The 144179-nt window shown below is 37.6% G+C and overlaps 2 protein-coding genes across 5 annotated transcripts in view; one reads left to right on the plus strand and one right to left on the minus strand.

Annotated features, from left to right (window-relative positions):
- The window catches only part of LOC149773007 (peroxisomal ATPase PEX6-like), a 104007-nt gene extending 91921 nt beyond the window's left edge, over positions 1-12086 (plus strand). For both annotated transcript variants that reach the window (XM_089946980.1, XM_089946981.1), the window contains one exon: positions 10671-12086. In XM_089946980.1, coding sequence (XP_089803106.1) covers positions 10671-10804 — 134 coding nt within the window. In that variant the 3' untranslated portion in view covers positions 10805-12086. The remainder of the gene's footprint in view (positions 1-10670) is intronic.
- Positions 12087-20358: 8272 nt separating this feature from the next.
- Positions 20359-101301, minus strand: LOC149773008 (thioredoxin domain-containing protein 16-like). Of its 3 annotated transcripts, none has more exons than XM_089946973.1 (21): positions 101158-101301; positions 99650-99845; positions 97045-97127; positions 88512-88585; positions 83927-84001; positions 80676-80797; positions 79115-79205; positions 77030-77186; positions 74144-74304; positions 73312-73390; positions 72714-72897; positions 71874-72023; positions 61673-61904; positions 59306-59442; positions 46476-46560; positions 44793-44934; positions 41163-41326; positions 36447-36537; positions 35648-35744; positions 33011-33145; positions 20359-23423 (listed from the first exon to the last, which is right to left on the minus strand). In XM_089946973.1, the coding sequence occupies exons 2-21, from the start codon at positions 99834-99836 to the stop codon at positions 23167-23169; spliced, it is 2703 nt and encodes a 900-aa protein (XP_089803099.1). In that variant the 5' UTR covers positions 99837-99845; positions 101158-101301; the 3' UTR covers positions 20359-23166. The 3 variants fall into 3 exon arrangements, with proteins under 3 accessions (XP_089803099.1, XP_089803101.1, XP_089803100.1); XM_089946975.1 differs by lacking the exon at positions 101158-101301 and adding an exon at positions 101087-101157; XM_089946974.1 differs by lacking the exon at positions 101158-101301 and adding an exon at positions 100941-101080.
- Between the last annotated feature and the right edge of the window lie 42878 nt (positions 101302-144179).

A 144179-nucleotide genomic window follows, 5' to 3' on the forward strand; every position in this document is an offset into this window, starting at 1 on the left:
AAAGGAACTAAAAGATAGAACTAGAACACAAATTTGAATTGAAAACAAAATTATTTAATTTGTATTTATTTATTGAAGTACTGCCTCCACTCTGCGTAAGTGACATTTTCATTGATCGAAGTTTCCATACATATCGTTAATTGTGGTGTACTGGGAATGTCATTTGGAAAGAAAATGTAAAAAATTGTATGACCTATTTTTAAATTTGATATTTCATAATGTTGATTAAAATTTCCAGGTCCTATCTACCATTTTCAACGATAAAACGAGCGATATATATCAAAGTTTCTGTTACCAATTTTGATCACGATTTTCTTCAAGTTCAACAGATAGGGATCAATTTTTGGGATGTTTTCTGGTTTAAAAAATGGGATCCACACTGACCTCACATTATAAGTGGGTTTGCGAGTTATCAGGGCATGAGTTATCGAGGGAGTGGTGTAGTAACATAAAATTTAAATGAATTATCAGTGTGCAAAAATGCAGGTTTATATAGCATATTTTTTGCACTGTGTAACACAATTGAATTAAAGTGTAATTGCTACAGGCACATGCCTTGATAAGGTCTCTCTGTTTTGGTTATAAATATCCCACTCTTTGTGCACATATCTTGATCATGAAATGCCTGAAGAGAGGGAATCAGTGGCTAAAACCTGCCTAGAACATCATGACTTTCATACACCCACCATAAACTGAATGTATTTTGTTGTGTGCATGTCCATCAGTCAGTTACAAATTCATTTCGACGTAAGTTGCCCACAAAACTTTGTTGATGGCTTGCAGCTCAGGTAAGGAAGAGCCCTGTTGATTTCAGGGTCAAAAGCTGAGGTAAGGAAAAGCCCTGTTGATTTCAGGGTCAAAGGTCAGGTTTGCTGAGGTAAGGAAGAGTCCTGTTGATTTCAGGTTCAAAGGTCAAGGTCACTCTGACTGAAAAAAAAGAAAAATTTTAAGTAAATTATGTTTCGCTGAAAATATTTACCTAATCATTGAAAATAGTCTTTTTCTATCTCATGTAGACAAAGGGCAATAACTCTTGCCCATTACTTCCCCTTCTCACCAGCCAGGTGTCACTAGCTTTAGCTGAGCTGATATACTAATGAGAATGTTCATATGGCAGGGTGGTTGGGAGGGTTTTTAAGTTATCTGATTGGGTAATGTGATTGGGATTCTCCTGCAAAAACATTCCCCAATCACATTATGTTAAGAGAATAGTATTAAGAGAGAGTGTTGAGCATACTACCTCTGTCTCTGGTATCCTTCTGGAAAATAATGATGGATTCCTGAAGTGAACAATAACCCATTCTCCTAATTACATAAGCAACACGGCCTAGGGTCACTTGATCTATGACCCCAACATATGGTTAAGAAGATAATTATTTAAATCTTCTTACCTACAAATTTTCACTGGCAAATCCAGCAACACAAATAGGCTGTGTTTGTTGTTTGAATTTTGTCTGGTGGACATCTTAGCTGCTGCCACTGAACCTGCTAGATTCAAGGTTTGCCTCTGTGAAGCTAAATCTTTGAAAAGATTGGCTCTGTATGCCAGCCAACTGCTTCTACTCTAACTCAAATCAAAATATTACGTTTAAACATGAGGCTTAGAGAGATCTCTCGAATCCTATGAGAGGTAATCTTCATGAGGAGACTCTGACTTCTCAATGCACTGAGTGTATGACCCATTTTAGCCACGAAGCAAAGGCTTGAGGAGTGATATTCTGTTCACTGGCTTTCACTGGAAGAAAGAGGCATTTGCATGTGCCATGGCTTCTCTCAGTTCATTTCAGATAGTGCTTTATTGCACAATCACAGTCTTGCATGGCTTCTGTTCTCAACCTATCTAAGGAAGAGAGTGAGTGAATGGTGACTCAGTGATTACCAACAGATGGTAAGCTATTTTTAGGCTGCGAAGCCTGGTTGTGTCAAGAGGACCACCAAACCACCTGATCTGACTGAAGAAAGGGCATGTAGCTCATTCACCCATCATGTGAAGCTAAAGCTATCAGGAAATAATGTTTTGTATGATAGTAACTTTAGCAAAGCGTGGGCAAAAGGCTTGAATTTATTTGAATGGAGCTAAGCTCTAACCCAGTACAGATTCCATTTTGGAAACAGACTGAAGGATTATGGTTGATTGAGATCAGAACTGGCTAAAAGATCCGAGGGGAATAAATATGACTACTATATCAGAATGTCAGACCTGCCAACCATTATGATTTTGCCATAAGTCTTATGATAGTGACCCTTAAAATGCGGACTTTCAAAATAGAAGCTAAAACCACAGAAAAATTATTGTTGCTGAAAAATCCGGATAATTGGATCATCAGGTTTGATTTGGATCTGGGTTTCATATTAGAATTAGTGGAAAACTACTGAAAATCAGATGGCAGGACAAGGTACCAAACACAGAGGTGCTCACTAAGGCCGGCATGACAAGCATCTACACCATGCTGTGCAAGGCACAACTCTGATAGGCTGGCCATGTTGTCTGCATGCCAGTAGAACGCCTGCCTAAGAAGGTCTTCTATGGAGAGCTACACCAAGGCAAGAGATCTCACAGTGGTCAAAAAAAGGACACCCTCAAGGCTTCGCTTAAGAACCTAGGCATTGATCCTGACAGCTGGGAGAGGGTCGCTGTTAACCAATCTGCTTGGCGCAGTCAAGTCAATGCTGGTATGGCCATCTTTGAGCAGAAAAGAACGTGATCTGTGCAAATCTAGGAACAACAGTTCTGCAACTCCTGGTCAGCAACCTGTACATCCATGTCCCCACTACAACAGACTCAGGCTGATTAGCCATCTCCGAACCCACCCCCAGTGAATCGATGACATTAAATGGACCTCATTGACACCGATGGACGAATATCATCATCCATGGAATTAGTCAGGGAACAAGATTAACTTTACAGCAGTACCTCAGGCACTTTAAACCGCAAATATTTTTTCATGCAAAGCACCTGCATGATCAACTGATGATTATAAAAGTTTTTAAAAATGGCATCTAGCAAGCAATGCATGTTAAAAATGAAAGGGAAAAGAAGCCTGTTAAAAAATTTAAATAGGCAGGACAGAAGAATAAAAAGGAATATTTAAATTCTTGTGAATAAAAGCAGAAAGGGACACAATTACGTTTATTGGACATCACATGTTGATTTGCATATGTCTTCTAGTGAGAGATATGATTGCCATTGTCTTGTGAAATGGATAAGAATTACATCAAGCTGAGAGATAGCAATAAGCCATTGAGATGCATAGAGTTTGGAACTGAAGTTTTGCAACTGTACCAGAGGTCAATAAGGTCTACATGTACTTTACAAACATTTTCACTTGAACGTAGAGTTTCATGTTGCTGCATGTTTTGAATACCAAACTTTTAAATAAATTTTCCAGCTTGACAGTACAGTAGCAGTTTATCATATTTTGTTCCAACTTACAGAAAACTGGTAAAACTAAAGCAAAAAATCACCTGCCTTACCGAGACGGTCTCATTAGGGTTGGCAGATCTGGAATGTTTCTGATATTATGGAGCAGTAGATAGGCTATACGTGGCGGCCAATATAAATGGTGGAGGAAGAACCCTGGAGAACCCCAGAAAGAACCACCGACCCACAATAAGCTACTGGCAAACTTTCTCCCATACCCACATTGGCTGCCATTGTCCTAGTAAAATCATTTGCAAGAGGTGCATAAAAAGACAGCCCAGTGGGATTAGGTCTGCTGCCGCATTGATTAAAGCCAAGGAGTTGCAAGAAGTCTCTTGCTGAAACCCAAGTCCTGTTGAAAATGGACTCAATGTGTTCAATGATCCTGACTACTCATACAGAGGAAGCTGTACCAGATTCAGGTAGGCAATAAATTCCATACCCAGATGGACAAGAAACTGTGATGGATTATAGGTCAGACTATTCCTAGTTCACTAGAAAGCCTAGATGATCTAAAAGGGAGGGAAGATCATTTGTGCCTTTGAGTTGAATAGAGCTTACCATACATTTCTGGAAGATGTTATCCAGGTATGCTGTCATCATTGTAGATGAAGTTGATTGGAACAGGGTGATGACACAATATATAACCTTGGTAAAAACCCAAGGACTTATGTTGAGGTCAAAGGGTAGGATTTTAAACTGATAAACCTTGTCACAGTAAGCAAAATGGAGAGAATTTCAATAACATGGGGTGGATTGGGACATGAAAATATGTGTCTGCCAGATCGAGACTGGTGGCATACTTGTTCTGTTGGATGGAGAGACAAATTGATCACACCATTTTAATCATGAATTTTGGTGGTAAAATGAATTAGTTGAGTTGACTGAGGTCAGTGAATAGCCTCAACTTGCCATTCACCATCTGCTCATGAAATAACATTGAATAAAATCCCAGCCATTGTGGTCTTTGTACAATCTCCAATGCCAGTTTTTTTCAATGAGTGACCATATTTCCTGTTGTAAGAAAGGTATCCTTCTCCCATTCTAATAGTTCATTTGGGAAGAGGGGAGAAAAGGAAAAGGGAAGGGTTTGGATAAATGAAATCCGAAGTCGCTTCAAAATGACTTGGATCACTCAGTCTGAGGAAATCTTATCTCCTGGCATTGAGCTCAGATCTATATTGCACCTTTGACAGAAAAGATCCATTGTCCCTAGCCCGTTTATCATCTCTCTGCATTGGTGGGGTTTGAGGGTTTTGAAACACTTGTTAGGGATGAGCAGTGAATTGGAGGGGCAGTTCTTGAGCTGCCTCACATTTGATCTTCTTCAAATTTTCCTCCAAAGAGTATCGGTGACCCAAACAGGGTCATGTTTAAAGCCAGGGTATGATGAGACTTGAGTGACATGGATCACAGACATGTTGCATCTTATTAGATTGAAGTTGACTACATCCTGGACTAGCTTTGGCATAGTGACTACATAGTGACTACATCCTGGACTAGCCTGGATGTTTTGGCATAGAACACCTGTTTGTCCACTTCAAAATATTGGAGGAGACATGTGAACTGCTGCTAGATTTGATTTTTAGTCAAAGGCTGGGAGACCAGTACCGAAGGTGTCTGAGTAAGTGTTGTACCAGCATGCTGAGAATGTTTCTGGTACTTGGCTTCTTGAAAGGAAAGCCTTAGAATCCCTAAGACCACAGTTCAGCCTGACAGATGGTCATTAAACTCCCTAATTTTATTAGATTGGGGAAGGAGCCAAAATTGACGATGTCTTTTCCTCTTAGTCAAAATCTACCAATGCTTTAACTTTATATTCTTGAGTTACAGTAGGATGTGGAGGGCATTCTGAAGTTGCCAACACCATATAAATGTCCTCAACTGTGGCTTTGAGTTTAAATTCAGTCTGTTCCAATGTCGGATCAGAATACGACTGATTGTAGGAGCTTCGTCATACTCATGTGTGTCGAGTCCTGACCTGGTTCCGCTTGCAGCTTTATATAAGCCACACCAATTGGTACTGATGACTCAATGCCGTCCTCTTTTGAAAATCTCACCCATGGATAAGCAGTGAACATATGGAAGTCCAGCACTGCTGAAACAGCCATCTGGTTTTCCTGGCACATGGTCAGCCTCGATGCTGTTGGTATAGAAGACAGAATGGCTATCACCAGTACCAGCCACTCGAAGAGCCTGGCTGAACGGACAGATTTCTCACTGAAATCTCCATCATAGTAAGGAAATGTCACTGATATAATGTCTAAAAGGATGGATCTGTCACTAAGATCCCCATAAATCCTAGTTGACTGGACCATTTGATCAAATATCTCCATGTGCTGGATGGTTAGCACCTGCGGTACTGGCTGCTGCAAGGGGATGTCTTGATGGATTGATTTCTCACTGAAATCTTCACCATGTTACGGTTATGTCACCTATGGTATGGCTAAACAGATGAATCTGTAACTAAGATTCTCATAAATCCTAATGCATTTAGTTGACATTTCTACTGAACCGACACAGGTAGAGAAAACTAAGTATGAATTAGCAGTTCAGCAACTAACTCGCTGATTCCATCTCCGTTACTAACAGAGCAAGTGAAAAATAGCCAGTGTTGTACTACTCATTAATGACAGCAGGAGGTCAACAATAGCATGGCATAACATGGTTGTAAATAAATGAAGTTCATAAAGGTGACAAAATCACTCAAATTTAAAAGAAACTGTAAAAATAATATATACAGCATGTAGAAGAATGATTGTCCCACTCATCAAATCCAAAATAAAAGTTTGATGGTCCAAGTTGAATGCTAAAATTGCTTGAATTGTCAGGAAATTATGATGTTATCAGTACAGCAGCAAAGCTAAAAGCTAGCAACAACTGGCAGTAGCAAGGGGAGGTAATGGGCAAGAGTTACTGCCTTTGTCTATTTAAAATAGACAGGACAAGACCATTTTTGTCTTTTAGTAGAGCTGGATTCACAAGGTAGCAGGCTAATAATCCTAACTTAATGTGATTGGGGAATGTATTTGAAGGTGAAATGTCTCTGCAGAATGACTCGAATTCTCCACCATCTACAGTTATCAGACTCTGGATGGCTTTGCATTTAGAGTAAGGAAGAACCCCATTTATTTTGCAATCAAACATTCAAAGGTCGAGGTCATGGTAACTGAAAGAATAAAAATGGCTTCCACTTAATTAGATTAGTTCTAAATCACATACCTGGACCAAACTTTGTGAATCACTTGTACTTGAAGTAAGAAAGAGCTTATTGATTTTGAAGCCCATAGTCATGTTTTTTGCAAAATAACATTAGTTTTACATCACAGATAGGACCAGACTTTACAAATGGTTAGTACCTGCAATAATGGTAAAGCCAAGTGATTTAGAGTCAGGCAATCAAAGCACAGGTTCACTGTGACAGAAACAAGTAAAAAAAAATTCTTACCGATTTCATTGATCTAAATAGGAAGCTAATCAGCATAGGAGTCGTGTTATCAGCATAGGACTTGTGTTATTATCATAGGACTCGTGTTATCTGCATTGGACTCGTGTTATCAGCATAGGACTCGTGTTGTCAGCATAGGACTCATGTTATCAGCATAGGACTTGTGTTATCAGCATAGAACTCATGTTAGAGAGTCAGCATAGGACTTGTGTTATCAGCATAGGACTTGTGTTATCAGCATAGCACTCATGTTACAGAGTCAGCATAGGACTCATGTTATCAGCATAGGACTCATGTTATAGAGTCAGCATAGGACTTGTGTTATCAGATAGGACTCTTGTTACAGAGTCGGGGCCCCGAGTGGCCGAGTGGTCTAAAGCGCTGTCCGTCACGGATCACTGCCATCTCACCTCTGTCTGCGTGGGTTCGAGTCCAAGGCTCGGCAAATGTGCATATGTGAGAAAGCTTGCCAGTAGCTTCTCGTGGGTCGGTGGTTCTTTCCGGGGTTTTCCCGGTTCTTCCTCCACCATTAATACTGGCCGCCATGTATAGCCTATCTTGTGCTGAAAAATGGCGTTAAACCCTATAACAACAATAACAAAAAATATTACAGAGTCAGCATAGGACTCATGTTATCAACATAGGACATGTGTTACAGAGGCTCAAAGCAACATAGATAAAAATAGCTAACTCTTCTGGTATGTGTATTCATGTGATAGCGACATTGTTTATTGTATTAGTAATGTGCTGTTATTAAGATAAACTTCACAGTGAAAAAAATTACTCTAATGATTTCTTATGTGCACAGTACAAGTGTTAAGTCAGGTATGGTATTGGTAAAACATCGATCGCAGTATTTCCTGAAAGCAGGTTCATCTCTTTACATTTCTGTAGCAATTTTATGGTGCTTTCAGAATTGGTGGCAACTGGTATTTAACCCGGGTTGTGCAACCATCCATCCAGATAGTCATCTACATTTTTAACATACATATTATCTTTTTATCATTAAATTTGAAGATGAATAACCTCTTAATTCACTTACAACATTTACTGGGGTCCCAAGTGGCCGAGTGGTCTAAAGCGCTCTCCATTACAGATCACTGCCATCTCACCTCTGTCTGTGTGGGTTCGAGTTTCGGATTCGGCTAATGTGGATATGTGAGAAAGCTTGCCAGTAGCTTCTCATGGGTAGGTGGTTCTTTCCTGGGTTTTCCTGGGCTCTTTCTCCACCATTAATACTGGCCGCCATGTATAACCTATCGTGTGCTGAAAAATGGCGTTAAACCCTACAACAACAACAAAATTTGCTAAAATTCTTTGCTTGCTTGGACTGAAGAGTTTATTTATAGTATCTTGGACCAATGAAAGTAGTTATCCTTAGATTTACATTGATTTAATCTGATTTATTATTCTGCTAAAACTTAATTCTTACTGGACATCAGTTTTATCTGTTCAGTCATTTGAAACACTGTGCAAGTTTAGCATTTAAATGATAAACTTGCGACATTACTCTTCAGTTATGAGGAAAATTGTACACATGCCATATGATTTTTTTTATTATCTGGTCACAGATAAGAGGGACTAGTGTAATGGCATCTTGTCTTTTGTTAGCACACTTTTGTTGACACACCTAAAATACACACAAACAGTTGCCATGAAATTTTAAACATCTAGTCAAGGTCTAGTTTGTCTTAAATGAAACTAATGCTGCTCTGATATCAAATATAGCTACCAGAGCAAACATTTTTGAAAATCATATTTATTGCTACTCATCCTTAAGGGTAGGTCATATCAACATGGGATTTTCACTCAAAGACTTCTTAAGATGTCTATTTGGTCTTAAATGAAAATTATTTTACTCAGACATCCACTATAGCTACTGCAGCAACCATCTTTAAAAAACTTATTACTACTACACTTAAATGAAAGGTTATGTCAGCATGAAGTTTTCACTCAAAGAGTAATTATGCTGTCTAATTTGACCTAAACAAATGGTGCCAATCTGACCTAAATGAATGGTGCCAATCTGACCTAAATGAATGGTGCCAATCTGACCTATATGAATGGTGCCAATCTGACCTACATGAATAGTGCCAGTCTGACCTACAGGAATGGTGCCAATCTAACCTACATGAATGGTTGCAATCTTACCCAAAAGAATGGTGCCAGTCTGACCCAAAAGAATGGTGCAAATGTGACCCTAATGAATGGTGCCAATCTGACCTATAAGAATGGTGTCCATCTGACCTAAATGAATGGTGCCAAACGGACCTATATTTATGGTGCCAATCTGACCTACATGAATGGTGCCAATCTGACCTACATGAATGGTGTCAAACTGACCTACATAAATGGTGCCAATCGGACCTACATGAATGGTGCCATTCTGACCTACATGAATGGTGCCAATCTGACCTATATGAATGGTGTTAATCTGACCAACAAGAATGGTACCAATCTGACCTTCAGAAATGGTGCCAATCTGACTTAAATGAATGTGCCAATCTGACCTACATGAATGGTGCCAATTTGACAGCCAGTGTGGCCACCAGAGCGACCATCTTGAAAATCTTGTTTTTGGTACTCCTCTTGAACAGAAGTCATATCAGTTGTTGTTTGCACCTGAAGACATAATATAGTGTCTATGTGGTGTTAAATGAAAGATGTTCTGATTAGATATTCACTATGGCTGCCAAAGTGAAAATCTTCTCACTCTTCCAAGTGGAAAGTCATATCAACATTAGGACTTAAAATGTCCTGTTGGTATTAGTACATCCACCATGGCAGCCATCTTGAAAATCTTAATATTGATTCTTCTCCTAGATGAAAAGTTATATCACTATGGGGTTTCACTAATTATGGTATCAGTTGGGCCCCGAATGAGAATGGTGCTGATCTGACATCAAATATGGTTGCCACAATAAACATATTTGAAACTATTGTCACAAATTCTCCTGAATGGATGGTCATATTAAAATGGGGCTGCCACAGTGGCTTATTTAAAAATCTTGTCACTCAAGAATATCAAAGATAGTTTCAATGCTCATATCTTATAAAGAAGAAATGGTCATATCTTGAATTCCCAGAAATTGTTTTCTTCCAGGGGTTTTTTGTGATAGTAATTCCATTTCTTGTGGTCATCTGCCACATGTTTAGCAAATGTATCCTGTAATGAAGAACATCCATTTTCATTACCTTGATCATTTTATCCTGTTTCAAATAACCTAAATGAAACTTGATTCATTGTACCTTGCTTCTGTAACAAGTTCTCTTAACCCTATAGGTTCAGTCTTAGCATAATGTTGTCTTTTGACCAACATCTTTCAAGAAGGGGCCCTGAGTGACCGAGTGGTCTAAAGCGCTCACCGTCACGGATCACTGCCATCTCACCTCTGTCTGCGTGAGTTCGAGTCTTGGATTCGGCTAATATGGTTATGTGAGAAAGCTTGCCAGTAGCTTCTCGTGGGTCGGTGGGTCTTTCTGGGGTTTTCCGGGTTTTTCCGCCACCATTTATACTGTCCGCCATGTATAGCTTATTTTGTGCTGAAAAATGGCGTTAAACCCTACAACATCAACAACAGCATCTTTCACGAAAATATCATCTCTAAATGCTGATGCCTGGACTTACCACAGGTTACAGTTGTTATCTTTTTTTCTTGTCAGAGAAAACTAAAAAATTTATGAATCTGTTGCTTACTGTAATCAAAATGTCACCAGCTTTAGATAAGATCAGAAACAATATTTAGTACTAATGATCATCTTCAGTATGCACAATACATATACATTCTCTTGTTATTGTAGGTGAAACTGTGGACCAGTCTATTGTCGTGGTGACAGAGAAAGACTTTATAGATGCTCTTGAGATCCTGACTCCATCTGTTTCAGAGCAAGAAATACTTCACTACAAGGAACTCAGGAGTAAATTCGCTGTATAGATTCTCAATTTCTAATGAGGCATCAAGAAAGAAACAAGAACACAGCTTTGCTTTATTTTGCATTGTAAAGATGATGGAAATTGTAAAGACGATAGAATTGCATTGTAAAGATGATGGAGTTGCATTGTAAAGACGATGGAATTGATCAAATTCTCAATTTCAAACCATCATTAAAAAAATTCTTTAAGCCTAGTTAATGATTCTCAACATTCACTTATGCAACTCAGTTTTATCAATTGACAGCTTCTTAACCATAATCATTAGAATTATTTTTATTATTATTACCGAGTTAATGTAGTATTATGTATTTGCTTGCTCTTTCCTTCAGTAGAATAACAATGCAATGAAGATTCTGATAAAGATAAGTACATAACTAAGCCTTTGACTATTGTTTTATCATGATTCATAATTTTGTTGCAAGTGACCCTTGTTCTCTTTTATGAAGCACTCCACCTGGGTGGAAGTACATCATAATAGAATATTGCCTGGAAAACATTAAAATTAATAATTATTTGATGTCAGGTGTATACATGTCAGCAAGTGATGTATTCTTTATCAGCATTTAGTATAAATTAGTTCCGTTAGAAATATGTGAATTCTAACAGCAGAAAATGTAACTTAAATCCTTAAGTTAACATACATCTTATTATCATTTGTTTGATACATAAAATATGACATTCTGAACATAGACGAAAGGAAAGGTCATCAGATTTGCTAAAGGGACTTGTGTGTCCAAAGAAAGATTATTCTTACCATGCCAAGGTATGGATACCGATTGTATTACATTTGAACAAAAATTGCTATCAAGGTTGCAATATGGTAAATGTGCTACTATGATGAGTTTTGCCATCGGTCTCAATGGTAAATGTGCTACTATGACGAGTTTTGCCATCAGTCTCAATGGTAAATGTGCTACTATGATGAGTTTTGCCATCAGTCTCAATGGTAAATGTGCTACTATGACGAGTTTTGCCATCAGTCTCAATGGTAAATGTGCTACTATGACAAGTTTTGCCATCATTCTAAATGGTAAATGTGCTACTATGATGAGTTTTGCATCATTCTCAATGGTAAATGTGCTACTGTGACGAGTTTCGCCATCAGTCTCAATTTTTGTTTGGATTTAGACAGTTGTTTCATAAATTGTTTTCTCTCACAATTTATCTAAAAAATTATTTTTACAATGTTAACATTGAATGTTCTCAAATATTTCATTCCAGATTATTTGTTTTGTGTTAATATTTAATAATTAAAAAATCCAATATTAAATGCCTTACATAGATGAGTTCTATTCTTTTATATTTTTGTTTTTTATGTGATATAAATACAGTCAAACCCAACTTGAAGACCATATTTTGGAAAATCACCTGCCTCTCAGAGCAGAGTTTTAAAGCACATAAAAGGTTTTTTTTAGAATAATGACCTCTGTTTTAGTTGGCTTAGGGTGTGGTCTTTCAAGACAGGTTTTAAAGTATTTCTTAAGCTTATGTCGATACTTTAAACATTTCTCTACCTTTCTTGACAGAAGTAATGTCACATGCAGAATTAATGATTAACTGTAACAAAAGTTAATATTGCAAAATTGTAACATTTCATTATGCTGTTTTGAATGCAATGAACCGAAATTTGATACATGAATAAATGAGCTGAAAATAAAACTTAATTTTCTGACACAATCACCACTTTCCACACCTTATTTGTCGAGATAGTTAATTTGATATTACATTGGGGGGGATAAACAGTTGTTGAAAAAAAGAACATTTAAGCCATTATTGGGCAGAGTGATCTCCCCTTTGTTATAAGGCTTTGAAGCAAAACCTATAAAACATCTCAGTTACTGCTTTTGTTCTTGCGAAGGAGCTTACTCTTTCACCATGAGAGACCTCGCAAAACCAGTTTGAACTTGGAAGCATTGGAGGAGTCCTTTCACCTCTATAGTACAAGTCACATGGGTTATGGATGCACATTTACTCATTTTAAATTAAATATAAATCGTTCTTTTAAAATTTACCACTAAGTTTCTTAGACCAAAGTCTATTCAATCCTGATTATTTAATGCTCTGCACCTTAACTGTCACCAAGAAACTGTTAGAAAAAAATTATCCTTTGCAATGGACTTTTACAATGGTGGCCATGTACTAAATTTGGGTCAAAATAAGCATGGTCACAATCGAGGGTAGTTTGAATTTGTTTATCATTGTGCATAGCTTTCATTGTGACATCACAGCATTCGACATTCAAACCTAATTGTACTGGATCACACCTTTAGGATCATTTCATCCAAAAATGTCTACGTACTTTAACATTGATTTTGCTGCATGCATATATTGGGGCATCTAAATAAAGACCTTCCAAACGAATATGTATTTTATACAAATCCAAATGAAGTGAATAGTTACCACTTAAAAGTTATGTAGAATCAAATTCCTAAAAATGACACCCATTACTGAAATAGTCAGTGTTAAATGCCTACATGACCTGTGTGAATTCATCTGTTTCCATCTTTTCTCTCCTCCTTATGCTGACAATGTTCTGCCTTTCAATTTGCTAACACTCTGAAGCCTTTTCATATTTATGAGCACTTTGTCATTTGCACATGTGACTTCACAGCATAGGTTCTTTCTACAATATTTTATATGTGTACAAGTTGTTATGCCTGTAAGAAACTCGTTATATATGCATAATTCCATCATTACTGGTACATACAGGCAAGAGTTCTTTACCAAAGGCATTCTTGGCACCTAGCTTCCATGATTTTACTTGTACCGGCTGCCCTTGAGCCTTCCGACGGGTGGTATTGTAATTATATTAGATTGGGACGCTGCATTCCTTTACTAGCTTATCTGCTATCACTAATTTCTCTATCAAGGCATTTCTAGTGTATGGATGCCTAGCTTCAATGATTTTACCAGCACATGCCATCCTTGACCTTTCCTACAGGTATCATTGTAATTAAGATCACCATTTTCCAGGTAACCATCAGTTGGTATAGCTGTACACCTACTCGGTATCCAAACAAGACAGGTACAGGCAAACAACCGTATATTTATCTTTCCTATAGACGGTATTGTTGTCATTGTATTTACATGTATGCTTCATTGCTTATTAGACTGTCTGTTATCAATTTCTGGGCCAACCTTTTTAAGATATAGCTCTGCACCAACATTGTGTTCAAAAGACCAGTGCAGGACTACACAGTTTTATACCTTCTGCTCTATTTGTCTTACAAATTATGGATGAAGGCATTATAAGTCTGCATTCTGACTGTTCCACAGTGCTAGATTTTCTGGTGGACAAGGAAGATAATTTGACTCTTGATCCTTCAGCCATGAAGCACCATAAATCAACATGATCTGAGATTGTTCCAGCACCTGAGTAATCACAACTGGACTCAGCATTATTTTGACTCCAGTCAGCTATGCCTCCTCAGGGTCTGACTCTCTTCAATTGTGGAAGAGCAAGGGAAAGAGCTCAACAGACAGCCAAAAGTTCCATCTCACTCAGCAGATACACAGACTGATTACATTGATCAAACATCCTGTAATCTTTCCCTACCTGACAGTTTAGATGACACCCCACACACAGATGGCCTATTTCCATTACAACTTGCCTAGGCCATATACTAGGGATCATGAGGAACCAAAATAACTAGTATGGGCTCAGTCACCAAAAACACAGCTCAGCTTTCAGTATGTTGAAGCTGACCATTGCAAACATTTACAGGGACCAGTCTAACCCATATACTGCTTTTAGACACTCATTTGGCATGACATTTACAGGGACCAGTCTAACCCATATACTGCCTTTAGACACTCATTTGGCATGACATTTACAGGGACCAGTCTAACCCATATACTGCCTTTAGACAGTCATTTGGCATGGCATTTACAGGGACCAGTCTAACCCATATACTGCCATTAGACACTCATTTGGCATGACATTTACAGGGACCAGTCTAACCCATATACTGCCTTTAGACACTCATTTGGCATAATGCCAAGCTAAATTCTTACATTTCAACAGATGGCGCTTCACAAATCTCTTGACATTCTGCCACAAGAAGAGACTTCTTAATCAGCGACAACCTGGAAGTCATGGTTTCTAATTCAGGGCGCTCAATGAGTTTAGTGAGTGGCAGACCTCATCACTCTTCACCAGCCGAATCCCAGGCATCATGGGATGTTTCAGCCTCACTTCATGCCACCAAGGATGATGATGCTTGTCCTCAGGTGATGTTATCAGTTCTAGACTCTATGCCTTTGGGATGATTCAGCCTTCTGAGTCTCCATTGGGAAAGTTTTCCACCTTTTGTCCCTTTCCCCCCAGCATCTAGCATCTGTTGATCTTATGACAAGAAAGGAAGAACCCAACTTCACATGGTTCCACAATCTGGGAGAGTTACACACATTCTGAGCTGCCTTCATCATCAATTACAAGATCCAAAGCATAATTCAACTTTTCTTCTCACGAAAGCAACTTCCATCTAACTTCTATTGGTTCTTCTACTTTTGCCATACACCAATATTTCATTTGGAAACCCCAGTAGTCAACCTGATATCACCACTTTGGGGATGTCAAAACCATGCTGCATTCATATGGATTGGATGACCTTTGATGACACTCAACAGTTAGTGCTCACTATCGCAGCCATGGGTTCAATGTTGGACTTTGTCTCTATGGCTATCTTCCAACAGACAGAACATTGCTTATCTTCTCCCACTCCAAATACCTCAGGGTATGAAAAGAGTTGGTCTCAAAATGGTCTGCATACTGAACAAGGCCGATCAACACATTTGGCCAATGACAGAAAGCAACTTGGTGCTCTCTACCTCCACTTTCTTGAAGGACCACCATAAGGCCAAGCGTCTGGTACAGCCTGTATCCTCTTTCTTTTTAATGGCCAGATTTATAAGCTCAGCAAACAAGCCACCAAAGAGACCAATTTGTCTCCCCTGCAACCACAGCCTCAATACATGGATCTTATGGGAAATCAACAAATGGACCCAAAGGTCACACATAGGACACAAACCTCTGAAAAACCATCCTATCAAAGCTCCACCCTGTGAAAGCCACAAGTCTTGCAAACCAAAGCGGATAAACACCAAGAGGGTCATATTGTTTGCATTAACCTTTCTCCTCCAGACAACCTCCTCCCTTCAAAAAATGAGACAAGATTTGCCACAATGATCCATGGACTCAGCAAGTAGTTTACAAGGGAATTTGCATCACTTTGAACATTCCTTCTCCTCTCTCCAGAGCCCCAACAGTGTCAAACATCAAATAGACCCATTCAAAGCCACCACCTTGCAGCAAAAAATAAACCTTCTCCAGCAAAGGGCAGTAGAACGCATTCAAAACACATATTTTCCAGGGTTTTATTCCAGACTCTTCTTGGTCCAAAAGGCAAACTGCAGTCTTCATCTGATCATCTACCTGAGGTCCCTCAATCAATTTATTCATGCCCCTTAGTTCTCAAAGGAAACACCATGGCACATTTTGAATGCTGCATACCTTCATGTTGCTATTCACAAGGCTTCCAGGAAGTTTCTCTGATTCAACTACAAGATCATCTTATACCAATTCAGGGCACTCCTGTTTAGACTCGACATCAGCACCTGCATCTTCACTCATCTCATGAACCAAGTAATGGCACATATCTGGAACATTTCTTTGAGTTACCTGGATGGCATCCTAAAGAAACATCAGGCGATTTATATCTTAAAACACAACATGATAATCTTTGCTACACTGTTTACCAATCTAGGATTTATCATCAACAAGGAAAAATCTGACTTTAATATCGTCTCAACAATTTATTCACCTAGATATGGAGTTCAATATACAGGCAGACATAGTTCGTCTCTCTCAGGAATGGGCATTGAAAATCTTAACCATGGTGGCTTCTTTACATTCGAGAAAAACTATGCACACAGGAATTTCTTTGCTACTAGGTTTGCTCAATGCAGCAGCGGACCTCATTTTCCTAAGTCACCTTTTTTATGCATCCATTGCAGATGATTCTTCTGACCCAATGGATGCCAAAAGGTTGCCCTCTGGACCAAACCATCACCATCTGCAAAATTGGGGTAACCTAACTTGGCTCACAGCAGGTATACCTTTGCAAGTACAACTGCCAGAGATTACAGTCTGTACCAGTGCATGTACAGAAGGCTGGGGAACCCACCTACTACCATCCTTTTGGGAAGACAGTTGTGCATGGTCTCCCCAGGAACGACATCTGCATATTAATATTTCCAGAAATGAAGGCCATTGTGAAAGCCTTACACCGGTGGTAGGAATATTCAAATAAAAAGGAGTCCTCATTCCGTCAAACAACTCTACAGTGATGACTTATCTCAAATAACAAGGAACCAAGTCCCAAGACCATTGCATTCTGGTGTAGGACTTTCTAACGTGGTGTTGTCATCAACAAATCCATGTACAAGTTTGCCATTTCCAGGGATACCTAAACATTCTAGCCAATTCTTTGTCCCTCAATTTTCACTCAGATATGTACCTGATGGGACCAACTGTTGGTGGACCTGTTTGTGATAAAGTGGAATACCAAACTCCCAACCTTGTCTCTCCGAAACCTGGGCAGTCAACACTATCAATAGACTGGAATGGCCTGGATGCATATGCCTACCCTCCAATACCTCTGATTCCAAAAGTAATATAGAAAGCAGGAGAAAAATTTGGATTTTCACTCATCTACTCAAACAACCATGATGGCAGTTGTTTCATCCCTATCTAGAACTGCTGAACCTGCATGTCTGGATCACATTAAACTGGCCCTCAGAAACAAACAATTCTCACAACCAGTTGTAGACAGAATTGCTTAAGCAAGAAGGCCCTCCTGTCTGAAAGCATATGAAGGCAAATGGCACATTTTCACCCAGTGATGCATAAATGAACATATCTTACCTCTCCAGGTATGTATAACCCAAATAGCTAATTTCCTTCTCTGGCTTTTCAAAGAGAGAAAGTTAGGCAGGAGTAGAATATAACGTTACCACTCCACAAATCATTGGCACCTTTCATCATCATGGAAGAGAGGAAAACAGACAAAACAAGGACTTATGCAACATTCTCCAACTTCGAATGTACATGGCCAAAAATGATAGCCCTGTGCTCAAAGTGGAACCTATCTTGGGTATTAACCTGGCTGAACAAGCCACCTTTTGAACCACATTCAAGGACATCTCTGGCGTTTCCTCATGGCATTAGCAATGGTGGACATTATTCAGGTCATCGGATAGAGATTGGAATCCACATTCTCTAGCTTTTAATCTCCAAGATCTGTCATCCCAAAGGGCCCAGTTTGATCTGGTTGGACCTATATCCATAGCTCAACCATTCAACCATCAAGGTCATTTGACCTCTTCTTAAGATGTGACTTCACAACTTCTGTTGGATTTGCAGGGATGATTTTTTCCTATTTGAAGCCGCTTCCCAACTAATGGAGTCCTCTCCAGTCAGGTTACTTAGAAGCTGTCTCACATTCCTTATGGGACCAGAGATGGCATCTCCAGGGTAAGGGGATGTACCTTCCTGCACCACTTACCTGTTCTCCTAAGGTATTAAGATTGGGTAAGTATTCTCTAAGAAATTGGTTTCTACAAAAGAGAATTTTAAATACTTTTGCATAAGGAAAGTGAAATTTGTTATTTCCAAATTTAACATAAAATTGGATACTCACTATTGTTTTGTAAATAAAAAGACTTTTATTCAATAATTGAAAAGAAAAGAAATCGATGGATGATTTTATACAAGTATCAACACTGTTTTAATCATTTCACCCTTGCAAATGGTTTAATATTTATCAGTTGAGATTTTCCATTTATTACATGAAATGATTATTCCCCTTTGCTTTGTTTTCATATGCACCTGTTGCTGTTCCATTACCTCAAGACACCATTAAAAGCATTGCTGTATGTCAGTCCATTGTTCTCATTATTGATAGAACTTTGTACACCATGGTTAAAAGTGAAGTATGTTTATTGTTTACATGGACAATGATGAATTTAGACCCAAGTATCTGCATTTCTATTGAAAGTTGATGATCTATCAATTTATTTCAACAAAATCTTAGTCCAACAAAATGTTAACCTGATTGATCCACAAAAGTATATACATTCATTTATACACAGTCCTTAAAGGGAATCTGAAGGAAAATACTGTGATACACTAATCATACTGAAATTATCATGTGCTTATTGTAATTAGGGGAACGGGTTCCGTGATCAAAGTTTGTGAAGGAATTGAAATTGCAGTATGGAAGAGGGCTATTGATTTTGAGGCCAAGGTCACTGTAACTTGAAGATAAACAAATTTTGCAAAACAACTTTTGTCCCAAAGTTCCTTGACCAAATTTTATGTATGGCTTGCATTTAGAGCAATAAAGAAACTTCAAGATTCCAGTGTTAAAAAGTCATTTCTACTGTCTTCGTAAGTGTAATATGGAAATAACGGTTTCTGTCTGGAAAATTTAGCCTGAAGTGCCAGCATAGAGGACTATGTATAATGTGTCATTCACAGAATTCTCATTTTTGGTTTTTACAAATTTGCGCATCAAATACAACAATATGCTGAAAGGCAGGTCATTTGTTGTTGAAAGCAGTTCCTTGAAGAAAAATATCTTGGTAGAAAAAATCTCTATTAAAATCATTGATACAAATGCACTCTTGTAGCTCTCAAAAACTGTATTTCATTGAGGTAAAAAAAGGCTTGTTGTGCCCAAGATATAGACAAAAATGATGTACTATACTAAAAAATAAATCAATTTTCGGGTGATAATAAACAAAAAAGAACAACATCAATTATTGGGGGGTAATAAAACAAAAAACTAATATCAAACTTTGGGTGATAATAAACAAAAGAACGTCCTTGGGGATAAAAAAAAGAACAACATCAATCAGGTAGATAATGAACATCAATTTGTGGGGATAATAAGCAAAGAAGATCAGTCTTTGTGGGATAATAAACAAAAACAACATATTTTACTTTAGTTAGTATTTATTGTCCTCTAAATAAAAGTTACATTAATATACTTTACATATTGTGTTAATTAAAGGCTAACAATACAAATAAAAATAATAATCTTTTCCAGGTTAATGTGTGATACATACAAAAGAAAAAACCACGCAAGCAAAATGTTATTTCAATTTAATTATGGCACTTCAAAGCATATATAAATTTTATCTGTGTAGTTTTGGAGGTATGTTAGGATTCTGAAAACTTTTAATGTATAAACATTTGTTCTATTATTTGCAGGAACCATTAGGCTTTCTCTACAGGACTGAAAAGCTTTAACAGAAATAGCATTTTTCAATTATGATCCTAATTTTTTATTATTGATTTTAACTAATTATTTTAATTATTATTAATGAAGCACATTTTCTGTTATATGTTAATCAATCAATGGTTAAAGCCATAAATTATTGACCCTAGTATATTATTGAACTTGCAGCAGCCTGACAGAGATTTCATGTTTTTCAGGTGCTAAATATTATTATCAAAAGTTCACTGTGTAGAAAAAAAACAAAAACCATACCATAGTTTAAGTAATCATTTATTAACATACTTGTAAAATATAAAGTAATTAGATTAACTTTATGAATTATATTAATGTAATTAACTTTATGAATTATATTAATGTAATTAGCTCTTGGTAAGGAGACCCAGCACAAAATATTTACCGTCTCTTGTATTTTTCAACATAACTTTATGTGATGAAGCTCTCTTGCAGTTTCAATACCATTCTTTCAACTTATTTTTAATTCCTTTTTCAGCATTCTCTGAGAAGTTTTCTATCCATGACTGAAACCTTTACAAATGTACTTAATCATGCAACAGTGGTCTTCAATTATCTTTGTCTCGTCCACATTACATCATGACGACAGTAGCATTGCAGTGTTTCACTTATTCATTATCACCATATGATAGATGGCGTTCCTGAAATTGCTTGTTCCACTTTTATTATTATAACCGCCTGGTTGCCTAGTGGTTAGAATGTCCACCTCAAATGTGGGAAGTTGTGGGATCGAACCCCAGCCATACCAAAGACTTATAAAAACTGGAGCAGATAACAGAAATAGATGACTGGGAGTACCATCAGTAATTAGAAGCCTTGCTAGGTGCTCAGCATTCAAGAGGTTAGTGTTAGGACTGGGTGGGACATGATGCTATATGTCTGCAGCATGATGCCCCAATGCTAGACATCACTATAAACTGCCACACTACAGACATCGTAATGATATGACTAAAAAAAAAAAAAAATCCAAATCACACACACTTTTATTATGAGCTACTATGCTAGGTTAAGTTTTTATGAAATCAAATTAAAGCCACATTTTTTTTACCATTCATATTATCCCATGCAGAGGTAGGCTATGCTGTTTTCCCTCCAATGTCGTGTTGTCACAAGGCTTATTTCCATACAAATACATTACAGCTTTATTACAACAGTATCTGTCAATCTAATAATTTTGTTTTCAAACAGAATAAAGTAATAATTCAAGCAAATCATTCTCTACTACTAGTCTACAATATTATACGAATTTTCATTTCAATTACTAACCGATTAGCATATACTAAATATAAACATATATTGTATGCTGCACCTGATGACTCTAAGTGACCTAAAATAAAGTATTATATTTATACCACTAAATAGAACATTTTTCCAAAATTATTATCTTTTTAAAAATTTGGTTGATGTTTTAAATGGCAAAGTTTTAATTCTGTAGCTCTATTTTACTTTTTATTTTATAAGCCCTTAAAGTCCAAGACAAAATATTTAAGACATGTTAAGAAAGGTACTATGATTAAAAGACGTATTTATCTTTGTAGAATACAGCCTGAAATTACATATTTCATTTGTAAAAACAAATATAAAATTAATATAACTATATAAAATGCATAATTTAAATAAAAATATAAAAAATAAAATTTTAACTTACATTTGATTGAAATTATATCTTGATTACATTCTCTAATATCTATAAAAAATAAACACAAAATATTTATCTATTAACTACATGGAATGATGCAAAAGATCATAAGACAATCTTCCCTAAGTTTTACATTAAATATTACATTAAGGACCATAAGACAATCTTCCCTAAGTATTACATTAAGTATTACATTAAAGATCATAAGACAATCTTCCCTAAGTATTACATTAAAGATCATAAGACAATCTTCCCTAAGTATTACATTAAAGATCATAAGACAATCTTCCCCAAGTATTACATTAATTATTTTGATCTGCTTGAGATTCAATTTCTATGTACACAAATAAACTCGTCTAAGAGCTAACTCCACTTTTTCAAGCACACTCATTGTTTAAAGGTTTTATGAATGAACAGACTTTATAATGCAATTATTATTACAAGGGAGAGGTCATAATTTAGATTTATGTGTTGTGACAAAGATATGAAGGACTGTATGGTTTATAATCAGATGAGGAAAAGAAGAGTTAAAATTTGAACAAGAGTCCCATCACAGGACTGATACTCATGTTAGGATTTTCTAATGGGTGGGATGAAAAGTAATGCCCTCAGTGTAAAGAACTGCATGTTATAATCATGCACGTTTTATGTGAAATGCTTGATGAAAGCCCTGATGTTTCAATTTTCAAAGTGCCTGCCCTGCTAATTATGATGCATAGAGATCAGGTCTTTGTGTGCTTGTTGGGTGACACATAAGGGCTGTTCCAACTAAACATACACAATACCTAGGGAAATCAGTCCTTTTAAAAATATATACCAGGGTACCCTTATTATTCAAAGAGCTGATATCTAAATTGCATCTCTGCACTGAAAGTGTCTTTCCAGGAATTAAATTAAGTGCCTTCTTTATCAGGCCAGTAGTTTCTAAAATGGATGGTCATAATTTAACATGCTAGAAAATTACAACAAAATATTTACTGCATTTGGTCATCTGATAAAAATATATTACTCTCCAACACTGTGCTCTGTTATAAAGACTATAATAAATGACACAACCTGTTTTAGCAGATGCCTCTGCACAAAAACACTCTTAACGGACAAAAATTTTGAACCTCTTCAGTTACTCAACACAATTAATGTACACATCAAGGATTCATGACAAAATTCTAGGAATCTAATTTATAGCATTCCTTCATCTGGAATGTATTTGATGTGCAAAATTATATTGGAAGCAAACTTAAAATGTTCTTTATTATTATCCCTAAACCTCTTTCTGACCACGATAATTCAGATAACTATTTCAGCATTAGTTTAATTGAAAGAACATTTCTGTAATATGTTTGGTTACTGTATCTTTTATGCTGGGTAATCCTGATACATCCTAAAAATACAACAGACTATAGGCATGATTTACAGCTCCTCATGTTTGACTTGATCCTTTTGGGTCTGTGATTCAGATTTTCCGTCAGTTTTCATCTTGTCCATTTTCGCCTCCTTGCTGTGTTCCTTGACATGTTTTTGGTGGTACAGTCGTGAACTGTGAAGCCGAACTAGTTCCTCTCGTACCTCAGCATCCTCTTTACTATCTGTTTCCTTCATCATACCCATGTGGTCTTCCTGGTACATCCTGCTACTCATTTCCTCATATTCACCATCTGCATTAAAACCTGCATTGGAAAACAAAGTGTAAGATTAAAAATCCTGAAATGTGTCTATGAAATTTTAACTAAATGCAGAACCTAACCAGGGTGTCATATGTACAAACATAACTATTCTAATGCCATTTTGTGGCATAAGACAACTAGTTGTAGGTAACATGTCCAGTATTTGTTTATTGATGGAAAAAATAGATGTATTTTGATATATAAAAGATGCTAATATATCATCATCATCATCATCAGTCTCATGACCTAATGTGGTCGTTGAGGCACTGTGCTGCTGAACATCTGACCAGTTCCCTCCACTTGTCTCGATCATGTGCCAATGCCTGTGTCTCTGCAAAACTTTTCCTGGTCCATTCTGTGATGTTGTCAGTCCACTTTTTTCTCTGTCTACCTCTCCTTCTGCCACCCTGGATGCTGCCCTGCAGGACTGTTGTGGATAGACTGTTGGCTCTAGCAACATGGCCATACCATTTCAGCTTTCTCTTTTTGACGGTGGTGAGGAGGTCCTCATATTGGCCTACTTCGCGCCTGATGGTGTTACGCACTTCTTCATTTGTGATGTGGTCCATGTAAGAGATGCCAAGGATGGTTCTGTACCATCTCATTTCAAGTGACTGGATTCTTCGTTGTAATTCTGCTGTCAGGGTCCATGCCTAACATGAGTACAAAAGACTAAGATGACTAGAGCTCGCAATAGTCTGATTTTAGTTTTCAGACACATATTCTTGTCTCTCCAGATGGGTCTTAACTTTGACATAGGTGCCATTGTTTGTGCTGCTCTTGACAAAATTTCTGCTCTTGATCCCTCTTCAATGATTATGGAACCAAGATATTTGAACTGGCTCACTGTTTCCAGTTCATGTCCTCTGACTTTAATCTTGGCTGAGATTTGTTTGCCACTATTTGTCATCAGTTTTGTCTTCTCAGCGCTTATCTCCATGTCAAATCTGGAAGATATTTCATCCAGGTTCTTCACTAAGGTGGCTAGCTTGTCTTCACTGCCTGCCAGCCCATCAATGTCATCTGCAAAGCGGAGGTTGGTGATGTTACGCCCTCCAATGCTGACTGTCCCACAGTGGTTTTCCAGGGCTTCACTCATGATGCGCTCTAAGTAGATGTTGAAAAGCATGGGCGACAGGAGACAGCCTTGACGCACTCCCACTGTTGTCTGGAACCAGTCCCCCACAGCACCTTGGGCAATTACTGCCCTGGTAGCCTTGGAGTACAGCTGCTTGATGGTATTGGTTAACTTTTGACCGATGTTATACTTCTTCATTGTGGCCCACAATGCCTCATGCCACACTCGGTCTAAGGCCTTTTTGAAATCTATGAACACATGATAGATGTCTTGTTGGTGTTGCGAGTACTTTTCGCACAGAACCCTGAGATTTAATATTTGTTCTGTTGTGCTTCTTCCACTCTGAAACCCGGCCTGTTCTTCAGCAATTATTTCTTCTGCTTGTGGTTTCAGTCTGTTCAAGATGATCTTCAGCATTACCTTACTAGCATGGCTGATCAAACTGATAGTTCTGTAATTTTGGCACAGCTGGAGATTGCCTTTTTTGGGAAGTGTTATAATCAGTGACTGGGTCCATTGTGTTGGCCATTCACCTGTCTGCCAGATCTTGTTGCAGATTTTTGTTAGTAGCTCTTTCACTGATTGTCCCCCATTCTTGATAAGTTCAGCTGGGATGTTGTCTACTCCAGCTGCCTTCCCATTCTTCAGTGCTCTTATTGCTGACTCCACCTCTTCTTTGAGAATGGGGAAGTATCATCATTTACGGAGTTTGGAACTTCAAGCACCCCTGGGTCTCCTGTGGACTGATGGTTGTAGAGTTCTTTGCAATACTCAATCCATCTTTCTGCAATGTCACTCGCTTCTTTGAGGCATTTTCCATTTTTGTCTTGAATGGTACTGACTCTTGGTTGTTTCTGTCTGGTGAGGTCTTTCACAATTTGGAATGCCTTTTTGCTGTTATTCTTTATCAGACAGTTCTCCTTTCTGTGCACTTTTGTCCAATCCAATTTTCTTTTGCTTTGCTCAAGTTTTTTCTGATATTCTTGTTTATTTCTCGGTACTTCAATGCCCCTGTTGTGTGTCTGGTGTTTTTTAGTTCTCTTTGGGCATCACACAACTTCAGAATCTCTTCTGTAACCCAGGGTTTTTTCTTCGGGCGATGGAGGCCAATGATGTCATTGGCAGCTGCTGTCATGACTGTGTTGAAGGTGTCTGTCATCTCATTGACATCACCATCCATCACAAGGAGTTGAGCAAATTTTCCTCCAATTGTGGCTTGGAATGACTTGCAGATGTCAGGGTCCTTCAGTTGTTCAAGGTTGAATTTGAGCCTGATGTTCTTTGGCTTGTTAATTTTCTTCAGCCTCACTCGGAAGTTCATACGAGGACGTGATCACTCCCAACATCAGCACCTGGGAATGTCCTTGTTTTTGCTCTATTGATGCCAGATCGGTAACAGGTTTGAACCAGTATGTAGTCGATCTGGTTGTGATGGGTTCCATTTGGTGAGTGCCATGTCCAGCATCGTGAAGCTTTATGTTGTCCCAGGGTGTTGGCTAGTACCAAGTTGTTGTAGCTTGCAAACTCGAGCAGCCGTCTCCCTCTTTCATTGGTAAGCTCATTGCAAGAAGGTCCACAATGTATTTCCCAGTCTTTTAGAGCATCTTTGCCAACTTTGGCATTCCAGTCTCCTTGGACAATGAGGATATCTTTCTTACTGACCATGTTTAGAATACCCTGTAGTTTGTTCTAAAACTCCTCTATTTCTTCATCATCATGATCGGTAGTTGGAGCATAGACTTGGGTAATTGTGATGTTAAAGGGAGATGCTTTCAGATGAATGGAAATGATTCTGCTAGATATGGGGCAGCATTCAAGCACAGATCCCTTGATGGCTTTGTTTACAAGGAAGCCTACTCCATTTGTGGACTTGTCACACTCTCCACTATAGTATAATATATGCCCATCTTCGGTTTGGTGCTCTCCTAGGGATTTCCATCTAACTTCACAGAGTCCCAGAATGTGCCATGTGTAGTGTTTTAGCTCATGTGTCAACTCTTGGAGTCTTCCAATTTGCGCCAGAGTTCTAATGTTCCAGGTGGCGATGGCGATGTTGTCTCTCACTCTGACTGTATGCATAGTACCAGTAGCACACTTGTCACCTCCGCCCTGGTGGACAACGGCAGGCACGGTCCTTGTTGACCCGGGCGACGACTGATCTGGTATTGTAAGCTCAGATTTATTCAGCATTATCAGTGTGTCTTGGGCAAAAGTCGTCTAGCGGAGCCCATCCCTCTCCAGACCAAGGAGTTGCCAGAAGGGGATGTAATACATCGTCCAGCTGCCTTAGGGTCTCCACTCCAGATTTTCTTTTAGGGTTTACTCCCTTAGCCTTTGGCTAACCAAAGCCGACCTGCAAGGCAGCAGGAGACTCGTGGATAGGCAGGTGCGTCCATTTCCCGAGCAGACAAAGCATCTGCCACTGCTAATATATATGAACATTTAAATATAGAAACAGGATGTCAGAATGATAAAAGTAGTATGGAGACAATCTCAGTGAATGCCCCATTGCATGATGACATACATACAATTGATATGAAACTAAATACAAAAGGTTTTAACATAGGTCGTTTAAATGTACAAAGTATAGTGGGAAAAACAGACCAGATTAAGTTAATGTTGTCTTCCAAGGAAAATAATATACATGTTTTAGGGCTCACTGAAACCAAATTAAATGCTAACCACAATGATGATCTATTTCACTGTCAAGGTTACAATAAACCATTACGACAGGACAGAGAGACAGCAGGGGGGGTTTTGTTGTATACATTAGGGAAGATGTAAATGCAGAAAAGTGACTTGACTTGGAGTCACATGAAATTGAGAGTATCTGGTTGGAAATTTTTCAAAATATTGCAAAATCATTTCTAGTTGGTTTCATTTATAGGCCACCTTCCTCCAAAGTAATTTGGAATGATTACCTTATGAAACAAATGGAAAATGTTCTAGCACAGGAGAAAGAAACATATATACTCGGAGATATAAATAAGGACCTTCTCAATACTCAAATAAGGAACAACTGGATGGAATTTATTGAATCATTAGGCCTAGTCCAGCTGGTAAATGAGCCAACAAGGGTTACAGAAAAATCGAGCATTCTTATTGATCACATTTATACCAACCTACAAGACAATGTGGCCCGTGTTAATGTACCAAATGTTGGTCTTAGTGACCACTATCCTACTTTTTTGACAAGAAAGGTTAAATGCAAGAAAAATAAGAAAACTACATACAAAACGATCACTTACAGATATTCAAAATTTTTAATGAAGAATAATTTTTCAATGACCTATATGTTGTTGTTGTTGTAGGGTTTAACGCCATTTTTCAGCACACGGCTATACATGGCAGCCAGTATTAATGGTGGAGGAAGAACCCGGGAAAACCCCGGAAAGAACCACTGACCTACGAGAAGCTACTGGCAAGCTTTCTCACATACCCACATTGGCCGAATCTGAGACACGAACCCATGCAGACAGAGGTGAGATGGCAGTGATCTGTAACAGAGAGCGCTTTAGACGACTCGGCCACTCAGGGCCCCTATAACAGTTACATACAACCCTATTTAGACTACTGTAATACAGTATGGGGTAATTCAAATGATAAAAACATAGCAAAGCTGGCACATCTTCAAAAAAGAGCATTAGGGCTAATATCAATCCAAAAAGAAAGCAAAGAAAATTTAGCTGATAAGATAAAAATATTACCTATTAAAGGCCGAATCTGTCTGAGAAAAGCCAAATTAATGTACAGGAATCCCATAATAGTGCTCCTGAATATTTACAATCATTATTCCAGTATAGGCTACCTGGTAATACTCCCCACCTGCGATCCATGTCTACCAAACAGTATAAAATTCCCAAACCAAATAAGGAGTTATTTAAAAAAAAGTTTCCAATACTCTGGAACTCTGCTCTGGAATAGTATTCCAGTTGAGATTAGAAATGCCCACTCTATTTCCTTCTTCCAAACCCATAATATCCAGTGGCTTCAAAGGTGCAGCTAAAATAAATAAATTCCTTTGTTGTTGTTGTTGTCGTTCATTCTAGGGTTTAACGCCATTCTTCAGCACAAGATAGGCTATACATGGCGGCCAGTATAACTGGTGGAGGGAGAACCCTGGAAAAACCAGGGAAGAACCACCGACCCATGAGGAACTACTGACAGGCTTTCCCATGTACCCATGCTAGCCGAGCCTTGGACTCGAACCCATGCAGACAGAGGTGAGATGGCAGTGATCCATAACGGTGAGCGCTTTAGACCACTCGGCCACTCGGGGCCCCAAATTCCTTTGTATGAGGGCCTCAAGGTAGATTAGTTCTTAGCTAATTGTGTTACCCTCTTTAAATATGGTCATTATTATAATGATATGGCTTAAGGAAACAAAGACTCCATTATGTAGGAGAAGGTTTGCTTATGTTGTGCTAGAATTATACAGACTGATAAATTAAACCCTGTGTAAACTTGTCTGAAAGCACAAAAAAGTTTTTCTCTATTAAATTTTAGCCTCACCATTCCTTTGTATTCAGATATTCAATTATCAGCTGTATTATTTGATGAGGTGCGTAATGTTTACATTTATTTGGAAGGGTTTACCTTTCCAAGTTTTTGTGCAATTTATTTTTAAATTTTTCAAACTTGACCTTTAGTTGGCATCATGTAGCCACTATTATGCTTACATGACATGAATTGCTATTTACATACATACTTTAAACTAATCTGTAGAGATGCTGCCATTATTCTTCACATTTGCATATTAATTTTCGATTACCATGCCAAATGTTTTGAAAGTAGTTAAACTTGTTGATAGAGGACATACATGGGATGTTTAAACTTGCCTTCATCCACTGGTGAATTATATACACAGGTATAGTGGTTTCTGAACAAATACCATGCACTGAATACCATTATTATTATTATTATTATTACTATTATAACATTATCAAGATTGCTTTATGTAAACTATTCAACAAAATAAAAAAATTCACATATTTTATTCTCTCCCAATTTTATGTTCCATACAAGACTACCTGATCCTGCTCACCTGAATACATCCTATATATTAAATTGTCCATGACTTAAAATAATCACTGATTACTTTTTTGTTCACTATGACAAAACACTTAATTTCACAACTGATTGACAGCTTATATATGGCTGTAAAATGTGGAGTGACTCTTTGGTTGGCCAAGTTGTATAAATTAGGCTCTGAAACTCATTGCTATTCTTTGTAACCCATGAACCAAATTTCGCCTGCCTTTACAAAAGTCTGAAATACTGAATGATCCCTGACCCTAATGAGATGAACACCTTTGATCAGATATAGCTTTAATTCACTGGCTTGATAACTTTTTCCACCATCCAGCAACAGATTGTTTCAACCTTGTATCCAAATGATAAAAACTGCCCTGCTTTTGAAGTTGACATACTGACACCTTTAAGTTTCATTGACAATGTGACCAAGTGAGATAAGAAATGTTTGAACATGATTCTTATGATATTCCTTTTTCTTAACTATGCCTTCCTTTGCATATACTGACCAGTTACTGTGGATACCCAACTGTGCTTAAGGCATAAGAAATCATCTGGTTAGGAATTACCTGTCTGCTCACTGCAGAAAAGTAGGTGACCACTGCAAACATGATATTTACATAAGAAATTTGCTGGGGAAAATTAGAAAGGCCATTGTGACCAGGTAACCACTATGTGAAGGTACCCAACAGTACTGGTTTGACTGTATAGTTTTGAAGCAGGAATTGTCTGAGCTCCCCTCCCCACCACAATTACGTGATGTGAAATACTTCACCTAAAAGATTCCATAAGCTGGCACTATATGGTATATATGAAGTTTTATAAGGAGCATACCTGTATGATATGATAGAATGGATACATGCTTATCTCACTAAGATATATAGGGATCTCAAATGATTTAATGCTGAATTTAAGAGAAGGATTTGAATAAATTTAATATTAAATCATTACCCATCTGATAACCTGTTTATCACATAGTTTTTATTTTAATCAAAGAAGAAATAATTTAAATCATTCTGAAACTTTAATTTGTGCATAAAAAGGTAGCCACATATGCTAACTGAATTAATAATGCTCAGTTCTATAACCTTTAACATTTAAAAGTAGATTTTTTTATTTACAAATTATAATTCAAAAAATAACTGTCCTTCTAAATAAATAGAATATCTCACAAAGACAACATTTTTCAAACAAAGGACATCCAATGTAAATTCCATATGATGTCTCAGATTAGATTATACGAGATGTATACATCAATTTCTATGAAAGTATTTACTGGGTTTCCATCTAAAGCATGTCAGTTTCACCACTAGGCATTCAGTTGTTAGATGTGTTCCTGTGTAGGGATGATTGCTTGATGCAGAAGTTCCAGATTTACTGTAATATATTTTTAACTGGATATTGCATTATTGGATTTGGAAAAGTAGTAGACAAACACAAATTTTATTCAGAGTCAAAACTGCATTACATAATAAGAAACATAAACTTGTTGCTGTTTTACAGTGTGGAGACCAGTTTGTGTGCACATTCTTCTGTTAACAAGAGGTGAATTTATTTATGTTAAGTTAAAAGTTATAAGTTAAAATTCAAACCATGCTTGTCATAGGGTGGATTCCATGTTAAAGGTATGCCACCCCCTCGCTTGCATGGCAAAGCAAATGTGAGAATGCTGCAGCTTCAAGCTCTACTCCTTAACTATAATCATCCCAAACTACAATGGCATATCACTACAATTATCCAAAACTACACCAGTATATCACTACAATCATCCCAAATTAAATGGCATATCACTACAATCATCCCAAACTACAAAGGCATATCACTACAATCATCCCAAACTACACTGGCATATCAGTACAATCATCCCACTCTACACTGGCATATCACTACAAGCATCCCAAACTATACCGGTATATCACTACAATCATCCCAAATTAAATGGCATATCACTACAATCATCCCAAACTACATTGGCATATCACTACAATCATCCCAAACTACAATGGCATATCACTACAATCATCCCAAACTACACCGGTATATCACTACAATCATCCCAAATTAAATGGCATATCACTATAATCATCCCAAACTACAAAGGCATATCACTACAATCATCCCAAACTACAATGGCATATCACTACAATCATCCCAAACTACACTGGCATATCACTACAATCATCCCAAACTACACCGGTATATAACTACAATCATCCCAAACTACACTGGCATATCACTACAATCATCCCAAACTACACTGGCATATCACTACAATCATCCCACTCTACACTGCATATCACTACAATCATCCCAAACTACACCGGTATATAACTACAATCATCCCAAACTACACTGGCATATCACTACAATCATCCCAAACTACACTGGCATATCACTACAATCATCCCACTCTACACTGCATATCACTACAATCATCCCAAACTACACCGGTATATAACTACAATCATCCCAAACTACACTGGTATATCACTACAATCATCCCAAACTACACTGGCATATCACTACAATCATCCCAAACTACTCTGGCATATCACTACAATCATTCCACTCTACACTCATATATCACTACAATCATCCCAAACTACAATGGCATATCACTACAATCATCCCAAACTACACTGGCATATCACTACAATCATCCCAAACTACAATGGCATATCACTACAATCATCCCAAACTACACCGGCATATCACTACAATCATCCCAAACTACAATGGCATATCACTACAATCATCCCAAACTACACAGGTATATCACTACAATCATCCCAAACTACACTGGCATATCACTACAATCATCCCAAACTACAATGGCATAACACTACAATCACCCCAAAGTACACTGGTATATCACTACAATCATCCTAAACTACACCGACATATCACTACAATCATCCCAAACTACAACGGCATATCACTACAATCATCCCAAACTACAATGGCATATCACTACAATCATCCCAAACTACACTGGTATATCACTACAATCATCCTAAACTACACCGACATATCACTACAATCATCCCAAACTACAATGGCATATCACTACAATCATCCCATACTACCCAGGTACAGTCCAAAGAAGGTATGATATAAGCAGTCAGGTCAGGTAAACTTTTTCAACGATTTCATTTGGAAAGCTGAAACTACAGTGCTCTAAAAAATGCCAGTTTTGTATGTCCTATTTTGGCTATATTTTCACTACGTTCATTCAAATTTGAAATCTTCAAATCATCAATCCAGGTTTATGTGACCATTAACAAACTGAAAGCTTGTGCCATCTAAAAATAGTTCAGGTGCTTGTATGCTTGACTTTTTTGAAAACAATACTTATGTTTTCATTGCATTCAATGTTTTAAGCCACTGTTACTTTCCAATAACATGATCTTTGTAGGGTAAATTATGAAATTTATACTAATACCAGTTCCCCTGCAGGGTAAATTATGACAATTATACCTACCAATACCATGTTCCTCCGCAGCGGCTAGCATCTTGCTGGTACCCCTTTTATTTACATGCTTTTTCTCCCACTCAATGATTTTTAGGAAATTGTAGCCCTTGCTCAGTGGCTTCCAGTCTCCTCTTGGTAGCATGCCTGAAGTATCACAGAAGTTATTAGACATCAAACTTTGTGAAATTCTTAAGTATCACAAAAGTGTCAGACATCAAGTATAAAATGAGTATTATAAATTAAATATTTTAGAAAATTTAAATTAAAGACCTAAAAATTATTATCAAAATTTTGCTCCATACATTTTCATACAGCCATAATATAATGAATGAGATTTTTAATTTTAAAAAATACAGTGTTTCAATACATGGATTATCTCATAATCTACAACCCCATTTCCATCATTTCCTGTCCTTTTGCCACTAGGTTTAAATAAAGGTTTGAGGACTGTTGTACAAATCTGTATAAAACCACCAGTCTTGTTTAAAAGCTTGAAGTCTCAAGCTTCTTGTACTACTTATGTGATGATTCACAAATTCTCACATCAATCAATTACTAATATTAAGAAAAAGAAGAAAGAAGAAAAGAAGAAGGTTATTTAATTAATACATAATGTTGCATGAGGACCACAACTATAATTACATCAAGAAAAACAGTGTACAACATGCATTTAACAGCAAACATCAACTCAGAATTCTTTCTAATGCTAAGGTGACATTAATTACAGCAATCACAACACTGGTATACACAATTACCAACATGACTCAACAACAAGTTAAATGGTATGCATATTTACCATAAAACTTGGTAATAAGTTATGGTATATATAATTACCATAAAGGCTCAATGATGAGTAGTGGTATATACAATTACCATAAAGACTCAATGATGAGTAGTGGTATATATAATTACCATAAAGGCTCAATGATGAGTAGTGGTATATATAATTACCATAAAGGCTCAATGATGAGTCGTGGTATATATAATTACCATAAAGGCTCAATGATGAGTCGTGGTATATATAATTACCATAAAGGCTCAATGATGAGTCGTGGTATATATAATTACCATAAAGGCTCAATGATGAGTAGTGGTGTATATAATTACCATAAAGGCTCAATGATGAGTAGTGGTATATATAATTACCATAAAGGCTCAATGATGAGTAGTGGTATATATAATTACCATAAAGACTCAATGATGAGTCGTGGTATATATAATTACCATAAAGGCTCAATGATGAGTAGTGGTATATATAATTACCATAAAGGCTCAATGATGAGTAGTGGTATATATAATTACCATAAAGGCTCAATGATGAGTCGTGGTATATATAATTACCATAAAGGCTCAATGATGAGTCGTGGTATATATAATTACCATAAAGGCTCAATGATGAGTCGTGGTATATATAATTACCATAAAGACTCAATGATGAGTAGTGGTATATATAATTACCATAAAGACTCAATGATGAGTAGTGGTGTATATAATTACCATAAAGACTCAATGATGAGTAGTGGTATATATAATTACCATAAAGACTCAATGATGAGTAGTGGTATATATAATTACCATAAAGACTCAATGATGAGTAGTGGTATATATAATTACCATAAAGACTCAATGATGAGTAGTGGTATATATAATTACCATAAAGACTCAATGATGAGTAGTGGTATATATAATTACCATAAAGGCTCAATGATGAGTAGTGGTATATATAATTACCATAAAGACTCAATGATGAGTAGTGGTCATTTAATAAACCTAAGAACAACTAGCACTATTAATACGGTAAAGAAAGATACTGAAAAATTAAATCATCACAATGCAAATTAACATGAAATAAATGAAAGACATTCGGGGCCCCGAGTGGCCGAGTGGTCTAAAGCGCTCTCCGTTACGGATCACTGCCATCTCACCTCTGCTTGCGTGGGTTCGAGTCTAGGATTCGGCCAATGTGGGTATGTGAGAAAGCTTGCCAGTAGCTTCTCGTGGGTCGGTGGTTCTTCCCGGGGTTTTCCTGGGTTCTTCCTCCACCATTAATACTGGCCGCCATGCATAGCCTATCGTGTGCTGAAAAATGGCGTTAAACCCCACAACAACAACAACAAAATGAAAGACATTCAATATTTCTGTTACAGTTCAATAGTTTTATTAAAAACCATTAAGTCAATTTAAGTCAATGTTAGAATCTATTTCAATTCAGAGATAGAAATTAATGGAATTGGCAATACTGGATGGCACATTAAAGAACAGAACAAAATAGCACCGCAATACTGGCTTATAAGATGAATACAACTGCACACTGAACAGACCAAGATCTGCCATCGCATAATGCACTGACAGATCTGCTTATATGCACTTTGTTAGGAATAATAAGTAGAACAAACAACACATAAGTTGCAGGCACATTATAATATGGCACACCATGATCTTTGTTGTTTGCAATCTGACTTGACTTATAAGCAAGTATATATGGCATATTAATCTATGTTTTTAATTGGAAGAAGTACTCATCTGACATATTGCAGACATATCTCTTGGTCTGCCTGCCTTCACATACCCTTATGCCATATCAAGCTTGTTCTTTCTACTAACTTAGACAAAATGTATTAAATGTTGTGTTTATATTCAACTCACTTGAGAGCTGTTCCTGTCCTGCCAGTACACGTCCAATCCACTCTGATATCTTGTCCGATTCATACTTGTAGCCATCAAATAAATTATATACTTCTCCCTGCAAGAAAACATCAACTGTAACAAAATGTTAAAGATAATTACATGAAAACATTAATTGAGACAAAAAATACCCCAGGAGTATATTAAATCTGTTGGGACAATGCTGGAGTATATTAAATCTGTTGGGACAATGCTGGAGTATATTAAATCTGTTGGGACAATGCTGGAGTATATTAAATCTGTTGGGACAATGCTGGAGTATATTAAATCTGTTGGGACAATGCTGGAGTATATTAAATCTGTTGGGACAATGCTGGAGTATATTAAATCTGTTGGGACAATGCTGGAGTCGCACTACAATTATGATTATTAGATCAATATTTCAGGTATCAACTTTTCTTGTTCAATTATGAGGTTTATGCAAAAGAGTTGCATCAAACCCAACAGTCATAAAAACTAAGCACCAAAACATTGCAGCAGCTTACAGCACAGGCCCAACAGTTATGAAAATTGTGCACTATCTGAGTTGTATTAACCTACAGCCAGACTCAACAGTCATCAAAACTGAGAACCAAAATTTGATGCAAGAATTTCCTGAATAAAAAGAACTATACTTAAAGCTTGCTGACACCTGTACAATTGTGTAAATAAGTATAGCAGCACTGTACTATGTATAATGCACCTCATTTTAAGATGACCTCACTTATAACACAGTACACTTTTATGGTTCCACTGAATAGTAAGGGATACGTGCACTTACAGTATTCAACTTGACCAGGGAAATGGTAGGGATGTCCAGGTTACTGTTGTACTGCTGCAAAACCCTGTGTCCAAGGCTGCTGATGCTGGGCCTGAAAAACACAAGAGAATAAAATAATTATATTCAATAGGACAAGTTTAGTCATGTTACAAGAAACCAATTTTTGGAGTAAAAACTATTTCTTCAATAATACTTACCTGTTTATGATATCTTAGAAGTACCACAACTACCTCACAAATCCAGCCTTCCCAAGCTTAAGTTTTAGTTATAAAAGCTCAAAGTTACCTGCCCACATAGTTGGGAGACAGAGTGATCTCCCACGCAGATATGCCAAATCCTGTCTATAATTAAATTTCTTCTGGAGCAGAATGCATGCACTGTCAGTAGTATGACTAAGGTGAGGTTGGGGTGGTGTATCCATATTATGATTGGGTAAGTACTATAGCAGAAACATATTTTACTCCAAAAATTGGTTTCTTCCTAACATGTTACCCAATCATAATATCTTAGGCAAGTAGGTAAGAGGTGTTAGGTAGCGAGTTAGATTTCTTTACTCTGCGGAATGACCAACTCCAACCCAGTTAAGTGTGTGAGGCAGTTTCTATTCCTGACATAACTGGGCCTGAGTCTTCACTCCATATGACCAGACAGGGCTATTAGGAAAAATGCTCCCCAGCAAATCCAGTGGAAGTCATGGAACTGCATTATGAAGAAGCTTCAGAATGACTCAGGAAGGCAGCCTAGTGCACTGCTACTATTGGTCCCACCTGGTCTAACTGAGCTAATTTGGGATGCAAGATATTGGAAGCAAAAGCTACAGAAACACTTCTAACCCTTAGTTTATAAAATACTGATTAAAGGAAAAGTTGTGCATAAATGTAATGCTGGTGATAACTGTTCCAACCTCATGAGTCAAGATGCCTCAACATAAAATCTTGGGTTAATTCTCCATATCTAGGGCAAAAACCCATCTTATCCAAGACGTTAGAGCCCAAACTGAGAAATCAACCTTTCCCTTTTTCAAAGATAAAACAGACAAAATCTCTCTCTTCAAATCAGATTGGTTTGCTTTAGATATCACTTCAAAGCCCTCACTGGGCCACACAGATGACTCAGAGGCGAAGTGTTATGTATATTTGATTTAATTTATATCTGATTTAATTGTTTGTAAGTTTTAAAATCTTTCTATTTTTTAATTTCATTAAATGTCATAATAATGTAGTTCTGTTTACTAGGAACTTGATACTTTTTCCAGAAAATAGTTTGACCTTGAATGTTTATTTTTGTAAACACATAAGGCTGACCTGGTTCCCGACCTTAATTCAAAATTAGTAACAGTCACATCAACAAGTTCTTTTAAATTTATTTTTATTGTGTGAATAATAAAAGTGAGATCGAGGCTGTATTGAATACGTGACTTTAGGCTTGTAATTAGTTTTATTGAAGTAAACAACTTTTTATTCTTTGAGTACAATGATTGGTTCTTGTCAGGGCCATGCTGAGAGTATGTGATGTAAACATGATCACGAAACCTTAATCCGGGCATCTGTTTTGCAAGATATTCCAGTTTTAAGCCATTGTTTGGAGAAATAATTTCAGCTGGGTTTCTAAACACTGGTTTGTAAAGGTGTTTCTTTTGTTGTGTCATTTTGGGAATTACATTTTAATTTTAACGTTTATTCAGATAATTTGGATTCTAAAAGATTAATTCATTTCTCTGGAAATATTTTGAGTGCTCATGCAGAATTCTTGAACAAAGAAATTTCATTAATTCCAACACTATATTATTTCTTACGTTTCTACAAGGAATTGTAGACTTCAACACAGTACAGGATACAGCATACATCATCGCCTTCCATCTTGGATTCTTCGTCTGGACTCAAACTTGAGTTCATTAGAACATTTTATTATTAGGACTTCTAAAATTTTATTCGTGGATTTTTCTTGGTTTATTTTTGGATTTGATTCTTAAAACCGTAAGTTCCTATTTTCTTCCACATTTTTCCAGGGAAATAAATTTGTTAAATTTTTCAAAGCTTGTTGTTTTCACTCTTTCTTGTATTACTGTTTATTCGAGCCTAAACACGTAACATAAGATGAAGACCAATGTGTAAGAATTTTATCACTAAAGACTGATTGCCTGAGTGGGAACCTGTTATTGGCAATTAAGGCAGGAGCTATCATGAGTAAAATCAAACCATTAAGATGGAACTGTAGACAGTTTGTGTAAACCAATAAATGCATCTTTTTCACAGAATTTGCCTGCTGTAGCTGAGAAGGAGGCAAGTCTATTGCAAGAGATGAACCAGTTATGTTCTATTGAATGGTTCAAATGATAACTTACTGAACCTTGTCAAAACCCATATTTTGATAAATTATATCTCTGCCACATTCTCAAAGCCTTCGGTCAAGACAGATTAAAGTGCACCAGAATGTCAAATAGATGACATCATTTTGTCCTGTATCTTCCCTTCCAAGGTGATACAGTGTGACTGAGATTGTTGAACAGTACCCTTCATAATGAGTGCTAACTTCTTCAACACTAAAAGGCACAAAAGAAAGTTAGTTTTGGGGTAATGATGACCTTAACAAGATGTGTGGTGTCTTTGCTCACACCATTGTAACAAAATTCTCCACTTCCCCTTCTATATTTTCAAAGTGGTGGGCCTTCTCATCCAAACAATCATCACCGTCATTTGTTCTTAGAATTATTTGCCTCTGAGAGATTGTTTCATATCATCCATATTTACATGCTCAACAGATCTGGGTACAAATGAAACTCCTGCCTCCAAGGTGGTTAGGAAAGGTCGTCATTTTCCTTGGTATTCCTGCTGCAGGATCTACAAAGTTGTTTCTCTATGATTTTTCTCACTTGATAGAGGCAATCAGGTTAAGATGGCACCCAAATCCCTTGGGATCAGAGATGTTGGAGGGTAAACACAGGCATCCAAACCATCCTCATCTATGGACAGAGCATCATGCTCCCTGACTTTCAGATCCTGGATCAACCAGTGGTCAATCCCAGCAGGTACAAATTGAACTGAATACCAGAGGATGGAGTGACCATTCAGCTTGGATTAGTCATCGTTGGGACAAGTCTGATAATACTTTAAGTCTGCCCTGAATGTAGAGTTGTTGTTGATGACACCACCTTACCTACTGTGGTAATTCACCACAGTGGAGTTATTATAAAATGTGTATTCCCTTCCCACGAAGGATCTCCAATGAAACACCTTTACTGTGGCCTTCATCTCTTGATGCTGATGTGCAACAGTTGACCCTGAGTTGGGCACCATCCACTGGCCTGCTGAAATTATACAGAAAGTGCCATGTCGGCATCCATATTAATCAATTTTACTGGGGAAAGGCATTCAATGGAACACCCACAGTAAGCCAAGTGACGTTATCTCGTTTGCTGAAATATGACCTCACATAGCAAAAACTAGGTATGTTTATTCCAATATGCAAAACTTCAGTCACCACTGAACAAAAGTATCATCTCTAATGGTCCCATGAACAGGCAAGTCAGGATGATGAGATCAGGACTGGCTGTCATACCTTTGCCACACAATTCATATCTAAAGCTATAAATATAGCAGGCGAAATGACAGCTGTACAGATGAAGCTAGTCAAGCATCACTTTATATAGGCAAGAAGTAGACGTTACTGAACTATTACTCAGTCTGCAGAAAACTACTTGTAAATATAGAGAGTATATGCAATAGCTTATATAGGTGATGACAGTAAGGAGTCATTTTATAGCTAACAAAGTCAATGCTACTGGACTATTAGTGTGTTTCTACCTGTAAATATAGATAGCATAAATCATAGCTTATGCAGGTGAAGTTCATGCAGGATTGCTTATACCTTATTCAAAGTGGATGATACTGAATAAGTCTTCTATGGTCTGTTGTTTGTACCATCACTGACCAAAAAAATACAAGAAGGTAGAGCATAAATAACTGAATGCACATACAAGCAACCAGAGCAGGTAAACAAAATGACACCAACATGATTAATGTATGATGAAGATGTTGTTGTGTTAAAGTTTGAAAAACTTCATCTCAGACAGAAAAGAGCTATAAATACTTCAAAATACTGCAAGAGTATACTTCCCTTATATGAGAAAGTTTTCCAATATGCCCTGTACTATGACAAATCTTGAAATCAGATTTACGTGAGATCTCCAAAAAATCATCCTTTCTAGCATGAGAAGAATAAATAGCTTAAGTATAGATGTGATTTGGCACCAATCCTGGTATATATGGGGGGAGATCACTCTGACTCCCACCAATGAAGGCAGACAACTTTCTGGCTTTCATAGCTAAACTTTTGCTGGATTTGCAAGGCTGTGTTCTACTTCTAAGGTACTACGATTGCTTAATGTATCTGAAGAAGACAAAGAGATTAAAGATTGGCAAATGGATAAATGCTGATTAATAACTGAAAATTCTTTCTGATGCTGCATTTCATTGCATGAATAAAAAGAGAACTGACAAGGATGGGGGAATGGATGCAACTTATCGATTATGGTCAATACAGATTGCAGACAACTCAAAGTTAACACATGTATAAAACTATGCACAATGGCAAGGAACTCCCATTTGAGTCTGACTTACACTGAATATGGTCAATACAGATTGCAGACAACTCAAAGTCAACACGTGTATAAAACTATGCACTAAGACAAGGAACTCCTGTTAGAGTCTGACTTACACTGATAGGTAGCAGAATATGAGATCCCTGTACTTGTTGGTTTGGATCACTTGTACAAGGGCCTTCTCACTCAGTTGTGATTCACCTCCTCCATTCGTAAACAGAATAACAAAAGGTTTCTGCTGGCCATATAGGAGTGGGAAGCGCTGGGGAGTCAACTCTACCTGCAGGCATGAAGAAAAACTGGGAGTTAAGTACTTACGAAAACTCTATGGCCATACACAATCTGGATCTTTTGTACTGGTCAACTAAAGATGAAATCTGAATTATGTTACTGTACAAATAAAATAGTATATCAAGTAACATGCTAAATGTCAGACTGGCTTGTAATGCAGTATCAAACATGATTACAGCTATGATACAAATAAAATCCTTTTAGCATGAATGAAGAGGTTATTTAGAAAATGCATGTTGCAACTGTGCGTGTGTGTGTGTTTGTGATTTGGAATTTTAATGTAGCTTTAAACAATTTTTAGTCAGATCAATACGATGTCTGCAGTGTGGCAGTTTACAGTGATGCCTAGCACTGGGGCATCATGTCGCATAATGTCCCACCCAGTCACATTAACCTGACATAAGGCCGACCAGTCCTAACACTAACTTCTTCATGCTGAGCAGTTAGCGAGACAGCTGTTAGTACCATTTTTGTAAGTCTTTGGTATGACTCAGCCGGGGATCGAACCCACGACCTCCTGTATCCGAGGCAGATGCTCTAATCAATGTTGCAATTGTAAAAGACTAGATTTACCTTATACCGTATATATAAGTTGAGTCCAATGGCAAAATGTACAGAACCAGATCTGCTGTCGCATAATTTAAATTTAATGAGGATAAAAATCTCATCATAACAGATATACAGTAATACCTCGTGCATTCACGTTTCTGGATTCGCAAAATTTTCATTGGTACCCTCTATGTACATGTTTTCTTTATTTTATTGAATTGTACCTTCGTTATATGACTTCTGTGGCATATGAAGTTTACCTAGTTTACCTTCCTGACAATGACAAAGAAAACTTCAGTCATTAAGTTTACAGTCCCATTCGTTACTTGGTTTTACCTTACTGTGAGTGCAAAAGAAAACAGCAGCCAATGAATTAGTATAGGGGTAATATTAGTATACATGTACCGTACTGTAAATGCGCTAGTGTGGCAAATACCCATTAGGCGATACTGTACTCTATTTTTACGTCAACGATTTATTTCTCTTTTTAAGGGTAATGTATTAAGCTAACTTGTAAATGAAATTAAAGTGCTTTGGGAGCATGATTTGGGTCATATTTAGGGTTTAAACCCTAGAAATAAGCATTTATTAGCATTTTTAGTGACTCGTACCAAACATTCGTGATTCCTCCTGATCCGCGACTGGTTCTGGAACCTAACCTCGCGAATGTTCGAGGTATTACTGTACATGCACACCAGTGATGTAAAACAACCATAATATGGCAGATGAGTTAGCTCCCTTTGTATAGGCAGGCTGTTCATTTTCTCTCACAATATGGTTTGCATGTAATAAAACACATGTAATACCTGTTTTGAGACTGATTTTATCCACAAAGTGAAGTGGTGATCTAGGTTGAGTCCTCCCCACCCCCACAAGGTCTGGAAACTCTGCGAATAGCCTCATATAACTTCTAACAGCTTCATGTAAATTATAAATGATTACTTTGTCCTTTCACTGTGGTGTTCTCTTGAACCATGTGGTTCAAAATTATTCCTTGTATGTTGAAAAATATAATGCACACAAGTCTGCAGTAGATTTGGAAAGACAGGTCATAGGTCATGTACTTCCTATGTTACTCTAGAGTTCAAACTGGTGTATCAAGTTTTGTTGCAATTAATAATCTTATTCAAGAAACAAAGGCCTCTTACTTTGTACCTGCTGACCTTTCACCTTAAATCCATTTGTTCTTTACCAAGCAATCTGGCAACCAAACTGGCATAAATCCTGTGCATTCCAAATATCTTGATCAAAATTCCCCTGCACTTCCACATGGAGTATCGAAGTTACCTGCTACCTCTCAAATAATAACACATGATTCCCTTCAAAAATATACTTCCCAGAACTTTCTTTTTCATTCATCTACTGATTCCAGATTAGCAAGTGCTTTATGTCCATCAACAGTATTCAACATCTGCTTTTATCTCTACAACGGATGTTCCTAATTTTGCACACAAATTTTTGATAAACTCTCTGTTCAGACACTCAGCTGCCAATTGCCAATGTGTCTACATAGGACACAATAAAGACAATGTCACTAAGTATTTGATGTCATCAATTTGGAAATGTCATTTCCTAAACTAGGATGTTTTCAATTTTAAATGTGTGACATTTCCAAAGGTGGGTTACTTCATAATAGAAAACACTGCATTTTGAAATTTTTTATCAACCTTCACAAGTTTAAACCTTCTAAAACTGATAATTGGAGGATCAATGGTCTTAAATGAATATGAAATTTCATGATCAACAAGAGTGGAAAATGGGACATGTCAGCTAAACCAAATTTCTACTGCATTTTAGCAAACAAAATCCCATAAAAAAACTTACAACAAACAGTAGATATAAAATTATTACACTGAAATAGTTTTCTTTGTAGTGATTAAAAACACAATGGTATATGGTTAGATAACAAGAACCATGACCTGTCAATGGTATATGGTTAGATAACAAGAACCATGACCTGTCAATGGTATATGGTTAGATAACAAGAACCATGACCTGTCAAAATTTGCTTTAGATTTAGGCAGGTAACACATATTGCAACTGGAAACTTGTGTAAGCAGCTTGCAGGAGCATTCACAAAATAAGCGAATTTCCATCTTACAGAAATCAATGAACACTTAGCCAGAATCATGGTACTTTGACACAGAAGTTGTCTTTTCTTGTTTAGCATTAAATAACAGCTAAAATTAGTTGACTTAAGATTGTTGCACCTTAAAAGCATACATAACATGAACTGATAGAGGCCATAATTTGAGGAAGTATTACTTAAGCCTAAAACTATAGACTAGTCCTCTGTCACTATAAAAGTAAATGCAATGTGGGCTAAGCTAGTGTTAGAACATGGAACCATTCTGAACCTATCTTAAACAAACATACTGATAAAAAGAAACATTACTGATAGAAGGATAACCGATTCAATGCCTATAGTTACAGTGAACTGATCCAAATATATTTAAGTTCTCTCCCAAGGTAAGTCAAGATTGTTATGGATTGTTTATGATCTTACTGGTACATTTTTTCAAACAAAGGAAGCAAGTCAATAATTATTGAAAGACCATGCTAATTTTGCTGTTAATTTATATAGCAATGGGATTACAACAGCCTCTTACTCAATGAAAAGTTGCCTTGCTGTGTAAATATTAACACCAAGAATGACAATCTCAACCTTCAAACTATGGGTTTCTCATCTTTTATTTAATTATTGTTATTTGTCATTATTAATGATGTTGTGGTAGGAGTGCAATCATGACAATGATAAACAATTGGAGCCACAGTATGACATGTTACATCCAAATATGAGTTATAAAGAAACATTTTATAGCAGGAGTCCCCCGTGTATGTATGCTTTCTTGTTTAGGTGAAATCCAACTGAAAATCATGACAGCCATAATTACAAGATTACTGACCAGTTTAGGCAAACTGTTTGTCAAGATGAAGTCCTTCAACACCTGGACCTGATACATCCCTCTATATACTACATGCGGCTCTAACACGTCATCCCTCTTTAGAACCACAACAGTAGGTAGCTCTGTCCCATACATGTCAGCCCTGCAAAGGAAATATTACTCCTTGTAAACAATCAAGGGAATGTGAGGACCTGTCCATGTGATTACATAATTACATCCAATGCTATGCACTGAGAAGAGTTGGCTCTGAGACTGTAATTGACCAATTAGTGAGTGTGGTTTATATATATATATATATATATATATATATATATATATATATTCAACCATGTGCAGTGAATGATATACACCCATATGCAGCAATACAAAATAAGTTAATCACTCAGAACTGATGTGAATATTATCATACAGAAAATTTTCAAATAGACTGCATCATCAAAAAGGATGAAATCTCCAGAGTTTCAGTAACTTGTATTCAATTATTTTTACAGATTAATGTACAACAATAACAAGAAAACAGATGAGATTTTGTATTCATTAAAGTAGTTCCTTGTTAAGGTATGGTATATGAAAAGAAATGTCTTTTAAGTAACAAGTCATTTGGTATATTTGCAAAACTTCCTTCAATGTGAGAACTAGATGAAACGATTGATTGAATGGTTTATGTAACAGTACTATATGGTCATTTAGTGCCATAGAAAAGGTTGCATGTTATATTAATTACAGTTGATAAAAGGTTGATTATCGACCAGTGATAATAAAATCAAACAATTACAAGCAAAACAATGAGATGGTGAGGGTAATACATGAAGTTTCCCAATCAACGGGGTTGTAAATGTTGTGTGTCCATGAATAATTAGGTACATAAGAGGTACTTAAGATGAAAAACAGTACATAGGTTAAAAATATGAGAAGAGATTGCAAAGAAGTTATATCTTAGAATAGATGTTTACTTCTTTCAGCAATTTGAAAATGCAAGGCACATTTATCATTTCAAAAAGTTCCTACATGTGTTAAAATTTTAGTAACAATTGCATGTAGTTTGGAGATCGAAGTAATCTATCACAAAGTGCTTCACAGTGAATAATTGATTGCAAGAAATGCACTTGGGTCTTCACCTTTTAGAACATAGGAGTGGGTTATATAAGTATCACTAATTCTAATTCTTGTAATTACTTCCTTGTCCCAATTGGTGGTTCTGTACGAAGGAGCCATGTCACCTAGGGATGGTTTGATCACACGGAGTTTGTTATTCACTGCATCATTCAATAATGCCTGGTTCTTACCCCATAAAGATATTTTGATAAAAAGTTTAAAATCATTGTATGGTATTTAAAGATCGGGAGGTTCTAAGGTAGTTTTTGTAGCATGATCTGCTTTTTCATTACTTTTAATAACCAATATGGCTGGGTAACCAACAGTATACTATATTGTGGATAAAAACAGCTCAGTATGTATATAAGAATATTGGTCAGTAATGGATTGTCCAACTTTCTATTATGTAGAGACTGAGATTATGATAGTGAATCAGAGAAGACAAAGGAGTTTAAAATATGTTTACTTTCAATATATTTCTAGGCAAGGTATATTGCCCTGTCAAACTCCCATTAAAATTAACAGAACTTAATTCTTTAATAGCTAAATGTTCCATATATTACAGTATACAAATTGAACAAGACTCACATTTTTTGGGCAAGTGTGCTGTCTACAAGTCCAAAAACAAACTTGTCCTTCATCTCTTCTGCTAATTCATTATACACAGCTTGTTCTGAAACACAGTTTAAATCCAGAAGTAATAATTAACAGTATCACAAACGTAGAACTTAAAAATGAAGTCTTTGATAAAATGTATAATGGATTTTAATTCAAAGATTCAGTCCGTAGAGTTAATACAATGAATCCTCTGGTATAGTTCATTCACTTAACCATGGAGTTTATGGTTCTATGTGATGGTGATCCATATTGTTTATGGTTGGATTTGATGGTGATCCATAGAGTTTATAATTGTATTTGATGGTGATCCATAGAGTTCATAATTGTATTTGATGGTGATCCATAGAGTTTATGGTTGGATTTGATGGTGATCCATAGAGTTTATGGTTGGATTTGATGGTGATCCATAGAGTTTATAGTTGGATTTGATGGTGATCCATAGAGTTTATAATTGTATTTGATGGTAATCCATAAATTTTATAATTGTATTTGATGGTGATCCACAGAGTTTATAATTGCATTTGATGGTGATCCATAGAGTTTATGGTTGGATTTGATGGTGATCCAGGGAGTTTATGGTTGGATTTGATGGTGATCCATAGAGTTTATGGTTGGATTTGATGGTGATTCATAGAGTTTATCTTTGGATTTGATGGTGATCCATAGAGTTTATAACTGTATTTGATGGTGATCCATAGAGTTTATGGTTGGATTTGATGGTGATCCATAGAGTTTATGGTTGGATTTGATGGTGATCCATAGAGTTTATGGTTGGATCTGATGGTGATCCATACAGTTTATAATTGTATTTGATGGTGATCCATAGAGTTTATGGTTGGATTTGATGGTGATCCATAGTTTATAATTGTATTTGATGGTGATCCATGGAGTTTATCTTTAGATTTATGGTGATCCACAGAGTTTATAATTGGATTTGATGGTGATCCATAGAGTTTATGGTTGGATTTGATCGTGATCCATACAGTTTATAATTGTATTTGATGGTGATCCATAGAGTTTATGGTTGGATTTGATGGTGATCCTTACAGTTTATACCTGGTGATCAATAGAGTTTATGGTTGGATTTGATGGTGATCCATAGAATTTATGGTTGGATGTAATGGTGATCCACACAGTTTATGGCTGGGTGTGTTGGTGATCCATAGAGTATATCTTTGGATTTGATGAATTATAAAATAAACAACATCAACACGTCGAATGTGTGACCGGTTTTGCTTTAATGCTTCATCAGACTGAATTCAATATCATTGCTTACATCATTCAGTATATTCTGTTATCCTAACTTCCTATATATCCTAACTAGTTCTAAATTAGAAAAAACATCATATAAAATAGGACCATCAACGAAATGTAATAGACCTAGATGTTCGCAGTGTTCTTTAATTAATGAAAATACTTCTTTCAATAGCAATAATACGTAAGAAACTTATAATATGCGTTCTGATACTAACTGTGCAACATTAAATGTTATTTATTTGATCACATGCAAAAAATGTGGCATCAAATATATTGGACAAACCAGTGAACAAATATCTAAACATATGAACCCATATAAATAAGATTAAAAAATTATATCGATCAATCATTTTCATCTCATGTTGCCACATATTTTAACAAAAATTCCCATACTTTGCAAGATTTCTCCTTCCAACCTATTGTAAAAGCTGATTCTGAGATAGAACATCTGTTAAAGGAAACCTATTGAATTCACCATCTTAATACAGTATATCCAAAAGGTCTAAATTCAAAAGCACTATACGACATTCATTAATCTTTTTTCTTATTATGTCCCGTTTACAATCAGTTGCAGAATAACTTAATTAGTGAAAGTATAAACTACAATTACAAAAATAAGTTTACTAATTCTTTAAAAATGAAAGTGCATTTTTAAATTAATTCTCAATATATTATGATTAATTATTTATAAAATACTTGATAGTAAGTATTATGCACACCAAAACTTTTTATTATAAAAATTGAGTGATGATGAAATATTGAACATTCGTCAATAATATATCAAGATATAATACATTATGATTTTTTTAATTTTTTTTTATTTTGTTACATTTTTATATATATATAGATATACATTTTTGTTTTTTTGTGTTTTTTGTTGTTGTTTTATTCAAATCTTTTTTTTAAATTTATTTTTTATATCTTTACAAAATGTGCATTACACATAATAAAAATATTAATAACACTATTTATCTCTACTTAGTCATAATATTTTGGGTTTGATGGTGATTCATACAGTTTATGGCTGGATGTGATAGTGATGCATGGAGTTTATCTTTGAATGTGATGGTGATTCATACAGTTTATGGCTGGATGTGATGGTGATTCATACAGTTTATGGCTGGATGTGATGGTGATTCATACAGTTTATGGCTGGATTTGATGGTGATTCATACAGTTTATGGCTGGATTTGATGGCGATTCATACAGTTTATGGCTGGATGTGATGGTGATTCATACAGTTTATGGCTGGATTTGATGGCGATTCATACAGTTTATGGCTGGATGTGATGGTGATTCATACAGTTTATGGCTGGATGTGATAGCGATGCATGGAGTTTATCTTTGAATGTGATGATGATTCATACAGTTTATGGCTGGATGTGATGGTGATTCATACAGTTTATGGCTGGATTTGATAGTGATTCATACAGTTTATGGCTGGATGTGATGGTGATTCATACAGTTTATGGCTGGATGGGATGATGATTCATACAGTTTATGGCTGGATGTGATGGTGATTCATACAGTTTATGGCTGGATTTGATGGTGATTCATACAGTTTATGGCTGGATTTGATGGCGATTCATACAGTTTATGGCTGGATGTGATGGTGATTCATACAGTTTATGGCTGGATGTGATAGTGATGCATGGAGTTTATCTTTGAATGTGATGGTGATTCATACAGTTTATGGGTGGAAGTGATGGTGATTCATACAGTTTATGGCTGGATGTGATGGTGATTCATACAGTTTATGGCTGGATGTGATGGTGATTCATACAGTTTATGGCCGGATTTGATGGTGATTCATACAGTTTATGGCTGGATTTGATGGTGATTCATACAGTTTATGGCTGGAAGTGATGGTGATTCATACAGTTTATGGCTGGATTTGATGGTGATTCATACAGTTTATGGCTGGATTTGATGGTGATTCATACAGTTTATGGCTGGAAGTGATGATGATTCATACAGTTTATGGCTGGATGTGATGGTGATTCATACAGTTTATGGCTGGATGTGATGGTGATTCATACAGTTTATGGCTGGATTTGATGGTGATTCATACAGTTTATGGCTGGATTTGATGGCGATTCATACAGTTTATGGCTGGATGTGATGGTGATTCATACAGTTTATGGCTGGATGTGATAGTGATGCATGGAGTTTATCTTTGAATGTGATGATGATTCATACAGTTTATGGCTGGATGTGATGGTGATTCATACAGTTTATGGGTGGAAGTGATGGTGATTCATACAGTTTATGGATGGATGTGATGGTGATTCATACAGTTTATGGCTGGATGTGATGGTGATTCATACAGTTTATGGCCGGATTTGATGGTGATTCATACAGTTTATGGCTGGATTTGATGGTGATTCATACAGTTTATGGCTGGAAGTGATGGTGATTCATACAGTTTATGGCTGGATTTGATGGTGATTCATACAGTTTATGGCTGGATTTGATGGTGATTCATACAGTTTATGGCTGGAAGTGATGGTGATTCATACAGTTTATGGCTGGATGTGATGGTGATTCATACAGTTTATGGCTGGATGTGATGGTGATTCATACAGTTTATGGCCGGATTTGATGGTGATTCATAAAGTTTATGGCTGGATTTGATGGTGATTCATACAGTTTATGGCTGGATGTGATAGTGATCTATACAGTTTATGGCTGGATGTGATGGTGATTCATACAGTTTATGGCTGGATGTGATGGTGATTCATACAGTTTATGGCCGGATTTGATGGTGATTCATACAGTTTATGGCTGGATTTGATGGCGATTCATACAGTTTATGGCTGGATGTGATGGTGATTCATACAGTTTATGGCCGGATTTGATAGTGATGCATGGAGTTTATCTTTGAATGTGATGGTGATTCATACAGTTTATGGCTGGATGTCATGGTGATTCATACAGTTTATGGCCGGATGTGATAGTGATCCATGGAGTTTATCTTTGGATTTGATAGTGATTCATACAGTTTATGGCTGGATGTGATGGTGATTCATACAGTTTATGGCCGGATTTGATGGTGATTCATACAGTTTATGGCTGGATTTGATGGCGATTCATACAGTTTATGGCTGGATGTGATGGTGATTCATACAGTTTATGGCCGGATTTGATAGTGATGCATGGAGTTTATCTTTGAATGTGATGGTGATTCATACAGTTTATGGCTGGATGTCATGGTGATTCATACAGTTTATGGCCGGATGTGATAGTGATCCATGGAGTTTATCTTTGGATTTGATAGTGATTCATACAATTTATGGCTGGATGTGATAGTGATCTATACAGTTTATGGCTGGATGTGATGGTGATTCATACAGTTTATGGCTGGATGTGATGGTGATTCACACAGTTTATGGCTGGAAGTGATGGTGATTCATACAGTTTATGGCTGGAAGTGATGGTGATTCACACAGTTTATGGCTGGAAGTGATGGTGATTCACACAGTTTATGGCTGGATGTGATGGTGATTCATGCAGTTTATGGCTGGATGTGATGGTGATTCATACAGTTTATGGCTGGAAGTGATGGTGGTTCACACAGTTTATGGCCGGATTTGATAGTGATGCATGGAGTTTATCTTTGAATGTGATGGTGAGTCATACAGTTTATGGCTGGATGTGATGGTGATTCATACAGTTTATGGCCAGATGTGATAGTGATCCATGGAGTTTATTTTTGGATTTGATAGTGATTCATATGGCTTATGGCTGGATTTGATGGTGATTCATACAGTTTATGGCTGGATTTGATGGTGATTCATACAGTTTATGGCCAGATGTTATAGTAATCCATGGAGTTTATTTTTGGATTTGATAGCGATTCATACAGCTTATGGCTGAATTTGATGGTGATTCATACAGTTTATGGCTGGATTTGACGGTGATTCATACAGTTTATGGCTGGATGTGATGGTGATTCATACAGTTTATGGCTGGAAGTGATGGTGATTCACACAGTTTATGGCTGGAAGTGATGATGATTCATACAGTTTATGGCTGGATGTAATAGTGATTTTTACAGTTTATGGCTGGATGTGATGGTGATTCATACAGTTTATGGCCAGATGTGATAGTGATCCAGGGAGTTTATTTCTGGATTTGATAGTGATTCATACAGTTTATTTCTGGATTTGATGGTGATTCATACAGTGTATGGCTGGAAGTGATGGTGATTCACACAGTTTATGGCTGGATGTGATGGTGATTTATACAGTTTATGGCTGGATGTGATGGTGATTCATACAGTTTATGGCTGGATGTGATAGTTATCCATGGGTTTTATCTTTGGATGTGATGGTGATTCACACAGTTTATGGCTGGATTTGATGGTGATTCATACAGTTTATGGCTGGAAGTGATGGTGATTTATACATTTTTTTTTTTTTTTTTTTTTTTTTTTTTATTAACCCCGTAATAGGTTGACCATTGGGTCAGGGAACCATCCCATGGTCACCTTACAATCAAACATTTCTGGTTATCAGATAATCTAGGGATAATAAATATAATCTACAGAGAAAGTAAAAAAGAAAACACACACACACACACGCATATACACATGCATATGACACACAATCTAGGTGACATGGCCTTTGTGATATTACAATATTTTGTTCCTGTTTACCATCAAGTCAGAGACAAGTTAAATGTTCATTGTTGAGGTCCATTTTTGAAGAAATTGGTCCTCTTTTTTATTTACCTTAGCAGTGTATTTTTCAATGTTCTTATGCATTGCAACTATTTGCTTAAATGCAAAAATAGAAGGATTTTTCATATTGAATCTGCAAGTATAAATATAATATTTTGCCAAAATAAGCAGAAAATTACCCAAACTGTCCAGTTGTTCACTTCCTAAAAATGTTTCTTTTTTGGACAGATGTACAATATTTGGGCAAAAAGGTGCAAAAACTTCAATAAAACGGTACCAAAACTGTGAAGTAATACTGCAGTCATAAAAGAGATGCTCAATACTTTCAGTTTCACTCTTACAGAAAGTACATTTGTTGTCATCAAATATGTTAATTCTTTTAAGAAAATCATTAGTAGCGATTATTCTATGGATTAATTTAAAGTTAAAAGAGATCAACTTGGTATCCTTGGTACAGCATTTTGCCCGGCTATATATATCAGACCACTCCTCACTACTTATATTTTTATTAAATACTTGCATCCAAGCTTCTTGCTTCGCAGTGTGTTGCCTTTTAGTTTCCTGTAAAAGATCTTTGTAAACAAACTTGAGTGAATCTTGTTTTCGCAAGTTCGTTATTTTATCCTCCTGCTTATCAAAATTATTATGTACTAGGTGGTTTTTTATGGCATCTTTCCATGCTTTAGGAATTCTGGATATTAAGGAGAAGTATTTCAAGAAATCATCACTTCCAGTTTTTTGTTTTATTATCTCAAAAGGTATTAAATTACCGTGATCATCTACTAGATCGTTCAGAATTTCAAAACCAGCTTCTGTCCAGGATTTGTATTGATAAATCATTTTAGGGGGGACAAAATTTAAAATACTCATGGATAGATACTCGTTAGGACTTTGCGGTTCTTCTTTCCATTTAGATACTGCCAAAATTACATCTCTCCAAAAACTGTTTTTAATGAACTTACTAAATTCTTCTAATTTCCTTCTCCCTAAATTCCAAATATCCTTTTTATTTCTGAGTATAGTTGTATTGACTAAGTTCTGCCACGTTCCATCTTCCTTTTCCAGCAATCTTTTAACCCATCTTATCTTAATATACCTAATGAATGAAAATATATGTATCATATTTAGTCCTCCCTCGTTTTCTGGGGAAACTAGTGTATCACGTTTTATTCTCTCTACTTTTCCACCCCATACAAATTTAAATAACGTGCGATTTAGTTCTGCTTCAACTTTTGCTGATGGGTTAGGAAGTGCTGAAAAAAGATGTATGAATATGGACAGAACAAGAGTCTTTACAACAATTACTTTACCAACTATTGACAGATGTCTTTGACTTCAGCTTGCCAGTATTCGTTTTGCCTTTGTTAGTTTCTTCATATAATTAATTTCCACCATCTGTTGTAAATCTGGAGAAAATTCTATGCCAAGGAGTGTAAAGTTCGAAGAGGACCAAATTAGGCCCATTTCGGGACATATTCTTTCATTATAAAATTTCCTGTTTCCAATCCAAATAGCTTTTGTTTTTGTTATGTTACATTTAAGTCCCAATAATAGAGAGAAACCTTGCAAGATATTCATAGTTGCTTCAAGAGAAAAACTAGATCCATCAAGAAGAATAAAAGCATCATCGGCATACTGACCCAATTTATATTCACTGGCGTCAAAGATTACTCCCCGTACATCCACGTTTTGCTTTAAAGTTATAGCTAAAATCTCAACCCCAATGATAAACAAATAAGGTGCAAGGGGATCTCCTTGACGACATCCTCTTTCAAGTCTAAAAAAAGATGACATATGTCCATTATTTATAACACAACTATTAGAGTCATTGCAAAACAGTTTAAACCACTTACAAACGGAATCACCAAAATTAAAAGATTGTAGAGCTTCTTCCACAAAGATCCAGTTAATTGAGTCAAAGGTTTTTTCGAAATCTATTAACAATAATAAACCTTATCTGTTTTCATTCTCATGTTGGTCCATGATATCATATAATAGTCTGGTGTTTTCTCCAATGAATCTACCCTTCATATATCCTTTCTGAGTATCGCTGATTATTGATGGAAGAACCTTTTTAATCCTAGCTGCAATTGCTTTCGAAGCAATCTTATAATCAGTATTTAAAAGTGATATAGGTCTCCAGTTTTTAAAATATCTTCTGTCTTTTTCCTCCTTTGGTAGACATGTGATGACTCCTTGAGTCTGAAAATCTGAAAGTTTTCCTACAGTATATCCGTAATTTATTGATCTACATATAAATCCCCCCAGAGACTTCCAAAAGAATTTATAGAACTCTACAGTGAATCCATCCGAGCCAGGACTTTTTCCATTTTCCATCTGTTTTAGAGACATACCGAATTCATTAATTGTAAGCAGACCCTCGCATGATTCTCTTTCCTCTCGACTAAGTTTAATATTGTGATTAAAAAATCTATTTCAAGTTTCTTGAGTAGCCTCGTCATCAAGCTGACCAATTCTACTTTTGAACAATTCCATATAAAACTGTTTTTGTGCTTCTAAAATATCTATTTGGTCAGATATATTTGTCCCATCATCTAAAATAATTTCCTTTATTGTCTTATTAACATAGTTTCTTTTTTCAAGATTTAAAAAGTACTTTGTGCTTTTTTCCCCAAATTCATACCATCTAGCTTTAGATCTTAATATAACACCTTCTATGTATTTTTTCCTAGATTCCTCTAATTCTGCTTTTTTTCTCTCTAAATTTTCCAGAATTTCCCCATTTATGTTATTCGACAGTCCCCCCTGAATTTCTATTATTTCCTGCTCAATTTTCTTTAATTTTTCCCGTTTCTCTTTTGATTTTCTAATAGAATAACATTTAGTTTCAGATCTTATTTTCATTTTCAAAATTTCAAAGAACATTTGGTCGTTACAGGAAAGAGAAACATGGAGAGAGTCATCTTTATTTCCCTAGGATTATCATCATTATAACCATACAAATTCACGAGGGTTATTCTGTTGCCATTAATTGTAATATCTAAAATAATAAATCTCCCTTGACTGTCACATCTTTCTCTATGAATTATAAATTCAAAAGTATTTCTAAAAAATATTGCAACCCCAGCACTCTTACTAGAGCAGTGGCTAAATATACATTTGTATCCCCATTCAGCTGCCCAATATATTTCATTGTTCTTTGTACTATGAGTTTCTTGCAAGCATATTATAGATACATTCTTTTGTTTTACCCAGTGGAAAATATCCCTTCGTTTTAAGACTGAACCTTGCAGGCCTCTAACATTAATAGATATAATTTTTATGTTATTATCCATGAAAACAGCAGAAATTTTACACATACATATTCTTGTACAGGAATGTATGAAGTAATTATCACCTTGAGTTTATCATATGCATGGCTTTCACACTCACACTCACACAGAATACAAACATCCATAATAAAATCATCCATGGTGTTACAGTAAATGCTGTAGCTTTGGCTGCGTTTAACATTGATACAGTATACTATGGACAACAAGTGAAACAACTCCATTTGCGATAACTCTTATGCACCTCTGACAGTCCTTTCCGGATTTATACAGTTTATGGCTGGATTTGATGGTGATTCATACAGTATATGGCTGGATTTGATGGTGATTCATACAGTTTATGGCAGGATGTGATGGTGATTTATACAGTTTATGGCTGGATGTGATGGTGATTTATACAGTTTATGACTGGATTTGATAGTGATTCATACAGTTTATGGCTGGATGTGATAGTGATCTATACAGTTTATGGCTGGATGTGATGGTGATTCATACAGTTTATGGCTGGATGTGATGGTGATTCACACAGTTTATGGCTGGATGTGATGGTGATTCATAGTTTATGGCTGGAAGTGATGGTGATTCACAGAGTTTATGGCTGGATGTGATGGTGATTCATACAGTTTATGGTTGGATTTGATGGTGATTCACACAGTTTATGGCTGGATTTGATAGTGATTCATACAGTTTATGGCTGGATGTGATGGTGATTCACACAGTTTATGGCTGGATGTAATGGTGATTCACACAGTTTATGGTTGGATTTGATGGTGATTCATACAGTTTATGGCTGGATTTGATAGTGATTCATACAGTTTATGGCTGGATTTGATGGTGATTCATACAGTTTATGGCTGGAAGTGATGGTGATTCACGCAGTTTATGGCTGGATGTGATGGTGATTTATACAGTTTATGGCTGGATGTGATGGTGATTCATACAGTTTATGGCTGGAAGTGATGGTGATTCACACAGTTTATGGCTGGATTTGATGGTGATTCATACAGTTTATGGCTGGATGTTATGGGGATTCATGCAGTTTATGGCTGGAAGTGATGGTGATTCACACAGTTTATGGCTGGATTTGATGGTGATTCATACAGTTTATGGCTGGATTTGATGGTGATTCATACAGTTTATGGCTGGATATTATGGGGATTCATACAGTTTATGGCTGGAAGTGATGGTGATTCATACAGTTTATGGCTGGATGTTATGGGGATTCATACAGTTTATGGCTGGATTTGATGGTGATTCATACAGTTTATGGCTGGATTTGATGGTGATTCATACAGTTTATGGCTGGATTTGATAGAAATTCATACAGTTTATGACTGGATGTGATGGTGATTTATATAGTTTATGGCTGGATTTGATAGTGATTCATACAGTTTATGGCTGGATGTGATGGTGCTTCATACAGTTTATGGCTGGATGTGATGGTGCTTCATACAGTTTATGGCTGGATGTGATGGTGATTTATATAGTTTATGGCTGGATTTGATAGTGATTCATACAGTTTATGGCTGGATGTGATGGTGCTTCATACAGTTTATGGCTGGATGTGATAGTGATCTATACAGTTTATGGCTGGATGTGATGGTGCTTCATACAGTTTATGGCTGGATGTTATGGTGATTCATACAGTTTATGGCTGGATGTTATGGTGATTCATACAGTTTATGACTGGATGTGATGGTGATTTATATAGTTTATGGCTGGATTTGATAGTGATTCATACAGTTTATGGCTGGATGTGATGGTGCTTCATACAGTTTATGGCTGGATGTGATAGTGATCTATACAGTTTATGGCTGGATGTGATGGTGCTTCATACAGTTTATGGCTGGATGTTATGGTGATTCATACAGTTTATGACTGGATGTGATGGTGATTTATATAGTTTATGGCTGGATTTGATAGTGATTCATACAGTTTATGGCTGGATTTGATGGTGATTCATACAGTTTATGGCTGGATTTGATAGAAATTCATACAGTTTATGACTGGATGTGATGGTGATTTATATAGTTTATGGCTGGATTTGATGGTGATTCATACAGTTTATGGCTGGATGTGATGGTGATTCATACAGTTTATGGCTGGATGTGATGGTGCTTCATACAGTTTATGGCTGGATGTGATAGTGATCTATACAGTTTATGGCTGGATGTGATGGTGCTTCATACAGTTTATGGCTGGATGTTATGGTGATTCATACAGTTTATGGCTGGATGTTATGGTGATTCATACAGTTTATGACTGGATGTGATGGTGATTTATATAGTTTATGGCTGGATTTGATAGTGATTCATACAGTTTATGGCTGGATGTGATGGTGATTCATACAGTTTATGGCTGAATTTGATGGTGATTCATACAGTTTATGGCTGGATGTGATGGTGATTTATATAGTTTATGGCTGGATTTGATAGTGATTCATACAGTTTATGGCTGGATGTGATGGTGATTTATATAGTTTATGGCTGGATTTGATAGTGATTCATACAGTTTATGGCTGGATGTGATGGTGCTTCATACAGTTTATGACTGGATGTGATGGTGATTTATATAGTTTATGGCTGGATTTGATAGTGATTCATACAGTTTATGGCTGGATGTGATGGTGCTTCATACAGTTTATGGCTGGAAGTGATGGTGATTCATACAGTTTATGGCTGGATGTGATGGTGCTTCATACAGTTTATGGCTGGATGTGATAGTGATCCATACAGTTTATGGCTGTATGTGATGGTGCTTCATACAGTTTATGGCTGGATGTTATGGTGATTCATACAGTTTATGGCTGGATGTTATGGTGATTCATACAGTTTATGACTGGATGTGATGGTGATTTATATAGTTTATGGCTGGATTTGATAGTGATTCATACAGTTTATGGCTGGATGTGATGGTGATTCATACAGTTTATGGCTGAATTTGATGGTGATTCATACAGTTTATGGCTGGATGTGATGGTGATTTATATAGTTTATGGCTGGATTTGATAGTGATTCATACAGTTTATGGCTGGATGTGATGGTGATTTATATAGTTTATGGCTGGATGTGATGGTGATTCATACAGTTTATGGCTGGATGTGATAGTGATCCATGGAGTTTATCTTTGGATTTGATGGTGATTCATAAAGTTTATGGCTGGATTTGATGGTACTTATGAAAGGTGAGGGGGGAAGAAATTTTCAAAATTTTAGAATTTTGTATTATATGTTAAACAATACCTCAAAAGACAGAACTTTTGTATGATGTACAGATATCAGGGGAAACACAAATCACAAAAAATATTATTGTAAATGCAATGATTAGTTATCAAACTACCCATTTATTCTAATTTAAAATCAGATTTGACTTTTTTGAGTTTTCATAAAACAGTTTGTGAATGTGTGTTCCTAAGTTTTCTGCATGATTCTCCAAAACATTAGTTCACTGCAAATCAAAGATCAACTAAAACCATATTAGCAAGATGGATGCATTTGGATGGTATTTTCCTTGCAAAATATGTCACAGTTAAGTGTACCAGTAATGCAAACATAATACTGAGAATCTCTATACCTTGAGCATATGATTTGCCAAACAGCCCCAGGATACTAGTGTTCGAGACAGCTGACACATCTGGAGGGAAGATACCAGAAACAAAGCCGTCAATCTCGGATTGTTGTGTCAAGGGTAATGGTCTGCTGTAATGAAGCCTGAAAACACAATATGCATAACATCAGGTACAAGCACAGGATGGAACAGCCTACCTGAAAACACAATATGCATAACACCAGGTAAAAGCACAGGATGGAACAGCCTGCCTGAAACCACAATAGGCATAACATCAGGTACAAGCACAGGATGGAACAGCTTGCCTGATATTCACTGAAAACACAATATGCATAACATCAGGTACTTGACAAGCACAGGATGGAACAGCTTGCCTATCATTCACTGAAATAGGCAAACACCCCCCCAAAAAAAATTAATATTATTTTGAACAATTTGTAAGGTAAGATGCTATGGATAACTCAGAAAAGTTGTCTATATTGTAGCTGTTCACAAATTTCATAAATGGCTTAATGATTGTCATGAAAATGTGATCAAGATGATTAGATAATTGGAAATGGCAATTTTTTCATCTTGTTCCTAAATATGTGATTGGGAACCAATAAATATTGGACCAAAAAGCTCAATCCAACAACATGATATCTATGACTCTAATTCAACACTGACATACTCAATCCTACAACATGATATCTGACTCTAATTCAACAATGACATACTCAATCCTACAACATGATATCTGACTCTAATTCAACAATGACATACTGTGCATCACAATATTATCAATGCCCTCATTGCAGCTCCCCAGCACCACAAAAATATCCACAACATGATATCTATAACTCTAATTCAACACTGACATACTCAGTCCTACAACATCATATCTATGACTCTAATTCAACACTGACATACTCAATCCTACAACATATCTGTGACTCTAATTCAACAATGACATACTCAATCCTACAGCATGATATATATGAATAATTCAACAATGACATACTCAATCCTACAACATAATATCTATGACTCTAATTCAATACTGACATACTCAATCCTTCAACATGATATCTATGACTATAATTCAACAGTGACATACTCAATCCGACAACATGATATCTATGACTCTAATTCAACAATGACATAATCCTGCAACATGATATATGACTCTAATTCAACACTGACATACTCATACAACATGATATATGACTCTAATTTAACACTGACATACTCAATCCTACAACATGATATCTATGACTCTAATTCAACACTGACATACTGAATCCTACAACATGATATATGACTCTAATTCAAGACTGATATACTCAATTCTACAACATCATATATACGACTCTAATTCAACACTGACATACTCAATTCATACTCTAATTCATACTCAGTCCTACAACATGATATATCACTCTAATTCAACACTGACATACTCAATCCTACAACATGATATCTGACTCTAATTCAACACTGACATACTCAATTCTACAACATGATATCTATGACTGCAATTCAACACTGACATACTCAATCCTACAACATGATATCTGACTCTAATTCAACACTGACATACTCAATCCTACAACATGATATCTGACTCTAATTCAACACTGACATACTCAATCCTACAACATGATATCTATGACTGCAATTCAACACTGACATACTCAATCCTACAACATGATATCTGACTCTAATTCAACACTGACATACTCAATCCTACAACATGATATCTATGACTGCAATTCAACAATGATATACTGTGCATCTCAATATTATCATTGCCCTCATTGCAGCTCCCCAGCACCACAAAAATATCCACAAATATATTTCAAAATGAAAAATAAAATTCTTGGCATCAAAATCTAAACAGGATTATCTAACTACCAAATTTCAGTTGTTAGAGTAATTGTCAGAGTCAAATCATGATAACAAGGGTTTATCAAGAAATATATAATAATGGACACACAGGTCAGTTTATGCAATCATGCTAACAAGGTTTTATCAAGAAGTATATAATAATGGACACAGGTCAGTTTTATGCAATCATGCTAACAAGGTTTTATCAAGAAGTATATAATAATGGACACAGGTCAGTTTATGCAATCATGCTAACAAGGTTTTATCAAGAAGTATATAATAATGGACACACAGGTCAGTTGTATGCAACCATGCTAACAAAGTCGTATCAAGAAGTATATAATAATGGACACACAGGTCAGTTTTATGCAACCATGCTAACAAAATGTACAAATGGACTTGTGGATTACTGGACAGGAACAAGTCAAGATGTCCCTAGCTAATGTGGTGAATAGGGTTGAAGTATAAAAAGAATTGAGAAATAGTTTAGAGTGCTTTAAGACTTACAACTTAACAGTGCTGTATACAGCCTGTGTATCCATAGGTCCTTTGTAATCCTCATGAACGTCTCCCATTTTCTGGTAAACACGCAATGTCGGGTAGATGGTAATATTCTGATTACCACACACATCTGTCCAGTCATAGCAATTAACACGTGCTAAAGACTTGGCTGACTGGTCGCCTAACATAACTGCTGCCTCACCATATCTCCTCAGGAATGACATGCTTCTAGCATCAACTGTACAGATAACCAGACAGATATACACATGAACATTTCTTTATTCTAATCTAAGACTACGTGAAACTACAAATCAAGTGGTGTCAATGTGAAACCTTTTCTTTAAAATCATGCATAGCACAGTGATAAAATAATCATTTGCTCCACCCCCGTTACTTTTCTTGAGTTAAAGGTTTTCTTTCTATCATCATGTGACTGAGCATTTAAAAAAAAAATTAAATGGGTTTTCTGGAGACACTCAAAATATTCCATTTAAATCTTCATACATGCCTCCTAAGTACTTAATATAACTACAAAAGAAAACGTATCATCAATAATATATTATAATACTTGAACAATATATTTTACCAGCATCTCAGATGTGACATACCATCTCATTTCAGTGGAATAAGGTACAATTTAGGCATCCAGTATAGCTAGTTACACATATGACAGAGTTCTTTTGATATGCAAAAGATGGCTAAAATAATCATGGTTGGTCTGATGTACATGGCTTGGGTCTTAGAAGTATACAGGGGGTCTGATATACATGACTGAGATCTTAGAAGTACACATGGGGTCTGACGTATATGATAGGGGTCTTAAAAGAACAACATGGGTGTCTGATGTACATGACAGGTGTCTTAGGAGTACACATGGGAATCTGATGTACATGATAGGGGTCTTAAAAGTGCACATGGGGCTCTGATGTACATAAATGGGGTCTTAGGAGTACACATGGGGTCTGATGTACATGATAGGGGTCTTAAAAGAACCACATGGGTGTCTGATGTACATGACGGGTGTCTTAGGAGTACACATGGGAATCTGATGTACATGATAGGGGTCTTAAAAGTGCACATGGGGCTCTGATGTACATAAATGGGGTCTTAGGAGTACACATGGAGTCTGATTTACATGATAGGGGTCTTAAAAGAACCACACGGGTGTCTGATGTACATGACTGGGGTCTTAAGAGTACACATGGGGATCTGACATACATGATAGGGGTCTTAAAAGTGGACATGGGGCTTTGATGTACATAAATGGGGTCTTACGAGTACACATGGGGTCTGATGTACATGAGAGGGTTCTTAAGAGAACCACATGGGGGTCTGACATAGATGACAGGGGTCTTAAGAGAACCACATGGGGGACTGATGTACATTACATGGGTCTTACAAGTACAAATGGGGTCTGACGTATATGACTGGGGTCTTAAGAATACACATTGGGGACTAATGTACATGAAGGGGGTCTTAAGAGAACCACACGAGGGTCTGATGTACATGACATGGGTCGTACAAGTACATATCAGGGACTGATGTACATGACATGGGTCATACAAGTACATATCAGGGACTGATGTACATGACTGGGGTCTTAAGAGTACACATGGGGGTCTTAAGAATACACAAGGGGGTCTGAAGTGCATGACTGGGGTCTTAAGAGTACACATGGGGGTCTTAAGAGTACACAAGGGGGTCTGAAGTACATGACTGGGGTCTTAAGAGTACACATGGTAGAAAGAGGACATGACTCTGTATGAAAGGGAAGAATTTTAGGAAAATGTTGACAAGATGCATAATATTCTTTTTGAAACGTTGCATCTGAGAATATATCTTTAGCAAACTGCACAAGAACCAGGATAATAGGAATGTAATGGTGGCCTCAAGTTTCCCACAAAGTATACATGTACATAAATTGATGGCCAGACAATCATCGCTATGATGTCTGCAGTGTGACAGCTTATGGTGATGTCTAGCACTGGGGCATCATGCTGCAGACATGTAGTATGATGTCCCACTCAGTCACATTATCCTGACACCAGAACGACCAGTCCTAACACTAGCCTCTCAATGCTGAGCAACTTGCGAAGCAGCTGTTAGTACTATTTTTATAAGTCTTTGGTATGATTTGGCTAGAGTTTGAACCTGTGACCTCTCGCATCCAAGGTGGATGCTCTGACCACTAGGCCACCAGAGCGGTATATCTGCTGATCAAACGGGTAAGGATGCATACAGAGGTGGCCAAGATTCAACAGATCTGATCAAACAGGTAAGGATGCATACAGAGGTGGCCAAGATTCAAAAGATCTGATCAAATGGGTAAGGATGCATACAGAGGTGGCCAAGATTCAACAGATCTGATCAAACAGGTAAGGACGCATACAGAGGTGGCCAAGATTCAACAGGTCTGATCAAATGGGTAAGGATGCATACAGAGGTGGCCAAGATTCAACAGATCTGATCAAATGGGTAAGGATGCATACAGAGGTGGCCAAGATTCAACAGATCTGATCAAACAGGTAAGGATGCATACAGAGGTGGCCAAGATTCAACAGGTCTGATCAAATGGGTAAGGATGCATACAGAGGTGGCCAAGATTCAACAGATCTGATCAAATGGGTAAGGATGCATACAGAGGTGGCCAAGAATCAACAGATCTGTTTCTGCATTGATGAGGTCAAGGAGTTAAGAAAACTGCTCACAATGATAGACATTTGGAAGAAGCTGTTTCTAACACTAGAACAAAACAGTTTAGCATTTGACTCAGTTTATATGAACTGAAACTCCATACCCTATTAAATTAAATGTTGGGATGGGACAAGAAAATTCCACATTGATTATCTGCCCTATATATTAAATGTTGGGATGGGACAAGAAAACTCCACATTGATTATCTGCCCTATAAATTAAATGTTGGGATGGGACAAGAGTACTCCACACTGATTATCTGCACTATAAATTAAATGTTGGGATGGGACAAGAGTACTCCACACTGATTATCCACCCTAAACTTTAAATGAGGCAAGTAATGTTGGTAATATCATGAAGCAAACACAAACTTAGCAAATAATTTCATGGGATGTCATCTATATATCCTGTCATCATAGATGAGGTGGTCATCAGGAAGAGGGTAATAACATAATCCAATGCTCTGATAAAAGATTAAGGAAGGAGGATGAGGCGGATTGGAACAGCAAAATGTAGGCATTTTCTTGATGTTACATGAACAGCAATGTGGAAGTATTCAACAGAAAGGTCCATGCATACTCGGGATGTACAGACAAACAAATGAATTTTATTATTTCCATTTTAAACTTTGGAGCTTTAATGAGCTTTAACGAACATATTGAGTTAATTCAAACTGATAATTAGACACAACTTTCTGTTTCTTTTCCTTGACAGTCTTGTCTAGCAATGTTATTATCTCCTTTTGTAATATGCCTGCCTTCATGGGGTTAACTGGGATAAGTAAAGAAGAAGACCAAAAATAGAGGTGTGGGACTTCCGGAATGAAATGTGGAGCCCTTCAAAACCAAACTGATAAAACATTCATTGTGAGAGAATAAACTGGGATGACAGCCAGGATGACAAATTGTGGAACAGAGGGCTCCTGGCACCAATCAGAAAGGTTGACAGAGGAGTCAAATCATTGCTTAGCACTGAGAGGCCCACTCTTGTTGCTTGCTTGGCCTCTGTAATTTGCAGCATATTGGTATCATTTCTCTGACACTTGCCATCTCTTTTCCAAGGCTGCCTCTGACAAGGATGAACCAAGAAAAGATTTTGTACCAACAACTTACGGGGCAAGTCCTGTGCTACCTATTTGGATTTCCTTGATATATCCCCCAAGAAACTTGGATTTCCTTGATATATCCTCTATCAAAAACTAGTGCTACAAGAGAGCTCTTTATCAGATTTAATAATTTCTATTATCTGATATTTAACACCAGACAATCTATATGATTCTGGATATCCCTAAAGTGCTTTTTTATTCTCACTGGGATTCCCTTGTAGTCTCACATATATTTCATGCAGGTGAGTAAATAGGTCACATGCATTTGGTACAGTCTCCTCTTAGTTTTGAGGCTTCTCAGAGGATGGTGTTCCAAGCACTGATGAAATCGGGAGAATTAGTGAATCTCAGAAGCAGATTCGTCTCTAATCCTCTAGCAATTTTCCTTTTAAGGCCACACTCTGGGTCTAGTCAGACACCTTTTTAATTTCACATATTTGGAAAGAAGTTTTCTCACTTCTTTATAAAGTGGAATTGATTGGGAAGGTTGTAGCAAATGCTGCTTCTGGGCATTCTGTGACTGGTTCTTCCATTTTCCTCTTTTCATTCGAAATCTTATTTCTACTGACAACTGTATGTGTAGAAGAGCTGGACATGAGTACTGATGCACTCTTGTATAGACTCATTGGGCTCTCATTGGTTTTGGGATTGTGTAGATTGGATTTCCATAGACAGCCGCCATCACTTCCAACAGAACATAAACTTAGGGAAGATAATGACTGTTGGGATGTGGAGGTGAACCCTCCCATCGGCTGGGGTGTCCTTAGTCACCCCCTGTCCTTGACCAGTTTTTTTACTATTGCAATTCATCAGAGGGAATAAAGAGGCTTGATTCATTTGTTCAACTGATCACTCTGTTATGTCAGTGTGAGGTATATATACCCCTTTGTTGCCAGTGTCACCACTGCAGCTGGCATAGCTACTTGTGAGGTCATGTGACTAGCACTGTCACGACTTACAGTTGTAGCATCCAGGTTCTGAAATATACCGTTGCCTCGTACCAAGGTTTTGGATACATAGAGAAATATGATTTAATGAGCCTTACAAGCCTGGAAGTGTCACTGAAAGCTTGTCTATCCACCTTGTCACTGAGAGGGAAAGACATACTGATGACAGTAAATCTTTATCAAAGCTTGGAAAATCCATATGATGTGTGTACCAAATACAAAGAAAATGTGGAAGTTGGTGGGAAGTTAACTTGCCCCCCCACCCCAAAGGCTTTGTTATTAGCTGGATCACTGGTCTTTAGGCAATCTTTAATGATAAAGCTCTGAAGGATGGATGTATGTCATCATCATCCTGATCAATTGATGCCTTGACGTTGTATCCGATATACATAATCAGCAGTTGGGAACATTCAGTAGAAGATAACACCCCAAATATTTCCTCTATGACAGCCTTAAAAGTGAATTCAGTCCTTTCCATTGTAGGATCAGACTCTTAAGTCAGACTGGTCATTGAACTAAGTGTCATCTTCTCAGGTACTTATGTCTCTGGGTATGTTATATCAAAGATGATTCTGTATCATCAGCATGCATTGTTGTAGTAAAAGTGGCTTTTAGACAATTCAGACTGATTATGTAATTAAATTTTGGTCTGGTGCAGCCAGCTGGGTCAGCTGAGGTGACATAGATGTCTGGGTTGGTATAGCTGGCTGGTGTGGTATAGATGTCTGGGTTGGTATAGCTGGCTGGTGTGACATAGATGTCTGGGTTGGTATAGCTGGCTGGTGTGACATAGATGTCTGGGTTGGTATAGATGTCTGGTGTGGTATAGATGTCTGGGTTGGTATAGCTGGCTGGTGTGGTTGAATAAATTGCTCTACATGTGAGTAATGTACCAGTATTACAGGAGTGGCTGGGTCTACTGGAGAGCCAGCTTGCTGTCTAGTTACTCCAGGTTGTGAATTCTGAATGAGATATCACTGCTGATGGTACAGACAAATCATGTTTCAATAAAACTGAACCAAGGCTGTACAATGTGTCCAGACAGCTTGGCATATATGTCAACAAGTGGGAAGATGAAAATATAACTGTGATACACCTGATGGCTGGACAGGTCGGTTGACATTCAGAATGACAAATATGTTACTGTAAGAAACTTGATGACTGGTACAGATGGTCAAATCATGCATGGGCAGGGAGCTGGATTTTTACCCAGTGCATTTCCTAGATTTGTAAGATGCAATTTCATTGTACCTGCTTGTCACACTCTTGTCGATAAAGGCTGGTGAATAATACTGATCATTCAAGACTGGGGCCAACTGCAGGGTTTCCTCTATTCTAGCAAGTTTAACAGACATAATGGGGTGCATTCCCACACACGTGGCTAAACTAAATAATGAGCCAGGATACAAAATGTTCTGCTTGCTAGATTTTGATCTGGCCCTTTTCTCTTTGCCCTTGAGCTGCCTTTACAGAACATCAGTCCACATATCAGTTTGATGAAAGCACATCTTGCAGATGTTAGATGACAAGCATTCTATACATACAAAACAGGATTCCTGATTACCTTCCACAAACTTAAATGTCCTGCGCTTCTTGCATTTGATAGCCATGCTGTTGCAGATGATTCCAAAATATAATGAATAAAACACACCAGTGAGATAATGGCTATGAAATATTAAATTATGAGAATTTTAATGTTCCTGAAGGCATCCTAAATCAACAATAGTCTGCACAATAAAAACATAAAAAGAGTTAACAATTGAATCTACAAGGATTTTAATGAAACAGTAATGAGTGTGTGTCTGATTTTGCAATTTTAATGTAGCTGTAAAAATGTTTCAGTCATAATGCTACAATGCATGCAGTGTGGCAGTTTATAGTGACGTCTAGCACTGGCACATCATGCCACAGACATGTGGCATCATGTTCCACCATAGCTGCCAACCTTCCAGGTGCACAATTAGTGAAAATAGGGATAAAAGTTGTGAATTTGGACATGAATTCGTGAAAAATACCATGACAATAACTCCATCCACTCTGACCACTCCATCCACTCCGACCGTCAATACTACACTATATCAAGTTCGCAAAATAAAAATAAAACACTACATATATGCAGAAATATTTATTTATCAAGACATGATACTGTGGCAGACTTGAACTTCCTCAACTACTTGGTCGTAAATTTGTTTTCTAAACAGTTCCGACTTCTTGCCTGCTGGTTGATCTTGGGGACTAAAATTGCTGACAAATTTTCTGCAGCTAAGGAGGCTCTAAAGTCTGTCTTATTTTTCCTCACTAAAGAAAATACTCTTTCGCTGTCACTGTTGCTGTGAGGAATGTACAGGAGCTGCAGCATTTTTGGTTCTTCAACAGGAAAATTTGGAAGCGATTTCGAGTCTGGGAACATTTGTCAGAACAAATGTTTAGCATGGTCTCCAGCTGATAAAGGTAGATTGTGTTTCGACAAGAAAACTCACAAATAATGCTTCAGCATTAGTAGCCTGCAGGTCTTCCGCCAATGGTTTAAAATATTCCAGAGCTGAAATTTGCAAATTCTTAATTTTCCCAACTTCTACGTGTTTTTTTGCAACTGACATTCTTCCTCACATCGTCTCTGCAATGGCACACTGAGTGCAAAAAGCATGAATGAATATCAATGTTTAATGGCAGAATGCACAGCCAATTTTTGATATATTCCAAATTAAACTTCACTTTTTGAGCAATACATTTCTTTTTCCTTGGTGGTGAAGACATTTTCAAGATCTTATATGCGATGCTGAACAGTAACTCAAATCAGTGTTTTGACGCATACGCAGAGCAAATTTCCGGTTAGGCCCCAGTTTCTCTCAAAAGCACTTGTAAAACTACTTTATACATATAGATTAAAATAGGCTAAAATGCTTGCTACCGGGCCAACTGTACTAATTGGCTGTAGATCTACTAATATCATGACCAGCAGTACCAGACCGTTTCGGCAACTGCAAATATCACAACTAACACTTAACGGGAAATCGGTTATTTTATTAAAGATTTAAAATAATTGAGGATTGGAAAAATTCGTGAATTTTTGGCTTACGGCATGAATCCGTGAGGGTTGGCAGCTATGTTCCACACAGACACATTATCCTGACACCTGGCAGACCAGTCCTAACACTAACCTCATAATGTTGAGTGCCTAGAGAGGCAGCTGTTTGTACCATATGCTCTAACCACTAGCCACCAGAGTGGTTGAAATAGTATTGAAATATATACTCATAATATCATAAATATATCATAAGTATATGAAACTATGTTCAAACAGGTGAACACAAGTCATCCTAGAAACTAAACAGTGTACTGCAATATAATGCAGCAGTGAATATGGAGTTATCAATAGTATATGGGTTGTAAAAAACCAGTAACAAATTCAGAATATCTGAACTTGACCTAAATACACAAAAATGCCGTATGCAGACTGATTATCTGACTTACTGTATCACTGGATGCCTGACAGACAAAATATAAATCTAGTGGTGTCAAGGAGGTCTGCTGACAGCTTACAATGAAATGCTGGTTGCCTGACAGACAAAATATAAATCTAGTGGTGTCAAGGAGGTCTGTTGACAGCTTACAGTGAAATGCTGGTTGCCTGACAGACAAAATATAAATCTAATGGTGTCAAGGAGGTCTGTTGACAGCTTACAGTGAAAGTTTAAGCTGGGTATATATGTTATATAGATTGCCACCTAGCAGGGTATGGAAATGAATAATATAGACAGGGAGTCAAACCCACGGGTGGGCGGGATTCCTTGGGTAGCAATTTCTGATGTTAAATGTTATTGTGTATTTGATAGAGAAATAGTTACACTGCAGCTGTAGCTTATAAGACAGATATAAAGCATGCTTAGAGTAATTATATGCCTGATTCTTACTCATTTTCTGGCTAAAGCATTAACTTTATGGGCTGGGCTAGGATTTGTAAAAGCAGTGTGTCAACAGAGGGCAAGATCTGAATAAAGGATGCACCATGTCTACATCAAGCTACAACACTATGTCAACATAATGTTACAACACCATGTCAACATAATGTTACAACACCATGTCAACATAATGTTACAACACCATGTCAACATCATACTACAACACTATGTCAACATGTTGCAACACCATATCAACATCATGCTACAACACCATGTCAACATAATGTTACAACACCATATCAACATCATGCTACAACACCATGTCAACATAATGTTACAACACCATATCAACAGCATGCTACAACACCATGTCTACATAATGCTACAACACCATGTCAACATCATACTACAACACTATGTCAACATGTTACAACACCATGTCAACATCATACTACAACACCATGTCAACATAATGTTACAACACCATATCAACATCATACTATAACACCATGTCAACATCATGTTACAACACCATGTCAACATCATGCTACAACACTGTCAACATAATGTTACAACACCATGTCAACATCCTACTACAACACCATGTCAACATAATGTTACAACACCATATCAACATCATGCTATAACACCATGTCAACATGTTACAACACCATATCAACATCATGTTACAACACCATGTCAACATAATGTTACAAGACCATGTCAACATCATGCTACAACACTATGTCAACATAATGTTACAACACCATGTCAACATCATACTACAACACAATGTCAACATAATGTTACAACACCATGTCAACATCATGCTACAACACTATGTCAACATGTTACAACACCATGTCAACATCATACTACAACACAATGTCAACATCATGTTACAACACCATATCAACATCATGCTACAACACCATGTCAACATCATGCTACAACACCATGTCAACATAATGTTACAACACCATATCAACATCATGCTACAACACAATGTCAACATAATGTTACAACACTATATCAATATGTTATGAGACCATTGCAACATCAAGTTACAACACCGTATCAACATCATGCTACAACACCATGTCAACATAATGTTACAACACCATATCAACATCATGCTACAACACCATGTCACAAAACCATGTCAACATCATGCTACAACACCATGTCAGCATAAATTTACACAGAAGTGGTAACTTAAAAGGCAGATACAATAATACCAGTGGTAAGTCACTAGAGGATACAGAATGAAGAGAATATCTTGTTGGTCAGGTCAGGGACATAGCCCATTTTTAATCAACTGTCCAGAAAAGCAACAGTGAAAGAGGATGTAACTGACAAGGCAGATAGAATGATCCCAGCATAGGCCAGTGGAGGCAATGGATTGAGGGAAGTTCTTTTAAGTTAGGATAGGGACATACCCAAGTTTGTGTAACTTACAAGGCAGATAGAATGATCCCAGCATAGGCCAGTGGAGGCAATGGATTAAGCGAAGTTCTTTTAAGTTAGGATAGGGACATACTCAAGTTTGTGTAACTTACAAGGCAGGTAGAAGAGCACCAGTAGCAGGTTTGTGGAGCCAATATTTTGAGGAAATGTCTTGTCAGTCAGGGCAGGCACCAGATCCAATTTCATGGGGACCCTGTTTAGTCTTGTCACCTCATCTGCCACCTCATCATCCTGTGACTCAACTGAATAACATAAAAGTATGAAAAAAACTGAATTAGAAATAGAGTTTTGTTGCCAAGTAAGTCTTCAAAATTCTGGATATAATTTACACTGCATCAGTGACACTATGCTAAAACATTTAAATTTCCAAGCAAGACCCCACATTGAAAGATTGATCTTTTAATTTATGTGACAGTGCTATAATGAGGTTCAAAATTATCAATATTCTCCCAGTAATTTTAATTACAGAGTATTGTTCTCTATCTCTCTCTCTCTGAAACACACACAGATAAACAGACACACACACACACACTATATATAAACACAATATGTTCAATGCAAACAAATGGAAAAGATTTGGAATGTTACATTATGAAACCATTTAACTTGTAACCTGTTTTTCTTTAGTCTTCTAAGCCTGTAATTTAAGTATCTGACCTTACATATTGGATAAAAAGAACTGGTCAATTAGGATATACAGTAGTCTGATTCTCAATCCTTTCTTATACCTTCTTCAGTGTTCTCTGATGTCAAATGAGGTATAAAAAGAACTGCAAACCAATTCAAAGCAAATAAAAGCAGTATCACAACTGACCAAGTATCATAACCTAACCGATATTGGATATGTGTTATCTATGTGTTTTCAAACTCGTATTTCAGTCCCTTCACATTTTTATAAAGTTTCACCACAATGTTGTAAGCAGTCCCCTTACCCTCATCCACATTAATGTCAGGTGATATTGCAGTGTCTCTCTCCACTGTCTCTTCTCCTTTCATTTCACCAGATGGATTTGCAGGACCAGGATTATTCCTACAGTACTCAGTGACACTGGCCTTTACAAACATATTTATTTCCTGCGGATTCCACAATTCTGGAGGTGGAAATACTGGATTAGTCTGAAAAAAAAGTTTTGTATTATCTATGTTATCAGATATTTTTTCCATATTGTGGTGATAATGCACTTTCCTCATGAAATCCTAATTGCATCAGACTGAAAAATTATTTTTCATCTTGTCAATCCAAGACAAGTAATTTATGCACATTTTCATGCATAAATTTGGACTCATCTGCCATGCACAAAATATGGAGAAAAAAAAAAAGAAAAAAAATGATTTTCAGCATTATAAATTTTAGTTTTTACAAATCTAGATCTTTTGCTGACTGCTGAGAAAAATATTATTCATACATAAAAAGTAAAGTACATTTTCTTTTTAAACCACCAATATGGTAACTTTTAATATTATGCCATATTTCTAAACCATACATTCAATTTATCCTAAATGGATATACATAAGAACAAAATGGCATACCGTATCTTTCACTTGGAAGCTAATACGGGGAGTTTTACCATCATATCCATGACTGGTAAATTGTTGTAATGCTGCATTTCTGGAAACAAAAGGAAATCATGAATACTATTGGCACCAAAAGTACCGGATATATCTAAATGATTGGTCCATGGCAAATTCAAAATGGCATCAAAGATACACAAGTCAGAAAATATCTCTTTATATGAAATGCTGTTCCATGAGGCACCTTAATTTCAGGACTACTTGCTTAAAGCTGATCTAAATAAGTTATATAACAATTTAAGCCTGTGCAATGATTCCACTAGCAATGGTAAGGCAAAGAAGTATTTACATAGAATATAGACCTATGTAATGATCCACTAATATTGGTAAGGCAAAGAAATAATTACATAGAATTTAAACCTATGTAATGATTCCACAAATACTGGCAAGGCAAAGAAATAATTTAACAGAATTTAAAACTCTGTAACAATTCCACTATTACTGGTAAGGCAAAGAAATATGTATTTTTTTTAATCAGTTATTTAAACTCTACTTAGTACTTGCTAAAAAAAACCACATATCTTGCCAAATGTTGGTTTTCTTTTTTGGGTAATTGGGTAAACTACATCTGATGCGCAAATAACGACAACAAAAACTGGCTTTCAACTTTGAAAAGATATCATTCAAAGGTGAGGTGTTTGTACTTTTAACACAGTTTTGGCTACATAATGCAGAGTTAAAGGCATCTAAATGTCTTTCCTGTGAACACAGCAAGGCAGCTAACCCAGGCTCTTCCAATAAAAATGAAGAAAACTGGCAAGATTCGAGTATGCATTGCTTGAGTCTTTACCTCTCAACTGTGACTATCCCAACTGTTCCATGGAAGTCTTGTGCTAGCTTCTCAGCATTTTCCTTCACATTTTTTTCCGTGTCACCATCATAGTAAAGGTAAGCCATATGCATATCTTTACTCTGGTAAGGGATTTCTGCTCCACTCACTGGGACATCATACTGTGTCAAAACAAAATTTACAGGGCTTCTGAGAAATCTATTCCTTCCCTCCATCTCTGCACACACACACACACACACACACACACACATATATATATGTGTGTGTGATAAATAAATGTGAGTTTATATCGTTAAAAAATGTCACTTAACCCAATAAGCAGTCAAACAGTAATTATAATTATGCACACACAGCCATTATCAATGCCATTTTTCAGCACACGATAGGCTATACATGGCGGCCAGTATTAATGGTGGAGGAAGACCCCGGGAAAACCCCAGAAAGAACCACCGACCCTCGAGAAGCTACTGCAAGCTTTCTCAGATATCCACATTGGCCGAATCCGAGACTCGAACCTACGCAGACAGAGGTGAGATGGCAGTGATCCATAACGGAGACCGCTTTAGACCACTCGGCCACTCGGGGACCCCTGCAGAACTAAGAAAGTACATTTTGAGAAAATTAGGATGTAAAACTTTAAGTATATCTTTTGCCATTCTTATTACGAGCTAAAGGAGACAGTTTATGCCTTATAACTTGCACATTATTTTTAGATACCCACCAATTTTATGAAATATGGCATCTATTGCCAAAATCTGAAACATTGTATCAAAAAAGTTAATTTGGAATGTATCAAAGCAGCTGGTATGTGGCAGTCCACGAAACATCAGATCTTGTTCATTCAGAAACAAATTTAATCAGCCAAAACATAAAGTGCCTGCTACAAGAGTGTACATGATTTGTTTACAAAGTAGTTCCTAATACAATATTGGGCACATGTTTCTTGCACGCAAGAGCAATACGAAGGTGTGCAATATCATAAAATACTGAATGATTCTGACAATGTAAACAGAGAAGAAAATGAGCATATTATAAACTGCTTTATAAATCTGTATTGTAATACTTGGTAATTCTTCTGTGTCATACTAAGTATTGTATTGTAATACTTAGTAATTCTTCTGTGACATACTCAGGATTGTATGGTCATATTAAATACTGTTCTGTGATATTAAGTACTATACTGTCATACTAAGTATTCTAATACTTAGTAATTCTTCAGACATGTATGGTCATATTATACTGTTCTGTGATATTAGGTACTATACTGTCATACTAAGTTTTGCATTGTAATACTTGGTAATTCTTCTGTGACATACTAAGTATTGTATTGTAATACTTGGTAATTCTTCTGTGTCATACTAAGTATTGTATTGTAACAGTAATTCTTCTGTGACATACTAAGTATTGTATTGTAATACTTGGCAATTCTTCTGTGTCATACTAAGTATTGTATTGTAATACTCAGTAATTCTTCTGTGACATACTCAGGAGTGTATGGTCATATTAAATACTGTTCTGTGATATTAAGTACTATACTGTCATACTAAGTATTGTATTGCAATACTTAGTATTTCTTCTGTGTCATACTAAGTATTGTATTGTAATACTTGGTAATTCTTCTGTGACATACTATGTATTGTATTGTAATACTTGGTAATTCTTCTGTGTCATACTAAGTATTGTATTGTAATACTTAGTAATTCTTCATAGATATACTCAGAATTGTATGGTCATATTATACTGTTCTGTGATATTAAGTACTATAATGTCATACTAAGTTTTGCATTGTTAATACTTAGTAATTCTTCTGTGACATACTCAGGATTGTATTGTAATACTTTGCAATTCTTCTGTGACATACTCAGGATTGTATTGTATTACTTAGTAATTCTTCTGAGATCTACTCAGGATTGTATGATGATATTAAATACTGTTCTGCGATATTAAGTACCATACTGTCATACTAGGTATGTATTGTCATACTCTGGATTGTACTGTGATTCTAAGTATTGTATTATCATACCCTGGATTGTACTGTTCATACTAAGCATTATATTGTCATACTCAAGACTATACTGTCATACTAAGTATTACATTGTCATACTCAGGACTGTACTGTCATACTAAGTATTACATCGTCATACTCTGGATTGTACTGTTCATACTAAGCATTATATTGTCATACTCAGGACTGTACTGTCATACTAAGTATTACATTGTCATACTCAGGACTGTACTGTCATACTAAGTATTACATTGTCATACTCTGGATTGTACTGTCATACTAAGCATTATATTGTCATACTCAGGACTGAACTGTCATACTAAGTATTACATTGTCATACTCAGGACTGTACTGTCATACTAAGTATTACATTGTCATACTCTGGATTGTACTGTCATTCTAAGTATTATATTGTTGGCAACTTGGTAACAGATTTTATCAACACTATGCTACAATTTCATATTTCATCACCTGTATTAACCTTGATCTTCTTCTACCAGTCAAAAATTGATGATTGATCTCTTTTAAGTTATGGACAACTAATTATCAAATACATGGGGACTGCCTACACTTGCTGATAAGTAGAACCAACTGCAAACTGCTGTTGTCCAGTCCTGCCATCATAAAATACAATGTCAGATCTTAGTCAATGCAGTCTGATAGGAGTAATCAGTAAAACAAACATCAGAGATCCTGACTGGCTGGCACATTATGTGAGAGTGAATCAGGGTCTCTGTTGCTTGCATTTGGACTGGACTTAAAAAATGAGTACATATGGTAGTTATGATGTGCCTGGACAAGTAAACAGTAGTCAGGACAAGTAAACAATAGTCAGGACAAGTAAACAATAGTCAGGAGTCGTCATACAAGATATTTCATACCATTTTAGGCAAAGTGAGTGCCTTCACAAAAGAAGCAAGGGTTACAAGATTAACTGGACACTTTAAGCGGAGGCTTGGGCAGGAGGTCTTCATCTCTGTAGTTACTTTGGAATAAATTACCCATGCAGTGGTTTGTTCTGCTACCTCATTCTCTCCCCTACAACAACAAAAAATACATTGATGCATGTGATTAATTACCTGTTAGCAATTATGACAAACTTTACCAACTGTAACAGATAATGATGTATAACTGTACAAGCATTCCAAATAGCTGGATTTACGACACTTAGTTTAGTGGACAAGTTTGTGACATATAAAATATTTTTGTTTGCTGTTTTATGCTGCCTCATATTTCTTCAATGATTTTGAAATACTGACTGAAAAAGTGGCATTATTCTAGAGTCTGAGGTGAAATGACTTTGATATAAAGCTCTTTACCTTTTCCATCTATAATACACCTCAGATGCAATGACACAGGCTCTCCCTGCATAAGTGACATAAGTATGAAATGCTACTATTTCAAACTGCCATAAATGCAATGTGGGCATGTTACTAAAAGACCTTTTCATTAACATGAAATTTTAACAATTTCCACACAAGTCAGCAGGAGGAGCCAGGTGGCAGAGTGTTCTTGAGTGTTTGCCTTTACCGATCACTGCCATCTGACCTCTGTCCACATGGGTTCAAGTCTTGGGCTTGGTCAATATGAGTATGGGAGAAAACTTCCCAATGTCTTTCTGTGGGCTGGTGGTTCTTACCAGGTTCTTCCTCCACCAGTTATACCAGCCATCATGTATAGCCCATCTTGCACATGGAAATGGCGTTAAACCCAAAACAACAAGATTCGTCTTGAGAGCATATAATGTCCCCGATTCCGTGGGTTAGGTAAAAACATCTTCTCAAAGTACCTCATGGTCAAGCTCTCTTGATCTTATACTACTTATGCTCATACCATATCATCTAGCAATTAAGCTACACTCAGTTTACATGGTAACAAAAAAAAAAAACATTAAATGCAGAAAATTCCAGGCATGAAAAGGCATTTCTATGCCACTTGTTTGATAAGTGTACTGAGGTTTATTATGTGTACTAAGGCTTGATATGTATACTGAGGCTTGATATGTGTACTGAGGTTGGATTAAAATACAATGAATGCAGAAAATTCCAAGCATGAAAAGGCATATCTATGCCACTTGCTTGATATGTGTACTGAGGTTGGATATGTGTACTGAGGTTTGATATGTGTACTGAGGTTGGATTAATATACACTGAATGCAGAAAATTCCAAGCATGAAAAGGCATTTCTATGCCACTTGCTTTATATGTACTGAGGTTGGATATGTGTACTGAGGTTTGATATGTGTACTGTGAATGGATTAAAATACAATGAGTGCAGAAAATTCCTAACATAAAAAGGCATTTTATGCCACTTGTTTGATATGTGTACTGAGGCTGGATAAAAATACACTGAATGCAAAAAATTCCAAGCATGAAAAGGCATTTTATGCATCTTGTTTGATACGTGTACTGAGGATGGATAAAAATACACTGAATGCAAAAAATTCCAAGAATGAAAAGGCATTTTATGCCACTGGTTTGATATGTGTACTGAGGTTTGATACAAGTACTGAGGTTTGATTAAAATACACTGAATTCTTAGAGTGAAGATACAGATATGGAAAATGTTTACTGAAAGACAGACAGACAAACATGATAATAAGAATATGGGGAAATTAAATGCTACTCAATGTAAAACTTTTAATATTTCTGGAAATGTTGATTTGACAATATACACTTTTTTTAAAAAAATCAACTTTTATTTAAGAAAGGCCTTAGGGCTGTTCCATTAAAACATACATGGGACCCAGGGAAGGCATTTTTAAAGTGGGATACCCACCCATAGATGAAATTTAAAATTTTCTTATCATTCTACTATGAATTTTCTAAAATCAAAGTAACCTGGCATATATTTTTAAACACTCCCTTTCCTGGGTACCATGTATGTTTAAATGGAACAGCCCTTATATTTAGATACACACTAGTAAAATGAATGAATTAAAATAAGATAATAGAGTGTATACTGACTCCAGACCACTGTATCCTTCTTTGTTTGTGCAGAGAGCAAACTTGAATTTGTCCTGGTAGGCATATGCTACTTCCATAAACACGCGGTGTTCTAAATATAAAACAAAGTGTAATGCAGTAATTAGATTTGCATGAAAAAGTATAACATTAGCTGAATAAGTAGCTAGTCATATATAGGTGCATAGACAATAATTAGGTACATAGACAATAATTAGGTACATAGACAATAATTTTTGTGGGGAAGTGCTTCATACTCACCCCCAAAAAGTATCAATCATCTCAAATTAACTTAAGATTTGTCTTCAATTTAATATTCTGGCAATATTTCATATCATGAAACAGATATGGCATGTCAAGATAACCCTGGCTCTATGTCAAGATAACCCTGGCTCTATGTCGAGATAACCCTGGCTATATGTCAAGATAATCCTGGCTCTATGTCAAGATAATCCTGGCTCTATGTCAAGATGACCCTGGCTCTATGTCAAGATAACCCTGCCTCTATGTCAAGATAACCCTGGCTCTATGTCAAGATAACCATGGCTGTATGTCAAGATAACCCTGGCTCTATGGTACTAAGTAAAAGGCAATTTCTAACAATGCAATGATAACTGCAAAATTTATTTTAATGAAATTAACTTGTTCAGATTGATATTTCTCTCATCTTAGGCTGACTGTAAAGGTTGTTGTTGTTGTTTGGTTTAACGCCATTTTCAGCACACGATAGGCTATACATGGCGGCCAGTATTAATGGTGGAGGAAGAACCCGGGAAATCCCCGGAAAGAACCACCTACCCTCGAGAAGCTACTGGCAAGCTTTCTCACATACCCACATTGGCCAAATCTGAGACCAGAAACTAAGCAGACAGAGGCAAGATGGCGGTGACCCGTAACGGAGGGCGCTTTAGACCACTCAGCCACTCGGGGCCCCGACTGTAAAGGTTGATGCATGTCCACTAGGGACACTTTTAGAGATATCAACAACTCTGATGGACCACATGTAGTTTTGAGTATTGACTCCTGAGAGTTGCCATGGTGGCCATATTTGTAGTCAGACTGGCACCATTTTCATTCAGACCCAACTAGACATCATTAGACATCTTCTGGTGAAAACCCTGTGTTGACATGAATTCCAATTTAGAAGGAGTGGCAATAAGATTTTCAGATGGATGCCATATAGGGTGTCAGAATAACACAATTTTCATTTAAAACCAGCTAGACATAAAAGAAGTCTTTCAATAAAAACATTATGCTGATATGACCACCTGTTCAGAAGGAATAGCAATAACAAGATGGCCACTGTGGCAGCCATACTGGATTTCTGCACAGCACCATTTTTATTTAGGACAAGCCCGTGGGATGAATGTATGCTTAATGTTTCATGGCCATCCTGCTAGTAGTTTGGAAAGAGTACTGATGACAAATTTGGGCTAATATACATTTGGATGACAGACTACAGGCTGTTCTGGCCTGTGACCAGCTGAGCTAAAAATAAACTTTGCATGTACTGATAGGGAATACAAAAGTGCCAGTTATGTTTACATATCTGAAATGTAAGTACCATAAGTTCCAATAGCCCTCATGTAGCCAAATATGGTGTCAAATTTTCCACGATGTCTGTCAACATACTGATTCCTCTCCTCCTGTCTCTGCAGAATTGGCACCTCTCTCAGCAAAACCAATCTAGCCAGAAAAGAATGGAAAGAATACATATGATTACCAAGTGAAAAGAATGGAAAGAATACATATGATTACTGAGTGGAAAGAATACATATGATTACTGAGTGAAAAGAATGGAAAGAATACATATGATTACTGAGTGGAAAGAACACATATGATTACCGAGTGAAAAGAATGGAAAGAATACATATGATTACCAAGTGAAAAGAATGGAAAGAATACATATGATTACCAAGTGGAAAGAATACATATGATTACCGAGTGAAAAGAATGGAAAGAATACATATGATTACTGAGTGGAAAGAATACATATGATTACCGAGTGAAAAGAATGGAAAGAATACATATGATTACTGAGTGAAAAGCTTACTGTGAGCCCTCTCAAGCATCAAGGTCTTATCAGGACCATGATGTAATGAACTCAATTATGTCAACTATGATTTTCAATGCAGAAACCAAGCACTTCAACCCGATCTCCATCATCAAGAGTTAATATTGATATTTGATTTCATTGACCTTTTTCTAAGCAACAGAAGAGTCAATCATTTCAACAATCAAATTTAACAGTAGAAATAAGTTCTGCAGAATCCAATGTCACACCAATATCCATGCATCAAGTAATCGTAACTCTATCTGACATGCAATAACTTTAACACAAACCTTCAACACAAACCTTTAATACAAAACTTCAATATAGTTCTTTAACACAATCCTGCAGCACAAATCTTTTTTCTAATATAAACTTTTAATACCAAACTTTTTATACACAACCCTTTAACACAAACCTTCAAAACAATCCTTTAACACAAACCGTCAATACAATCCTTTAACACAAACCTTCAACACAAACCTTCAATACAACACTTTAACACAAACCTTCAACACAATCCTTTAACACAACCCTTTAACACAAACCTTTAATACAAAACTTCAATATAGTCCTTTAACACAAACCTTCAACACAATCCTTTAACACAACCCTTCAACACAAACCTTTAATATAGTCCTTTAACACAATCCTGCTGCACAAATCTTTAATATAAACCTTTAATACCAAACGTTTTTATACACGACCCTTCAACACAATCCTTTAACACAAACCTTTAATACAATCCTTTAACACAAACCTTCAACACACTCCTTTAACACAAACCTTCAATACAATCCTTTAACACAAACCTTCAACACAATCCTTTAACACAAACCTTCAATATAATCCTTTAACACAAACCTTCAATACAATCTTTTAACACAATCCTTCAGCCCAAATCTTTCATGCCAAGCTTATTTACACAAAACATCAATATAAATCTTCAATACAATCTTTTAACAGAAGCCTTAACAAAAATCTTTAATGCAAATCTTCAATGCAATCCTTTAACACAAACTTTCAACACAATCCTTTAACAACCCTTCCACATAAATCTTAAATACAAACCTTTCATACCAAGCTTTTTTTTATACACAAAACAAACACAACTCTTTCATACAACAAATTTTTAACACAAACATTTAATACAAATTTTTTAACACAATACCTTATGAAATGACTGTTTAAAACACTTGAATACAAACTTTGGATGCAAACTGTACACACAAACCATTGACACTTTAATACAAACTCTGGATGCAAACTGTACACACAAACCATTAACAAACTTCTTTGACAAAAATGTTAAGGCAGGTGGATAAGTGATAATAATGAAGGTGAGATAATAAATAATACAAAAGAACAGTTGTAAATTGTGCTAAAAAAGATATACCATAAAGACTCGCTCTGTATCTGCTTAGTTTACAGGTGAATTGGACTTATTCACAAGCATATATGATAATACATCCTCGTTTTCATTTGCTTTAATGTTAAATCTATCTCATCAATTGTGCAGCATTTATTATTACTATTATTATTATTATTACTACTATTATTATTATTACTATTATTATTATTATTATTACTATTATTATTATTATTATTACTATTATTATTATTATTATTACTATTATTATTATTATTATTACAGGTTAACAGGAGTTAATAGATACCAACAAGCAAATGCCACACCTGTATTTTGGCAATGCAGTGGTTCACCTCTTATAAGACAATCCCTTCTACAGTAGGAAAGAGGCCTCATAAGAAGGATGGTCATTATAGAAGGGATCAGATTTGAGTAACAATTACATTTAAAGAATGAATTGCAAAACTGATTTGTAAGAATTTAATATTTTCATGTAAATATCAAAGGCATATTATGGAACCAATGGAAAAAATAAATGTTAATTAAATTATTAATAATCATCAATCATCATGCAAAACCACCTTGTCAATAAAATCATACTCAGTGAGAGGAACTACTAATGTTATCCTCCAATTTTAACTTTACGACAGCTGGATGTCACTTCAAAGATACTTCATAATCGATGTGAGGAACTACTAATATTACCCTGCCATTTTAACTTTACGACAGCTGGATGTCACTTCAAAGATATTTCATAATTGATGAGAGGAACTACTAATGTTACCCTGCCATTTTAACTTTACGACAGCTGGATGTCACACTTACTTGAGCTGAATAACAATGTGCCTCTAAGCAGTTAGCTTTTGTCATCTTGATAAATATCAGTGGTAGTAACAGCCAGTAATTATCAAAGTAACAAAACATAATATCTGAAAAACATAATATCTAAAAAAAACAAGCATGTTTTTTAAAAAATGTTGAGTTTTAGAAATCAAGAAATATTTGTGATATTTCTATCTGTAAAGCCCATAGTGTGGATACTCATATGGGGATAAATTTTGACATGTTTGCAATAATATGATGACCACTGGTCACATTAGAGGGGTAGTGAATTATCTCATTAATACAATGGGATTCTGGCCGTATAAAGTGGCTTGTCACAGGTAAGGGGTGGGGTGGGGGTGGAAACAGTTAAGAGCGGAACCATCATGAAATTTAACTTTCTTACATTTTAATATAGACTGAAATGCTGGGGTAACAGCAAGCAAGACTTTCTTGATAATGACTTAAAATAAATAACACTGATTTAAAGATCATCAAGGGGGTTTGTTGTTTATTTTTAGATACAAGAGCAAAGGACATCAAGGTAAAGATCTGAGTGGTTTTGAAAACTTACTGCAGGATGTTGGACATGATGGAATTGACATCAAACATAGTCTCTAGCTCCAGCTGTAAGAGCTTGTGGCCATTTCTGAAAGACAGAAAACAGGATAAAGAATGCATTCAAAGGACAAACTAAATCACAGGCTTGCTCATTCACTTTCATCTATCCGTGAAGAGTCTAAAGTATGTACATACAAATTTATACACACAAACATTACAAGAATATTTACAAGATTTTATTGCAGTCTTTTCCTCTTCAGTTACTTGAAAAGACCACTTTTTCTGTAAATGTAATGTTGCCATACCAGATGTAGGTGCTACTTCCCAACAGTTTCATAAATGTTCAAAATATTTCCCACAAGAAAGGACAGTAAACAACTATAAGTGACGCATAACTGAAAAAGTTATATTGTATCTTTCATACGAAAATGACAAACACATGATCATCAGAAGATAGAGTAACAGAGGTAATAATGACTGATTAACCTCATAATACAGGCTTTACAAAAAGATAGTCACACAGGTAATAATGACTCCTAATACAGGCCTTACAAAAGATAGTCACACAGGTAATAATGACTCATAATACAGGCCTTACAAAAAATAGTCACACAGGTAATAATGACTCATAATACAGACCTTACAAAAAGATAGCCACTCAGGTAATAATGACTCCTAATACAGGCCTTACAAAAAATAGTCACACAGGTAATAATGACTGATTAACCTAAAAATACAGGCCTTACAAAAAGATAGCCACACAGGTAATAATGACTCCTAACAGAGGCCTTACAAAAAGATAGCCACACAGGTAATAATGACTCCTAATACAGACCTTACAAAAAGATAGCCACACAGGTAATAATGACTGATTAACCTAAAAATACAGGCCTTACAAAAAGATAGCCACACAGGTAATAATGACTCCTAATACAGACCTTACAAAAAGATAGCCACAGATAATAATGACTCCCAATACAGGCCTTACAAAATATAGCAACACAGGTAATAATGACTCCTAATAGTGGCCTTACAAAAAGATAGTCACACAGGTAATAATGACTCCTAATACATATCTTACAAAAAGATAGTCACACAGGTAATAATGACTCCTAATAGAGGCCTTACAAAAAGATAGCCACACAGGCAATAATGACTCCTAATACAGACCTTACAAAAAAAGTCACACAGGTAATAATGACTCATAATGCATACCTTAAAAAAAGTCACACAGGTAATAATGATTCATAATACATACCTTACAAAAGATAGCCACACAGGTAATAATGACTCATAATACATACCTTACAAAGAAAGTCACACAGGTAATAATGACTCATAATACATACCTTACAAAAAGATAGTCACACAGGTAATAATGACTCCTAATACAGGCCTTACAAAAGATAGTCACACAGGTAATAATGACTCATAATACAGGCCTTACAAAAGATAGTCACACAGGTAATAATGACTCATAATACATACCTTACAAAAAAAGTCACACATGTAATAATGACTCATAATACAGGCCTTACAAAAGATAGTCACACAGGTAATAATGACTCATAATACAGGCCTTACAAAAAGATAGCCACACAGATAATAATGACTCCTAATACAGACCTTACAAAAAGATAGCCACACAGGTAATAATGACTGATTAACCTAATAATACAGGCCTTGCAAAAAGTCACACAGGTAATAATGACTGATTAACCTAATATACAGGCCTTACAAAAAGATAGCCACACAGGTAATAATGACTTCTAATACAGACCTTACAAAAAGATAGCCACACAGGTAATAATGACTCCTAATATATACCTTACAAAAAGATAGTCACACAGGTAATAATGACTCCTAATACAGGCCTTACAAAAAAAGTCACACTGGTAATAATGACTCATAATACATACCTTACAAAAAAAGTCACACAGGTAATAATGACTCATAATACATACTTTACAAAAAAGTCACACAGGTAATAATGACTCATAATACATACCTTACAAAAGATAGTCACACAAGTAATAATGACTCATAATACAGGCCTTACATAAAGATAGCCACACAGGTAATAATGACTCCTAATACAGACCTTACAATAAAAGATAGTCACACAGGTAAGAATGACTCCTAATACAGACCTTACAATAAAATATAGCCATACAGGTAATAATGACTCTTAATACAGACCTTACAATAGTCACACAGGTAATAATGACTCCTAATACAGACCTTACAAAACAATCAAAACAATATTCTACTAGGCAACAGCATAAGGTTTTCCACGATTTTCATAAACACAAATTTGATTTACGCAACTAAAAAACCTTATCCTTTGCACAAAAATTATTTCCTGTTTGTGACACACACATACACACACTTTGAAAAACAAAGGGGTCCCAAAAGCAATATCTGTTTCCTTGCAGCAACTATGAACATTATGCATTTATTGTTGTGTCACAAAAATGAAAAGTCATCAGGCCGCTAATGCTAACATGTTGTGATATATTTAGTATTATAATAAAAGAAAGAATATCTAAAACAACTAAGACCAGTCACTGTGATAGTATTATAATAAAAGAAAGAATATCTAAAACAACTAAGACCAGTCACTGTGATAGTAATATAATAAAAGAAAGAATATCTAAAACAACTAAGACCAGTCACTGTGATAGTAATATAATAAAAGAAAGAATATCTAAAACAACTAAGACCAGTCACTGTGATAGTATTATAATAAAAGAAAGAATATCTAAAACAACTAAGACCAGTCACTGTGATAGTAATATAATAAAAGAAAGAATATCTAAAACAACTAAGACCAGTCACTGTGATAGTAATATAATAAAAGAAAGAATATCTAAAACAACTAAGACCAGTCACTGTGATAGTAATATAATAAAAGAAAGAATATCTAAAACAACTAAGACCAGTCACTGTGATAGTATTATAATAAAAGAAAGAATATCTAAAACAACTAAGACCAGTCACTGTGATAGTAATATAATAAAAGTAAGAATATCTAAAACAACTAAGACCAGTCACTGTGATAGTAATATAATAAAAGAAAGAATATCTAAAACAACTAAGACCAGTCACTGTGATAGTATTATAATAAAAGAAAGAATATATAAAACAACTAAGACCAGTCACTGTGATAGTATTATCACCATGAAAATTCTCAGTGACTTTGACTTGAAGTTCTTGATTTTTGTGTGCAGCACTTCAAATTAATAAATTTGTCAAGATAATGGAAGACAAAACCAATGACCATATTCCATATGCAGACAAAAATGCCTGCATACTGAGGACTAAGCAGGCAGAATTAAAATACACCCAAAATTAAGAGCACATGTATTTTCATTTCGATTCTGTCATCATGCAGAACACAGTTTAAATTATAGACATCCATCCTTTTTGGGGAGTGTTGGCTAAAACAATAAAAAATGCTTATGGTCATGGGTTGCATGAGTAAAAATGGTTTAATAATTAAATATGAAATCCCAACACAATTACTGCATGATACCAATTACATGGTTGTAATAATATTGTTAAATAAATTAGTTACAAATTGTGGTAGATACATAAAACATCATCTGAAAGCAATAAAGCAAAACGGAACAAATATTAATAAAAATGCATATTTTCAAAGGACTGACTGCATGGCCATGCCATGGGTAACAACATGAAGAATGCAGCCCACGGGTTGAACATGTCTGGTTTAAATGCATAAAATTCATCGATTGGGAAGAAAATGTTTACATGTTGTGGGATCTAATGGCAGTGTTTGGGATATTACAATCTGACACGTTTTATAATGTCCGATAGGGCTGTTCTACTATAAATACTTTATGATATCATTTACCTACTAGGCACTGTCCCATCAGCCATATTATGACAAACATATATGATATAGCATTCAGTCACCCTTATTGTTTTCTTTCTCCAACCCCTAAGTGTTAGGACTCGTCAGCATAGTGTCAAGATATTGTGACTGGGTGGGACATCATGCTACATGTCTTTGGCATGATGCCCCAGTGCTAGACATCACTATAAACTGCCACACGGCAGACATCATAGTGGCATGACTGAAAACTTGTTAAAGCTACACTAAAAATCCCAAACACACACATGCTATATATACACATGATAAACACACACATGCTATATATACACATGATAAACACACACACACACACACACGTCCTGATGATGCAGTATAGTTCTCAGAGGGTTGCTTCCCCTTGGGGGATAACTTTGTATGATTGATACATATTCAACAGCATGATGACACCAACAGCATGATGACACCAACAGCATGATGACACCAACAAAAGAAGCAAGAAATGCATTTATTATTTAGACTTAATCCTCATAACCCATAAAATCATGAGAACAAAATATGTTTGCATAAAATTGACATAATAATTCCTTTGTTTCTGAGATTATGTATTTAAATCATTTGCTCACTGTCTAGCTAGGAGCCTGGTGAGGCTCTAAAGATTCAGGCACTGTCTATGAGGACATGTGAGAAAGCTTTCACTATTTTGTAGACATGCAATACACAAAAGTTTATTTTGTATTGTTACCTGTAAGTGTAAATCATCTGCTCAACTTTGTCTTCTTTACAGGTCTCTTCATCAGTGCTTGAGGTACAGTCAAACTAAAGAATAAAGAACATGTAAATGTAACATTTTCTTTCATGTCAATTCTTTTGGCAGACTGTATATACTTGCTTAAAAGAGTCAAATTTCAAACTGCATGCACAGATCCAGATCTGCCATTACATAAAGTGCCAGCAGATCTGGGTCTATGCAGTTTGAGTAATCATCAAAACAAACAAAACATACCTGATCTGCCGATGCTTTATACAAATCACTGCAGTTGGACTAGACTTACAAGTATGTATATATGGTACAGAATATTTTCTTACTCTGATGTGAATCTTAGACTGGTCTGCCTTCCCATGAGATTTTCTAACCATATCCTACATGTACACAAAACTCAGACTGGTCTGTCTTTCCACATAGATTTTCTAACCTTATCCTACTTATACATGAAACATAGACTGGTCTGTCTTTCCATAAGATTTTCTAATTTTACTGTACTTGTACATAAAACTTAGGCTGGTCTGTCTTTCCAAGATACTTTCTAACTTTATCCTACCTTTCCATGAGATTTTCTAACCATATCTACTCGTGCACAAAACTTAGACTCAGACTAATTAAAATCAGATCCCCACTGTCCTACATGAAGATCTGATGGCAACTGCTTATGGGTCATGTTCTGGTGACCTTTGAATTAGCCAATGAAAATGCAGCTTTCCAAAATCTGAAAATGAATCAAATCTTTCGGCACACACTGATGCTCTTCAGCCATACTACTCAGTCTCCAAAATACAAAGATATAAGACTTCATCTAACTGGCTTATAAAATTAGCGATTATGGTAATAATAGAGGTTACCAGAACATGACCCCTAAGTGGTCACTGTCAGATCTTCACATAAGACAGTGGATATTTGATTTAATCAGACTGAACTTAGACTGGTCTGTATTTCCAAGATACTTTCTAACTTTATCCTACCCATACACAAACTGAGACTGGTCTATCCAAGAAATTTTCTAACCTTCTCATACTTGTACACAAGACCTCATGAAGTATATATTCTGAATAATGGTTATGACTGCTACTGTCAACTGTAAAATGTGAAATACAGGTTAGGTTACAGTGACTTTAATTTGAATAAGGGTGTGGTACCAACAAAGATGCATACAATCAGTCCGTTTGATTATTTTATCACGGACAGAGTTTGAAATACAAACTGTAAACAAAATGTAAGAAGTGACAGTGAAGCAAGAAATAAGGGTCACAATGACCAACTTTTGTGACAAGGGTTTAGTATTCCTTAAAATGTATCACCAAATGGCATGATTTTAGTAGTACTGTACACAGCAGTGATTTCCCCAAAAATATTTTATAGCTGCATGGTATGAGCACAGTATTATCATAAAATGTTTTCAAAATGTGGGTTATCATCATAAAATTGAAAAAATAACATGGAAATACAATACCGTAGATGCATAAATAATGACATAGTATTCTTTATTTTCCTAAGTTATACCATAATTTAATGTGAAAACATATCGGTCTTTGAATTTTAATAATCAATGAAACTATTCAAGTTATATTTATTCTAATTGTCAAGGAAATAGTGTAGTTTTTGGTTATTATGTGCCTATTGTAAGGATTATAGAAACAGCACTATGAACAGCACTATGAGTGAGGATTTTATCTGAAATTCTGACCATAAACTATTAATGCAGCAAATATGTAGCTATTTGGGGTGAGGGTAAAACTAATTTGAATTATACATTACTTACCCATGGCTATTGTTTAGCTTTCTTTTTTGTGCTGAAAAAACGTACCGTCCGTTTGATGTGCATACATCCTCCATTAGAGTGAAGAATATGTTATGTGCAAAACAAGCTAACCTAGCTCATCTTTTTTTCATAGATGACTTACATTAGGACATCAGAGTGGGGTGGGAAGGATTAAGCAAACAGTCAATCCCACTGGAGACTGAATGCATCCACATCCCAAGCTCCTTGATCCAGGACAGGAGAAACGTAAAATGGGAGTCTGTTGTTGAGCCTGGTTGCAAACAGATCCACTAGGGGCCTTCCCCAAAGCAGGAACAGGCACTCTGTAACAGAGTGGTGAAGAGACCATTCTGTGAGGATGGCTCTGCCAGTTCTGGAAAAACTGTCTGCCAAAACATTCTTTTTGCCTGGAATATGCCAAACTCTGAGGGTTATGTTCTCTGAGGTGGCCAAGCACGTGTGCCTCCTTGACATTAGAGATAAGCTATGACGGCTGTGCTGTCGGTGCAGACCATGAAACATCGACCCCTTACTCTCTCGATGCACCCTTGCAATGCTAGGCATACAGCCTTCATTTCTAGGTTGTTTATGTGCTGGGATGATTCAGATGGGGTCCAGTGTCCCTGTAGAATATAATCCTCTGGTTCTAAATGAGTGTCCCGATCGGAATCTGATGCGTTGGTGAACAAATAGGAATGGGGTTTGGGTGCATGCACGGGGACTTCAATCATGAATCAGTTTCAATTCATCCACCACTGTAAATAGTGATGAAATGCTGATCCTAGAAAGATCACTGTTCACAGAGAATCTTTGTTAGGTTTCCAACTTGCGAAAAGGAGAAACTGTAGAGGTGGCATATGTAGACATCCTAATAGAACCAAGTCGATAGCAGCATTCAAGATTCCCCGAAGGGAAAGGTACAGTCAAGCAGACAAAGAAGTTACTGCTCCATGCATCTCTAACTGGGCTAGGATTCGATCTATCTGATCCAGTGGAACTCTTATTAAATTCTGGTTTGCGAGGAAATTCATTCCCATGCATACAAAATCTTGCGATGGAGTGAGTTCCAATTTCTCAAGGTTGGGCAAAGGCCAAAGTGAGTTACTATGGAGCAACAGTGGTACAGGTCCTGACAAAGGTACAAGATTTGAACATTGTGGAATTTAAAAACTTTCTGCTCTAAGCAAAACTGGAGATATCTGCAGTGAGGAGGAAATATGGGGATGTGTAGATATCCATCCTGAAGGTCGATGGAGACTGCCCAATTGGACGGTCAAAGCGCATTCTGGATTGAAGAGGTGGTCTCTATCTTGAAAGATTCTTTAGAAGAAACTGGCTTAAAGTGGAGAGGTTGATTATAATGCAAAACTTTCCATTTTTCTTGGTGACTAGGAAGAATAGAAGGCGGGTGACTGATCATTCAGGACCCTTTTGACTGCCCCTTTTTGTAAAATGATGTGCACTTCCTCCCTCAGTTTCACCAGATTGGATTGGTGAAGAAAGAAGGGGGTCCTGGATAGAGGAGGTAGTTCATGAAACCTGAGTTGGTAACCCTCACTCACTATAGAAAGGACCCAACCATTGCCCATGATGCTTGACCAGGCCTTGGAAAAAAGGCCTAGGCAAGCACTTACAGGAATGCCTGGGAGAGGGTTGTGCAGCAGGAGAGGGTTCAAGTCCCTATGGCTGTCCCCCACCCCCTCCTTTGGATAAAGAAGGGGGCTGTGGAAACTACCTCCTTCCTTTCCTGGTTTGTCAGCCACGTTTTTTTGGTTTCTGGGTACCAGACTGACGAAAAGGAGAGGCTCATTCTGAGGTTGCATAGTTGACTGAGGCTATGTCTGCTTGAAAAACTCAGCAGATGGCCCTTGAGGGAGATTGACATTGACACGCTTCCTGGCCGATTGCAGTGAGCAAAAACAGTGGATGTGAAGGACCTATGTTGATGATCCAACAAGTCCTGAGATGCCACAGAAGGAATGAGGCCTCCAAACAGACTGTCAGCTTCAAACAAAGCAGCCCTACGGCTGTCTTTACTGTGATCAAGAAGTACCTTTGAAGAGTCCAAAGCAACGTCATGGCGGATGTTAAGAAGTTCTACTGACTAAGCCATAGAAATAGAAAGTGCATGCCAAGATATCTTGTCCACAGCTTCCAGTATGCACTGAAGGGCAGCTGGGTTCAAGGTTGCTTCCCTTAGCACAGTAAAAGAAGCAGCTGAGAAGAGATTGACATGAGAAGCTACAGTGACAAGCAGTCGGACCTCTGTTACATAGTTTCAATGTCTTTAACAGGAAGGCGTACCCCGGCTCCATTTGAAATACCCACCTTGGCTGCACTGGCATCAAGTTGGGGAGGTTTTGTGGGCCACTTTGGGGAATGTACCCGATAGCTGGCAGAAGAAACCAAGGGTTGCAATGTTGAGGATGAAACAGTCCACCCTCGACATTGTCGATTAACATTTTGTTGAAAACCTCTCAGCAATTTCCTCAGACATAGAAGAATGAGGAAGGAGAAGATGGTCTGGATGAATTTGAGACCTCAAGATTTTTTACAGACTGGAAAGGATCTTTTGGAATGTGCAGCAAGTTTTAGGCACAAGTCTGGGGATAAAAGGCGATTGAATTCATTTATTGCCTTGTCAAAAGAGCATAGCTCCTCTTCTATGTCTAACAAAGATGATGAAGCTGGCATAAGAGCAGGTGTCACTTGTGCTTCCTCCATGTCAAACTCATTAGAGTCTACCATAATGGAGACAGCATCATTGAGGACACTCTGAACTGAAGAGTGTGTAGGAATCACTAAATGCCTAGGAGGTGAAAAGGGTATAGGAACATGAAGGCATGCCCAGGCTACACTTTAAATACCCACCTTGGCCACATTGGCATCAAGTTGGGAAGGTTTCGAGGGCCACTTTGGTGAATGTACCAGATAGCTGACAGCAGAGAACATGGGTCACAACTTTGAAGAGTGAACAGTCCACCTCGACAGTGTTGATTAATAATTTGGTCTGTCAAAAACCTCTTAGCAAATTTGCTCAATCATAGAAGAATGAGAGGGAGGTCTAGATGAGGTTGAGCCCCTGAGATTTTTTCCTGACTGAAAATGATCTTTTTTGGACTGTGCAATGGGTTAGGGGTGCAAGTTAGTAGGTAAAAGGCGATAGACTTCACTTATTGCCTTGTCAAAAGACCATACCTCCTCTTCCACATCTAACAAAGATGAGGAAGCAGGTGTAAGAGCAGGCATCACTTGTGCTTCCTCCATGTCAAACTCATTAGAATCTACTACAATGGAAATAGCATCATTGAGGACACTCTGAACTGAAGAGTGTGAGGAATCACTAAATGCCTAGGTTTTGAAAAGGGTATGGGAACACTCTGTACAATGTCCCATACTGCATCACAGTGAGTAGGGGCTGAAGGAGTGGCAAGAGCTGGTGGGAGACAAGAACATGTCAGTCCTGGAAGAAGTGATGCCTCTAGCCTTACAAATGGTTTCCACCTAATGATGAGGTGATGGCAGGACACGAGTCGCACCATCGCTTCTGTTATGACCAAGGCCCCAATGAGGTGGAGGGCGCTACATTCCATAGGGATTCATTGGGATAATGGGAAAGGGGGGAATAATGATTTGATCCCCTATCTTAATCTGAGCCAGCTGGATGGACTTGCAATGTTGATAATGAGGTGGTAGAGGGTGGAAAGGGAGGAACTCTGTCCGAGACCTTAGTGTGATGATCCAAGGATACAGGATCCTCACTTGATGCATCACTAAGGAAGGTGTGGTGCTGATCCCTCCCTATGGGTGGGTGCGACACACTACCTTTGACAGTGAGGCAGCGCACCTCCAACGGAGGTAGCAACAAACTATTGTATAGGCGGTGCATCTCCTCCCCAATGGGAGGCAGCACTACACTAAGAGGTGAACAGTGCATCTTCTCCGTGAGAGGCAGCAACATGTTGCTACATGCTCACTGAATTTCCTTAAAGAGATGAAGCAACATGCTGAGATGGATATTCTGGTCAGAAGATGCCATATTTTAGTTAACAGAGAAGCCAGAAAAGTCTGAGGAAGAAGGAGAATGAAATTTCTTTTTTCTCTGATAAGTGTGGATGGAGTCTGCAAGATTCCAGCTTTCTGCTGACCATGATTTACAAAATGTACAATGTTTTTTTTCCTTGTACATTTGGAACATTTAATACTGTCTTGATGAGTGTTCCAGGAAGATTTCATGTGGCCACACTTTCACAAAGACTGTGTTATTATTCCTTAATGTAGAACATAAATTCAAATATTTCTAATGTCACATAAAACTCACCTTGTTTGTACGTACCGGGTACAGAGTACACCTCTGTCATCTCTATAGATGTAGTAAATTGTAACATAAGATAACCAGTCTTTTTCGTGTAAGAAAGAGAGTTCTCAGTGTTTTATACAATTTTTTTTTGGAGAAAATGAAGTTTACATAGATACAATAACAATGTGAAAAAATTAAGTATCTAGTATAAATACTGTATATGATGTGGTTCCTGTGGAGTCAATCTAAACTGAAGAACACACAGCATCTAGTGAGCATGCTGTCGTTATTCCTTGCATAAATGACTTACCGGTACCTACATATAAAATGATAGTGTATCTGACCCCTGCGGGTGTACATGGAGTAACCTCAAGTCCCTCTAGGAACCAAAACTAGAGGAAAAAGGTTACCACATAAATATTTGGGAATAAAAATGAATGGATAACATAACACCATTAAAAATAATTATTGAGAGGCCAGGTCACAATTGCAGTTTGATGAAGAACACTGCAACAAGCAATTTTTCTTTGGTATTTGACACATCTGATGACATCAACGTCCCTGAAAAAGATGAGCTAGCTGTGCTTGTGTTGCACATAACATACCAAGGACAAGCAAGCTGCACGAGGAATTGTGTCATACTGACAATTCTTCATTCTAAGGGAGGATGTATGCACATCAAACAGACGTTATGTTTTTTTTCTGCATGAAAAAGAAAGCTAAATAATAGCTATGGGCAAGCTATTGCTGCGATTAAAATGTTCATTAAAAATTATTACTACAACTACTGCTGCTACTATGATAAAAATATAAAATAATAGAATAAATTACATGCCTGCAGAACCCCACCCACCCAATCATCTCACCCATTGGAAACCAAGTAGATCTGAACCAAACTTCAGCAATATGGAAGATTTACCACCTGATCTATCCGATGAGTATATTAAAACTTCCATTTAATGGTGAAACTTGTCTTTTGTTTCATATGATCTTTCTTTGGGAAAATCAAGCCAAATGAGTCAGAATCACCAACCTCTGATCTTCTAGCCTGGCCAGCATGGGACTAGCAGGGTAGGTCTGGCAGGGCGGGACAAGCAGGATGAGGCTAGCAGGGTGGGACTAGGAGGGTGGGACTAGCAGGATGAGGCTGGCAGGGTGGGACTAGCAGGATGAGGCTGGCAGGGTGGGACTAGCAGGATGAGGCTGGCAGGGTGGGACTAGCAGGACGAGGCTAGCAGGATGAGGCTAGCAGGATGCTGGGTAATTTATATTTTATGAAGATGTGTGATAATTTTACATTTTTGTGAAGGAAGTGTGTTCATTTTCTACTGAGTGGGTGAGTAGTTATTTTGGTTAATCTTAATTACATACCTTAAAAAAGGTAAGAATATGTGTCATTTGAGCAACAGGGTTTTAACTATGGTGACAAGATGTTTATCCAACAGATCAGTTTTTAAATGGGAAATATTAAAGAGTTCTGGCACTGGTACACCGTGTTTCTAAAGAATCTGTAACGACAGCATGGTACACTGTCCTTCTAAAGAGTCTGTAATGATAGCATGGTACACCGTGCTTCTAAAGAGTCTGTAATGATAGCACGGTACACCGTGCTTCTAAAGAGTCTATAATGATAGCATGGTACACCATGCTTCTAAAGAGTCTGTAATGATAGCATGGTACACCATGCTTCTAAAGAGTCTGTAATGATAGCATGGTACACTGTGCTTCTAAGGAGTCTGTAATGATAGCATGGTACACCGTGCTTCTAAAGAGTCTGTAATGATAGCTTACTGGATCTATATATATATATGCATGCACAAAGCTCACTTCACACCCTCCCCTGGGTGTGGGTGATATCAAACCCTATGTCAACTGTTGCCATGGACCCAGGAAGAAAGATGGTTGAATGTAGTCATGCATTTACTTCGCAAAGGCAAACTAAAGGGGGTGGGGCAAGATTTTCTAAATGTGGGGAAGATTTAATGACAAATATTGATATGGCTTGCAAATGTTGCATGAGTTTTGTAAATCTGGATGGCATTTTTCTGCATATTTGGTTGGCATTTTTTGGCATATTTATTTGCCATTTTTGACATATTTGGTATTTTTTGCATGTTTTCACGGTATTTTTGGCATGTCTGGTTGGTATTATTTGTTTGGTTATTGAATGACATAAACTTGCTTGAATCCTGGATTTGAGCATCATACAATAGACCTGTACAAAGTGTGACAATGCCTGGCTCATGAAAGACCAAAAGCTCAAACGGACATCTGCTAGGCAAACTAAATAAAATAGTTGTCCAAAACAACATCAACATACTAAAGCTTACAAATGAAGTAAACAGAAAAATAAAAAATATATATGAAATAAATAAATTGAAAATAAATAAGATAAAAACAAAATAATCAAAAAAATAACATGCACTATTTTAGTAACTTACTAGTGCAACTTCTACACCATACACCTTCAAATTCTCTGCCGATTTGTCCAACTCTTTCAAAAATGCCCTTAATCTTGGGAGGTCTGGAATAAACAAAAATACATGGTTAAATCGTTCAAAAAATAACAATTTCAGATGCAACTATGGATTTCACTGACTCTATTAACATTTCATATGTATGAATTTATAATAGTATGCAAGACTGGTAACCATGCCAACCTTTTCCCTTATTCATGCATTTCATTCCATCATCTTCTTGCTGCAGGCGACATTTAAAACTTCCAGGAGACAGTACCATTGCTGCCAGTCTGGAGTCTGTCTATTTCCCATGTTAGGCCACACACCTCCATCTCCTTGTTGACTGTCCTTCACCAAGTCTTCATGGGCTGACTGCTTTTATGCTTTCAGTCTGGTGTCTTGCGTGAGGCGATTCTGGGTGGTGTGACTGGTGGTATTCAACACACATGCCCAAGCCATATCCATCTCCTCCTTTTCACTGATTGGACAACACGTTTTGCATTTTTTTCATTATTGCAGCTCTCTGCTTGAGATCTTTGCCACAAAATTTTAAGGATCCTCCACAGACACTTGCTTTTGGAAGACTCTATTTTGTTAACTATTCATGTTGTAAGCTTCCAGGACTGAACGATATAACAGCAAGCAAAAGATGTAGTTGTTGAAGACACTTAGGTCTGCTTTCGTTACCATGTGCTGTGCTTTGATTTCCAGATATTCATCAATCAGCATGGTGAAAGTCATGTTGGTTTTGACAGTTCTTGAGTTGACTTCAGTTTCAATATCATCATCTGTTGCCCCTGCTTCCCAGACATGTGAACTTGCCTACTTCATCTATGGGATTGTTGTTGGTGATGATGGGGTAAATATTTGTCTTCTAATTCATTTTCACAAACTCTGTCTTCCTGATGTTCACTTCCAATCCATGCTTTTGGATTGCCATAGTCAAGTCTGTCTTTTCTGCATATCTTTCTAACAACTAGAGAGCAGTTTAATGCCATCAGCATCATCCAGGCATGGGTCAATCAGATGCCATCAGCATCGTCCAGGCATGGGTCAATCAGATGCCATCAGCATCGTCCAGGAAAGGGTCAATCAGTTGAATCTTCTCTTTTCCCTGCTATGATTTCTTTCATAAACCAATATATGGCAACAATAAACAAAATGGTGATAGGATGCAGCCTGCTTAACTGTTGTGGTCATGCTGATACCTGTCTGTGAGTGGTTATTACATATAAGTATGCACTTTAAGTGTCTGTAAAGTCATTTTTTTACAGTTTCCATCTTCTGAGGAATTCCACATTAACTGAGGATTTCCCAAAGAAATTCTCTGTGAAGGCTGTTAAAAGCCTTTTCAGTTTCTATGAAGTTTATGTAAATCATGATATTCCATTCAGCAGAATCTTTGAGTGAAGATGTGCCTTGTCTGAAACCAGTTTGTTCCATTACATATAACTTTGTCCACTGGAGCTTAAATTCTTTTGAGGGAGGATTCTGATGAAGACCTTGCAAGTGAAGGACTTCAGTGTAATCCCTTGTCAGTTACTGCACTTCTGGGGGTCACCTTTCTTAAAAAGCTTGACAATGATACCAATATCTATTTTTCTGTTGTGTCTTCTGTGTTCCATATTTGCTGGGAAGTCCAGCAGTGGATCTCTGGTATTTTGTCTTCCTCAACTTTCAGCATCTCTGAGCAGATTCTATCAACACCAGGTGACTTTTTGTTTCTAAGGCCTTTATGGCTTCTCTACCACTGGTTTTAGTGATGCAATCTAGCATGGCATTACGATGATCTGCTGCTTCTTGAATTCCTGTATACTGCCTATGATCTGTTTGAGATGCTTTTGTTCCTTCCATTTTGAGATCTTATGTCTCTCATCAGATATAAGTTTGAAATCTTTGTCTTTCAGGGGTAGATCCTGGTTTGTTCAACATTAGCCCTTTGAGTGTTTAGTGACATGATCTTCATTTACAGCTTACCCCTACTTCCTCTGCTTTTGCTGCGAGCCTTTCAATTAAGTGTCTTTTATCATTGTATCCTGTAAGGAATGTCACCACTTGCTGTTTTTGAGGGTTTTGATCTATCTGGTTTTCTGTCCCGCTACGTCAAGTCAATTTATGTATTAGTTTATGCTGAAAAAGGGTTCCACCAATTACCACGTCATTACTATCAAAGAGATCACAAAGTCTCTCAGCATTGCCAAAAATCAAGCACATGCATTTTAATGTTACTATACAGACTTTTAGATTTAAAAAAAAATATCTCAAACATTTATGGTGAATACATAACTTATTCTCAAAGTTTACAATGAATAAATTAAGGAAAGTATATGTGCTTAATAGAAATAAAAATATACTTTGTTAGTTTTAAAAAATATAAGAAATACAGATTTACTACAAATTATCAAAATATGAAACAGCATTATGTATCAAAGAAAGTCCCTTTTGTAATATAGGCCATGCATATGTAGATTTTTCCTATCAGTCCTTTTATCAATTTTTTTGGGACACAGTGTCTGATGTTATGACTAGTAAAGGAAATCACTCCTACATGTGCATGGTGCAACTTAATGAAAGCATGTATACACACCTCTTTTGAAGTAATAGACAGCTCTTAAATTAGGGTCCTTCATAAATTCCTCCAATAAAGCTTTACTGTTCAAAACTCTAACAGTAAGAACGTCCAGTGGGCTTGGCACATATGATTTACATCCATGTGGGTACAGCACCATCATAATTGCCACCGTAACAATACACAAGTAGATTTGTCTTTCCATTGTCAATTTCTGAAACAATAAATAAAAAACAAAACAATGAAAACCTTGGCATAAATGGTCATTCTTTGATTTAGGTAAATTGAGTACATAAAAAATCATTTACATCATGATCACATCAGTCCTTTTTAGACCACCTAGTGGTTAGAGCATCCGCCTCAGATGAAAGAGGTCGTGGGTTCAATCCCCAGCTGAGTCATACTAAAGATTTACAAAAATGGTACTAACAGCCGCCTCGCTTGGCACTCAGCATTAACAGGTTAGTGTTAGGACTGGTCGGCCTGGTGTCAGGATAATGTGACTGGGTGGGGCATCATGCTACATGTCTGCAGCATGATGTCCCAGTGCTAGACATCACTATAAACTGCCACACTGCAGACATCACAGCAATATGACTGAAAATCTTAAAGCTATGTTAAAAATCCAAATCACACTATTTTGAAACTCATAAAACCATAAATACAAAGAAGCAGGTTCCTATATTATTAAACAGTGTATCCCCTAGGGGTGCAAGACTGAGAGTAAAAAATGTCCTTGGTGTCAAAACTGAAGGTCAGACTGAGTAAAAAACAAACTCTGGTATCAAAACTGGGGTCAAATTACAAATTTGGGGGTCTCTGAAGTGCAAATGAGGGTAAAGGGAAACACTGATTAAAGGTATCAATGATTTCTATCTATATCTGGTACCTTTACAGATCAGATATCTCACCTCCGTCCATGTGGGTTCGAGTCTCTGGTTTGGCCAATGTGGGTATATGAGAAAGCTTGCCAATAGCTTCCCTTGAATCAGTGGTTCAGTTCTTCCTCCACTAGATGTACTGGCCGCCATGAATAATCTATTATGTGCTGAAAAATGGCATTACACCCACAACAACAATCCATATCAATGCTTTTCAGCTGAGACCAATATTAGCAACTTAGTCCCAGTTTTAAGCAAAGGCTACAATGACAAACGGAAAGCTAACTTGTCTGACCTACAACAGTAATGCCTGAAAATGAGATAATCTGAGATACAATCATGCACACAATTTGCTGGCCTCAGTGACACTTAGTGATCCTTTGCCATCTGTCAAACTATTCCAAACTTTAAAACAAAAATCCCATTACCTCTTTCGAATGAGATTGTTATACTATACTCTCACTCTCCTATCTGCTCAAGTTCGGACTAGTAAATCTGTAGACGTGGCGTGTTATCTATTCAAGCATCACATTTATTTTCCATTAGATGCTCAACAACTTCATCGATGCATTACCTGAATCAGCGAGTCGTGTATTCCACCCACATGTATATTGTCCACGCGCACATTAAATCGCTATAACCTACCTTAGATGTCCAATCGCATTCAGCTGAATACTTCCTGCTTAAGTGCTACAACATTGGTTAAGATCACAAATATAATTTTTTTAAAGGATGTAAATCATCCACCAGTCAAGTGAAGCTACTTTAATATTTGCAAACCAAAGAGAGTGGTCAAAGGGAAGTAACTAATGCAAGTCACTCAACCAATGACACCGTGCTCTGCAATTACAATAGGCTGTCAATCCAATATTTAAAGCGATATTACAGCCATACACAATACTATGGCAACCATAAACGTGATGCCTAAGTCCGGTGCAATATCTTTTCTTTCTGTCTTCCCCTCCCTCCTGATGATTTGTTTTGTGTATTTTTTGTGGATTTTTTTTTAAATATTTATTTTTATCACGATAAACATACATTATATATGACAGGAAACTGGAGAGAGATTTACTACACGTGTCTGATATTTAAAGTTTGCTCTTTTTTTTCTCTCTCTCTCTCTCCTTCCATTCATATGGTCTGTCCTACACAATGGCCGTCTCCGGGCGACCAGTTCTGAAGAAGCCTTGAGCAACACAGTTCTTACTCCGGGTACACAAAGAAACTTGTTTTTGGGAGAACCCACCCCACCTCTGACGGACGAGTAGGCAAGAACAAACATAGCGCATCAACTCTATAAAAAATGTAATCAAATATGTCATGTATGCGCATTTACTCATCTTAAATTAAATACAAATTGTTGTTTTAAAATTTAATGCAAATTTTATTTAACAGAAATCTATTCAGTCTTGATTATTAAATGAGCTGCACCTTAACTGTCATCAAGAAACTTCCGACGAAAATTATCGATTGCTGTGGACTGATTGCTATGGACTTTTACAATGGTAGCCATGTACTAAACCGGGTCAAGAAAAATGCATGTCGAATATAATCATCACAAATTTGTCTATCAACATACGTAGCTTTCACTAAGACATCAAAGCGCCCGACATTCAGTCTGAACGGTTCTGGATCACACCTGTAGGCTGATCTCGTCCAAAATTGCCCACGTACTTTAACATTGAATTTACCTTAGTTATATCTCGGGAAGTATAAACGATGACCTTGCAAAGGAATATTGATGTACGAGGATCCAAATAAAGTGAATAATTGCCATTTAAAGTTATGAAGAATAAAATTCTCAAAAAAATGACACCCATTACTGAAATAATGCATGTATACATGACCTGTATGACTTTCACTTTAGTCATGTTATGCTACCTTTGTACTTCTAAACTATCGCTTTTAGAAACTGTGTTAATTCTCAACCCAAGAACGAGGTTCTTATCGGTTTATAATAATGTTCTTGACGTTAGGTCTACAAGAATCACAAGAACATTGTTTTCATGTCAAGAACTTTGTTCTTGTGTCTTCCCTAAGGAACTCCTATTCGCCAATTTCGTCCAAGCAATAAGAACACTTTCCCATATATTTTCGCTTACTCCTCGGCGTGCTCCCGCTCCTGCTAACAACTTGAATTGATCTCAGAAAAAAAAAAAAAACGTGGCAGATCACCATTCGGCGTGTACCGCGTGTATTGTTTTCATCTTATCAACGACAGCTTTTTGGGGTGGTGCAAGTTCTTAACTCTGAGAACGAGATTATTGTCCGTTCTCGAACACTAGCGTACTAACGGCGGAGGGGTGGGGGAGGTTTCCCCGGGCGCCAGAGGTCTTGGGGCGCCAAAACAGCTATTATTTATTTTTGGAAAATGACCAAAATTGTGTGTTTGTAAATTTTTTACACTTGCATCCCGACCTTTCAACAAATTATATAATGCACCCGTATAACAAGAACTTGCAAACTTATTTCTACTTCCAGCTTGTGCTTCGTGAAAAAACTGCTACTCTATCCATTGCCGACCCGAACACAACGTTAACTCTCTTTCTTATCACAGCGAGTGAGAGGGATCCAGACATCGATCAATACAATCAAATCAGTTAAAATAGACGTCTATATTTTTTTAGGTAAACATACCATAAGGTATTTGAATTTGTTAAAATTTATGGTTTATGTACATGCCTAACAGTTTGAGGTGAAATTAATGGAGCAGCAGAGGGGGTGAACAGACCACTTAAGGGAATGGTCACCTTGTGTTTGGACCAAAAAAAATAATGACACTTCATAGAGGTCAAATACCACGTCGACGATTATTGTTTGTCCCCAAAATAATTGTAGACGAGCCCCCTCTGCTGCTATAATAATTAAATCATTGTTATAATAAAATGGTACATCCGGAATCTCATACTGCAAGAATAGCAGTAGTAAATGGGGTCACCCTAGCGACAATGGGAATTAGCATTACAGAGACCCCTGGGTCACTCTAGCGACAATGGAAATTTAACATGGAGAAAAATCGTGGGTCACTCTGGCGACAAGGGAAATTTAACATAGAGAAAAATCGTGGGTCACTCTGGCGACAAGGGGAATTGAACATGGAGAAAAATCGTGGGTCACTCTAGGGACAAGGGGAATTGAACATGGGGAATAGAGTTTGGGTCTGTCTAGGGACAAGGGGAATTGAATAATAGAGAAAAATCGTGGGTCACTCTGGCGACAAGGGGAATTGAACATGGAGAAAAATCGTGGGTCACTCTAGGGACAAGGGGAATTGAACATGGGGAATAGAGTTTGGGTCTGTCTAGGGACAAGGGGAATTGAATATGGGATTTTTTTTTTTAATTTTTTTAAATTTAAATTTAAATTTAAATTTAAAAAAAGGGGGTAGGCAATTGAAAGGCTATCTCTTTCGAGAAATATGGCTGGCCCTGAAAAGGGCCTTTGGGTTTATGTTAATATTAACATAGATGGCATCTGTCACATCTTCTTCTTCTTCTTCTTAAACTCCTTCTAACTGCCGGTCCATACACAAGTACCCTCTTGAGACATCCTTGTCTTTCTATGTAAACTCTCCTCATCCATTGACTAGTATCTGTCCTATCAACAACAGTCCACTTGGACCTGACATACATGAGCATGTCCGTCCTAAACATCATGGAAGACACAAGGGTGGATGACTCAACTGTGGTTCACATCTTGAAGCGACGAGAATAGGTGAATCAATGCAGTGAACTGTGCTTATTTATAGGTACAGGAAGGATTGAAACGGATTGAATTCATTCACCAATCCGAACACGCGTTACAAAATTCAGTCAGCTCGCATCCAATCCGAAGAGAGCAGTCTGTGACGTCACGTGGTCTATATAGATTCGTTAGCGCTTGTGTGCAGTCAATCTATGCGACAGTGATTCAACATGACGGAAACTCAGAAAACGATCCATTGGGGTGCACCAGCAGGGGAGACTGCCCAAGGGAACCCGGACTTACTTTCAGAAGAGGTACATTGGGATTTTGTGGATTTTCTTACCTCGCAAGAATTTGTTCCGGAACCTTCGTTACCTTCTTCATTACCGCAAGTGGAGAATTTTAGACAGAGACAGAAAGAAGAATTGGAGAAATTTATGCAACGACAAAAGGAAGCGGAACAAGCTTTTCTCCTACAGCAACAGCAACAGCAACAAGAAGAGGTAAGAAAAAAACAACAGCAACAACAGCAAGAAGAAGTAGCAGCAAAGAAACAAGAGGGTGAAAATCAAACGGCTACGGTACTGTTGGACATTTTAGCGGAGTTAAGATGTCTGAAACAAATGTATCAGACTTCTTTATCACGACCGAAGAGAATACGACCTTCCCGAGCTAAACACGCCAACCCTATGACTAAGCCTATCGTACCACCCTTAGTGATTTCAACCCAATCATCAGAAGTAGGCCTTGGCCGTGGCAAAGGCTTAAGGCAGTTAAAGTTGATTGCTTAAACTCACCCCTACACCAAAAAAGGCCCTTTTCAGGGCCACCCACATTTCTCGAAAAGAAATACAATTTCAATTTGCCAATAACTCAAAAATAAACCCCACCCATTTTACCCTTATAGTACGTGTCTGTGTATGAGTGCGTGAGTGTAGCTTCTTATTTTAAAATCAAAACTCAAAGGCACTTACCTTATATCATTCATGTATTCTTTTCTCCATTTTTTACAATCCAATTCACAATTCACAACACAACACTTTAATAAAAAGTTCATTGACTTCTTTTTTCTCCTTATTTAGTCTCTCTGTTTTTTGAATTTCTTCACCGTCTTTTCCTCTTCTTTCTCCTCATTTTCTTCCCTTCTTCTTTTCTTCTCCTGTTTCTTTGCCTCTTGTAAATAGAATTGTCTTCTTTCTTCCTCTTCTTCCTCTGAAGAATCCCTCTCTTCTTTCGAAGAATCCCTCTCTTCTTCTGAAGAATCCTTCTTTTCTTCTAACTCCTCTTGTTTCTTTTTTGGGCAATCTGGAGACCAATGTCCTTTTTCTTTACAATAATAACAGGTATCTTGACTTTTGTCTTTTTTAGTCCCTGTTTTTTTTTTCTTTTTTGACGGTCTGGACACTCTGAAGACCAATGCCCTTTCTTCTGACAGATATAGCAAGTATCTTGACTTTTATCTCGAAAGGAAGGAGAGTAGTCCGTCGGCTGGTCTGAAGAGAATTTTCTAATGACCCCTCGCAAAGCTCTGACGAAACGTTCCATCTGGGTAGTCTCTTCCATCGTTCTCCTTGGTCTGAGAGTGAAATGAATAGTGAAAGGACAAGACACACCCTTTTTATATACGCTGGTTTGCCATGACTATAAATTAGTCTATGGTGTTTGAACTTGAGTCATTTGATGTGTTGCACTCAAGATGAAACGATCCTATTCATTCGAGAAGAAAGAAGAAGAAGAAAGTAAGAGGCAGAAACGTGATCTATCGCCTCGTACCAGGGCTGAAATCTTGGCACAAATTCATGCCAGTGATTTTGAAGAGGACATGAGTGAACCAGAATCCGAACCCTCTAAACCAAGTTCACCACCCTTAGTCAACCCTGAAAAGTACTATTCCATTCGAGAGACGGAAAAGCGCTCCTCTAGAAAATTTAGAACCACGGCTTACACCTACACGGTGAAGTTTAAAGATTTCAAGGCCGACGTACCCTTGGAGAAAGCAGAAGGGTTTATCACCGAGATGTGGGATTCTTTGCTCACCTCACTCAAGCGACAATGTCAACCCAAAGAAGACGATCGCTTGACACTATCCATAGATCACGACGGTTTGAAATCCCCTGTTTGGATCGAGTTTAGCAGACCCGCAGAACTAACCCCTTCCAAAATCATGGACAAGATTCAACACGTACAACAATCTAATGACCAGTTTGACATCACCGATGGTAAAGCCACACTGAAAATGGCCCACGTCTCTCTTCCTCAAGGGACAGGACGCAAAAAGATGTTATTGGTGGACGACCTTCGCAACACCAAAACAAGTCTCGTCCGAATTCACAACCCTCAAGACCAGATGTGTTTAGCCCGTGCCATCGTGGTGGGACGAACCTATGCCAACAAGAACGACACGGTAGAATGGAAAAGAACCTGGAAAACTATTCAACGATCGGACCGAGCCAAACAACGAAACGAAGCAGAACTCCTGTTACAACAAGCCGGACTGTCCAAAGACACACCCTGTGGCATTCCTGAGATGCAAAAATTGCAAGATGCCCTAGCTCCACGCTACACCTTGAAAGTGCACCCTCAAGAAATGCGTGGGTCTCTGTTGTTTCGAGGCCAAGATTTTAAGGACGGAAAATACATTCATGTCTATCATCACGATGAACATTTCGATACCATTACCAGTATCACCGGATTACTGGGATATGTTTATTATTGTGAGAAATGTGACTATGGTTATAACAATCGAGAGCAACACAAACATTGTGGATGGAAATGCCCAGGATGTTTGGCCTCTCCACCCTGTCTGAGCGAAGAACCAGTGCCTTGTTCAACTTGTCTGCGCACGTTTGTCAGTCCTACCTGTTACCAACAACATTTGAAAACACAAGGTTCACAGAAGAAATGTGCTTGTCAACTGCTGAGAATGTGCCCTACCTGTGGACAAGGCATACGTACCAATAGTACCAAGGCACACGTATGTCGAGGAAAGAAAAAATGTCACATTTGTCACCACATCGTGGACTTGGAACACGAATGCTACGTGCAAAAATACCAACCCCCACCAGAGAAAGAGGACGGTCACAAGAAGAAAGGCAATTTCATCTTTTTCGATTTCGAATGCATGCAAGAGACTGGCATTCACATTCCTAATTTCTGCGTGGCTCATCGAGCGTGCGAGAAGTGTATTCAAGAACCTATCTTAAGTCATTGCCCTCACTGCAGCAAGATTCCTGGAGGGCGTGAAAAAATCTTTCGGGGACCGAACACGTTAGCTGATTTTGCCAAATGGGTCTTAGACCCCATCGACAAGACGTGGAGCCAAGAGGACATCGAACGTTACGGAGATTGTCATCGTCATGCCACGGTGATGGCTCACAATTTCTCCGGATACGATGGACAGTTTCTTTTGAGATACTATACGGAACATGGCACCGAGCGTCCTAAAGTGACTTTGAACGGAGCCAAAATCATTTTCATGCAAGTGGGACAAGTACAGTTTAAAGATTCGATGAGCTATTTGGCCATGCCTTTGAGCCGAATGCCTAAAACGTTTGGAATGACAGAAATGGCTAAAGGGTACTTTCCACACTTTTTCAATACGGAAGCCAATCAACACGCCGTTCTACCCCATTTGCCTGAGGCTCACTATTACGACCCCGACAACATGCGTACCGAACAACGAGAAGCTTTCTACGCTTGGTACCAAGCTCACGCCTCGGACCCTTTCGACTTTCAGGAAGAAATGCTAAAGTATTGTCGTTCCGACGTGGACATTTTACGACGTTGCTGTGGAAAATTTCGAGAACTGTTCATGGAACACGGAGGGGTCGATCCTTTGAAAGAAGCTTGCACCATTGCCAAAGCGTGTTCCTTAGTGTACCGCCAACGATTCATGCCTGAAAACACCGTGGTTGTCGTCAGTCCTCAAACGACCCACTTTGTCAAACGTCAATACTCGGTCAAAGCCCTACGCTGGTTACATTACTTGTGCGACAAGGAAGACAAATGGATTCAGCATGCCCGCAACGGAGGAGGCGAAAAGACCATCGGAACGTATTCGGTCGATGGCTGGGACTTAGAAAACCCCAAGATCGTGTACGAGTTTAACGGTTGCTTATTTCACGGATGTCCCGTCTGTTACCCTGACCGTGACACTAAAAATCAGTTTTTACAACGAACCATGGAAGACTTGTACCAGGACACTTGTCAGCGGCGCCTAAAGTTAGAACAGCAAGGATACCAAGTGGTGGAAATGTGGGAACACGAGTACGATCACCGTATGAAAACCGATCCCGAGTTTAAACGCCTCGTGGAAAGTTACCAGTTCATGGACCCGTTGAACCCGAGGGATAGTTTGTACGGAGGAAGGACCAATACCACCTGTTTGCTGTACCAAGCCGACGAAGAGAAAGGAGAAGAAATCAAATAGTTGGACGTGTGTTCGCTGTATCCCTACGTGTGCAAATATTGTCGCTTTCCCGTAGGGCACCCGCAATTGCTGACGGAACACATCGACCTGAAAAACATTCGACAATACGAAGGCTTGATCAAGTGCAAAGTTTTGCCTCCCACGAACCTATACCATCCCGTCTTACCTCACCATTGTCAAGGCAAACTGATGTTTCCCTTGTGCCGTACTTGTGCCGAAACGTGCAACCAGGACCAACCTTGCCATCACAGCCAGGAAGAACGGGCCTTGACGGGAACCTGGGTCAGCGTGGAATTGTTCAAAGCTCTGGACATGGGATACCAACTGTTAGAAGTGTACGAAATTTGCCACTTTCCCAAGACACAACAGTACCACAAGGGTGACCCTACTCAAAAAGGCATTTTCGCCGACTACGTGGATGCCTTTTTGAAACTGAAACAAGAAGCCAGTGGCTATCCTTCCTGGTGTCACACTCCCGAAGACCAAATACAATTCAAAGAGAAATACTACGAACAAGAAGGCATCTCTTTAGACCACATCGAAAAAAACGAAGGCAGGCGATCGTTTGCCAAAGTGATGTTAAATTGCTTGTGGGGTAAAATGGCACAACGACCGTGTTTACCCAAGACGGAATATTTGACAGAACCTTCCCGCTACTTCCAGATGATTCACGACAAAACCAAATACATGAAACACGTGGACGTCGTTCGAGAGGATTTGATCTTGGTCAATTACGAAGAAGATCTGGACTTTGTACAAGGCGACCCTTTTGGAAATGTCATCATTGCGGCTTACGTGACAGCTCATGCTCGCTTAAAATTGTACGAAGCTTTAGAACTGTTACAAGAACGTGTCCTGTACTTTGACACGGACAGTTGCATTTACATCCATCACCCGAGTCAACATCACCCTGACATCGAAGGAGACCGTTTAGGAGCCTGGACAGACGAGCATCCCGACGACAAGATTCTAAGTTTCGTCAGTGGCGGCCCCAAACATTACGGCTACGAATACCTGGACAAACAAGGAGAAGTGCACACGACGTGCAAAGTGAAAGGACTGACTCTGAATCATCGTACCAGTCGAGTGGTCAACTTTGGGGTATTGAAAGAAGCCTTGCAATCGGGAGAGGATGTAAACTTTAAAGTGACCACCTATCAACCGAACAAGATTGTACGTTTACCCACTCACCACATCGTCAGTCGACCCTTGGAAAAAGTCTATCAAATTGTATACCAGAAGCGAGTGCGACTTCCCAATCACTTTACGTTGCCGTACGGTCACGTCGGTATTGGTCTGTATATGAAAAGGAACCCTAGGCAAGATCGATAGTTCATTGTTCATTGAAGTAACTTACCATGTCGTTGACGAAGAAGAAACCAGATTGGTTAGGAGTCAAATGTTGGACATCACCGAGACCAGGGTTTTGAGGCTTGGACACAAGAGGTGGCCCAGTATGCACGAGAGTTATTAAAGGAAAAAAGTTACTTTTCAACCCGTGTTAGGGACGGTGCCAGAAGAACCCGTCACCCAGGACGGGACTGTCGTGGACAGGCCTGAAAGACCCTTTCGGGAGGACACTTGTGTGACCTTACCCCTTACTATAGAACTGGTTAGAACTTTACCCAAAACATGTGGTTGTTGTACAGACACTTGTGTTTATTCCACGTTCATGGTTATCATGTGCCTTTTATTCTTGTACTTAAGCCTTTGGCTTTTATGTATTTTTGTCTTTCGTATTCATGTTTGAAAAAAAAACATTCAATAAACGTGTTCTGAAAAAGTATATAAACTCTTGTCTTGTTTGTTTTTTCGTGTCACAAGTGACATTTCTCACACCATGGCTACCTCTGCTGTCTCTGCTCCCTCTTCCTCTACTGTCAAAGTCATCGACGAACACTTAGATCGTGCCAGTTGGGAGGCTTTGTATCTTCGCCATCCCTTTAACATGCTCATTGCTGGACCTAGCGGTTCAGGCAAAACCGAATTCGTCAAACGTTTGATCGAACATAAACATCATTCGATCGATCGGCCCCCTCAACGGATCTTGTGGTGTTACAAAGAGTGGCAATCGGCGTACAACCTCTTGCGAGAAAGTCAAGGCGATTCCATCGTGTTTGTGGAAGGCATTCCTAAAGAAAACGACGGCATCGTCTCTGACTCCCGTCAAACCCATTTGGTCATTTTCGACGACATGTTAGGAGAAGACGAAGAAGAAATTAAACTGTGGTTCACGCGCAAAGGGCATCACCGTAATGCCAGTGTCGTTTACATCACCCAAAATTTGTTTCAACAAAGTAAAGCCCATCGCACCATCAGTCTCAATGCGCATTACGTGGTCTTGTTTAAAAGCCCTCGAGATAAATCGCAAGTGCAAGTCTTAGCCAAACAGTTAGGAACGCCTTGGCTGACTCAGGCGTACGACGATGCCACTCAAACGCCACACGCCTATTTACTAGTCGATTTGAAACCTACGACTCCCGAGGATTTGCGATTTCGTACCCACTTGTTTCACCACTGGTGCCAAGACGGAGGGCCTGTCCTGTACACGTCTCCGTCCTCGACTTCATTTCACTCCCCATAAAAAAAATCTATAAAAACCTCAGACCCTTTTTCGTCTGTCTCACTCTCAGTGCCAACATGACGTCCCTTCAGTCGCATCTTCCCGTCAAATTGATTCGTGCCTTGTATGGCATCAGTCGAGAAAAAGATCCACAAACACGAGCTCGTGTCTTAGAAGCTAGTCTCAAAGAAGTCTTACGATGGTTCACGGTGACGGCACGTCAATTACTCCAAGGAATCATTCAGATTCCTCATCAAACCAAACGCTTTTTCGATCGAAACAAAGTCGCTTTGGTCCAACTGGCCGATCCCCGCATCGACACTCAAACCAAAAAACAAATCATTTTGAAACCTGGAGGGAGCGGTACTCTAGGAGGGGTCATCATTCGCTCACTCTTAAGATGGGATCCTAATGCCCCCAAAGTTATACCCAAGACAAAAGTCCAACGAAGCCCCAAGAAGAAAAAGACCAGGTCCCCACGGAGAACTTCTCCAGTGGCAGGGCCCTCCTCTGACCAGACACCACCACCACCCCGGAAAAAGAAAAGAAGCCCCCAGAAAAAGAAACAGAGAAAAAGTCCCCAGAAAAAGAAAAGTCAACAGAAAACTAGTCGCAAGAGAGGCACTTCGGCCAGGACGCAACCTTACACTTGCAAACCACGATCTGCCACGGCAGTGACTGCGTCTCCGGCATCCTCACGTTTGTCCACTTCTCCGTTGATGACACCAGGAACTGAAGAGTACTTGGAGACGTTGATCACACCAAGAACTTCTCCGTTGATGACCCCCAAAAGAACTTCCCCAGTGGCAGGACCCTCCAATTTAGTGGCAGTGGCTGCTGCTCACAAAGTACCTTCTCCCAAAATCAAAGTTCAAGAAAGATCGGGTATGTTACAAAGTTTACTGGATCTGTCCAAGCAAGAACTGGCTCGATTTAGTCCGTTACGTACCCCTGCATGACGTGTCATGCCTGTCCTCAAACTGATACGACGTAAAGACAATCAGTGGCAACGCGTTCCAGTATAAAAAAGGCCTGTGACCAAGTCGGGTATCAGTGTTTTTTTGGTGCTCCTGAAGACTCAAAGATGTCACCCTCCAGAAAACCCCAAGGAAAGAAAAGGAAAGGACTGCCACCACGTTTAGCCAAACATGGGGACATGTTATCTGTCCTGTCCAAAGCTTCTCCACCCCTACGAAAAAAACTCATTCAAACAGCCTCCAAAGAGGTCATCGATACCGTGTGCGAATGTTGTTTGAACGTTTTGAAAGGCACGATCCCTTTGTCCAAACACCAGAAACAATGCTTAGGCAAACATCGTCACGTTCTTCGCCAAATGGTTCAAAAGAAAATTCCCATTCGTCAAAAAAAGAAGATGTTGGTCCAACGTGGAGGTATTTTACCTCTCTTGTTAGGCCCCATACTGAAAGGAGTCTTGGGAACCATGTTGGGAGGACTGGTGGGAGCAAGATAAAAAGGCCCTCGGAAGTCCCAAGATCTCAGAATCGACCCCTGACAACCCCATGGAAGGACGAAAACTAGCTTTAGTGCCTTACAAACGATGGATGGAATACCATCGGTGGCAAGAACAACGCACCCCGCATTTACCTCCCAATCCCAATTTGAGCGAGATGTCCCAGTTACAACACGAATTGCAGTCCTTGATGGATCGCCAAGATTTGTCCGAAACAGAAAAATCGCAAAAGTACGGTCAACTTTTGCAACGACTGCAACTCTTTCACCAGAAAGCTTTAGACGAAACAGCTCTACCCACTCTGAAAGATTTTAAGACCTTGATGAAAAGTCCAGCACCATCACCAGTACCAGTACCAGTACCAGTACCACCAGTACCAGTGACCAAGACAGAAAAAGGAGAAGAAGAAGAGGAAGAGTTTCAAACTCCACCAGAAAAAGTACGCAAGTTAACAACACCACCTACCTCCAGAATTGGATGGATTAAAAAGATGATGGCCACCCCTTCTTCATCACAAGAGAAAAAGAAAGTGAAGACAGAAGTGAAGACAGAAGTGAAACAAGAACCGATATCAGCCGCTCAGACATCCTTCTCTTCGACACCTATTGCCGGCCGCACACGCAAAGCATTGCAATCCAAGAAAGTACCCCAAGAGAAAAAGAGTAGCATCCTCCAAGAGTGGGTGTCTTATTAACACACCAACCAACACAAAAAATGGAAAAAGTCTTAGCCAGCATTTACTACGATCCCTCCCATCCTGCAGGTTACGCAGGAGTTCAAAAATTGTATCGTGCTGCCAAAACTCGACTGAAAAGTCTCCGTTTACCTCAAGTGCAACGATGGTTACAAGAACAAGCTACCTACACTTTACACAAACCCATTCGACGCAAGTTTGCCAGAAGTCGCACCCGAGTGGAAGGCATCGATCATCAATGGCAAGCCGATTTAGCCGATGTCTCTCACTTGGCCAGCTACAATCGTGGCTACAAATATTTGTTTTGTGTCATCGACGTCTCTTCCAAATTTGCCTGGGTCGTACCCTTGACTTCCAAATCGAGCAGCGAGTTAGTGCGAGCCCTGCAACGGGTGTTGAAACAAAGCGGTCGTCACCCTCTTCGATGGCAAACGGACAAAGGCACCGAATTTCTGAACCAAACTTTCCACAAAGAATTAAAGAAACGTGACATTCATTTTTTTACCACCGAGAATTCCGAAACCAAAGCCAGCATCGTGGAACATTTTCAACGCACTTTGAAAGAACGCATGTGGAAATATTTTACGCATCACCACACTCTGAAGTACATCGACATCTTACCGCACCTGGTGCAAGCGTACAACCAATCTTACCATCGAAGCATCGGACGTGCCCCGCAAGACGTGACTCCCGAGAACGAAGTGTTGGTGTTTGAGCGTCTGTTTGGTACGTCCCCGACGAGGGCTGTCCCCAAGAAAAGTGGAGAGTTGGCCGTAGGAGATTGGGTGCGCATTGGCAAAACCAAACGCACTTTTGACAAAGGTTACTTACCTAACTGGACGACCGAACTGTTTCGCGTCACTGGACGAGTGCATGGCCGTCATCCTGCCGTCTATAAATTGGAAGACATGAACGGAGAAGTGCTCAAAGGAACGTTTTATTTGCCCGAGTTACAACGTGTCACCAAAAAAGAAGACGACGTGTACGACATCGAAAGCATTCTCGAACGCAGAACCCGTAAAGTGGGCAAACGACATGTCAAAGAAGTCAAAGTACGTTGGAAAGGATATCCGCCCAGTTTTGATTCTTGGATCGACGCTTCGCAAGTCATCGACTATAAAAAGAAGTGACCATCATGCCTTTTCACACAGACGCAGCTACGTCGACCACTCCTCCTTCACCCAGTTCTTCTGTGCAAGATTTACAAAAACAACCCTTGTGGGTGTGGTGTGGAGAACGTGTGCCTAAAACGCAAATCGTCTTTATCTGCCAAATCTTCGTGGTGTATTGTGTCATCGGGGCAGCCATCGCCAATTTGAGTTTGCAACAAGGAGACAAACAATTGTGGACCATTTTATTGAGCAGTTGCATCGGTTACCTGCTTCCTAATCCCTCCCTGAAATTCAAATCGAACGGGAACCACGGGAACCTTGTGTCCAGTGCCAGTGCCAGTCACCACTCCAACCACAACCAGAACCCCATTTTGGGCGGAGACACGCCTCTGACGTCCACTAACCCCTCGGACAGCCACAGAACTCTGGAATTATGAGTCACCAAAACCAATTTTACTTAACCTTACCCAGTGACAGTTCCATGGAGGTGTTTCCCCACAACACGTTGTGCTGTTACACGGCCAAATTACCTCAGGCCATCCCCTTAGATCACGAAGCCCATTGGGAAGTGGCTTTAGTAGAAATGATTCACCCGACCCAAGTCCTCAATGTCCTTCCCAATCAAAATTTTTTTGATGTGGAAGTTCATGACGAACAATTGCAACAGTGGATGGATAGCAATGTCAAATATGACAAGAAAACCCGTACACAAAAGTACACCACCTATCACTTGTTCATTTCCCCAGGCTATTATTTTAGTGGTCAACATTTGGTCAGCACCATAGCCTCCAGGTTTAATGCCGTGTTTCTGAAAGCTTTGGAGCATGTTAACAAAAGTGTCACCATGGAGTACCACAAAACAGCTCGTCGCCTCTTGATGAAATTTGAACGGAGTAAAATCCTGTCCATTTTATTTTGTCCTGAATTGTATGACATGTTGGGCGGAGACATGAACCTGAGAATGAGCATGATGAAGAAAAGCGAATTACCCATCGTTTACGACAACGAGTCTTTTAGCAAGTTATTTCGTGCCCCGGTAGAACTGAACCAAGGACTGAATTTGATGTTTTTGTACTCCGATGTGGTGGAGTATAACGTGGTGGGACACACCTCCGTACCGTTACTGCGTGTCATTCCTTTCAAAGTGGATTCTGCCACGAACCCTGACGAGGAAGGTGGAAACACTTACCACGTCCACCGCGAATTTGTACATCCTCACTATTTGCCTGTCAGTAAGTCGTATTTGGACACGGTCAACATTACTATAAAAGGAGATTTGGGACAAAATATTCCATTCACCAAAGGAAAAGTCACGGTGAAACTCCATTTTCGAAAACGGTTTTCTCACGATTCGTAAGTCATGTATCCAGTGTACCGAGGGGTTGCTCGACAGCGAGGACACGGTTTAGGAGATATGTTAAAATCGGCCTTTCGTTCGGTGGCCCCGGTGTTGAAACCGATGGTGACACGCGGATTGCACGCCTTGAAAGATGCGGCACTGACGCAAGGCAAAGAATTTCTCCAAAATGTCATCATCGACAAACAAAACCCTAAAGAAGCCTTCATGAGGGCAGGCAAAAATGTCTTGCTGCAAACGGGCAAAGACATTTTGGGTCACCGAGAAACACCTATAAATGCCCTGCACGCTACCGAGTCAGGAATTCAGCAAGGACAAGGCAGAAAGAGACGACGAAGAAAATACCCTTTCACCAGACTTCAAGCTAGAAAGGCCAAGAAAAGAAGAACCGTTCGAGACTTAGACGTTTTCGATTATTGAGAAAAGAGACAAAAAATGATGCACCGAGAATCTTGCGCTTGTTCCAAGACGGAACTGGATCTGTTTGCCATGCCCCCCACGATGATGACGATGCAAGAATCCCAGTGGGTGGAATTTCACCCCGTCTCCTCACTGACCGATTCCGCTCCCATCGAGTTTGAAATCAAAGGACAGCCCGAAGATTACATCGATCTGAATAGCAGTTACTTGTACCTGAAAGTCAAAATTCTAGATAAGACTGGAGGTGCTATAGACGATGAAGCAGTAGCTCCCGTCAACAATTTCATGCATTCCTTGTTCAGTGGAGTGGACTTGTACTTCAATAACAAACTGGTCAGTAGCAGCATGGATACTTACCCTTATCGTGCCTACCTGGAAAATCTCTTGACGTACGGAATAGATGCCAAGAACACTCATCTCAATGCCTGTGTGGTATGGGAAGCTGACGAACCTACCAAGTTTGAAATATTGGAAACTGATGAAAAGAAAGACAGCAATGATGGATTTCTAGAACGAAGAAAGAGAATCACGGGAGCCGACACAAGTTTAGAACTGATGGATCGTTTGCATTTGGACATGTGGTTGCAAGAAAAGTATTTGCTGAACGGGGTGGATGTCCGCCTGAGACTGAATCGTAGCAGTGCCGCTTTCCATTTGATGGCTGATAGTGACGGTTACAAAACCAAAATCCTAGAAGCCAGACTCTACGTACGCCGTGTGGAAGTGTTACCTAAAGTGCGAAACGACATCAGTCAGACGTTGAGCAGAACGACCGCCAAGTATCCCATACGACGCGTGGAAGTGAAAACCTTCACCATTCCCAAGGGACAGCGATCCATGATCGAAGATCATCTGTTCCAAGGACAATTACCCAAACGTTTGATCGTTGGTATCGTCGAGAATACAGCCTTCAACGGAGCTGCCGAAAAAAATCCTTTCTACTTTCAACACTTTGGCATGTCCAAAATCGAAGTCAGTCGCGATGGCAAGACCTTGTGTACCCGACCTTTCGAACCTGACTTTACCAAGAAGAATTACTTGAGATCGTACTTGTCCCTGTACGAAGCCACCGGACAGTTAGGAACCAATACCAGTCACGGTATTACGTACAAGGATTATGCAGGAGGCTACGCTTTGTGGGCTTTCGATTTCACTCCAGACCAAGGCAGCGACGAGGGACATTTCCACCCTATAAAATCCGGCCAGATTCGTGTGGAAATTCAGTTTAAAGACCGAGACCCTGATGAAACGGTGAACGTCATCCTGTATGCAGAATTCGATAATACCATAGAAATCAACAGTTTGAGAGAAGTCATCCTAGATTACTAGAAACCATGGAAGACTGTTATCCCTCTTTACCTAGTAGAGAAACTTTTAGTGTTGGATTATTGTTAAAAAATGTTAGAGTTGTTGTTGTTTAGTGTTAAGTGATTTTTGAATAAAAAATGTTGTGTTTTGAAAAAATTGTTTGATGTTATATTGTTGGATTATTGTTAAAAATGTTAGAGTTGTTGTTTAGTGTTAAGTGATTTTTGAATAAAAAATGTTGTGTTTTGAAAAAAATGCCTTTGTCTTTTGTTTAGCTATAATAATGTTGGATTGATGCTCTTTCATTTCTTACTATCCCTCTCATGACACTCACTAAACGTTGCGACTCAAAAACCGTGTGGGGGATGTTTTCCTTCACGTCCGCGCTTTGACTTTAAGAACCGGGTTGTTTCCAGTCTAACCATCCATTGTCGACTCATCCTCCTAAGAAGATGTGCTCCAAACTAGCTAAACTCAACGAAGCCTACGTGAATTTGCATAGGGTCAGACACAGTCTGATACCGAAGCCAGAAGAAATAGAGAATGTGAGAATGTTAAAAATCACTGAAGACCTGATAGAAGAAATGAACAGGGAAAAAGAAGAATGGACAGAGAAGTACAGACTTCAGAGACAGCAGCAACAACAACAACAAGAGCGGCAGCAGCAACCTGAAGCTGACAGAGGCTTTGTCGATTGTCGTATCGACACCAAAGAGTTCTTCTTCTCTTTCCGAAGAAGCAGACCTATCGCCAGAAAGTCTATCCTCAGAGGACATCGCATTCTTAGAAACTAAAAAGAATGCCATAGCAAACAAAAAAAACAGCCCTTTTCAGGGCTACCCAATACTCTAGAAAAGAAATAACAATCGATTTGCCAATGTGTGTAGGTAGAGTAGTGTGAAAATAAACACTAACTCTTTTTTTTAAAAATGTGAGGGTATTTGTTTGTGTGTTTGTGTTTGTAAGTGGTTAAGTAAGTTGGTATGGATAGTAGATTAAAATGATGTCTTTTTTGGTGTTTGAGGTGTATATTTGGAGTTGGATTGCTTTGCGTATGTGGATAGTCTATTGAAGTGATTTATAAAAAATTTTAAAATAGTGATGGGTAGCATAAAAAAGTGAGTGAGTGTTTCTTTTAGGTCGGCGCGTTGTTTTATGGTCATGATCTAGGTAAGATCAATTTTATGTTTTTAGGGGATGTTTTCGTTCACGTCCGCGCTTTCACTATAAATTGAAACTCGTTCGGCAGTCCAGCTACCCTTGTTGATTGATCAACACCAAAAATGAACACGAGACTGGAGAAACTGTTGGAACTTCATGTGCATCTGGAATATGCCAGGCGCATATTAAATGAACTGGCCGCGGAAGCCATTATGGAGGAGGGAAGGATAAGAGAGGAGGAAAGAAGAAACAAAGAAGAGGAGGAGAGAAGATATAAAGAAGAAGAGGAAAGAAGATACAAAGAGGAGGAGAGAAGATACAAAGAGGAGGAGGAGGAGGAGGAGGAAAAGGAGAGAAGAAGAAATAATTTCAGAATCCCAGAGAGCGAAAATTGGGATTCTGAAGCGACATATCCTGCCTCTGCTCTCTCCCCCCAAAAGGTAAAAAGTAACTGGGGGATAAGATGTGTATGCGGCGCCAGACCTGGAAGGTGCCACCATTAACCAGGTGTCCATGAAGTTCCAAACAAAAAAACAGCCCTTTTCAGGGCTACCCAATACTCTAGAAAAGAAATAACCATCGATTTGCCAATGTGTAGGTAGAGTAGTGTGAATATAAACACTAACTCTTTTTTAAGATAGTGTGAGGGTATGTGTTTGTGTGTTGGTGCTTGTAAGAGCTAAGGTATGTTTGTGTGAATAGTAGATTATGGGTTTCTTTATTGTTTCTTAGCGTAGGTGAAGAGTATAGTTAGGGTTCTGTAAGCGCTCACGTACGATTGTGTGGATAGTAGATTATGGATTTTGTTTATTGTTTCTTAGCGTATGTGGAGAGTATAGTTAGGGTTTTGTAAGCGCTCACGTACGATTGTGTGGATAGTAGATTATGGATTTTGTTTATTGTTTCTTAGCGTATGTGGAGAGTATAGTTAGAGTTTTGTAAGCGCTCACGTAAGATTGTGTGGATAGTAGATTATGGATTTTGTTAATTGTTTCTTAGCGTATGTGGAGAGTATAGTTAGGGTTTTGTAAGCGCTCACGTACGATTGTGTGGATAGTAGATTATGGATTTTGTTTTTTGTTTCTTAGCGTATGTGGAGAGTATAGTTTGGGTTTTGTTATATGAAATGAAAAAGTAGGGGATGTTTTCCTTCACGTCCGCGCTTTTCGTATAAGAACCCACAGCATTCGTCTTTCAAACCATTCTACAAAGAATAATCTAGACAAGATGACGCAAGTGACTGATTTATTTAATCAATTGAGGCATATCTATTTCTGAATAATAGATGCAGAATATGCTATAGAAAGGATACAAAAGGAATGGGAGTATGAAGATAAAGAACACTTGGTAACCAGTCAAGTCGAACGTATAAAGGCCGCCAGACATATAATAGAAGGAATGATAGAAGATGAAGTCAACAAATCAAGAGGATTTATTGACCCACCTTATGTAAGAGTGGGGAGTTTGAAGGAAGCACTGGATTATGTCATCCAAGTCCAGTGCTTCCTAGAACATATAGTGTATTGGACGGAGTTGTCATATATGAAGATGGGACTGAACAGGTTGAAAAAAGGAGAAGAAATAATGAAACAAGTGATGACCCAAGAAGTAGAAAACATAAAGGAAAGGTGGACTAAAGAAAGAAAGGAAGAACAGAATAAGAAGAAGAAATTAGAATTCGACCAACTGAATAACAACTGGATGAAAATACAGGCCAAGTTCCGAGCCATGGGTCACCCGGACTGGATACCAGAAACAGAAAAGAAAAAGAAGAAAGGAATGATGGACAAAATAAGAGGATGGTGGAAAAAGTTAAGAAGTTAAAAGAAGAAGAAGAAGAAAAAACCCAAAGGCCCTTTTCAGGGCCAGCCATATTTCTCGAAAAGAGATAGCCTTTCAATTGCCTACCCCTTTTTTTTAAATTTAAATTTAAATTTAAATTTAAAAAAATTATAAAAAAAAATCCCATATTCAATTCCCCTTGTCCCTAGACAGACCCAAACTCTATCCCCCATGTTCAATTCCTCTTGTCCCTAGAGTGACCCACGATTTTTCTCCATGTTCAATTCCCCTTGTCGCCAGAGTGACCCACGATTTTTCTCTATGTTAAATTTCCCTTGTCGCCAGAGTGACCCACGATTTTTCTCCATGTTAAATTTCCATTGTCGCTAGAGTGACCCAGGGGTCTCTGTAATGCTAATTCCCATTGTCGCTAGGGTGACCCCATTTACAACTAATAGCTCGAGAACGATTAGAAGCAATCAAAAAATTTCTTCCTGTTAGAGATTCATTCAGAAAAAATCTACAAGCGCAGCAAGAAGCACAAATTGAGTACGAAGAAGACACTGAAAAACTGTTTAAGCCCGTTACTGCAGCTACTGAGAAAGTTACAACAATCATCAAGGAAGATCTTCTTCCGGTATCAAAACAAACAGCAGAACAAACCGAAAAAATAGCAGCGAGAACTAAAAAAACAAGGAAGATTTTACGAGATCTTCCACCTGGCATAGCCAGGGAAATAGCTGCAGCTCAACCTCCACATGTCGGTGAAGAAATACTTGAGGGTATTGGAAAACTTCGTACTGAAGTCGCCGATGTGAGAAAAGAACTTGCATCTGAACCCAAACCAGTAGAAGAAAACTTAGAATTGATTGCAAGATTTAACAAAGGAATTGTTGAAGACATTAGAAATACTGAAGAAAAAAAATTACCTAAAATGATATTATTTGGTATATTTAATAAATCTAGTAGTTTAAAAACTGGTCATGAAAAAGTAAATGATGATAATTTTATTAAATGGATATATCGCGTATATTACAACAAAAAACAAGCTAGAGGTCCAGAATACGAAAGTCTTCATGAAGAAGTAAAAATACTTTATAGAAAGAGCCTGAAACAGCGAGAACAACTCGCCCAGTATCAACTTCCTCCACCTCTGCAACAAATAGAACAACAACAATCTTCTCCACCTCTGCGACAAATAGAACAACAACAGTCTTCTTCGCCGAAACTTAAAGAGATGTATCTTAAAAAATCAAAAGAAGAAAGATCACCCTTAAGACTATTTAAGAAAACAGCAGAAGAAGGAGCTACTGGCAGTGGTTTGGAAAATAATTTTGTTTGTCCTGATAATATCCTCAATGATGTATCACGGTTAGAAGTTCTTATAGGAGGAAAACGTGCGGGAAATAATTCACCAGAAATAACCAATGAAGCAGCTGATATTTGTCGGCAATTATTTCAAGGTGGTATAATGGATATTGGCGTTTACCGAGAGCTTATTGACGAGCTCGTTGATGATTAGTCACCGCGATTAGATTAATGGTAAATAAAATAAGATGATCATACACAATAATCATCGTAAATCCGTATCGGTCAGAGCGGTGAACTCACGATTACCAATCTACAGGGTTATTTACGGAGATGGACTTGGTGATGTTATTCAGGGATTATTTACAAGGTTAGCCCCAAAAGCAGCGCCTATTGCAAAACAATTATCGATGAAAGCTATTGATATTGTTCGTGAAAAAGCTCCTGGTGCAATTGTCAATGTTGCTGGGAAGGCGTTCTCGGCGATCAAAGATAGACTAGCACGATTAATAAGACGAAAACAACAACCACCAGTAAAACTGGCAAGTACTGAAATTATGCCCGCAGACGTGAGTAAAATAATAAATCAAGCTGCAAATCAAAAACTAGCAGCGTTAGCAGATCGGGGAATCGGTGAATCGGGAAATAATATTTCAAGTTTGATATCAGGAAGTGGAACTTCCCGAGGTGGAACTTTACGAACGCGGTAATCAACGTGTTAGACGAAAATAATTATAATAAAATGTTCAAGCGCGTATCCGACACAGCATTTGACATGGAAGCACCTGTCCTTAAAGATGAATCGGTACGTGATTATCAGTTTTATTCTTATGACGCACGAACACCAGATCAACTTGGAAGAATTGAACTACAAGTTCATGACACAAGTAGATATTTTCTACCCGCTGAGGCTTTTATTGAGGTAGAAGGTACAATCATAAAAACGGATAATACTAATTACTTAGATCAAGTAAAAGTTGGTTTTGTCAACAACGGGATCATGGCATTATTTGATAGCGCCACGTATATGATTGATGGAAAAAATATTGAATCGATTGAGAAGGATGTAGACGTTGCTACAACAATAATAGGGCTGGCAAGATTATCTGATGATTATACAAGATCAGCAGGTCCCACAATGATGTTTGTGAAAGATAATTCTAATAACCCTGAAAGCGATCCGTATAATATAAGACGACCAAGAAATTTTGCCAATAACGCGGATGCCGATGTGTGGCCGGTGGTTCATGGTTCTGGTGAAAATTTCAACTTGGGATTTGCAGCGCGTAGAAATATGTTGCTAGGAGCCAATAGAAGTTTTTCATGTACAATTCCACTATCGCATAATTTTGGATTTTGTAGGAATGTTAAAAAGGTTATTTTTGGAGCTAGACACATGGTTGTTCTTGTAAGAAAGGGTGATGATAATGATGCTCTGTGGAGACCCGCTGGTGATGCTGGTAAAGTAGTATTATCGAAACTTTCACTTTGGATGCCGGTAATGACTCCAACGATCGCAGAAGAACAGAAATTGATTTCTTTCATGGACACAGGTGGTAAATCCTTGTTGTCATGGTTAACAACAAACACAGATAGTATGCAAACTAACGTTAACAGTAAGTTTACATGGCATATAGCATCACAACAAGGTGTTTCTGCACTACGGCATATTTTTATTGCGTTTCAAAACCATAGTCGTTTAGGTAATCAAGTTCACTCTCATATGATATTTGACCAACTAGGTCTTACAAATATTTCCTTGCGGATAAACGGACAACAAGAACCAACAGAGAATATACAACTAAATTATGCACTAAATCACATAGGACGTGCATATCATCGTTTGATGTCATTCATGGGACATGATCAAAATGTAGATACTGGGTTGCAAATATCACAATATGATTTCAGGACGTTGTATCCGATTTATTATTTTTCACTGGAGCATCTTGATCTATCAAAACAATCTGTCGTTGATATACATCTTAAAGCAACATTAAATACAGGTGGTGTTGATTACAGAGCAATCGCGGTTATACTTAGCAATAAAGCCATGTTACTTGAAGGTGGTAGTGGTCGAATGAGAGTCGTTGATGCACCAGTGGAAAATCTCTAATTATTCAGAAAAATATTATTTATATAAAAATGTCGTATAGTCATGTTAATGTTACTCTGACTCCCGGTCAGGTCAAAAAGCTTCAATCAAAAACCACCAGCAAATGCGGAACTAAAATATCACTAAAACGAGATCAAATTGGTGGTGGTCCAAACAAATTATCGTTGACAAATAATCAGATTAAACATTTCAATAAAGCCCTAGAATCAAAAACTGGAGTTCAATTTCATCTTTCCCCGAGCGCCATCAAAGACATGGTTAAAACCGGTGGTATATTTCCACTTCTTGCGGCTATTCCAGCGTTAATAGCTGCTGCTGCTCCAGCCGTAGCAAAAGCAGCCGCGTTAGGTGCTGTTGGAACAACTGCTGGAATGGCTCTAAAGAAAGCAACTGGAAATGGATACAAAAAAGGGACGCGGCTTAAGATTGCCAGGATCTCGTTGGGGAAAGGGTCTGAGGCTTCCACGTTAGACGTTCCAGCATCAAATTTTGATTTACTTGATGCTGCTAAACGATTAAAAATAAAAAACTTCAGAGGTGTTTTCATGCGAGATCAATTACCAAAACAACCAAACAAACTAGAAACAGGTATTATTAATCTCGATGAACGTTCTGGACCTGGTACTCATTGGGTATCATACGCGGTTGATCCACGTGGAATCGTTTATTTTGATTCATACGGGTTAGCTCCACCTGTTGAATTTATCAAGTATGTTGCACCACTCAACGCAGCAACCTCTGGTTGTAAAGTTTGGTATTCAACGCTACCCACACAAACAATGACAGATCCACCAATATGCGGCCGTGAAGTAATTAATGTACTTAACGCTATATCAAAATCATCCAAACCACCACATAAAGTCGTGCATGATTATACAAGCAACCGATTCGTTGCGCGTAAAGCGTTTTAAACAACAGGTCTTATAATAATGGTTGATATTTACGGAAGATCTTCTTCACGTGTTAAAAGAACATCCGGCGATGTTGATTTGTCAAAATACGCGACTAAGGATGACCTCGCTGACGTTATGAACCTGGCTGGAGTTGACCCAGATGAGGTTGTTATTTTTCAAGATCGACATGGTAAACTAAAAACAAGCAATATCAAATGGAATGATATAATCCGACGAGTACTTGGTGCAGTTACGGATAATATTCCTGTGTTTACTGACAGCGGCAGAATTAGGGATTCAAGTATGTCACTTAAAACCATCAGAGATGAAATTGCAAAAAGTGTTGCTAATCGCGTAAAAGATACCGGTGACACAATGACAGGTGAACTTAGCATGAACGGAAATAAAATAGTAGTTTTAAGAGATCCAACATCCGACGAAGACGCAGCAACAAAAAAATACGTCGACACCGTAGACGGTAAATTATCCACGTTACGGGCCGAGTATGATGTTCACGCAGGCGCTTTTGGAAGATTTCGAAGAAATTTTCAAAAAACCGATGATGCCATAGATAAATTCTTCGGCACTCCGCACGCCATTGACATGAAACTCGTTGATATCAAAACTAACCTAGACACGATTAAACAAACACAGCAAGACATCGTAGCGGGGATTCCTGAGATCGTCAATAAAACCAGTCTGATTAAAATCCCAGCCGGAATAACTCCCGGACATATCACAAACATCGTATGCACGGTATCATCGGGATTTGCAACATGGTCGCAGCAAAAAAATACTATCAAATATACCGCAACAGTCACTGGCATGTACAGGCTGTCTGTGTTTAGTGCTGCGCGATTTGAGATCTTCACAACGTATCCATGGCGTCATTCCGCCGACAGGTTTTCCGGGGTTGTATCCGTTATATTAAATAGCGGAACCGAAGAAATATTTATTCTGGAAGCAGCTGATAAGAAATTAACCGCAACATCTTACTGGTGGTGTTTGGAATTTGTAGCTGAAACACCTCAATTGGTTACTGCATAAAAATATATGGACGGTGCACAATACAGGTACAATCAAGCGCGTGAATGGCAGGCGGCGCTAAAAGATCAAGTCGAACAATATACAGTAAAAGTAAAAAAATATCGACGACGATTAGTTATCGTTGATATGATTATTTATTCAGTATCCGCTGTTGTTGCTGGAGCTGGAATAATATTAACAGCGGTGACAATGATGGCACCAGTAGCTGTGACTATTTCTGTTTGTGCAGCAACAACTATTGCAGGTGTGCTTAATATCATCGCAAAAAAAATATGTACTTGCACGAACGAAAAATTATCCTATTACATAATAAAATTACACACAGCGACGGTAGCATACTCGAAATTATCCTCGTTGTTATCAGCAAGTCTCAGTGATGGAATTATATCTGATTTCGAGTTTTCAATGATAACTAAAATATACGACGAAGGTATCGGTATTAAAGATACAAGTATTAATAATGACGGAATTACTCCAGCAGATGGTGACTAACACAACCCCGCACAAGACAACGATGATCTCGGTAAGCTCTATTAATCCTGAATTAAATATCAATTTTCCAACTGCAATTCGCGCTAATGAAATTGCACTAGCGCAATTACGGGTATATTACAGCTGGCCAAATATCAGATCAAAATCATTTCATGGTACACCAACAAATAATTCGCTCGTATTTGCTAATAAAAACAAACCCGATGGAACACCTGACTGGGTTGTTGTTGGAATACCCACTGGTAGTTATGAGATCGAGGAGATCAATGATGAATTTCAACGTAGAATAAAATCAATAACCGGAAAAGAAGCAAAAATATCGATTAATATTCATGAGCCGACGCTGTCCTCGACGGTAGAGATACATTCTCCTGATTATGCCGTTGATATTTATCAATCTTCAATCAGATCCGTACTAGGTTGGCCTGATGTTCCCCGGTACATGAAGGACCACCAGAACCAAAATTAATTGAATTTCTTACTGACGAAGCCAGGTATATTACAACTCCAGAATACCGAGGTTCGTATCCATGGAATAGGCCTTACATTACGAAAGATGGTAAAAGATATCCTGTAACACCGTTTTCTATCCATGATTTTGATGTGAAAACTTCAACTATTATCGTTTATGAAGAAGATTTCAGATCAGAAGCTAGCAAAATTAAAACTGAATACACAACTACATTAACGACACTAGCACAGTTGTTTAAAAACTATATCCTGGAGTATCCTAATGACGATCTAAGACATCAGATCATTGCAACGATAAAACATTTAAATCAAATTGTATTAGATCTTAAAAAATTTAATCGGGCCATTATTGAGACAATAAATACTGATTATCATATAGATATGGGAGAAAGAAATAGTATCAAACAAGTATATATTGATCATTATAAAATAACTGAAGCAGAATTATTAAATTTTACACTACCAGGATTTGAAACCGGCGAATTGATAAGATCACTCAACGATATTATCAACAAAAACTTTTCTGAAATACTTAATGCATGGAGAAAAATAGCCCCACAAGCAACTGTTCTTAGATATAATAATGATCCACTCGGCGGTGGAAGACACGTATCTCCGGGAATCGTTAATATAACATCGACAATCGTGGTTAATCTAGTTTGTGACGTAATAGAAGGCAGTTATCAAATAGATCTTGGAAAATCAAATCAAGCTCAACAAGGATATATTTTATATACATTTACACCACAAGTTCCCCCTGGAAGTTTAATCGTGCAAGTACCAACCAATCCTGTTTATTTACGCACGCATAATCAGTATTTGTCACGAATAAATTTCAAACTCACAGACCACCTTAATAGCTTAATTGACCTGCGTGGAGAAGAGCTTGTAATAAATCTATATGTGAAATCGTAGATCTTTGATCAAGAATCTTCGATTCTAAATTAATCCAATAAATATTATATAATGTACCAGCACGTGAGGGTTTTTATACATGACAAAGAAGCACTTGAAAACGCCATCAGAACAGCGTTTTCACAAAACACAGAACAATTTAACGTTAATTTAGTTATTGATGAATATGGAAGCGAGGATTTCTTATTAACACAAGAACAGTTAGATGAACTCCGTCGAGAACATTTTACCGAGATCATTTGTGACAGAGATCAGATTCTAAATTATGCACACTCCTGTATTAAAGTCGATCAACTTAAAAAAATAATAAATAAATAAAAATATTGGTGCAAAATATTTCTGATGAGGTAATTGTGTTGAAAAATTCATCTTTTTTGAATATTTTATTTTTTTTCCTGAAAATTTGATCATTTCACATAAATCTGAGTCATCAACTAACACATCAAATTCAGAATAAATAATAATAATTCAGAAATAAATATAATAATTCAGAAAAAATAATAAATAAGAATCTTCGATTCTAAGTACCAACTAACCCATCAGAATCATAATTTTTGATCATTTCACATAAATAAGAATCTTCGATTCTAAGTACCAACTAACCCATCAAAATTATGAAATTTATTGGTTTGCATGATTCTGAGTACCAAGCAGCCCATCAAAATTATGAAATAAATAATAATTCAGAATAAATAAATAATAATTCAGAATAAATAATAATAATTCAGAATAAATAAATAATAATTCAGAATCAATAATAATAATTCAGAATAAATAATAATAATTCAGAATAAATAAATAATAATTCAGAAATAAATAATAATTCAGAAATAAATAATAATTCAGAAATAAATAATAATAATTCAGAAATAAATAATAATTCAGAAATAAATAATAATTCAGAAATAAATAATAAATCTAAGTACCAACTAACCCATCAGAATGACAAATTTGATTGATTTGCATAAATCTAAGTACCAACTAACCCATCAAAATTGTAAAATCGATCATTTTGCATAAATCTAAGTACCAACTAACCCATCAAAATTGCAAAATAAATAATAATTCAGAATAAATAATAATTCAGAATAAATATAATCTCAGAATAAATATAATCTCAGAATAAATAATAATTCAGAATAAATAATAATTCAGAATAAATATAATCTCAGAATAAATAATAATTCAGAATAAATATAATCTCAGAATAAATAATAATTCAGAATAAATATAATCTCAGAATAAATATAATCTCAGAATAAATAATAATTCAGAATAAATATAATCTCAGAATAAATAATAATTCAGAATAAATATGATCTACACGTGGTCAGGCCAGTCATTTTCATTTTCATTTTGGATCGTTTCACCAACTAGGTTACTCGCTAACATAAGTTTTCTCAATAGTCTTATGCGAGTACTAATTGTTTTCTTTTCCTCGTACTCGTGGGATAACAGCGATCTAATTCTTTCTACGGCGGCAGAGAGAGGAATGAATTCATTCACCTGATTATCTTCTACGGTAGCTAGCGACTGAAACATTGCCGCCTGAATCCGTTTCATGAGCTTGTATTCAGATGATAGTGTGTGTATTCCTTGGTTTTTACGTTCTTGTAAAATCTCAAAATCAGAAACTATTTTTTCAGGATTTAGTTCATTAGATATATTAACTCCATCATTTTTCAATTTTTTAATAGCAACAATTACATCATTGATATTTCATGGTTCATTATTTAGTATATAAATCTTTAAAATAAAAAAATGTATCCCTTTAAAACCCCTAGCGAGTGTTTAGCGAGTTCGTCGGGATGTTTCAAGGACGGCACAAACATATATCATGAAATGTGAACCTCTATTCGAGTCTTTTAGCAGGTTCATTAAGTATGCAATGAATGAATTAAGGACAGCACAAACATATATTATGAATGAACCTCTATTCGAGTCTTTTAGCAGGTTCATTAAGTATGCAATGAATGAAATGAAATATGTATAATGAAATGAATGAATGAAGAGACCATTTTCTCCGCTGAGAACCCACCAAATAATCAACCCGTGGGTGGTACAAAACATGTATCAACCACCAGTTGATATATGGGTGGTGTTTCTCGCGGAGAGAGGCTGGCGGTGCCCCAATTAATTATAAAAATCGCTAATATGCGCAACCACCCGACCAATTGTCAGTCATGGGATTCGATCCTGGACCGCGAGCGTCACAGTCCAATGCGATACGGATTGAGCTATCGAATTTTTCTAACACTATATGTTTCGGAAGTTAATATATAGCTGAAAAGGAACTAATTTCGAATAATACAATTCTGAATTCAAGAAATACGTTTATATAATATATTTTCACCAAACAAAGCTGAATTAAGGAATTTCCCCCCCCCACACACACACATCATCTAACTGCTAGATTTTTTCATCCTCCCTATGACAATTGCTAGATTTTTTCATCCTTCCTATAACATAACTGCTAGATTTTTTCATCCTTCCTATAACATAACTCCTAGATTTTTCCATCCTTCCTATAACATAACTACTAGATTTTTTCATCCTTCCTATGACAATTACGAGATTTTTACATCCTCTCTATAACTGTTCAACGGAGAAATATATTTACGAGATTTCCCACTCGTAAATCTGTGTCATAGTCAGGGGAGTATTTAGTTGCTAATATTACTCGAACCACACATACGCATAAATACACACGTACACAATCTCGCATTATATTTCTGCACTGAACAAGGAAAATGCAACTGATTTTTAATTCCAAATACTATATGCACGTATTTCTGTAATCGAGTAAATGCACGCAGGATCCCTGTGCTGTGCTGTAGATCTAAAATTAACCCGCCACGATCGATACAGACTAGACGCTGGATTCTGCACTCAGTAAGCTGGAATATACATGACGGTTTTCTGTAGTTTAGATGTAATGTTGCTGTCTATGTGTTGTGTTGTTCTAAATGTTTCACGAATAGAACAGAAAAATACACGAACTGTATATTTTTGTAAGTTAGAAACCGTAGATAATTATGACCATATACCGAGGATCATAAAATTACCTCCCTTTCATGAGTCAAAAAATAAGTAGTGTATGGGGGAAATTTATTCGAGGTGGTGATGATAGTTAACAATACTGAAAGGTGATTTTCTGTTTATATTTTTTCGAGAAAGATGTTTTATATATATTTTCTGCTACTTTTTGTACTGAATGCGGGTGAATATCAAAATATTTTGCAGCAGAACATATTGAACGAAATATAATTATTTCGCCAGTTTCTCTGTTTGTAGAATGTACCGCCCTCTTTCCGATTGTCTTACATCTTCCAGTATTACCACATGCAGAGTTCACGCTTTGTGTGACAACTCGAAGGTTGGATAAACTATTATTTTGAGGATTCCCATCAACATGATCAATAACAAGACGGTCATTGATCACTCCAAAGAAACATTCGTAGATGAAACGATGACAATGATATCTTTTCTTCCTAACAGTAAATCTAAGATAGCCATTATCAACAGTACCAACTGGTCTCTTCAACCTGCAGTGTCTGATGACACCATTAATATCTGATTCATAGTTTGTTATTGTGGGATGTGGGACAAATTTATTTTGCTCCATTATAATAATATTATTTGTTTAAATCATTGTTTGTCTGAAATCTTGATATATAATCCTCCACGGATTTTATAGCATTTTCACTATTATTATTTTTTTTGTCATAATATCTTTTAAGCTCTCTGTATCGTTTACCACCGCACTTTCCACATAATTCTGTTTTTCCTCGCACTCCAGCACCACATCGCAGACATGGTATTGGTCCTAAGCTTCCACGGTTAACGCACTGCATGTGTTGTCCGCAAAATTCCTTTTTGCAAGATTTATTACAACGAGTTAGTGAACCCACCATGAGCCGTTTGCATTGAGACATTGTATACATAATATTCTTTATTTAAATATTTGTTTGAAATATATGAACGAATTCGATAGATTATCCCGAATAAAACCCTTAAGTGGAAATAGATTTAATCTTGACAGAATATCTTCTGGCCTACCGATACGAGATTTGGTTGATCCGAAAAACAGAGGTTTGATTAATAAAATTCACGACGCCAAGAAAGAATTTCACACAGATGGTGCATCTCATGTCTGGTCAACGTTCAAGATTATACGCAACGGCGCCATTAACGCTATGATGAACGACAAACGAGCAGCAATTATCATTAACTACCTCTTTGATATTCATCAAGGTAATCGCAAGTATCTTTTCAGAATAAAATTCGTCGTGTTGACAGAAACAGATGATTGGATTATCCGTGACAAATATGATCCTGTCCACGGTAATAAAAAAACTGTCGTACTAAGTAGAAATTCCAAACCAGGTCTATTGACTGGCATTGACAAACCGTATTATGAACGAGCATATCCTGTGACCGCGGTTATTTATGGAATCTATGTGATAAATGAAAAACCCAGCGTTGATAAACTATCACCGATGAAACTTTCAAAAATAAATTGTGTGGCTGAACGAGTAACAGAACATTTTACAAACGCGGCCCGTGGAAACGGTCTAACGGATAAAAGACGTAAAATAATAAACACGTGGGGAGATATGGTTAAAGATACCGGTGCGTCTATCAAAGATGTAGCTGGGTTAGGAAAAATATTAAAATTTCCAGTAACCGTAGCGACGATAACAGGGGAGATTTTGTATGAATCAAAATATAAATCAAAAGGAGCCTCAATTACAATTATTGATCATAACGCACACGCGTGGACTAACGCAGTAACAGTGTTTCCACGAAATCGAACTGTTAAATGTTATCCCATAGATAATTCTGATGGAGGTATGTTTGATTTTATTAACGAAATAAGTAAAAACGATCCTGTGTCAGTATGGTTATTTCAGAGTTCTAACGACGAATCAGATATGAAATTTGATCAGTTTGTGAGACCAAATGGCGTTATTTATCGAACAAATCCTCTTCACGAAAAAATGAAAAATCTTGCACTGCAATATACTGATGACGCTGACGAATTATTGAGCAGCTGTTTTACTGTTCCGTCAGTTGCGGCTCATTTTGCTAGAGAGAAAAATTCGTGGAAACCAACTCGGTTTGATTTTCTCAATGACATAGTATCCAGTTGCGTCGAATATGGACACGGCGGATTGTGGAATACTAAATACGATCACAGAGATGTTATTTCAGTTGATATGGTTGCGTGTTATCCCGGAAGTTTTCTTGGATACGGAGATTCTTCTGTGTATTTTGAGCGATTCGGTCATCCGACGCACGAAATGACGCGAGTATCGATAAATGGACCATTACCGGATTTTGACCTAACTGGATTTGCTCGTATCGGGTCATTCGAAATGTCTAAAGGACATCATCCAATTTGTTATGTTTGGTTTGGAAAACATTTTTCAGAAAAAATGTGGACACCAATAGTACTATTACGGTATATGCTTGATTATACGATATTAACACGGTTGATTGTAAGTGAAGCAATTATATCATATCGAAAACAAACCGAGGTTTGGTTACCACATTCGGACGAAACCGATTCGAAGGATCTTGGTAGAAAAATAATTGGCAAGTTTACACAAGGAGCAGCATATGATCACAGACGACATTGTGCAAGATTGATCATGGACGATGCTGAGTTAGATTTTATAATCGTTGATACAACGAACAAGAACACGTTTATAAGTCGAGAAACAGTTTTCTTGTCAAATGGAAATAAACTAGGTACAATTGTGAGCTATATGGACGGTGAGTCACCTCAATATACTCATTTAAGATCATCGATGCTCGCGTATGTTTCAATAAATCTATTATCGATGATAAATAAGGTTTCTGCGCATGCCGTCAGAGTTGCTACTGATTCGTTTTATATAAATAAAAAACATTCAATACTGTTAGAAGGATTAAACATAGGCACTCATACATCGTGGGGTTCGTGGAGAATAAAAATGAATATATGCTCGATTATTCCGAATCCGCTGATGTTGCGGTTAAAGATATTTACTGTAAAAAATGTCAAACGTTGACAACTTCGTTGTTACCATCGGTATACGATCCAATAACTAGACACAAAACGGTTTACCTAAATGGACCTGGCGGTTCTGGTAAAACCACTCGAGTTATCGAACTATTTCAGAATTCAGATATGATTGTTCTAACACCTACACATAGACTAGCGAGAGAGATGAAACAACGCGGTGTTAATTCCTGTACTTATCACAGCTTTTTCCGATGGAAGGGTGATGCATGGACATCTTTAAGGATGGGAGAGAAATACATTCCAAGGATCATAATATGGGATGAGATATGCACTGTACCGCTAGAAACATTAAAAACATTTCTTGATAGGTTGTTAACAAGAAATACTGCCGTGATAATGTGCGGCGATCATGGTCAACCACCACCCGTAGCTGGACCATCTCCACATGATTGGCTGAAAAATTTCGTTGACCACGCTGAAGAAGTATCTGATGATCATAGAGCACTTGATGCAGCGTTGAAGGAATTTAAAAAGTTAATCAGACTACAACCGAATAAAATTCAATGTGAAATAATGCGTGAAATAATTTCAGAAACACCCATGAAAAACTTTCTGCAAACGTGGCGACCAAACGATTTGATAGTTGCAAGCAGAAAGATAGTTCGTGATAAACTTCAACGGGAATTGTTTCAGTTACAACGAGAAAAGTTTCCAACGTTGTCAGTTCCGTTATGTTATCGACCAGCAGATACGCGACGGCAAAATATCGACGTTGATATACCAGGAGAGTTAAAGAGGAAACAGAATCTTGTATTGAATGATATTGTTGCAGTTGATTTTGATGTTGTTGAAGATGCTCTACGTGCTGATAAATCCCCGTGGACGCTTGGATACGCGATGACGATTCATTCATCTCAGGGATTAACTATTACTGATACAGTTGTTTGGATCGTTGATGATCACATCGAATGGTCGAACTTGGTTTATCTCGCAGTGTCTCGAGTTTGAAAAATATCTCAATTGAGACGAATCGTCATGGACTCGTCAGTGATTAGTGATGATGTTGTTGACGATGATATAATAAGAAAAAAATTATCTGGTTATGAACAGTGTGATAAAAAAAATAAACGCAATTTTGATCTTGATGTTGATTTTATTAATGCGCTGAAACAACAACAGAATAATCATTGCGCAAGTTGTAATTGTATAATGCTATGGCGGTATCTGAAAAATGATCCAAGACAATTTACCGTAGATAGAAAAAATAACAATCTTGGTCATACACGAGAAAATATAATGTTGACCTGTCTTGAATGTAATCGACGTAGAGGCGCCAGCGCCTTGGGTGCTAGTTAAGTGATCGCGGTGGTAGTTGTGTATCCGTGGGGATTATTTGTAGTTGTTCACGTGTAAATCCACGTTGAGGAGCAGCTGAATCTAATCTGTAGATTGCAGGTCTACCTGAGGATCTTGTCACGGTGGATATTTTGTGTGTGGTAACACTCCAAATAGGATCAATCGCTCTCGCTTTACCGCCTTCAAGTTCACCAGGCTCATATAAATACCTGACTGTGACATCACCCAATATTTTCTGTTTTTCAACATCTTTTCGTTGTGTTGGTATATTTTTTTTCGTAATTGCGCTAGTGGGTTTCATGTTGGTCGTTCGAGTAATCTCATTATTTAATGCAGCTATCACGTTTGGTAATCTTGCCACCCATTCACCAGATCTCGTATCCTGAATAAATTCCTTCGCGTACTGATATCCAAATAACCGCTCAGCAAGTGTTCGATTAAATCGCTCAACAATTGCCTGATCACGATGAATTGCAGTATGTCCTCGTCGTATTTTGGTATTATGTTGTTTCATCAACGATGATACTGGACCAAGAAATTCCTTGCCAGGATCAACCTGTAGTAGCTGTGGCCATCGTAGACCACCTTGTGATCCACCACCTCGTTGATAAATTCGTTTAAACGCGTCGGCTACCTCAGTTGCTGTTTTAGTCGTTAACGGTTCTGCATCTTTATATCTACTTGCAACATCAACAACAGTTAGCGCGTATTTGTACGTTTTTCTACGTACAGTATCATGTGGTAAAAACAGAATATCAGCTTGATGAACCTCATTAGGAACACTGACACTAAAATGAGCAAATCGAATTTGCTTAGGACGTGGTAGATAAATTTGCCATATTGCCTGCCTGGACAACCACGCTTTAGCAGTAGAATGTTTAACCGCTGCTGCATCAGCGAGTTTACTAATTGCTGCTTTACCCTTCCAGTATCCAATTGGTGAATAATAAATCGATTCCATTTATATATTACCAGCCCCTAGCGCTAATTTACCTTTCATCGCGGATTTTACTAACCAATTAGCTAATTTTTCTTTGATATTATTATTTTTTATAGCATTTAACGCATGAATTAATTTCACATCTGCAATATGCCTATTTTGTAGATTTTTACTCTTATAAGCTACATCATGAACATGACAAGCTCGATCAATAGCGTTTATTGGTTCTTCGCCTGGTTTTGGTTGATCCTGATTATCAAGCCTGATATCGAGTCGAGTACCAGGGCCGCAATAATTATATCCTGGTAGATGTTTTTCTCCGCTGTATTTAGCCCATGGAGCACCTGGTAACTTTGACATCAAATTAGCAATATCACCACCGCGCTTATTAGGTAAAAACGAAAATTTCTTTCTACCGCATATAGAACATTTTCCACCATACGCTATTTTTCTATTTTTTGTTATAACCGTAGCTAAATCAACAGTTGGAGTTTTAACTTTACAGCGTAAGCAATATAAATTCATAGATATTTTATACAACATGGATATAATTGATTTCTCAGCGACAAGAAAACAAGAACCTGTCAAGCACCATCCTGCGTTACCAAATTCCATCAGAATGATAATAATAGGACCATCTGGAAGTGGAAAGACACAGTTGTTACTTAATCTTATAATGAGATGGTTAAAATGGGATAAATTGTATTTGGTAGCCCCGTCAGTTGATGATCAGCGATGTTATAATGTACTTAAGGATTTTAATGAAAACGCTAACGACGTTATCGAGTTTATAACCGATATTGATGAAGCACCATCAGTTGATTCCATAGACGGACTTATTAATAATTTAGTTGTATACGACGATGTGATGCTGGACAAACAATCAAACCCAGCCAGGATTTTTTCTCGAGGTAGACATAAAAATACCGACGTTATTTATGTTACTCAACGATACACACAAATACCAAAAGTGATCAGAGATAACTGTAATATTTTAGTTGTGTTTAATGGCGTAGACACACATACGTTGCGAAATATTCATCAAACCTGGTGCAGCGGTGACATGGATATAATTAAATTCAGAAATTTCTTTTTACGAGCGCAAGCTACTCCGCATGGGTTTATAACAATAAATTTACACGATCCTAGAACAAGATATCGTATTGGACTTGATAAAATATTTGGATAACAGGGGTGATGATAAAATTAAACTGAATTAAAAAGATATCATTAATATAATGAACAATTGTGCGTGGCTGCGTCAAGGAACCACTAATAAATGTGATAAAAAATGTCGTGGAGAATATTGCAAAAAACATAATTATCTTATAAAGAAAAACCCTCATGCTGGTCCACGAAGATGTGTTGGATGTAACAACGGTGTTAGAGGATTATATCAGATTTGCAAAAATTGCGGTGGAGATCGATACAGAAGTTTAATGATATATTACAGGAAAAGAAAGAACATAAATCCAAAAATAGAAAAACCACCATCAGAACTTGAATATTACTTGAAACATAGAACAAATTTCCAGGATTCAGATGAAGATTTCCAAGATTCAGATGAAGATTCTCAGGATTATTGAGCAGCAGAGGGGGCTCGTCTACAATTATTTTGGGGACAAACAATAATCGTAGACGTGGTATTTGACCTCTATGAAGTGTCATTATTTTTTTTGGTCCAAACACAAGGTGACCATTCCCTTAAGTGGTCTGTTCACCCCCTCTGCTGCTAATGGGCCTCATGTAGAAGTGACAGACATTCGTAAAACGATGCTTGAATGTCTTGTGTGAATGACAGGATTGAGATGCCAGGAAAAAACACCAAAAGGCATTAAATTGCAGACGAATCGTTGCCCCCCACCCCCTTCATTTACCCTTAACAGTAACTGCATTGCAAACGCGGGGTCTGATTTGGATCATTTTGGCGGGACCCCCGGATTTACCAACGGTGCCCCCAGTGAACACGGCATTTGGAAATCACGTCTGATGAATTCTGATTTTCAGAAGGTTTTTTGAAGTTTCACGGTGCGCGCCGACGTCTACATAAGCTTGATATTTCTAACATCTGTGAAAAATATAAAAATAGCCTAACTAGCTTCGTATGTGGCCTAACTAGCGTCGTATATTCGCCTAACTAGCGTCGTGTGTAGCCTAACTAGCGTCGTATGTCGCCTAACTAGCGTCGTATGTAGCCTAACTAGCGTCGTATGTAGCCTAACTAGGGTCGTGTGTAGCCTAACTAGCGTCGTATGTCGCCTAACTAGGGTCGTATGTAGCCTAACTAGCGTCGTGTGTAGCCTAACTAGCGTCGTATGTCGCCTAACTAGCGTCGTATATAGCCTAACTAGCGTCGTATGTAGCCTAACTAGCGTCGTGTGTAGCCTAACTAGCGTCGTATGTAGCCTAACTAGCGTCGTATGTAGCCTAACTAGCGTCGTATATAGCCTAACTAGCGTCGTGTGTAGCCTAACTAGCGTCGTATGTAGCCTAACTAGCGTCGTATGTTTGCTGACATTAGTTATTATAACTTGTGTAGTGAGAGATATAGCACCAGTAAAAGGGAAAAGAATATATAAAATTACTAGTATGGCTATTAATATTTTTGCTGTCTATAATTACGTAGTTAGTGAATGTCTGAATGTCATAATGATTTTCTTGTCCATTGCTAACATCCTATTTATAGAAATATACAGTTACCAATATTTTGAGGTTACATTTGTACCTACGAGCGGTATTGGTGTCGCCTGTAGTCAAAGCTTGGTATGTGACTCTCTCTCTCTCTCTCTCTCTCTCTCTCATTGAATCGCTTTGTAAAAGGTTCTAAGAGTCCACTCATATAAAATACTACAGATTGCATTTGAATGGTAGTGGCACTTATGCAAGAAGTTAACATGGTGATTTGCCATAGATAGTTAGCTAATACTCAGAAGTTTGTGAGTGAATTACATTTTACACCAAAAGGCACTGGAAAGGTCTGGTCATTTATTAGCTGTAAACTGATATAGAACGATAAAATATCCCCGATTAAAGCCAACCTTTCCTAAATTGAGAGAATATATCTTTCAAATTGAAACGTTTTCATTTTTGTTTGTGACATTTAGTCTTGTAATTTGACACGAAGCATTGTTTTTACATTAAACAGACATCTTATCGGATTTGTTCTGATGTTTTGCATTAAATGATGCCATAAACCAGTCTAATTCAAGCACTCAGTCACCCATCGTACATTTCGAACTTTGGCAACTGCTAACGCTGACAATACACCAGGATCATGTCTTCCTGTCAGTCCATTTCGTTATGGGTGATACTCAACCTGGCAGTCCATTTCGTTATGGGTGCTACTCATCCTGTCAGTCCATTTCATAATGGGTGCTACTCATCCTGGCAACATTAACTGAGCTCTTCAGATTATACTGCAAACACAAAAAGCACAATAAAAATAACTAGTATGTGCCTTTCTCTAGTGCAAATAGTTTCAAAATATTTATGTCGTATGTTATTTAGCACAGGAGAATAAGACGTGGTTGATCTTTAATAAACAATGACTTGAAAGGATGTACATACTTTAATACATAAATATCCGTTTTTAATGCTGCAATTTCAAAGAATATCAAAAAGGCAAAATTCAAAAAAGGTGTTTAGCCTTAGAAATTTATGCTTCTTTTTATGTCATGCTTTTGATTATAACATGAAAAGCAAATAAAATTAGACGTGTTTACGTCCATTGCGCTCTGTTGTTCTATGGCTACAACATACGCGCTTCTCGCGCAGTCATTGTGGTGACGTCTGAATATTATAGGTTACTGCATTTGTATAGGAAAATATGAACGAGGTTTTTTTTGATGGAATACTGCACGAACTTGTGAGTGCAGTATATCCTTCCGACAAAACGAGTTCATGTTTTCCCATACAAATGCAGTAACCTTTTTATTATATGCTCATTTTTTATTCTACCTAAGGTTTAATTATATAAACAAAATACACTACAAGAAACAACGTAAATGACTGAATGCCGTATTCCAAACTAAATACACAAGCGCAGATTTGTCATTACATAATGACATCATTATTAATGCGCACATAACTCTGCCCAGATAAATTTGAACTTAGTCGCGCGCTCGACATAACTTTCGAAAGAAAATGGCGTGTCTAGTTAAAATTGAAATTTGCAGTCATACTGTGAATGAATGGAATTTGTTGTTTGTTTACAATAGAAAGTAGTTCCTTTATTCACGTGAATGCTATATGTGTATTGTCGCGCGCGTTCAGTATCGGGGAATATTGAACGCTTCTGACAATGTAAAGTTAACGGGGAAAAAAGGAGCATATAATAATGCGTCATATATAGTGTTACTTGTGGTGATACGTGCAGGCATCAACAAGAGGTATCTATCGTGCAAGTTTCTCTCTTTTTCTCAGTGCGTTGTAGAGACAATACAAGCCCCATATATATATATATATATATATATATATATATATATATATATATATATATATATATATATATAGAGAGAGAGAGAGAGAGAGAGAGAGAGAGAGAGAGAGAATGGAGTATGCATGTTTGAACATAGTGAGCGAGATAGCTCCATTGGATGTGCATTGGACTCGTAAACCAGTTGTCGCAGGATTGATACCTGCCTCTATGTGTCCAAGGAAAAGGCACTCAGCTTCCATTTTCTTGGCATGAGACAGCCATGAATATGTTAAAAAATGATGTGAAGACTAGCAAAGGCAAAATGTATTTATTTTCTCTATCTAAATGTTTTTGCCACTAAAGTTACAAGTAAATAAATCATTTGTTGAGAGTTATCCTTTTCTTTTTAAATACTTGTATATACTTTCCCATTGATTTTATTTGGAGCTTACATATTGATTGCATATTCTTTTCCACTGATTTTGTCCGGAGCTTACACAATGAATGCATATTTGTTCAATTTATTTTGTGTACTGCTTCTCTTGAAATATAACAAATTACCATTAGCTTATTGCAGTATTTTCTAGTAAACAAAATTTAGGGGACAAACAGAGACCACTATTAACTTACCTCACATTTAGATGCAGACATTATGAAATACATGAAAGGAAAGAACGTTATCCATTCAGTTAATGCATTTCATTATAAATAATTTTGTGAAGATTCATATTCATTAAACGGAGCTCAGTCTAAGCCATATTTTGTCATTATAGGCCAGACTGGTCCCTATGTGGTACTGTTGGCTACCTTTACCACAGATTCGAGAATTTGTCAGCCTTGACCTATTGTAAAACAAAATGGCCACGGATACTGCATCTAATGAATACAAAATGGCTGATGTGCGGATGAATTCAGAATTCCTCTGTACTGTTATGAAAGTTATATCGATTAAATAAATTTATTTGAGAAACTAACAAGTGAAAATTTAAATGTAGAGTTGCATACGTTCGTTTTTTAAAACTATTTTAGTGAGGGAATGTATTAAGAAAACATGCAGATCTGGAAGGATTGATGCATGAATTTGCGTCTGGGATGAAAAAAATCGGTCCTCTGTTGTATCTATATATTGACAACAGCTTGTTCACATGTTAAACTATTTTAGCTATTCTTTATTGGAACACACGAAATGGTTCCCCCAATAATTTTCGTTTGTTTTATGTAAACAATGAAAACAGTCGTTGATAGTTACGAATAGACCTGTATATTGTGCACACTCATGTGGACACAAACTGATCAAGTGGTATAAAGAATGGACGCTCTCCACTTTTATATCGTACAGTATCTTTAATAGTTGCCTTGATACACAACTGATATGGTAGCAAAAAGACAGTGATTGTTATTGAATCTAATAACACTGCCTGTATACCTAAATATTGTTATGCTATATGTAAACAAAATGATGATTTCACCATAAAGTCCAATATTGAAGAAACTGAAAAATAACTAATTTTGTTATTTTTCCCTCTGGTATCCAGGGGCCAAAGTTGGTTCTGTTTCAGTTTCATACATTAATTACGCTGATCTCCAGAGATGTGAAAAGAAACATTGATCAGAATAGTAGTAATTAGGCAAAGTATGTCACAGTGATTTAATCTCTGTATCAGGATATATGCTCCTCTAGATGCATCTTCTAGTCAAATGGCCTCAATATGCCAACTTAAATGAATTTAAACAACAGTTTATGTGGGTTATGATGATGTCGATTTCACGATGAAGGCTTGAACGTCTTATTTCATACCTCCGTAGAGAAAGTGGCTGTAAAAAGTGAACTAACAAAACTGGACGCGTTAGATCTATATTGGAAAACCAAAAGGCATTAAAAAAAGAATGGATGAATGGGGCTTACAATACATAATGAAGATGTTGCTCACTAGCACAGGATAAACAAAAATGACCATGACATGCAGATATAGGATGACAGATAACATTACTTTTATGAGTACATTTGGGCATGACTGGATCGAACACACGTATCCCAACACAGGCTGATATCACAGCGAGCGGAACCTAAGTGCTGGAGTTTGAACAGTAAGTATGGTGCTAATCCGCTCAGTAGTATCCCTGTAGTCGACAGTTATTCCAGGAATGACAGCTTGCAATATTTTTACGAGCGGAATTATGTTATAATACCCATTAGAAATGTTGGTTGTTTTCCGTGGGTGGAGGTGGTAGGGGGTGACATCTTTATGGCTATAAAGTTCTGCAGAAAGTTTAAATCATCTTGGTCTATCGCAATCTCCAGAAGTGCTTACACGCGTCCTTGAGTCGGTGCATATCACCTGGACTGGAGCCACATACTGGACTATAGGATTCGCCTTTACATCATTTATTCTCATCACTTGTGCAATTACTAGTGCGGTGCGATGATATTGCCACGAGCGCTTCACTTGTATAGCGCGGACAGAGTTCTTAAGGTTGGCCAGAAAAACCCTCGCGTCTTCTTTTCTTTCGCGGGCTCATGGCCTTGTCGTACGCCTTTTTTATAGCGCATAGTAGGTCAGATTATGAAGTTGACCTTAAATGTCTATTTGAGAAGTTCACATGTAAATACTCTTCTTTACACAGCCATGGCGCAGCGTGCCTGTAAGTTATTTATAAAAAAAATCTCCGCTCATGTTACCAGCATATGATCCTGAAAGAGCGTAACTATCGACTTCATACTTTTCGCTGGTGAGTTTTGGTTATTATTTTGTGGCGCTCTTGTTTTGGTACCGCCATGAGGTGACGAAGCATTCTGGTTTTTAATATAGACACCTTTCCCATGTGCTGTTGTCTGTCCGTGCGTGCAAGCTCTGACTTGTTCATAACGTCGAACTCAAGAGATACCGCTGATGGTGTAGCTTGCTCTATTATTAGTACTGCAAATTACCCTACCATAACTGTTATACGTCAGCCCAAATGTAAGTCGGTCGAAAAAACTCGATTGGTAGTATGACATTTAACCACTTAGTGGCTCAAAGTTTAGAGGTACGAAGATGCGGTCTCCAAAGGCATGAACGATAGACACGTCGGGTGCAGAGGCGTCGAAAGCGCCGACAAATGCAACGGCGGAGTTAGCGTCCTGGATTCTCTGGTGGATAAATTCTGTCCTCCCTTTTTCCGTCAGTCAGAGCTCCTTATATACAACCATATAATATATATTTAGTTTATATTATTTGCTTTACCTTTTTTCGTTTCTGAGTTTAAAGTTTTAGCCATCCTGAATTCTGTCATTTTTTTAAAAAGATATTTACAAAAATTTTAGTTCAAGACCCAACCTTGTTTATGAGTTTGGTATGTTCTGGAAGAGTACTTGTTGACAATACTCAGGAACTTTCTTTTAGTTTTTCAGACAATGCTATTGTGATATATGTCAGGTGAGGATATATATATATATATATATATATATATATATATATATATATATATATATATATATATATATATATATAGAGAGAGAGAGAGAGAGAGAGAGAGAGAGAGAGAGAGGTTTATAAACAAAGTATTTATTCCTATTTTGATTTCAGTCCGTGGAATCATCTACTATTGCGTTAAGATTTAACTTCGGAGGAATCATTTATTCAAATGTTTCATTAGAATTTCAGTGCTCATTGACGTTTAGGACTAAAACTCTACTTTTGGATTATTGTGAGTAGTTAAGTGGGATACATTAGGGACAATG

This window comes from Sinohyriopsis cumingii, unplaced genomic scaffold, assembly GCF_028554795.1.
Source record: "Sinohyriopsis cumingii isolate HCF-2022 unplaced genomic scaffold, ASM2855479v2 utg000938l, whole genome shotgun sequence".
Lineage (NCBI taxonomy): Eukaryota > Metazoa > Mollusca > Bivalvia > Unionida > Unionidae > Sinohyriopsis > Sinohyriopsis cumingii.

Coding starts and splice junctions, on each gene's coding strand:
- LOC149773008 (XM_089946973.1), bottom strand. CDS start 99,836: ATGGAAAGACAAATCTACTTGTGTATTGTTACGGTGGCAATTATGATG. Junction 84,002..88,511: donor CAGATGATTTACACTTACAG/GTAACAATACAA, acceptor TCTGTCTTTCAG/AAATGGCCACAAGCTCTTAC. Junction 79,206..80,675: donor GAGGGCTATTGGAACTTATG/GTACTTACATTT, acceptor TTTTATATTTAG/AACACCGCGTGTTTATGGAA.